At 35.5% G+C, this 144179-nt stretch overlaps 3 protein-coding genes across 9 annotated transcripts; 2 read left to right on the forward strand and 1 right to left on the reverse strand.

The window, feature by feature from the left end:
• Nucleotides 1-7520: 7520 nt before the first annotated feature.
• On the forward strand, nucleotides 7521-32479 carry LOC140889790 (golgin candidate 1). 6 transcript variants are annotated; one of them, XM_073297516.1, is made up of 21 exons: nucleotides 7521-7761; nucleotides 8067-8144; nucleotides 9154-9200; nucleotides 9291-9899; nucleotides 10002-10064; nucleotides 20549-20626; nucleotides 20742-20945; nucleotides 21411-21467; nucleotides 21547-21621; nucleotides 22244-22315; nucleotides 24273-24335; nucleotides 24481-24579; nucleotides 26194-26271; nucleotides 26411-26479; nucleotides 27594-27641; nucleotides 27732-27827; nucleotides 27934-28010; nucleotides 30877-30922; nucleotides 31001-31111; nucleotides 31460-31504; nucleotides 32035-32479. In XM_073297516.1, exons 1-21 carry the CDS (start codon nucleotides 7734-7736, stop codon nucleotides 32104-32106), a joined length of 2115 nt encoding a protein of 704 aa, XP_073153617.1. In that variant the 5' UTR covers nucleotides 7521-7733; the 3' UTR covers nucleotides 32107-32479. The 6 variants fall into 6 exon arrangements, with proteins under 6 accessions (XP_073153617.1, XP_073153619.1, XP_073153616.1 ...); XM_073297518.1 differs by having other exon boundaries at nucleotides 9288-9899; nucleotides 26200-26271; nucleotides 32035-32478; XM_073297515.1 differs by having other exon boundaries at nucleotides 9288-9899; nucleotides 32035-32477.
• Nucleotides 32480-35398: 2919 nt separating this feature from the next.
• On the forward strand, nucleotides 35399-97116 carry LOC140892443 (probable RNA-dependent RNA polymerase 5). Of its 2 annotated transcripts, XM_073301318.1 has the most exons (19): nucleotides 35400-35876; nucleotides 36837-37110; nucleotides 37198-37336; nucleotides 37723-37797; nucleotides 37916-38066; nucleotides 38651-38861; nucleotides 38951-39038; nucleotides 39151-39294; nucleotides 50374-50406; nucleotides 50535-50606; nucleotides 70317-70423; nucleotides 70946-71094; nucleotides 71326-71551; nucleotides 71964-72189; nucleotides 93945-94087; nucleotides 95032-95188; nucleotides 95318-95462; nucleotides 96256-96419; nucleotides 96518-97116. In XM_073301318.1, exons 1-19 carry the CDS (start codon nucleotides 35537-35539, stop codon nucleotides 96761-96763), a joined length of 3090 nt encoding a protein of 1029 aa, XP_073157419.1. In that variant the 5' UTR covers nucleotides 35400-35536; the 3' UTR covers nucleotides 96764-97116. The 2 variants fall into 2 exon arrangements, with proteins under 2 accessions (XP_073157420.1, XP_073157419.1); XM_073301319.1 differs by lacking the exon at nucleotides 96518-97116 and having other exon boundaries at nucleotides 35399-35876; nucleotides 95318-95539; nucleotides 96256-96387.
• Nucleotides 97117-139696: 42580 nt separating this feature from the next.
• On the reverse strand, nucleotides 139697-141247 carry LOC140893185 (kirola-like). Its single transcript, XM_073302252.1, has 2 exons — nucleotides 141012-141247; nucleotides 139697-140606 (listed from the first exon to the last, which is right to left on the reverse strand). The coding sequence occupies exons 1-2, from the start codon at nucleotides 141199-141201 to the stop codon at nucleotides 140341-140343; spliced, it is 456 nt and encodes a 151-aa protein (XP_073158353.1). The 5' UTR covers nucleotides 141202-141247; the 3' UTR covers nucleotides 139697-140340.
• Between the last annotated feature and the right edge of the window lie 2932 nt (nucleotides 141248-144179).

Raw genomic sequence — 144179 nt, forward strand, 5'->3', positions numbered from 1 at the left:
GTGTGTTCTTGTTTGGAAGATTTCTTTTACCCAAGTGTTTGTTCGTACGTAGTATATATTCCCATTATTATTGCTGAATATATATATATATATTTATGTGGTGTGGAACTGTGGATGCTACACTGTTTGATAAATAAATATATATATGCATTTATATTGGTGGCTTGTCCACTTTCCAGAAAGAATATAATCCTCGCTCGGAGAGCTAGTGTATATTGAGAAGGCAAATGTGGTCATGTAATGGTGGCTTACGCTTTTACAGATATGGAACCTCAATGGCCAGACAGAAGAGTGGTGACGTTTGTTTTTGGGAAAATTGGAATTCTCATTCTCTATATTTGTTTTTGAATTTTGGTCTTTTTATGTTGTCAAATTGTTTTCATCGATATGTTGTTTTTGTTTCGTTTTGTTTTTTTTGTTTTTTGCAATTTTGATCTTTTCCAATGTGAGGAGTAGCGACCACATGCATGTGCAGTGTCATATAATACTGGCATGAAAATTGATTTGTCAAAAAATGATGATACATGGTTAAATCAAATTTAACCAACAAAATTAATAAGTTTGCAAAGAAACAAAAATATAGAACAAAAATTGCAAAAACCAAATTAATTGAAAGTGTAGCATTTGAATCTTGATATTCAAAAATCGACAAAAATCTTAGATCTATCTTGCTTTATGAGTGTCTACATACATAATGTCAAATTTAGGGGTTATATTCTTCAGTAAACAATTTTTCGGGCGAGTTTAAGTACATGTCTTGTCCAATATGATTTATCTGGGTAGAGTGATATGCAAGATATGTTAGTCAAATAATTTATCCAGCATACAACAAATGATAGTGATAGTGTATTTTCACGTCATAAAAAGATATTGGAGGTTGGAATCTTATAAATGTACAATCACCGAACGGTGTGCGTAAGTGTAAGTATCATTTTTAACTTTATGAATCTCATATATCTAAATCAATTTTGAATATTTAGATTCAATATAAGAAGGAAAAATAAGTTTTTTGATCCATTAATTTGTCCATATTTTGGTTTTGGTCAATTAACTTTTCCGATGTGGGTTTTGGTACACTAACTTTGCATTTTCAGTGTTTTTGGTCCAAATGCATATGTGTCAACTTATTATTGGTCCAAAATGATGACGTGGACCAATCAGAAGCAGACATGTATGCAGTTGGACCAAAAAACATTGAAAATACAAAGTTAGTGTACCAAAACTCACATCGAAAAAATTAATAGACCAAAACCCAAATAGAATAAAGTTATTGGACCAAAAAACTTATTTTCCCATATAAGAATCTTACCTTATGCTAACATAAAGTCAACCCATTTTTAGTTATCGACTCAAAAGAATATATCTTTGTATTATATATATTTTTAAGAGTACAAGTATAATATTAATCTAGATATAATGTAACTGTCTGCATTGCAGACGGGACATGAGCGTAGCCTCGAAACTTGTTTATCTCGAGCAAATAATTAAGAATAAATTTTCTAAATATACCTAAATAAATCAAGATAACTACCTGCAGTCAGCGCAAATCGAACCTGAAATCAATTAAAAAAAATATATTTGTGTTATATTGTCAGTGAACAAGTTCCCGATTTTTTCCCTCTTTACATAAAAATCATAAAACACTTTATTATGAATATATATTTATAAATCTAATGCCTTAGATTCGATCACAGACATTACTTTTGAAATTATAAAATTATCTCATATTCACTGATTGAAAGATTTTTGTAACTATTTATGTTACCTATTTTTGTGTCAAGTGCAACAATTATATTCGGACTTATTAGGTCATTTATTATTATTATTATATATTATATTATATTATATTATTATTATTAGTATTATTATTATTATTTATTATTATTGTTATTGAAAATATTATATATATATATATACATTAGAGTTGAATGTTGAAAATTGAGTTGTAAAATGTTGAAAATTAGTGTGTGATGATGTAGATGATTATGTAATTATTTTTGGACTAATCTCAAATGTGGATCTATAAATAGGTCTTCATTTGTGATGAAAAATACAATTGAATTGAGAGAGAAAAATTTGTGAAGTGTACAGTTTGATATATTTTGAGTTTTGGAGTTTTTACTTTTTACCATAAATTTTTAATTTTTCACAACATGTTATCAGCACGATCCTCGAAGGTTCTCTATAATTTCCGATGGTCCAAAAACACAAAGAAAAGACAAAAATATTCAACAAGTAAGAATATTTATTTTTATTGTGTATATATTAATATATAATTTCATGTTATTATATAAAAGGATGTCTATGAAACCGACCTTATAATAACGTGATATGATATATATTTTGTATTTATATACTAACCATACTCGTATAATTTCATATTATTATATAAAATGATGTCTATGACACCGATCTTATAATAATGTGATATGATATACTATACCTGACTTTATACTAACTATATTAGTATAATTTCATGTTATTATATAAAAGAATGTCTATGACACCGATATTATAATAACGTGATATGATTATACTATATATTAGTGATTATATTTTTTATTGTGCATGCTAAACATATTTGTATAATTTCACAATATTATATAAAAAGATGTCCACGACACCGACCTTATAATAATGTGATATGATATACATAATTATTTAATTATGATTATCATTATATGCATCACATGATTATCACAAATTTTTATTCAACACATAATCGATTTTCTTTTCTCCCAACGGTCACAAACGGTCATAAACGGCTATTTTTTTGCCTATAAATATGATCACTCAAACTCATTTTCAATCACACCAAATTCACTCTTTCTCTCAAAATAATTTCTCCTCGATTTTTCGAAGAAGGAGATGATGTCATTTTTAAGGCTATTTTTTATAAATATTATGGTTATCATGCTCACGATTCTTATATTTATCGGTGAATATCCGACTCGCACTTTTTATTTATTTTTAAACATGCTTGTACTCTTCGTTTTTTCATTATTTTGTATTGTCATATTCATATAAATTAATAATAAAATGCATTGTTATTTTTCTAGTACCACCATGTCAAATTTGGCAAAAATTGAATTTGTTGCGCTCGATATCACTGAAAAGAATTATATGACATGAACTCTCGATGTAGAGATGCATCTTAAGTCATTGGGTCTAAGTGATACAATCAAAGAAAATAATATATCATCCTCACAAGAAAAAGCAAAAGCTATGATTTTCTTACGCCGACATCTTGATGAAGGATTGAAATGTGAGTATCTCACAGAAAAAGACTCAATGATTTTATGAAAAGGGCAGAAAGACATATTTGAGCATATAAGGGAAGTTATACTTCCGACCGCCCGTGATGAATGGAATACATTGAGATTCCAAGACTTTAAAAAAGTTAGTGATTACAATTCTGCGATGTATCGAATAGTCTCGCAATTAAAATTTTGTGGGCATGTTGTTACTGAAATGGAAATGCTTGAAAAAACATTTTTCACTTTCCACGCATCGAATATAACTCTACAACAACAGTATAGAGTGCGTGGATTTTTGAGATATTCTGAACTCATTGCATGTCTTCTTGTGGCGGAAAACAATAACGAATTGTTAGTAAAAAATCATCAATCCCGACCCACTGGATCAACGGCATTTCCAGAAGCAAATGTCGTAATTAAAAATGAAAACCAAAATCAAAGGCATAAAAAAAATTTTGGTCGTGGACGAGGTAGAAGACGTGGGCGTGGACGTAAAAATGATCGCGGTCGTGGTTGCGGCCGTGGATATGAAAATAATCGAGATAGTTACTTCAATAACTCATCTCAAAAGAACGTCACGAACCACCCACCAAAAAGGCAGCATGAAAACACGAGTGAAAATAAAAAGCACTCAAAAAGATCTGAGAGTGTTGGTATAGATGTGGCACTTCAGGACATTGGTCACATATTTGTCGAACCCCTGAGCACTTATGTAAGCTCTATAAAGAATCGACAAAGGAGAAAGGAAAAAAGACTAATTTTGTTGAAAACAGTAACCATTCAAGTGGTTCAACTCATTTCGATGCTGCTGATTTTTCAAATAATTTCGAGGACATTGATTAATATATTGGTGGGATTAGAATGTAGCATACTGTATTTTTCATGTATTTTTGTATTATAAAAAATGTTATATTTTTCATATAATGTCATTAATTTTTTTATTGCATATTTTTTTTTGAAGTTCAAAATGGAAAACGGTATGAGCAAAGCTAAACAAGAAAATAATCTCATGGAAGTTTGCATACTCGATAGTGGTACAACGCACACTATTCTCCGAGATAAAAGATATTTTTTGGAATTAAAACCAACAAAAACAATGGTGAATACAATATCAGGTCATGTAGAGTTGATTAAAGCTTGTGAAAAAGCACATTTTTTGCTACCTAATGGTGACATGCAATTTTACATTCTGCGGTATTAATTCGCATCAGACCAAGTGCATATTATTAATTCTCCCCATTGCAGCTTGCATTTGGTAAAGAACCAGATATTTCTCATCTGAGAATTTTTGGATGTATGGTGTATGTGCCTATTGCACTACCTCAACGATAAAAAATGGGTCCTCAAAGAAAAATCGGTATTTATATCAGTTATGATTGGCCATCAATCATTCGATATCTTGAGCCTCAAACATACGATGTGTTTACAGCACGTTTTGATGATTGTCATTTTAATGAAGAAATCTTTCCAATGTTAAGGGGAGAAAAAAAACACATCGAAAAAGAAATCACATGGTATGTACCATCATTGTTACATTTGGATCCAAGGACCAAACACTGTGAGAAAGATATACAACAAATTGTGCACTTGCAAAGAATTGCAAATCAAATGCCAGATGCATTTGCAGATACAAAAGGGGTAACAAAATCATATATATCTGCTGTAAAGGCCCCTGCTCGAATTGAAATTCCAAATAAACAAATTGAAGACACTCATGATGTCATAAAACGCTTGAAGCGTGGAAGGCCAGCGGTTTCAAGGATAAAAATCCTCGGAAAAGAAAAGTCATAGAGAAACACGATGATCACAAAATAGAAAATGGTGTTCCAGAAGAAACACCTGATGATGAAAATGTTCTGTAAGAACCACAAACTGACGAGAATCGTGAAATCTCTATCAATTATATTAATACTGGAAAAATATGGAACCGAAAATATATAGAAGATATTGATGAGATATTTTCTTATAATGTGGCATGTGACATCATAAATGAAAATGAGGATCATGAACCAAAATCTTTTGGTGAATGTAAAACTCGACATGATTGGGAAAAATGGAAAGATGTCATCCAGGTTGAATTGGATTCGCTAAATAAACGTAATGTTTTTGGACCTATAGTCCTTACATCTGAAGATGTAAAACCTGTTGGATACAAATGAGTTTTTATTCGAAAGCGAAATGAGAAAAATGAAATAGTAAGATATAAAACTAGACTTGTTGCACAAGGTTTTTTTCAAAGACCTGAAATTGATTATGAAGAAACGTATTCTCCTGTTATGGATGCAATTACGTTTCGATATTTGATTAGTTTGACAGTGTCTGAAAATTTGAAAATGTGTCTTATGGATGTTGTTACAGCTTACTTATACGGATCACTTGATAGTGATATATACATGTAAATCCCTGAAGGATTTAAGATGTCTGAAGCACAAAGTTCAAAACCCAGAGAATTTTATTTTGTGAAATTGCAAAGATCATTATATGGGTTGAAGCAATCCGACCGAATATGGTATAATCGGCTAAGTGAGCACTTGATGAAAAAGAGATATGTAAATGATCCAATATGCCCTTGTGTTTTCATCAAGAAACCAATATCCAGATGTGTAATTATTGCTGTATATATTGATGATTTAAACATCATTGAAACGAATAAGGAAATTCAAGAAGTTATGATATACTTGAAGGAAGAATTCGAAATGAAGGATCTTGAAAAAACCAATTACTGTCTGGGTTTGCAAATCGAACAAAAAGAATGTGGAATTTTTTTTCACCTTGCAAATTATACAGAAAAAGCCCTTAAACATTTTAATATGGATAAATCAAATTCATTAAGTACTCCAATGGTTGTTAGATCATTAAATATAGAAAAGGATCCATTCCGTCCATGTGAAGATGATGAAGTTATTCTTGGTCCAAGTATCATATCTAAGTGTCATTGGTGCTCTTGTGTATCTTTCAAATTGTACTAGACCTGATATATCTTTTGCTGTAAATTTATTGGCAAGATTCAGCTCATATCCAACAAAGAGGCACTGGAACGGAATTAAACATATATTCCGTTATCTACGAGGAACGACAGATTTGAGACTTTTGTACTCAAAAGACACCAATCAAAGTATCAGTGGTTATGCTGATGTTGGATATTTATCTGATCCACATAAGACACGTTTCCAAATCGGATATGTATTTACTCGTGGAGGCACTGCAATTTCTTGGCGTTCACAGAAACAAACACTCGTAACAACTTCATCAAATCACGCCGAGATTATTGCGCTACATGAAGCAAGTCGTGAATGTGTTTGGCTAAAATCAATGACACAACATATCCAAACTTCTTGTGGATTATCAGTAGACAAGAAGCTTGTGAAGTTGTATGAAGATAATACTGCATGTATTGCTCAAATGAAAGAAGGATACATCAAAAGTTACAGAACCAAATATATCCCCCCAAAGTTCTTTGCCTACACTCAAGAACTTGAGAAGAACAAAGATATTGATATCTGTTACATTCAATCAAGTGGAAACTCATCAGATCTCTACACAAAGGCACTTCCTACGATAATATTCAGAAAACATATATATAACATTGAGATGCGCAATCTACGGAATATATGAAGAATCACTCGTGTTAACATGAGGGAGAGTTTACGTGGCCGCACTTTTTTTTCTTGCTATGTTTTTTATCCCACTGGGTTTTTTCTTGTAAGGTTTTTAACGAGGCAGCATAAAACACGTAATAAAAACAACTATCGTATGAAGATCATCATCACAAGGGGGAGTGTTGAAAATATTATATATATATATATATATATATATATATATATATATTAGAGTTGAATGTTGAAAATTGAGTTGTAAAATGTTGAAAATTAGTGTGTGATGATATAGATGATTATGTAATTATTTTTGGACTAATCTCAAATGTGGATCTATAAATAGGTCTTCATTTGTGATGAAAAATACAATTGAATTGAGAGAGAAAAATTTGTGAAGTGTAGAGTTTGATATATTTTGAGTTTTGAAGTTTTTACTTTTTACCATAAATTTTTACTTTTTCACAACAATTATCACAATTATTTTTTTATTATTATTGGATTGGAAAATGGTGACTAATATTGTGATATTCTACAAGCCCAATAGTATTTTCAGAGATGGCCCATTAACGCCATCAACTGAACCGGGCCCAATATCTTCAGCGGCCTCTAAACGACGGCGTATCGTGTCGTCCCGTTGCTTGCATCTCACACAGCTTCTAACCAACAACTGACAGCTATATACTGATTACATTAGATCCGCGAGTCATTCTTCATACCTTTTCATTTCAACATTAACCCTCAAATTATTCACGAATATCATTCCATTGATCCCCGGAAATTTCCCATGCGATCATTCTATTCAAGATCACCTGTTGATTTACCTCTTTATTCCATGATTCAAAATTGTAGGACGTTTCTGTTTCAAGAATAAGGTGATTCGATGGCATCGTGGCTGAAAGCGGCTGAAGGTACGATCCTCTTCCTTTGCGCTATTCTGGAATATGATTTGATCTGAATTTAGCGTTTAATGCAACTCTGGGTAGTGAAACTTTGGTTCCGTTCGTATGATTGTTTGGAAATGTAGAAACATGCACATCACGCACACATTGCGCTCGTTCATCAGAGACTTAGTTTTACTGAAGGGGAGAAATTCGTAGTTTGTTGAATTGTTTATTTGTTCGAATCATGCCCCATGCTCGTTCATTGAATTAAAATATCGTGATGAACCTTATAATGTTTTGGTTTGATAATTCGTATATGAATCTTGTGCTAGATTTGTTTGAAGTAGTGGACCGGAGGGCAAAGCTTGTTGTTGGTGAGCAACCGGACGAGCTGCCTGTTACCACCTCAGGTGTGTGTTTGAGAATTTCAATCTCCCTTTTTTGACAGAACTATTACTTGTCCATAGCAGAGTATCACTTTGAGTTAGATTGTCCCTAGTGAAGAAAGCAGTGTTTTTTATTCATATTTCTCCAAAGGCGTGACAGATTTTTTAAGTCTTAGTGTTTCCCCAAAATCACGTCCCTATCATTCTAGCAAAGGCCTCTCCAATGGAAGGTCGTGGATTTCTCCCAAAGATTCAGCCTCTGATTTCGTCCTGATCTAGGTTTAATACCGCCAGAAAATCAATAAAAGTTACATAATTTATAATGTAAAATCCCCAACTTCTCAAATTTTGATAAATTATTTCTAAGAAGTTAGAAAATTTAGAGGTAGTATGTTGATACATGTAATGGGTTTTCTTATTTCTGTTTTAATACCTGCAGCAAAAGGTTTTACGAAAGAACTGGATGTTTGAGTTCATTTTGCTGTCAATATTTTATCTATCTGTGTGAGATTGGGCAGCCATTAATTAGGTTGGTTATTTTTTGACTTTAAAATGAGTGAAAAAGATGGATGGCTAGATCAAACAAAATGAAGCACAAACTTGAAGATAATAGTGTCATACCATAGTGTTTCAAATCATGCCTGTGCAAAGTAAGAACTGATAAGTACTAAACCACTTCAACTCTCCAAATAGAGCCACCTATTATCTCTGTTTTCTTATGAATAAGGTCAATGTTTAAAATAAGCGCAGAACTTAAAATGTTCTAATTTTTGAATGAGAAGTAACAAAGTTTTGTATTTACCTATACAAAAATGAGTTGCATGGAAATTCAACTCACCACGACATTGGTAAATAAGTACCTTATCTCCCTTTTCTCAAGGCAAGCATCACGGTTATCTTAAATTGATGAGATTGGATACACATAGTTAAAGCCAGATTATCAAAACAAGGAATTTTCTTCTGGAAAAAAAAATTTATATGAATCGAGTTGAAAAAGTGCCTCTTGGTGTTTTGTTTCGTTTCCCCTTCACAGGTTCCAATGAACGAGGTTCTCAAGGAAAGAGGACAAGGTCTAAGCAGGTACTTTCCCCGCCATTTGTCATTATATTTTTCATTGATCTATCTGTCATATCAGACACCAAGGCTCTTATGTTGATATAATCCCAGAAGAAGCGGCCTTCCAAAGAAGCTCCAGCATCTGTAATTAATTTGCAAGAGCAGGCCACCACTGAAACATCTGAATCACATGCAGAATCTGATGGGAATGTTTCCATGCCTTCTGTTCAAAATCACGGGAGTAATCCAGTCATTTCCATTGGCAAAGTTGACAGCAGTGAGCGAAAAACTGTCGATACAGAAAGTCCCATGACTGATACTTCTATATCTGGAATGGTATCTAATGATGCACTAAAATTTGTCGATGGTCATTCCATAGCAGAAAATTCTTCTACTGTGGAATCAGTGGCTTCAAATTCAAATGGCAATCTCAGGATGGAAGATTTTGCAGATGTTGGAAGTCCATCAAATTCTTCCAAATTTGTTGAGACCGGGAATAGTAAAGCTCCAGTTGACTCCATTCAAAATATGACGCTGGAAAATGAAGGGACTTCTAAAAATATTGAATTGTCAGAATCTCAAACTCTGAATGAAAATACACCTAGTATATCTAATGCTCAGTCAAAGGATGTGGGTTTAGTGACTGAACCTGGTAATCAAGGAAATATTAAAGAACAAGAAACTATTACTTCCCAAGTCAAAGTACAAGAGCAGCTAGATGAGGTGAAGTATGCTTTAGCAGGAAAATTTGGTTCCCTTTTCAACATTATGATCTTCTAATGCTTAGAATAGTTGTTTTGTTGAGTAATTTTTTCAGTTCAACAGGCTCAAGGATTACTTGAAACTGCAATTTCAACGGGCCAGTCAAAAGAAGCTAGGCTAGCCCGGGTAAGCAGTTTTTATATTTTCCCTGCCTGGTTGAAGATATTATACATTGGAATGTTTGCATCTTTTGTTTTTAGTTTTTAAAATCCAGGTTTTTGTCATCCTTTTTCTATTTTCGCATTTTGGAGGTCGTGAATATTTTATGAAACAAGAACGTGCTGTCTGTATTAAAATTTGCATTCACGTCCTGCATCTAGAATAATTATTCAGTAACTGTTGTCTGGTTCTAGGTATATCAAAAAGTTAGATTGCAGCTTTTCTGTTTAAATTGGATGTTACAAGAGGCAAATTTACTGCTTTTTTCCTCTTATTTTTGAGACATGATGTTTGTGAGGTACGGACATAAGTAATGAAACTGTTAGGAGGGAAGAGGCAGGAGAGGACGTGGGATGTGAAATGGACCAAGGGAAGAAGCCAATATGTAGTGTAGACAAGAAGGTCCAAGGCCCATAATGAGAAATGAAAGTAGTTTGTTGCATCACATTGGGGGGAACTTGAGGGGAATAAAATGTGCGTGTGGGTGGGGGTTGGAAATAATTTGTCAGAGAGTGTTTTCCTTGTGACAGGGGGCAGTGTTGGGGAAGTTCCATTCCTTCTCTGTTTTTGTTTACTGTGGCATTGGGGGTTGTAATTATCGGCTTAGATTTCTTTACATCAATCTAATATAATTCTTCTTTTCTCATGCTATTGTTCTGTGGTGGTAACAGAAACACGTATCACATGGAACTAATTAGGTGCAACAGAACCTATATATATATATATATATATATATATATATATATATATAAAGGTGCAACAGAGCTTTACAAAAATTAGGTTTGAACAGATTGTGCAATGTGCTTAAAGACAAAGTTCTCTTAACTATATTCTTAAGCTAAGAACAGCTGATTATGAATGTAATGTGACGATGCTTAAATTCATTTTATTTGTTAGAGAACTAGGTACGCCTTATTATTGACTTGGCAAAACCATTTTTATTTATTTGAGTCCAAAATCTCCAATGTGAACCAAACAGTTGTTTTGGAGATGAGCCGTAAGTGTATAATTCATCTTTAAAATGCATTCCTAGGATAGTTGAAATATTTGTTCATTGTGACCCGTATTATTGGTTTCTCTTTCTTCAATATGTCTTCTTATTTTTAGTTTTTTAGTTTTTTTTAACTATTTTAACTAAAAAGGTAATACTGTAAGGAGCTGAAACACTGTAGATAATCATATTCAATAAAAAGAGTGACAATACAGGGGAGACTACAGCAAAAAGTTTGCATACAGGACTTCTGAACTTTCTGTTAAAAAGTATGCCGGTCTGATCAATGCTGAACAGAGGGCTATGGATTTTGTTTTCAGGGATGTTAATTAAGGACAATAAGAGGCTCATCTATCTTGATTTGCATAGATGGCTTCTAAACTTCATGATTAACCCCTTATTCATGTATTTACTCACATATTGAGAGATAATGATCAAATTACGGGGTGTAGAAAAATAGCTTCGATCGATATATCTGTGTTAATTGCAAAGAGTATTGAGCAAGAAAGTGAGGTCCAGGGGTCTATGGAATTGGAAACGAAGAGGAAGGAGGCTAGAGGGGAGTTAGAAGATTTGTTATTCAAAAGAAGTAGATGGACTATCAAAAGGCAAAAGTTAAATGGTCAAGGGATGGGGACCACGACACAAATTTTTTTCACTCACTTTTGAATCAGCGAAAGAATAGATCCTTAATTGAAAATGTGGAAAGAGAGGATGGGACAGTAGCATCAGATGGGGAAGAGATTGAGGCTCTCACATTGGGCTATTTCAAGAGACTGTACACCAAAACTAAGGGGTGGGGTATAGAAGGGGTGGATTGTAGTGTTATTGATGAAGAGGAAGGTTTATAATTAATTGGAAAGACCTTTTTCAGAGGAAGAGATGGAAGAGATTAAAAGTGGCAATTTTCGATAACGATGGATTGAGGGCTCCGGGTCCGGATGGATTCTCAATGGCGTTCTATCAGGAATAAGATCATTAAAGGGGATTTGATGAAGGTATTGGATGAATTTTATGATGTAGGTATTATCAACAGTATCACTAATGAAACGTACTTATGTTTGATCCCTGAGAAACATGATCGGTCAAGGTTAGAGATTTTAGGCCGATAGCTTGACAACAAGCCTTTATAAGATTATTGTTAAGGTCTTGGCAACTAGATCGAAGAAGGTTCTACCCACCATGGTAGCGGAAATTCAAAGTGCATTAATTGAAGGCAGGCATATCATAGATTGTTGTCTTATAGCAAGTGGAGTGGTAGAGGAGCTAAGAATTAAGAAAAAGAAAGGGTGGGTGTTTAAAGTGGACTTCGAGAAGGCTTATGACAATGTTGATTGGGGATTCTTGGACTTTATTCAAGAAGGGGTTTGGGATGAGGTGGAGAAATTGGATCAAGGGTCGCGTATCGAACGTATCGTTTTCAATGCTTATTAATGGTAGGCCCCTGGGAAAATTTAAAGGTGAAAATGGCCTTAGGCAAGGTGATCTGCTGTCACATTTTTTGTTTACTTGGTAACAGATGTGCTAGGCAGATTGGTAGAAAAGCCCAAGTCATTGGAACTCGCCAGGGGAATGCAAGTTGGTAGAGAGAGGGCGGAGATTTCTCATATTCAATTTGCGGATGATACTTTGTTTTTTGTGAAGCAGATTGATCATTTGCGATTTTTAGTGGAAATTCTGAAGCATTTTTGCCAAATATCAGGGCTAAAGATCAATTTAGCCACGAGTACTTTGATGGGGTTCAATTGTGAAGAGGATGAGGTGGTTGACTTGGTTGGAGAGATTGGTGTGGGAGAGGGATTCGTGGCCTGTTAAATACTTGGGGATTCCGTTGGGAAGAAACCAGCTGAAAATATCGTTTTGGGAACTTGTTTTGGCTAAAATGTATAAGAAATTGGCAAGTTGGAAGAAGACATTTTTGTCTATAGGGGGAGATTGACCTTGATTTCAGCGGTGTTGAATGTTATGTCAATGTATTTCATGTCATTTTCTTTAGAATACCAAAAGGTTCAACGGAATCATGGAAAATATGAGATATTTTTTTTGGGAAGGAGCTGAAGGGTAGTCACATGGTACTGGGTTCCGTGGGAGGTCTGTAGACCGAAGGACAAAGGAGGCCTGGGTATTGGGAATATTTGCTTAAGAAATAGGGCTTTTATGGGAAAGTGGTAATGGAGATTCTCACATGAAAGAGAATCGTTGTAGAATAAAGTTATTATGAACAAGTCCGGAATGCAAGATAATGGATAGGATGCGGTTCTGGCTAGCAATGTCATATTTAGAAGCCATTGGAAGTTTATCACTAGAATTTATCCGGTTTTTCTCCAATCGGTGTGTGCAGTACTAAAGAGGGCAACATTATAAGATTTTGGGAGGATATGTGGTGGGGGGATTCCTCTTTCAAGGATCTTTACCCTTTTTTGTTCCAGTTATCTTTGGTTCACCATAAACCGAGTTCCCATTTTGTTCGGGCGGAAAATCCTTCTCCTTCGGTTGTCTTTTGGAATTTTCATTTTAGACGGAGTGGATGAGTTGAGTATTTTGTTAGAATCTCTAGAGAGGGTCAGATTGGTTGTAGGGGTGTCGGATGTTAGGAAATGGGGAGAGGTTGGTCGTAGGGGTGTCGGATGTTAGGAAATGAGGAGAGGATTCTTCGAGCATTTTCTCGGTTAAATCTTTCTATGAATTTTTTTTTCCAGACAGGAATTTTTCTTCGTTTCCATTTTTTCATGGTATTTGGAAAATGCCTATCTCATTGAAGCTATGTGTTTTCTCGTGGGTTGCAGTGCAAGGGAAGCTTCCAACCTGTGACACATTGCAACAACGTTGGACAACTTGTCATCTTAGCCGCAGTTGGTGTGTGCTATGTCGGCGGGAGGAGGAGACCCAGGACCACATTTTTATTCATTGCTTCTTCACGAGATGCCTTTGGCATAGAGTTCTGGGGGAACTGGGGCTGGTTTGGGTAGCTCCGAGATCAACGAAGGATTATTTGTTGCTGATCTAGGACGCGACCTTGGTAAGATGGGAAGATTGCTTTGGACGGTAGCGGTTCATTGTATTTGTTGGTCTGTCTGGTTAGAAAAGAATATGATAATTTTTGAAGATATAGTGGACTCGAGTGAGACGTGTTGGGACAAGATCAAGCTACGAGCTTCAACGTGGATTAGGAATCATGAGGAGCTTGCTACTTTTTCGGTTTTAGACTTAGAGATTGGAGCTTAATATATTGTTGATATTGTCTTGACTTTTAAGGGCTCCGTGTGCAGATATCTTATCCGCATTTTGTATATGTAATACTAAATTTTATATATATAATATATTCTCGTTTCCTGCAAAAAAAAAAAGAATAAAAATTTTACACTTGGTAAAGGAGTCAAGTACCAAATACATAAAGTATAGGGGGAGATGTTTGCAGATAACAATTTTATAAACTGATGACAAGTTTATCTTTTTTTTGTGTGAAATATATAAGAAACAAGACTCGTGTGAAGAGGTGAAACCAAGTACGAGTGTACAGAGCGACAACCATGTCCTTTCTTCGCCCTACTATTTTTCTTAGAAATAATTTCATTTCCAAATAATGATGCATGAATCTGACTTCCCAAGTGCTAAGATTTTTTTTCCCCACATAGACTGGAGGCCCACTTTCTAGTGATAATCATGTTTGTATCTAATTCTGTTAAAGCACACAACATTTGGTTTGCCTTGGGAAACTTAATTGCTTAAAAGCCCTAAGGTGACGATCATTTGGTACTTTTTCTCATCAAACACTGACATAAAATTTTGTTTCATGAAAACTGAGAAATTAATTCCAAAAGCATTGGAGGGTTAATTCCCAAAACTGAGAAATTCATTGGAGGGGAACACGCTGTGGAGGAGGATTATAGTTAGCAAATACGGCTTGCAAGAAAACGGCTGGGATGCGGGGTTAGCGAGGCACAACACGTTTCGGAGTCCTTGGAAGTTCATCTCTAGGATTTATCTGGCTTTTATTCAATCAGTGAGGGTCATGGTTAAAGGGAAGATATAATTAGATTTTGGGAGGATTGTTGGGAAGGGCAATCTTCTTTTAAGAACCTTTTCCCTTCGCCTTTTCAGATTTCAAGGTGAAGTTTATGAGAAGTAACAGCATGAAGAAAAGAAAAGATCTTCTCATTTTTTCCATTAATCAGAATAGAGTACGTACAAGTATTTAAAAGAATTACGTCTATCTAATCCCTTAAAGAATGGAATCTGATAAATACAATCCTAACCACTCCTAGAAATTTAAACTAGCAGATAAGATAACATTTAACTACTAGATAATGATCTAATTATTCAATATTCAACACTCCCCCTCAAGCTGGATCATATAAGTTGATCATGCCCAGCTTGGAACTCAAATCTTCATAATTAGGCCGAAAAAGTGCTGTTGTTAGAATGTCTGCCACTTGCAATTTGGTAGGAATGTAGTTTAGATGGAAACTTCCATTTTCGATCTTCTCACTTATAAAATGTCGATCCACCTCAACATGTTTGGTTCGATCATGATGTACTGGATTTCTTGCAATGCTAATAGCTGCCTGGTTGTCACACATCAACTCTACTGATTGATTCCCTTCTATCTTTAACTCACCAAGTAATTTCTTGAGCCACATTCCTTCACAAATTCCATGGGCCAATGCTCGAAATTCAGCTTCAGCACTACTACGTGCAACCACAGTCTGCTTTTTGCTACGCCAAGTTACTAGATTTCCCCAAACAAATGTGCAATACCCGGAGGTAGAGCGTCTGTCAATAGGTGATCCGGCCCAATCAGCATCACTGTACACGGTGATACCTCTGTTGGAGGCTTTTCTGAAAAATAGTCCCTTTCCTGGAGTACGTTTCAGATATCTTAACACTCGATATGCTGCATCCATGTGTTCTTCGGTTGGATTGTTCATGAATTGGCTAATAAAACTCACAACAAAGCCAATATCTGGTCGTGTGTGCGACAGATAAATTAGTTTGCCAACTAATCCCTGATATATTCCTTTGTCCACTGGTGGACAATCCTTTTTCAATCCTATCTTGATGTTCGGGTCCATTGGTGTATCCACTGGCCTGCATCCCGACATACCAGTTTCCTTCAAGAGATCTATCACATACTTTCGTTGTGATATTGAGATACCAAGCGAAGACCTTGCCACTTCCATTCCCAAAAAATACTTCAGGTGTCCGAGATCTTTCATCTCAAATTCTTTTGACAACATAGTCTTCACATGAACCATTTCTTCTTCGTGATTACCTCTAAGAACAATGTCATCAACATATACGATGAGAGCTGTAATTTTACCTCCCTCGAAATGTTTGACAAATAAAGTGTGATCAGATTGGCATTGTGTGTAGCCGTCTTGTTTCAAAACATTTGTGAATCGATAGAACCAAGCTCGAGGTGACTGTTTGAGACCATAAAGCGGCTTCTTTAATCTGCACACTTTATTTTTGATTTTTTCGGACTCAAAACCTGAAGGAATGTCCATATATACTTCTTCCTCTAAATCTCCATTAAGGAATGCATTTTTCACGTCAAGTTGAAACAAAGGCCAGTCTAAGTTAGCAGCAATTGACAAAAGTACTCGGACTGTGTTAAGCCTGGCCACTGGAGCAAATGTCTCCTGATAGTCAATACCATAAGATAAGATTGTGTGTATCCTTTGGCTACTAATCGTGCCTTAAACCGCTCTATGCTTCCATCAGATTTATGTTTGATATGTTTGACAGTGAAGATCCATTTGCACTCAACTGTTTTCTTTCCCGGTGGAAGATTTGTAATCTGCCGTGTGTTGTTCTTTTCAAGTGCTTTGATTTCATCAAACACAACCTCTTTCCAACTCGGATCATTCAAAGCTTCTTTTATAGTTGACGGGACCTGTACCTGGTCCAATTTTGAGATAAAAGCACGATATACAGTAGAAAATCGGTCAAATGAGACAAAATTGCATATGGGGTGCATTGTGCATGATCTAACTCCTTTTCTCAATGCAATGGGCCTATTGTCAAGATCATCAATACCATGAGCGTTACCTTGGATGTTTTTCTTTAGGTCTGGCTCCGGAGAAGAGTCTTAGACAGGTTGAGCTTGCACAAGATCTTGTATGTTCCCTTGATGAGGTTGTTTCCTTCGAGAATAGACCTGAAGTGGCTGATTGGGTTCCAGATGATCACGAATTACTGCTGGATTTGGCTCGGGTTCTGGTGAAGGATTGGTAAAAGTTGTTGATGGAGGAATTTCTGGTGAAGGATCAAGATGGTTTGTGGGTGGAAGAACTAGTGGTATGGGTTCCCAACTTTGAGATTCAACACTGCTACTCTCCCCCTGAAGCGAAGAAGTGGGAAAGAAGGGCTCAGTTTCAAAAAAAGTAACATCCATGGAAGTATAGAATTTTTTGGTGATGGGAGAATAACACTTGTACCCTTTTTGATTTGGAGAATATCCAAGAAAGAGGCACTTGACTGCCCGTGGTTCAAGTTTTCCCCTGTTGTGTGCATGAATGTGAACAAATGATGAGCAACCAAATACTTTGAAGGGAAGATTATGGAGAATATGTGTGTTGGGATAAAATTCGAGGAGAGATTGGACTGGAGTTTTGAATTGGAGGACTCGAGAAGGCATCCTATTAATAAGGTAAGTGGCAGTGAGAATGGCGTCCCCCCAAAAATGTTTTGGAACATTAGTTGTGAATAGCAAAGATCGTGCGACTTCAAGAAGGTTGCGGTTTTTTCGTTCTAAAACCCCATTTTGGTGCGGGGTGTCAACGCAAGAGCTTTGGTGGACAATGTCATGGGATTCCAAGTAGTCACCCAAGACTGAATTAAAATAATCCCGGGCTCTATCTGTTCTTAAAATCTGGATTTTAGTGCAAAATTGTGTTTGAATCATTGCATGGAATTGTTTGAAGATACGGGAGGTTTTAGATTTCTCTTTCATTAGGAAAACCCACGACAATCTCGTATGATCATCAATAAATAAGAGGAACCAGCGTGTACCACTCAAATTTCTCAGATTAGAGGGACCCCAAATATCACTGTGGATGAGAGAAAACGGTTTAGATGGTTTGTAACGATGCGGTGTAAAGGTGGTGCGAGTGTGTTTAGACAATTGACAAATATCACACTGAAGGGAACGAGGAACTTTATTATTGAACAAGATGAGAAATAATTTTTCAAGATACAAGAAATTAGGATGCCCTAATCGATAGTGCCATAAAGTAATGTCACTATCCTTATTTGAGTACATAGACGAAACAGAATAAGACATCAAGGGTGAGGAAGCCGCCAAACTTCTCTTGGAAACAGCCATCTCGAGAAGATAAAGTCCAGCACAAGGATCAGCACTGCCAATCGTCTTCCCCGATGCCAAATCCTGAAAAACACACGAGTTAACATCGAATTTGGTCGTGCACTTGAGGCCTGCATTCAATTTACTTACTGATAACAAATTGCAATTAAGATCAGGCACATATAGAACAGATTGAAGTGAAATTTCTGGAGTTAACTGAGCATATCCATAACCATCCACTTTGGAGCATGACCCATTAGCAATGCGGGCTGTTTGTGAATCTGTGCATGGACAGAATGATTTAAACAATTCCAAATTTCCAGTCATATGGTCTGAGGCACCGGAGTCAACAATCCAGGAGGTGCACGAAATGAGACTTGGACCTAACTCACCTCAAAAGCTAGCTCAAGAGGTGAGGATTCCCCTTGTTTATATTAAGGGCTCCCAGTACTCTATCCTACCGATGTGGGACAATATTTCAACATACCCCTCACACGCCCAGGAATGAACATCTGGAGCGTGGAGATATTAACAGGTGATCTAAACGCCCAGGAATGAACATCTGGAACTTGAAGACTGGCCTAATTATAGGCAGCCCAATTATGGGCGATCCAACACACGGAGAACCTGGCTCTGATACCATGAAGTTTATGAGAAGTAACAACATGAAGAAAAGAAAAAAATTTCTCATTTTTTCCACTAATCAGAATAGAATACGTACAAGTATTTAAAAGAATTACATCTACCTAATCCCTTAAAGAATGGAATCTGATAAGAAAATCCTAACCACTCCTAGAAATTTAAACTAGCAGATAAGATAACATTTAACTACTAGATAATGATCTAATTATTCAATATTCAACACAAGGGTTCATAATAAGTCCATTTCACATTTTCTTCTTCGAGATTCTTTCACATCTTCCATTTCATTATCCTGGAATCTGCATTTTCGTCGCGATCTTAGGGATGAGGAGTTGTGTGATTTAATCAGGTTGATGGAAATTTTGGGCAGGGTTAGTCTAGTGGAGGGAGGTGAGGATGTTAGGATTTAGAAGTGGGATGATTCAGGATTGTTTTATGTTAAATCTTTCTTTGGCTCTTTCTTTCCGGAAGCTTTGTATCCTAAATTTGATTTTTTTCGAACGATATGGAAAGCTCCTATTCCTTCTAAGGTTCAGGAATTTGCATGGACAACAGTGTTGGGAAGATTGCCGACTTGTGAAGTGATTCAAAAGAGGTTTCCGAATTGTCTTCTAAGCCCTAATTGGTGTGTGCTGTGTAAGCAAAGGGGGAGAGAGTCATGATCATTTGCTTGTTCATTGTCCATACACAAGCTCCTTATGGTGGTTAGTGTTGAAGGATACGGGATTGACGTGGGTGACACCAATGACTACGAAGGATCTGTTCGCTGCAGATTTAGGGGGCTTACTGGGAAAAAGGGGGAAAATACTTTGGGTGGTTATAGTGCATTGTGTTTGCTGGATCGTATGGTTGAAAAGAAACAGGAGAATCTTTGAAGATGTAGAAGATTCGGTTGGAGAGCTATGGGACAAGATAAAATTAAGAGTATCAACTTGGATACATAATATACCAGAGTTTCAATCTTTTGCGATTTCAGATTTGTATAGGGATTGGAGTTTGGTTTGGAGTTAGCATAATTGTTGATCTATTTTAGAGTACTTTGTGGACCACTGGTCCACCTCTTGTATTTAATCTCCATATTTTATTAATAATATTTGCGTTTCTTATAAAAAAAAAATTCCCAAAGCCATACTATGAGCAAGACCATTGCTACTTGTCAAGTAATCGTATACCATAAGTAACATCTTTTGATTATCTAAGCTGGTATTTATAAATTTGACCTTCTGAATTCTTCAATTTATTTATCTTGGCCAAGAAAGGGAAGCTTGATATGATCTTTGTTTTCCCTTACAATTTTTTTGGCTAATTGTTCATTGATGCATGAATTTGGTTCTGCTAACACAAGGAAAACCTTGGCATGATAGATATTCTTCCAGTTTGAAGTACTTCGAACCATATGCTTGTATCAAATTAACCATGATTCATTTTTTAAGGCAAAGAGTATCTTTTTCTTTGTCAATTGTGCTCATTGTTTTCTTTGCTTGTCATTGAGCTTAATGTTGTTCTTACCAGGTTTGCGCTGGACTTTCATCACGTCTTCAAGAGTATAAATCTGAAAATGCTCAATTGGAAGAGCTTCTCGTGGCAGAGGTGAATAACAAGCTGACCCTTGTACATGACCTAAACGAAAATTTAAAATATTGCACCTTGGCAATAATGCCATTGGAAAAATAGGTGTTGACTTGGTTATGCTCTACCATGACAGAGAGAATTGAGTAAATCATACGAGGATCGGATAAAGCAACTTCAGACAGATCTATCTGCATCCAAAAGTGAGGTGAGCAGAGCAGGGTCCAACCTGGTTGAAGCATTAGCTGCAAAAAATGCTGAAATTGAGGCCCTTGTGAGCTCTGTTGATGCACTGAAGAAACAAGCTGCTCTATCCGAAGGAAATTCTGCATCACTCCAGGTCATTAGACATTCAGTGGATATTCACATTTTTGTCACAGTAATTCGTTTTAATTGAGCTTGGTCTTTGACGAAGAGAAGCGGCTTGTATTGATATTAACTTACGAAAAAAAGGGATAAAGAGGAATGAAGGGCATATTTTGGGCTTTCAGAAGGTTTTATATCACTCAAAAGTTCATTATTGATTTGTTTTCCACTTTCAAAATCAATTACAAAACTTCTCTCGCCGAACAAGCTTTCTGAAAATCTTTTAAAAATGACATTCAGAACTTTTGGATTGGAAATAATGGAGAACCTAACCAACCTGCACCAATTTTTTTGTGGGATGCTAACTTGATTCCTGAAAATGGTATATTTTCTATGTTTTTGGTCTTTATTATTTCTTTCTTAGAGGATGTCGATTGTTCAGGGAGAGAAACAGGGAAAAGTTTTCGCCTTTCTGATTTTACTTTATTTAAAATTTCAGGCGAACATGGAGTCGATGGTAAGAAATAGAGAACTAACTGAAACAAGGATGATGCAAGTAAGTCCTTTGTTCCTTATTGTGTAAGGAGGCTGGTTATAGTAGAATTCTAATGTCTTGAAGGTCGGTGCGGCATCAGGCTTTGAGGGAGGAACTGGCTGCTGCTGAACGGAGAGCTGAAGAAGAGCATGTTGCCCATAATGCTTTCAAGCAGGTTAGTGTATGCAAATTCATTCAGTTTTCTTCCTTGGCTGTGTGTTTCTTATGAATTCATTTTTGTGCTGTCTCGTTTCTTTCTCGTTGCTTCCAAATATTATTTGGTTTGTAATTTACGTTGTAATCTTGATTTCAATAATTTTTTTTTTATCTGAAACAATATTATATTAATTACGGGAAAACTATTAATTACAATAGGCAGACAAGTGATCCACTAACAACAACAGTCTAAGCATGACCCTACTCATATCAACCATAGACAAAAGCCCAATCTCTTATTAAATCTGAGATTGAGACATTTTCAAACTCGACATGAGACCCAATCCAAGTTGATATTCGAATTTTGATCTTTTCCCAGCATTCGTCAATCGAATCTTCAATATTGTCGAAAATTCTTCTATTCCTCTCCAACCACACGCACCAACATATGCCATGAACCACCGCTATCCAAAAAATTCTGCCCTTCTTGCCAAGAAGATGTCCAAGATCTGTAGCGAATAATTCTTGCATTGATCTTGGAACCACCCAAATCAACCTCATCTCCGCCAAAGCTCTAACCCACAACCCACTCGTAAAAGTACGTGGTCCTGCGTTTAATCTTGATTTCAATAATGATTCAGGCTGCTAGAGAAAGGGAAGTTGAATTGGAACAGAAAGCCATGGAGGCATCCACAGCATTAGCCAGAATCCAGGTAATGAACGGACACACGTGAATATTTACTGTAGTAATTTATATATACATTTATTTTGTCTCTTTTCTGAATTTCTCTCGTGCTTCCTTCTTTTTTTTGATCCGCTTATGTTCTTCCTTCTTATTTGATTTGATCTAAACATTGTTATATGAGTCTAAAATTTATGGACACTTATTTAAATTGGCCGGGTAATTATGCTCATAAAAGGTAAGGCAATACTTGGTAATGTTGTTAAGAAACATTTTTATTCTCCCAACAGAAAAACAAACATGCTTCACCTTATCCAAATTGTCAAAAAAATACTTTATCTAATTCTTATATTTCCCAATTTAGTCATAACTTGCTATTCAACTTTTATCATTCCCAAAAAATACTCTATTTTATATTATTTTTGATTCAGTACATTTTACTATGAACACCTTCCACGCCATTAAAATAATTAAATATATTATGTGACAATACTGACCCAACTAATTTTGGTGGCATAACACCTATAATAAATAATATGATCTGAATCATATGACCATTATAAACTAAGAATTACTCTGAACTAAGCTCCCAAATCAAGAACTGAATAAGAATAGATTTACGGATGAGTAAAACTGTAATGTTATATTGATTTGAACAGCAAAAAAATTACAAAATAATGACCAACTCTGACAAGGGTAATGGCCCCTAGAGCAAGACAAGGGTCCTAATTGAATAGCATTCTTCTCTTCGTGGCAGTGCTGGCTAATCCAACTCAGAAGTTGAATACTAGAAAATAAACAACACTCCTCTTTTATTCCTTTTTTCGATTTAGTTAGAAATATTACCTTGATCGAACAAATTTTTTTCTTTATAAACGTTCCTGAACTTTTTTCTTTTTTTTCCTTTTTGTAATTTTTTACTTTTTCATTTGCAGAAAACATAGTCCTTGTATAGGACAAACTTAAATACCGAGTTTGTCATACAATCATATGGTCCAAAGAGTGGGATAAATGTTAAATAATTTAGGAGGTTGTATGCCAAAATGTTGTTAAAAAGAAGATTAATTGTCAACTTTCCTCTTTTTCGTGTCTCCCCCTCCCATTGCACATGTGAAGCCTACCCTCCCTCTCCTTTGTGGACCCTCCTTATGTAAAGTTTTAATATTCAAATATTTGATCTCTTTGGGCTATTTTTTGTTTCACTGTCTTGGCCAAACTCTATAGACCTCCCCAAACACAAGCTCGTAACAAAATGTCTCCTTCAGAAAATAATCGAAACACATTGTTCTCAAATGCAACACCCGGACCACATTTTCTCAAAACACTACCAAATATTACCTGAACTTTTGGTTTCGGAACCTATAACAACAATTTTTTTCGCTAATACTGTTGATATTGGTATTAATGAAAATATTAAAAAAAAAATTACACTTTTATTAATTTTGGTGATAAATAGTTAAATACCATTCTCAGTATCTTAAAGATATAGAAGTAATATTTATTTAACTACAAGTTATTGTTTAAATTCAGTTATTATTCTTAATATATTATCTGATTTAATAATTGTGCAACTGTTATTTAAACCAATTTTTTGTTTATTATATTTCATTAAATTGATTTATTTATTAATATCTCTAAATTTGTATTTGTTTATTACTTTAGTTTGAAATTTTTTTGGTGATTTATTTTGTTAAACTTAAAATGTTCTCTAGATACAGTTAATTTAATGGCTGTTAAGTTATTTTGACAATCAAATACCATGTTTGAGTCTTCTGTCCAAGCAATTTACTGGCTATGCTTTTAAGGAGAACTTTTATAGTTTGAATTTGAAACAAACATCTATTTGTATTTGGTTTAAAGAAAGAAAATACTACTTTAAACACAGGAAGTTGAATCAAATGAGATATAAAAAAACTCCATTGTTCAAAAGTGACACTCATCATACGTGGATAGTTAATCCTAAATTTTCACAAACATTACTTGTGCAGAGAACAGCAGATGATAGAGCTGCGAAGGCAGCAGAGTTTGAGCAGAAGGTTGCACTACTTGAGGTAATACATTTCTTTCTGGAAAGAGTTGAGGTCTCTACCCTCCTGTGTACTCTCCACCAACCCCATTCCCACAGCTCTTCAAATTCAAAGAAGAATTGCATGAAGGATATTGATAACATATTAGACGGTTTCCTCACTTCAACAGGTTGAGTGTGCATCATTAAATCAAGAACTGCAAGATATGGAAGCTCGTGTTCGCCGTGGTCAAAAGAAGTCCCCTGACGAGGCGAATCAAGCGATTCAGGTGCTAAAATAAAAGAACGAGAAATGAGGATTTTTCTTACTACATAAAATAGAGAAATCCAATATTTGTCTGAGATGCTGTAGTTTAAATTACATGCATCTACCATAGTTAAAAGCAACATAGCTAAGTTTAGGGTTCCTTGGTGGCTTCAATCGTCTGCGGACTTTAAATCATTTTCGGTGTCAGACGTGTGTAGTGGTTGTAGCATTATTTTGAGATATCTTTTTGAGCTGTTAGCTTTTCATAGTGTGTTGACCTCTGGTTCACACTTGTAATTATCTTATTTAATTTTATATATAATATTCGAGTTTCCTATAAAAAAAATAATTAAAAAAAACATTTTTAGCTGTTCTTTTGAACAATGCTGTCTTCTGTTCCGTTAAAAAAAACATTGTTTGCTGTTTCGTTCTCCATTTGACCCGATCATCAATATTTTCTTATTGCTTTTTTCTCTTTAGTTTTATTTTGTCTTGTCTCTGTGAGTTGGGCTTTGTACTTTCATAACTATTTTATTTCTCTTGTTCCTCTATCCCCTTCCTAGCTTTCTTTTGTTAAATAGGTAACAAGTTACAGTTGTCTTTTTTGTTGCAACTATATGTGTGTGTTTTAGTGGTTTCTTAAAAAAAAAACTAAACTAAACACACTCGTGTGATTTAGTGGTTGCTCACCAAAATCCTGTACACTAGGCTGCGTGAGATCAAAACTATATATATATATATTTTAACAGAACATGAGACAATGTTGTTCAAAAGATTAATTGGTCAGGTCCAATGGATTAGTACCAGGTTGAATGTCAAATAACAGATTGTAGTTTTTTTCAAGCTTCTAGATCAATCATGCTTTATGTTGCCGATTTACAGTCTTTAAAAATTTGTGCATATAAGTTGGATGCAGTTGGGGTATATTGTAAAATGAGAAAGTATAACAAGAAATTGGCATTTTTTTAGCAACTTAAGGTAGCACCAACTTATAGAATTCAGAATGAAAGTCAGCAATGAGATGCTTTAGACATCCCCGGTGGATGCTGTTAGATACAATGTTAAAGAAAATATATGGAACTGTTAACCTGAACTAGGCACCCCCAATCACAAACACAAGGTTCATCAAAAACACGTAAAAGCCTTTGTGATGTTTCGAGATGATATGCAAAAAAGTAGTGGAAAAATATGATCTTTGTAGCAAAGCCAAAGTACAGTAAATGATTCCTACTTCTACCAATTTAGAAGCTCATGTATCATTTGTACTTGATATGATTAGGGAGTCGGTCTTTTCTTTTGTCGTCGCGGATCTCTTGTCCGCCTTTTGTAATTATATCTTTCATATATATCTTGTATTATCATGTCTTATAAAAAAAAAATGTATCATTTGTCTTCTTTGTTGACACCTTGTTATTTTGAACCTTTTGGTATATTGATTTTCCTTTCTACTATCTTGTGTGCAATGTCTACTTAATGCTCCACTTACGGAAAAACTGGACCTATAGTTCTTTCGCTGGTGGACTCAACCGCCCTACTTATGGAAAAACTGATCCTTATAATGTGATATAGTTCTTTAGCCAGTAAAAGAACGATATTACCTGTGGCTTCCTCTTGATTTCATGTTTTGAATATGAAGGTACAGGCATGGCAGGAAGAAGTGGAGCGAGCCCGTAATGGTCAAAGAGAGGCAGAGGGCAAGCTTTCTTCAATGGAGGCAAGTCGATTTTGCTTGTAATTGTTTTCTCTGCATGAATACGCCCTTATAGAATGTGTGGAGGTTGTAAGATCTATACAGAAAAGATCATTTGGTTGCATACTGGTTTTATCAAGGACTGAAATCTGTTTCCTCACAGGCTGAAGTTCAAAAGATGAGGGTCGAAATGGCTGCAATGAAGAGGGATGCTGAGCACTACTCACGTCAGGTTGCCTTATTAATACAATTTATTTTTGAAAGATTTATTTGATCAAAGTGTTTTTATTGTTAAAAGTTTAATGTATCTTCTTTGTAATTAAGTTTATGCAATTCTCATAAAAATGACAGCCTACACGTGAAGGAACATGCAAAACCTGTAAATGTAATGTCCCCTGAATTTCTAAAAGGTCAACTAATAATGTGGTCCTCTTTTTTGGTTGTGCTCTTTATATAGTTTAAAAATTCTCAATCCAGATTAAGTCCAAATTACTGGATGTGGAAAATCACTGTAATGGTTTATATTATCAACGACGTATTCAAAGGGTCATTTGGGATTTTTTCTTAAAAATTGTGTTGGAGGATATGATATATTTTTGGCTTTGTTTTCTGAAGTAATTTTCTTTAATTAAAAATTATGTTATATAAGAATATATTGGGATTATCTAATTTTTTATTAGCTTGTAAAGTATTGAAATACAGAAATATCATATATTGTATTACAATATATTAAGTGTTGTTTTATTTCCAGAGGTGGAAAATATTTACGTGGATAACCGAACGAGGCAAGGCCCATATCTTAGATATTGGAAATATCGGTGAAGTTAAAGATAGTGCAAAATCTACTGGGTCGCTAATTTATTTCACTAGTCTAATAACTGGGAAAAGTTTGTGGAGGTTACATGTGTACTTTAGCTGATGCTGGTAATCGATGACTTTTTTGTGCAAATCACCGCTGATTATGCAGTTTCAGAAATGAATCATGGTTAGCATTGGATTGTTAATCATTGGAGTTGTACTGCATTTAGCTTTAGTTCTTCCTAAAGTCCTTATTTCTTTGGTTCCAAAGGCACGCTATGAAAGGATTTACATATGTTTTGTATGAATTTATCACCTCTCTTAGTTTACAATCCATTTTTATGTTATATGTACAGAATGGTCAGAAAATTTATGTGCTCTTTTTATTAATGATTATAGGTGTTAGACAAAGATGAGGGTAGTAAGTTACTTTGCAATTGCTTCGTATTGAGCACTTCTTTTAGATAACGAATTCTTCTGTCTTTTTTATTTTCACAATGTATGTTGCACTGTGTTTAAACTTGAAGTTGTGTTATGTGTTTGAGCAGGAACACATGGAACTCGAGAAACGATACCGTGAGCTTACAGATTTATTGGTATTTGTTTACCATTAATTTTCCGTTAATTCATTTATTCAATCTTCCATTATAACTTGTTTGATGTTGAACATTGAAAATGTTTTTCAGTACTACAAGCAAACACAGCTCGAAACTATGGCAAGTGAAAAAGCTGCAGCCGAATTTCAGTTGGAAAAGGAAGTAAAGCGTCTCCAGGAAGTGCAGGTCTGAACTTTGTTTTTCATTTAACAGATATATTCCATCATTTTAGCCCTCCATTTCTCATGAACCTCAAATCCCATTTTATCACATGATTTCTTTATCAAATCAGTTAGAAGCTGAAAGAAATAGAACTTCTCGTCGAGCATCATCCTCTTGGGAAGAAGACACAGACATGAAAACACTTGAGTATGGTTTACTTACCTTTTTATGTGCCTCTGAATTACTGTGCTCTTTCATTTAATGTGATCCTAGTCTAAAACTTCAGAGTTTTCATTCTGTTTTATTATATCAAACGGAGTTACAAACTGGCTTTTTTGTTGATTTGTCAAGGGAGAAAGTTAATAACCATGATTGCTAACTTGGTTTCCCAGTGGTGTTTATGAGTGATTCAGATTTTATCCTCTAATTTGAAAAGTTACAAGATATGATTAATACTAGTGCTCTTTTTGTTGGGTTTTACATTACACATATTACACTAATCTTACATTCATACAATATGGCATTCTGATAGCGATCCATCTTTCTAAAGTAACTTGCATTCGTGAAATCCCTGTCCCTTTGACATGCTCACCGAATAACTTATGAAAAAATGTGGAGAGTCCAAGGTGAAAGAATCATTTGTTTTTGATTCACCCTGGAGGGAGATAGAGCCAACCAATAAGAAAATGATGACGACTATCTTACTTGTAATATGCTCATATGATCATTGATAATTTCTTAGAAAAACTCCTAATTTGAACATAATATCTTGTTAGATACTTACACTATGGTCCATTTTAACACTCGAAACTGTGGAATAATTATCCATTTCCAGAGTGGATAACATTGACTAGATCACCTCTGGTTGTCGAGTCCTGCATCCACAAATGACTAGAACACCTGATTGTTGTGCCCAGCGTGGACAAAATTGATTTGAACACCAGTGTGCATAAAGAAACTACCAAGATTTTCTTGATAAAATATTCATCCACTTCTATATGTTTAACATGTAGTGAATAGGACTCTTAAGAGTTTTTTTTTTAAAAAAAAATTCTGATTTCTTATCATCTATATCCTTATTGAGCCATCCCACTTGATATTTGTATCTTCTGACATCATCTTTAACAATGATAAATCATTTGATCCTTGTTGCCATAGTTCTAAATTCATTCTGCACTTGCTAGCCACTACCATTTGTTCTTGCATCTTCTGGATACAAGATTTTCCTCCTACGAAGATCTTCGATCCTTGGAGGTTGCATAATCCACGTATGTGTAAATCCAGGGTAGTAAACCTATCATTTTTCTTGAATAAAATACCTTTTCTGTGATTCCCTTTGGTTAGTGTGGTATCTTATTAATATCTTGCAAGTGGACATCCCGAGATCATGCATTAATAACTTACTACACACTACAAAATATGACTGCCCTTGGGGAAATAACTTCTTGTTTTGCCTTCAAGCCTTTGGTATCTGTTTTGTATTTGTGTACATCTTAATCATTCCCAATGTATGCTTGTTCGAACATAAAGACCCACTTGTTTAGATTCTATGCACTGTGAGTTCGAGTTCCACTAGTATCCTAAACAGTTTCACCAGCAGTCCAAACATTAGTTTACAATACTTGGTCAAAATTTTTCCTAGACATGCTTGAGCTTTTCTTTTTCTTTTTTTTCTTTTTTTTTTCTCATAAAAGCAATGACCAATGCAATCCATATCAGGCTTCTGACCTGGATTCAAGTTTCGTTTGTTGTGTTGTAAAAACCCCTGTTAATCTCTGATGCTTGTGAAGCAATTGACTAAGGCTGTGTTTACTTGTTATAATAAGAAAATGATTATACCAATTTTACTTTTTTTTTTATGGCCCGTCTAACTCATAAAACCCGTCTATACTTATCGGTTTCAGACTTTAAAATTTGATGATTTATCACAAACGAAAGGTCTGGTACATAATCTTTTTTTTAACTAATATTCTTTCCAAATAATGAATTACAGTAATACCTTTTAATTCCCAAAAAATAATATATGAAAACCCAATTTAAAGAATTATAAAATATGAGTAAAAAATAAATAATTTAAGCTATTATTGAATACATTTCATTTGATGAATCCTATATCTTCAGCTTATCCTTATTCAGGGGAAAAAATATTTTTACTCAATTTATTATTTTTATTTTAACATAATAATAATATTTATAACCAATAATTTTGTTGAGTGAAATAACTTATATGTGAATTGATAATAATTTATATTCTTTAATAAAACTCACAATCCGAATTTTACAAATACAAACTAAAATAAGATTATTTATCATAGACAGATGAAAAAATTGTAATTGTCATTTAATCATAATTTCAATCACAATATTGATCAATTAAAGTAAGCATGTTATTGTTTATCCATCATTATTCAACACCCTATAAAATTATTTTAATAGTCTCAGTATGATTTATCCACATATAATCACATCTCACTAAGTAAATGCAGCCTAACAAAGTGATGATTTGACAAGTCTGGATCAGAGGACTGTGTCGTGATGCTACTGCATTGTTCTGTCTCACTTTTAGTAGACGAGGCATTGCCTTTATATCTTTCCCTGAGATCTGTTAGCTCAAATCAGTGTCTTTATAATTGTTAACTCTCATGTGGAACTTGAAACAATTTTTTCTTGTTTTATATTTTGAAGCATAAATGAAGAACCAGAAATTCACCAAAAACTACAAAAAATGTTTTGGTGATAATTTTGAGGAAACTTCAGTACAAATGGCGTACAAAACTTGGCTCTCCATTACTTGAACTGTTGGACTTTCAATTCTGATTTAGATACATGTGAAGTCTTCTATCAATTTCCTGCCAAAATAGTGAGCCTCAATAAAAGTTACTGATGATTTTCAATGTTTTTCAATTTTGATATATCTTATCTTGAAAATTAAAAATGTAGCTCACGAGTTGGATAAGTTGACAGCTTGAGAATCGAGTCATAAAATTTTTGAATCTGCATGCCAGATCTTTTGTATTTTCTCTGCCATTGTGTATATATGCTGAATTTTTTGGTCTGAAATTCTTTACTTCAGGTCTCTTCCCTTGCATCATCGCCACATGGCTACGGCGAGTTTACAGGTACGCTTAATTTGTTTAATTTAATTTCCAACAACTCTTTCCTTGTAATACTAGGTTGTCTGTAACAATACCGATCAGTTGCCGTTGCAGTTGCAGAAGGCAGCAAAACTTTTAGATTCTGGAGCTGTCAGGGCCACAAGATTCCTTTGGCGGTATCCAACTGCTCGAATTATCCTTCTTTTGTATCTGGTGAGAACAGGTTCAATTTAGTCACATTTAAGTTACTTGTCATCTACTTAAACAGGCTGATGCATATTCCCTTTTGTTGAGGTATTTTATATTTTGTGATATTGATATATTTTTTTCAAGTGAATCTTTGTCTGGATGATCAACATGAAACCATGGACTTTCTTATGATTCATTTGAACTATGCTACTGTACTATATTGTATTGTATTGTATTATTTCAGAGTTCTATTCCATAAGCCAGAGGAATTTGACCTCAAACCCACTCCACATTTATGCCCAAGTCCACTTGTCATAATTCGTTGTCACCAAATGTCATTTGTCTGATGGCACTGTATGGTAATGTTGACAGGTATTTGTGCATCTCTTCTTGATGTACCTCTTGCACCGTCTTCAGGTACAGAAATCTATTCATTTTTCGATCATGATGGAATGTTTGATAAGTTAGGAAAAGGAAATACAATGATGATAAGGTTCTACTGCTCGATTACGAGTTTGTGAAAAGGAATGTTATCTTTTTGTGTTTTAATTGCGAAGATCACAATCTTACAAAACTGATTGAAGGAGAAAATTAGCATGATTGGTATAAGAATTCAAATCAACTGTTTTGAAAAATGCTTGTTCTGTGGTATTCATTTTACCGACTAAGGAAATAAAACTTTGTGCATGACTGTCACAGCTATCTTTCGAGGCACTTTTACTTCCTGTAATGTTAGTATAAGCGTCTTTTCCTATTCGTATCCTGGCATGAAAGCATGTTCTTTTCCGCCATCAATGTGACTTCAGCATAATATAGAAGACACCATTATAAATTTATATTAGTCTGGGTGTTAAAATTGCATTTTCAATGTAGTTAAATAGCATGCATGGAGACATGAATGATCTGTCGTCACATTTCACCTGATGTGTTGTTCTGTATGACGGCAGGAGCAAGCTGATACTTTTACATCTAAAGAAGTTGCGCAATCTATGGGTTTATCGAACCAGACATTACCTTGAGCTACTTATCTGGAAGCTGCTACCTAATATTAATTATAGTCATAGCGCAGGGTAATTTTTCGGATTATCATCACCAATTTTGTGTTCGTTCATTACTGGACATTCTTGCTCGTTTATCCCGTCATTAACGAGTGTTTGTCAAGGTTAATCAAACAAGATTCGTACCCTGGATTCAGCTAAAGCTACACATATCATCAAGATGTTTAACATGATCTTTTCTACGTTGAAGCTAATATATCGTTGATTGATTTGTGCTGATTTTGTGAATATGACTTCTCTTATTTACATATATGCAAATCTGTAACTAACTGTCGACTGGAAGTTGAAGCTTTTATTTTTCGAGTCCGCCTTCCAATTTTAAATGCTAGTTGGAGAACTTAAACGGATCATGTATATATTTTTTATGCAAGCATTAAGAGGGTCGAAGGTAAGGCTTTTCTATCCGTACCCCTCTCTTTTAATTCCAGGCATATGCTATTAACTCGTCGATGACAATGGGTAAGGGTTACGTAGCAGTGTGCATTGGATGGAAGGGTTTGGTTGTAGAACATTTTGGTTTGTTTTTAAATTTTCGATTTTAGAAATGTATAATCCAATGATTTAGATTTTTTTTTTTCCGAGTTTGGTTTACTCTTCCATACTTATGGTTCATTTTTTATGATTGGGTTTTAGTCATTAACTGAATCACATATCTACTTATTTATTTTGAAATACTAATAAATGATTAAATGATTTTAAAATATGAAAAATTCTTTTAAAATCTTTAAAATATTGAAAATTTTATAGTTTTGACAGCAGAAAAAATAAAAAAGTTCAATTAGAATGGGGATTTTAGGATTTTTTCCCCCCAGGGTTTTTTGTGTTCAAGGAGAAAAGTGAAGGCATGAAAGGGAGCAAATAGTTGAGAAATACATCGGAGAGAGGTCCGTTTAATTTAAACACAAAAAAAATTTGTGAGACCTAAATTTAGTAATTTACTATATTTTAAGCAAAGTTTTAAAAAGCGTGAAGCGCGTCGAAGCGAGCTTAGAACGAGCTTAAGCATGAAAAAGTGTTTTCAATTTTTACTATAATTTTAATTATTTTAAGACAAACATTAAATAAAATGTTATATTAACCATAAATATATGATTTAATAGATAATTCAAATTCTAAATTATAAATATGCATATTTATAAAAATATTTTTATTTTAAAAAATAAATAAAATCTTCCGTTCTAAAAATCGGTCACTTAATCGAGCTTAAGCATATTAAAGCTAAAACGAGATTAAACGTCGCTTAAGCAAACACACTAATTTTAAGTTGTAAACTTTTGATTATTCAGTCATTGAGTTTTTCTTTTTTAAAAAAAGATTTTGAAAACCGAACTTGTTACCTTTTAAAAAAAAAAGAATTTGAAAACTCAACTTAGTGTCAAAAAAAAATTGAAAACTGAACTTGTACACAATTAAAATCGAAACCTATGAAAGAAATAAAAAAAAAAAATGAAATTCTCGGTTCCATCGGTTTTTTGTTCGAATCTAAATTTTAACATCCGTAGGATTAGGCACAAATTTGCACCTTGCTCCATACCAACTTGTCGATCCCAAAACTAGAAAAGAGGTTGTCTTTTTAAGTTTCGTTGGGATATGTTCTTATAAAACGTTTTTATAAAAGTGTTTTTTTGAAAAAAATTATAAAATATTTTAAAAGTTGTTTTAAGAATAAATATGTATTTGGACAACTGTTTTATAAAAATATTTTAACATTTCAAAAGTAATGTTGTTTATCTTTGTCTTCCATAGTTCTACAAAAACATCTAAAAATAGCTATAAAATGTTCTTTAAAACTATATTTGGAGAACAATTTTTAAAAAATATTTTCAAAACATTTTACAAAAGTTGTATTCAAACATATATTTTAAGTTTTTTCACTTATAAAACACTTTTAAAGTATATGTCCAAACAGTTATTATCTGATGATAACTACAGATTCTCTCAGCGGGTTAGGAAAAAACAAAATATCAATTAACAACTAACTATTTATTTAATTAGTAACGTATAAATAAATTTTGTTACAAACAATTGTAATTGCAAGTGAAACAACAAACTCCCTACTTTAATGATCATAAAATAAATTTAAAAAATTATAACTCGATATAGAGTTAATATAGTCACGTAAAGATTATCTAATTTTCGGAGTTCGAGAATCGCAATAAATTTGCATTTAAATTGATTAACGTTCATGTAAGACGATCTTATTTGGGAGACAGGTCAACCTATCTATATTTATAATAATAAGTAATACTTTGACATAAAATGTAATATTTTTTAATGGATAACCATTAATCCATATAAGAGATCCGTCTAAAAAAAATAACTCTTGAAACCGTCTCATCAGATTTTTTATCTAAATAAAATTTAAATAAAATAGGCTCTAAAGTCTAAAATTTGAAAATCAAAATGAAGAACGTGACGTTGTAGCAAAAGTCCACTCTGAACAAACAAGAAAGTAGTCCCTCAATTATTGTCCACCCCAATCATAAACACCACAAAAGGTGAAAAAATCTCGGAAGTTCAGTTTAATTAAATAAATGCAATCAATTAAATTAGTTCCAATAGTCGGTTGAAATATTTTGAAAAATTGGTTTTAATAGATAGTTAAAAAGATCAGTCAGTTTTGTTTAATTTCGATATATTTCCCAAAACCGTACTGATAGATTAAACTTTATTTTATAATGAAAAACAAATTTTTTAAATTTTTAGATAACGATGAAAAACAAATTTTAGTTTCATTGTATTGATATAGAATTTTTTGTTCCGGAGTTCCCTGTTCCCAAAGTCCCGAAGAATATGAATCGTCATCCAAGCTTCGAGCATTATAAAATTATTATGATTAAACAAGTTTAATATAAAGTTGAGTATAAAAAAGGTTTTTAAAAATTTTTAAACAAATTATAACCTCCTTTAAACTTATTTCTAATTTCATACACAAAAAATTCTTATAAAATTGTCTTATAGCTAAATTCATGAAAAAATATTAATTTTTATGCTCAGATTATTACTTCTAGTTAAAATAGAGATTAAAATCGACGTATTCAACGATCATAAATCCATGAGATATACACTTTCATTTAGTTTTTGATTTATGTTATAATTATATGTCCGATGAAGTTGACACTCATCCGCAAATACACTTTAATTAAAAATCTTGTTATCGAGATAATTTTATAATTTTGGTGATGAGATAATTTTATAATTTAAAAAAATAACGATCAACCAATAGCACAAATGATCCAAGCAATTATTTTCCCTCCCTATTGCTGCAGTAGTTTTGTCTTTTTCTTTCCCCCATGAAAAACTAGTCAGTACTGATTGAAAACCCACTCAAATCAACTGAGCGTAGAAACAAGGGCAAAATCAGAAGAAATTAAGGAGAAACCAACCAAAGATGTCTGCTTCATCTTCCAACTCTCGAGAAATTTCTCTTCCGGAATCGGTGGAGACGATGATATGCGATATTTGCCAGCTACAGTCGCAGCCGCCGATCAAGAGCTATGCCCGACGCTTGCTCGCCGAGATTGGCGAGCAAGCTTCCATGGAGATTCTCACCATGATCTCATCTCAACGTATTTATACTTCTTTCAGTGGTTACATTGCTACTCTCGTCAAGAAGTACTACCCTGCCCAGGCCTCTCTCGTGCTCTCCGGTTCGCAGTGCTCCCCCACCAGTTTCGGCAGTATGTGGCCACCTTCCTGTGCTTCTCCTTTCAGCTCTCCCCAGAATCCGAGTATGGAACTTCTCGGTCTTTTCCGTTGCTTTTTCTTTGATTTTGGGGACGATTGTCTTCTGTTCCCTGTTGATCTGTTTGGGTTTTGTTAATTTCATTTTCGAAGGCTGTGTCTCATTCTCTGGTTAGTTTTAATGCTGGTTTCTTTCCTTTCTCATATTTAGTGCGAAGAGCTTGGGAAGTTTTTTGGTTGAGTTTTGCTTGTTTTGTAATGCGCGGGATGGAACTTTTTTAAAAAACTGGAAAAAGACAGCTGGGTGGTTTTATTTTTACATTTTGTTTTGAATTTTTGGGCAGAAATGTTGCAAAATTTACCATCTTTTTTGACTTGGAGTTGGAAAAGATATAAACTTTACCGTTTGTTGATTACTTATAAATGTTCAAACCCGTGTTATTATATAAATTCAGTGCACACACTTGTGAAGCATTCCAAATTGCTCGCAACAAGCCACTTCGGATGTTTCATTACCTTCTTCAAATTTTTTTTTTTTCTATTTGGCTGCTTCATTTGATTTTCATGCCCGGTGTGTTTCCATCTTGATTCATTCTTGGCATGTATTGGGCACACAGTGGTTTTATTTATTCAATGGTGCATGTTCGTATCAGCCTCTTGAGTGAGTCACTTTTTATATATGATTCATAGGTGAAGGCAAAAAGAGGAGTTTGATTTTTAAGAAAATGCAATTTTGTTGAGGATAAATTTATCTTTAGCGCAAGATAATTCTGCTTTTGCAATTAATTAATTCATCGCATCCAATTCCATTTTAGCTAGTAAAAGTATTATTGTTGGGAATTGATGTAAATGCTCCTAAATTGGTAACATGAACTGTTTTCAATGTTGATCACAAGAATGTCTATCTTAAATATGGCTTTATATGTTTAATTAGGCACATAATGCAGTTTCTCTTCGACAAATATCTTTTTTTGCATGGTTTATATGGTTGTTTCCCTTCTGGTTAGATGCTGGAAGTCAGTCCCCAGAGCCGAAATTTGCCCAGAATTGTAGCACATCAAATTTGCAAAGAGCTGGGCAACAAAATACCCAGCTGTCATTTGGAGATGAAACTCAAGAAAGGGGAAGCCGTAGTATTAGACCACAGTCCCAAGTTACTCCTGATGCAAATAATTGCCGACTTGATGGGGCAGCAAAATCCATCACAGTCAGTCAGCAATTGTTGATCCTGAGTAGACTTGAATTCAGGAAATTATTTTTGGTTTTAAGCTACATTGGGAGGTTGGTATTGCTTGTCGCTCTACTAGTAAAATGTTTGGGATATTTGTGGGGATCCTCTCTACAAAATTGAAGTGATTCACTGTGCAGGAAAAATTTGGAACATGTAATCTCCTTGGATGAGGCGAGGGATATTTTTAGTAAGAAAGATCTACTGATGGAAAGTTTTGAAAGTGAAATCTGGTCTTCCTATGGAAAGGACTGTTGTGATGAATCAGATCGTAGTAGGGTCAGTTACATTTCCTAAAAATTATTTGTTTACACACCTTATTGAGCCCCTCATGGTTGAATTTTCCCATATTATATTGGTTTTAAGGTTTTAGGATGTCTTTGAGAGATAAGTGTTTTTGCACTTTACTTTCTATACGCTGAAAATATATACTTGAGCATTAATTTTGGTTGTAGATGAATAAAAGAGCAATGGCAACATCCTGATATGTACAAAACTTCTTATAGATTATGGACTGAAAGAATACATTTTCTTTCCCAAGTGGATGTAAATAATTATTTAATTTTTATTATGTTCATTTGTTTGGGGTTACAGTTAATTCATCTTGTGGCCCCAGGTTTGCATAAGAACTCTTTCTTGAACTTTTTTCATATTTTTTCGTGCAGTATCTTGATTGGGATTCTGGGAAAGCCCATATTTATTTTTGTCATGTTCACCAAGATGGAAGTTATCATTTAAAGGTCAGTCTCCGCCTACGTGTACTATCCATGTGATTGTTTGCATGCTCACATATCTCATCTTGGTTCGAGGATATTGTTCATGTGTTTCTAACTGCTGCATATATTTTGTTTATTGCAGGGCCCATATTTAAATAGTACGAGAACTCACTTGCAAAAGTGTTTGGGAGATGATAGCATATTGACAGTCAAGTTCTTAAAGGATGGCATGAGCGACCTTGGCAAAATCTCTGAAGGGATTCTTGTCGGTCTAAGGCGCTATCAATTCTTTGGTGATCACTCTGATTGCTTTAGTTATTTTAAGTGCTACTGATTTTTTAGTGATCATTCTGTTTGCTTTAGTTAGCTGAAATGCTATTGATTTTTTGATGGTTTATTGCAATCCTTTTTTCTTTAGCGAATCATTTTGATTGCTTTCATTTGCTGAAAATTTCTTTGGTTGGAGGTGTAATCCTCCTTTTTGTCTTTTGGTGATAATTTCAATTTTTGTTTGTTAATATTTAACTTTGAACACATATTCTGTCTGTAGATAAGTTATATTTAATAAATAAATTAGTTTAGACCAGATTTGATTATCTTTTTTTTGCTCAATTTTCATTTGCCTCTTACCATCTCACGATTGGTTGCACTGTCTAGCGGATTTTTTTTAATGATTGATTAATAACACTTCTCTCTCGTTTTCGGGGAAGTGTGTTGTGCATGACTGCCTTGTTACCATCTTTGAGTCTAAGAACGTTTGATGTTTTGTCCGTTGGGTTGTTTACCGCTATTTACAGTTGCATGATAGCTTGTTTGTATGATTCCATTTCTGTTGAGAATGTGGAATGAATATAATATCTATAACTCCATTGTACAGTTTTCAAAGATGAGCGGAAACGACAAAAAAAAACCCGCACAGAAGAGCAGAACACGTATTGTTCTGTGAAGTGCTATTTTGTCCGTACTGACTCTGTTGTCCCTTGTGGCGAAGACAATAATTATATTTTGTATGGAAAAAGTGTCGCTGAAGCAAGGGGCCTCTTTATGCACGTACACATGGTTTCAACCATTGAAAAGTACATGGCAAGGTCGATTTCAGCATGTCTCTTCTCTCAAGTTATTACTCCAAGATTCTTGTGTGAAATTCATTGTTTGTTCCCATGTTTGTGCCCTTTAGGTTTTCCCTCATCCTTTCTAAGACAATAAAGCTTCAGATTGATTTTCATGCTGTTAATGTTGAAGAAATTGAAGATATACCTTTCAAGGTATATATTTTATTTATTCTCTCAATTCTATTAGTTTTGTACTTTTCATATCAGTTTTGACGAGATTGAGGTCTGAGGATATTAATTCGATCTCCACGTGCCTTCTTTCTAGGATGAGAATGGTAATATTATATATGATGAAGATGGGAAGCCTTTGTTTCATACTGATGGAACAGGATTCATTTCAGAAGATTTAGCAATGAAGTGTCCTAAAGATTTTTCTGCTGCGATGTACATCAAAGACATTAGCTTTGAGGTCAGAAGTTTTATGCTCGTTAAGTATTAATGTGTAGCATACCCGCTTTGACAATTCGTTGAATTTCAGCGTGAATATAACTTGTTAAATACACGGATGTGAAGTGGTAACGATTAGTCGTGGCTCATCTAAATTTACCCCTCTTAATTTAAATTAATTAATGTGTAGCAATATGAATAGGATCATTCACATGAGAAAGTGTGAATTTATTGTGCTAAAAATTAAATTAATTAAATTAAAAACAATAAAAGTATGAATGTGTAGTAAACCTGGTTTCCCAAATGTTTTGGGATTTTTGTGTAAACAAGGCATATTATTGCTAATCAACCATATCACCTTTTACTAAAAGGCTTAGGAATGCAAAATTCTTTGTAATCTACGTACGCATTCCCCTTTCGATAAACCAAAATATGCAAGGATGTGTGACACCTTGTTGTTGATCTCCGACAATACCTAACCAAAACAGGTGGAGATTGCAAGATGAATTGTCGAATAAAGGCGACGATTGTAGATTCAGGTACACTCGGTTTTGGATGATAAATAGAACAATCAATGTTGCTCGCATCCATCTCGACTACGATGTTGGGTCACTGGAACAGATTTGCTAGCAAAATACCTGCTTTTACAGCCAATAACTCGGCCAAAAAGCTGGAAAGAACTTCCTCCACACATTGCACTTGAGCTAGCTATTAAACCATCCCTTTATCATAAAAAACAATCACACCCAAAGTTATATGCTTCTGCACCTATGTAATATATATGTCTATAATTGCAGTGTTGTGTTTAAAATTATGTGCCAAATTAATATTTATTTATAGTACTGTATGTTCTATTGCTTTTATGATTGTTGTGAGCCAGGGAGTTTGCCCCATTTACGGGGATACTCTGTCGAAATTTTATCAACCTAATTTTGAAAAGGTACATACTATTATATATAAATGTCAAAATATTTTCTATATATGTAAAATGTGTACGTGTACCTTTATAGTATGGTCGTGACAGTTTAGTGGCTCTCAGTAATGTTTTAGTTCAACTTTTCAGCCACGACTTTTCTCTTATTGCCTTGGGCTTTCTCACATCGTTTATACCCATGAAGAGCTCTTCGACAGAAGTCAGTTCCTCAAGATGCTTATGGAACATTAACTTCGGGCACATATTCACATGACAACAAGCTACGACATTTCACATCGGGAAGTTCAATTTACTGCTGGGGATTGGGTTCTGGTATCATTTCGCCAAAAGAGAGTGGCATCTCGATGTAGTGCCCTTACCTGAGCCGCTACTAAACAGGCTAAATAATTATGCATAGTTTAATAAGAACAATTAAACAACGTAAACAATATATTAAATACTTGTACAACCTTGGGCTCGGGCAAGATTGTAACATTTCAAGGGTAGGGGCCGATGACAGGGCGGGCGCTTGGATGGTAGAAAGGGAAGATGGTGACTGTCTTTTAAAAATGGGTGTCAATAAGGTATTAGATGAAGATCTGCTCTTGGAATAATTGAGGAGGAGGATCAGGGAAATGAAGGGGAATTATTCGAGCAATTTAAGTAGAGAGAGATCGGATGTGATTGTTCTCCAAGAAATTAAACGAACGGCGGTGGACAGAAGATTTATTGCTAGTGCATGGTAATCCAGATTTGTGGATTGGATTGTTTTACCGGCTGACAGTTTAGGGTTTAGGGTTTAGGGATTAGGGCGCGGGCCTTGACAGAGATGAGGTTGGTTTGGGCGGCTCCGAGATCAACGCAAGACTTATTTGCTATAGATCTCGGACACCCTTTGGGCGAGAAAGGGTTAATATTTTGGAGAGTGATCGTTCATGGCGTCTGTTGGTCAGTGTGGCTCGACGAATGCTGGGAAAGGATCAAAGATTCAACGTGGATAGGATCTCTTGTACTTTTTCAGAATGTTTTCATCTCGGATTTATTTTGAGACTGGGCTTTTGCATTTTGTTGATAGGGATAGGTTCTTGAAAGATATGATCATGATAGCCTTCTAGGCGATGGCGGATCACTTGTCCGCACTCTGTACATAATCTTTTTATAGTAATTTATATAATCGGTTTCTTATAAAAAAAAAGATAGGTTAGGGGGTATTTTGGTGATGTGGGATCCAGGATTAGTATCTGTTAATGATAATTTATTTGGGGAATTTTCGGTATCTATTAATATTGAATTGGAGAATAATATTGCGTGGTGGTTTACGGCGGTGTATGACCCTTGCAGACTGAGCTTGAGGCAGAACTTCTGGGATGAGTTGGTAGGTCTAAGATTTTTATGTGGCGAGAATTGGTGTTTGGGGGGACTTTAATGTGGTGAGATCGTTAAGTGAAAAAATGAACAGTTCGACCTTAACATCGAGTATGTGCTGCTTTGATTCTTTGATCCAGGAATTGGAGTTGTGCCGCCTTTGTTCAATGCTAAATTCACTTGGTCGAATTTTAGGGCATCCCCTATTTATTGTAGATTAGACAGATTTTTTTTTCTGTTAGGGTAGGCGGAGATTTATCCATTTTTACCTCGGATTACTTTGAACCATTTCTTATATTCGATACTACGGTGGTCAAGTGGGGTTCAGCTCCTTTGGGGTTGGGGTCAGAAGAGATGGGAAAAAGGAAGATAGATGTGAAGTAGATGAGTTATTATGTCGAAGGAATCAGATTAGCAATCAAAGGGCGAAGGTGAAATGGCTGAAAGAATGAGATCATAACACCAAGTTCTTTCATTCTCTCTTGAATCATAGGATGAGTAGGGCAACCATCAATAAATTGGAAATGGATAATGGGTCGGTTACTTGTGATGCGGATCAAATAGAAACTATTTTAGTACAGTACTATAAAGAATTATACAGCAAAACCATGGACAGCAAAACCATGGAGAGGGGCTGGGGCATTGAAGGAATAGAGTGGAGTCCTATTGAGGGCGAATTGGGATTAGAGTTGGAAAAACCTTTTTCTGAAGACGAAATCAAGAAAGAAGTGTTTGAGTGATGGTGGTAAGGCTCCGGGACCGGATGGATTTACTATAGCATTTTAACAAGAGCGTTGGGATATTGTCAAAGACGATCTGATGAGGGTTTTCAACGAATTCTTTGAAGGAGGTGCCATTAATGGTATTACCAATGAAACTTATATTTGTTTGATCCAAAAAAAACAAGATTCGATAAAGATTAAGGATTTCAGACCCATTAGCTTGATCACCAGCATGTATAAGATAATTGCCAAAGTTTTATCTGTCTGGTTGAAGTGTTATTCACGATATCGGAGTCCCAAAATGCATTTGTCGACGGGAGACAGATTCTTGACTGTTGCCTCATAGCAAATGAGGTGGTGGATAGCAAATGAGGTGGTGGATGAGGTGAGGGGTAAAGAAGATGGTGGGGTGGGTTTTCAAATTGGACTTTGAAAAAATTTATGATAATGTGGATTGAGATTTTCTTGATTTTGTTCCTTCGAAGAAAGGGTTTGTCGTGCAATGGAAGAAGTGGATCAAAGGGTGTATATATATATATTTTGATCAGAAACATAAATATTGCTATTAATAAGTTAAAAGAGTTAAATACATATGTGGACTAGAGGTCCACAAGTTCCTCTAGGAGATAGTTTGAAGATTATGCTAATTCAAAACCTGATTCCAGCCCCTATACAAATATGAAATCGCAAAAGTTTGGAATTCATTTAAACTATGTAACCACACTTCTACTCTCACTTTGATCTTATCCCAAATCTCTTCAATCGAGTCTTCTACGTCTTCAAAAATCCTTCGATTTCTTTCCAACCATACGTTCCAATAAACGCAATGTATTGTAATTTCCCATAAAGTTTTCCCTCTTTTGCACACCCCAAATATGCTGCGTACAAATCCTTCGTGGTCTTTGATGTCACCCAAAACAATCCCAGATCCTTTAGCACTAACCACCATAAGGAACTAGTGAATGGACAATGCACCGGCAAATGATCTAAACTCTCTCCCCCTTTCTTGCACAACACACACCAATTAGGATTTAATAGACATTTCGGAGACCTCTTTTGGATCAAATCACAAGTCGGCAGCCTACCCAACACTGTTGTCCATGAGAATACCTTTACCTTAGAAGGAATCGGCACTTTCCAGATTGTTCGAAAAAGATCAAATTTTGGGAACAAAGCTTCCGGAAAGAAAGAATCAAAGAAGGATTTCACTGAAAACTCTACTGAAGCATCCCACTTCCAATACCTAACGTCCTCTCCTCCCTCCAAAGTACTAACCCTGCCCAAGATATCTAGTAAACTGATTAAGTCACTCATTTCCTCATCCCTAAGATCACGACGGAAGTGGAAATCCCAAGAAAATGAACTTGAAATTGGCTTATTATGAGATCTAGAAATCTAAAAAAGCAAAGGAAAAAAGATTTTAAAAGCGGATTGCCCCACCCAACAGTCCTCCCAAAATCTAATTCTATCTCCCCCTTAACCAATAACCTCAAAGATTGAATAAAAGCCGGATAAATCCTAGAGATAAACTTCCAAGGACTCCGAAAGGTGTTATCCTTGCCAACCCCGCGTCCCAACAATTTTCTTGCATGTCGTATTTGCTGACTACTATTATCTTCCATAGCGTGTTCCCCTCCTTTGAAAAACGCCACCACCATTTTCCCAGCAAAGCTTTATTCCTCAAGAAAATATTTCCAATTCCCAAACCACCCCTATTTTTCGGGATGGTAATCTTATCCCAGGCTATCAAGTGGTTGTGTTTGTCTCCATCCGGCCCATCCCACAAAAAATCTCTCATTAGCTTCTCCATAGGCTCGGCTACCCCTCGAGGGATTCTGAATAGCGCCAAGTAATACAATGGTATGGCGTTCATAACTGCCGAGATCAAAGTAAGTCTCCCTCCTCTCGATAGGAAAACTTTCTTTCAACTTGCCAGTTTTTTTGTCAATTTAATCTTCACCGGTTCCCAAAAGGAGACTTTGACTGGATTTCCTCCCAAGCGAACCCCTAATTATTGAATCGGCCAAGACTCCAACCCGCATCCAAACTCATTTGCCATCTCCTCTTCCACTTCAGCCTCATAGTTAATGCTCAACAAAACACTCTTTTCTAGATTGATTTTTAAACCCGACATGTCACAAAATGATAACAGCATGTCCTTCAAAAATCCCAAATGTCCTTCATCCTTCACAAAAAATAATGAGTCGTCAGCAAATTGTATGTGAGAAACCTCGACCCCCTCTCTTCCTACATCCCATCCTTGAATAAGGTTCATGAACTTTGCCTTGTCCATCAGTCTTGCCATAACATCAGCCACCAAGTTAAAAAGGAAAGGAGATAAAGAATCGCCCTGCCTTAGACCTTTTTCTCCTCTTATTTTGCCACAGGGCCTGCCATTAATTATGATCGAATAATTAACATTGTTGAGGCATCCCTTGATCCATTTTCTCCATCTATCACCGAAGCCCTTCTTCATGAGCACAAAATCCAAAAATTGCAAATCCATATTATCGTATGCTTTCTTGAAGTCTGCCTTGAAAAACCATCCTTTCTTCTTCTTCAATCTGAATTCTTCTACCATCTCATTAGCTATGAGGCAGCAGTCGAGGATCTGGCGTCCTTCAATGAAAGCTCTTTGTGAATCCGCAATAGTTGTGTTCATCACCTTCTTCAGACGCGAAGCCAACACTTTGGCCATTATCTTGTATGGTTACTAAACTGATAGGTCTAAAATCCTTGATGCGGTATGAATCTTTCTTTTTTGGAATCAAACAAATATAAGTTGCGTTTGTCACTCCGTTAATAATACCTTTCTCATAAAACTCTTCAAAAACCTTTACTAAATCGCTTTTCATGACATGCCAACACTCCTGATAAACTTCAAGTGAAAAACCATCAGCGCCCGGGGATTTCGATCCGGCACACTCAAACACTGCCTTTTTGATTTCTTGCTCCGTAAACGACATCTCAAGGTGTAACATTTCGTCACGATTAATTGGGCTCCACTCCACACCTTCAATGCCATAACTCTGATTTCCAGATTTGCTGAACAACTTGCGATAGAATTCAATCACTTGTGCCTTAATAAGCTCGCTGTCCGTACAGAGATTCCCATCCTCCAATTCCAGCTTCTCAATCCTAGACCTACTCCTCCTCTGACTGAATAACGAATGGAAAAAATTCGTGTTACAATCCCCTTCCTTCAGCCACTTAACTTTCGATTTCTGTTGTTCCTTTTGAGCATTTCTGCACACTAACTCCTCTAATTCACTCCGAATAGCTCTACTTTCTAACACCATGCTGTCTGCCCATTGTCCCTCGTTCTCTTGAATATCCAACATCTTAATCTTACTCTCCAGCTCATTTCTTCTTGCCTCGACGTTCCCAAACTTTTCTGTATTCCACTTTCTGATATCATGTTTTATTTCCTTTAGTTTCCTCATGAATTTATACCCCTCCCACCCTTGCTAATTTTTACTCGTCCACCATTTGGAGAACTCTGAAATTCTAATGTTTTAGCCACATGTTTTCAAACCTAAAAGGAGTTGGTCCCCACTCCCCCTGTGTTGTGTCCAATATCAAAGGATTATGATCTGAAGTAATTCTTGGCAAGATCAACTGTCTACTAGGTTGTCGAAAAAATTGGCAAGTTGGAAGTGTTTGTTTTTCAAATGTGTCTTTTCAGTTATGATTAATGGGAGACCAAGGGGTAAATTTCATGGACAGAAAAGGCTTCGACAAGGTGATCCGTTGTCTTCTTTTTTGTTTAATTTGGTGGTAGACATATTGGGGAGATTGATTGATAGGACTAAAGTCATGGAGCTCATTCGGGGTCTCGAGGTAGGTAGAGATAAGGTAGAGGTTTCACATATTCAGTTCGCGGATGACACATTATTCTTTGTTAAGGAGAAATGACATTTACTGTTTTTAGTTGAAGTGGTGAGGTCGTTTTGTGGTATGTCGGGTTTAAAAATCAATTGGGAAAAAAGTGCGTTGTGGGGCATTAATTTCGAGGAAGATGAGGTGGATGAACTAGCACAACAATTAGGATGTGGAAAGGAAACTTGACCCATCAAGTATTTGGGGTCCGTCTAGGAGGTAATACACTTAAAATATAATTCTTGGAGCCTATTTTGACTAGGTTGTCGAAAAAATTTGCAAGTTGGAAGAAATCATTTCTATCAAAAGGGTTAGGTTGACGTTGATATCAGCAGTTTTGAACGCTTTGCCTATAGGGATGACAATGGTTCGGGTAGGGTAGGATATCGTGTCTCCATCCCCATATCCATTTATTAAATTCATACCCATACTCATACCCATCGGGTATTCAATTTCATCCTCATACCCGTCAGAGGATCGGATATCATACCCTACCCATATCCCCATTTATTGTACTACTCCATACAAATACATTTTTTCAAATTTGAATTATTTTGATAAAACTTTACTTATTTACTAGATTTTTATACGAAAATTATTAAGAGAGAAAAAAAAATGAACATAGAAGAAAATATACAACCTAAGAATTATATAAAAAATAAAACTCCTACAAAATAGCGTTAGATTTATACTAATAATTTTCATTATTTCATCCAACTAACATAATTCAACAAAAAAATTAAATTAACATTTATTTAATATAAATTAATATGTATTTATATATATATATTTATATTTAATTGGGTATCGGGTCGGGTATGGGTAGGATATTACTGCATCCTCCTCCATCCCCATATACGAGGTCCTCATATCCATTTACTCATTTATTTAATCGGGTCCTAAAAACGCCTCCATACCCTCCTCCATTCGGGTCGGATATCAGATTTTTTATCGGGTTCGGAGGAAATTGCCATCCTTATTTTCCGATATACTTCATGTCATCGTTCCGGGTGCCGAGAAGTGTCGCAGAGTTGATAGAAAAGTATATGAGAGATTTTCTTTGGGATGAAGTTGATGGGGAATCACACCGTCATTTGGTGGCGTGAGAGCAGATATGTAAGCCTAAAGTTCAAGAGGGTTTGGGAATAGAGAATATTTGTTTGAGGAATAAGGTTTTGCTAGGGAAATGGTGGAGGTTTTCCGTTGAAAATGAGACGTGGAAGAAAGTCATTACGAGCAAGTACGGGTTACAAGATAACGGGTGGGATGTTGGTTTGGCTAGGAATGTTGGGTAAATTGCCGGCTTAGGATTTGATGCAGAGGCGATGACCTTCGTGTGTTTTGAGTTCAAATTGGTGTGTGCTATGTCGGAAAGAGAGGGAAACTCAGGATCGCATGCTAATAAATTGTCCTTTCACGTACGGATTGTGGTCTAGGGCTTTGATGAAGATGAGGTTAATGTGGGTAACATCAAGAACAACGCAGGATTTATTCGCAACAAATCTTGGATTTCTTCTAGGCAAGAAAGGGAGAATATTTTGGACGCTGGTGGTTCATGGTATTTGTTGTTCGGTGTGGTTGGAGAGGAATGAAATAATCTTCGAAAATATTGAAGTATCAGTAGAAGAGTGTTGAGATTACGACTACTACGTGGAGTAGATCTCTTAAAGAGTTTAACAGTGTTGCAATCTCAGATTTATTAAGAGATTGGATTTTTGTTTACAGTTGACATGATTAGGGAGTCAGTATTTACTTTCGTCATCTGCGGACCTCTTATCCGCTTTTTATAATCTTAAAAATTAATACAACGATGTCGAGTTCATAATCTTGCATGAGAATACGAGAAATCAAATTAATATTCATTGTATCACCACCGAACACCAATATGCTCTAGCCACTGCCCTGACCGTCCGAATCGTCCAACCTAAGATTTGCCTGGTGGAATGAGGTGTACAAGAAGAAAGCAAGGACGTGAGCGACAATCGCCCAGTACGAGAATGTACGGTATACAAACTGATACGATGCATGTAAAGAGCAATATGTTCGGATAATCAAGGATCAAATCTAAAATCTAGTGCTCAGTAGACGTGTAGTCTCTAATATGCTTGTAGAATGTTTTGACTCGCACACTCAACAAGAAGACGTGGACCATATATGTCCAAGGCCATCAGAGATCACGGGTCTCGTTGGACGCTGCAAGTCTGCAACTCTCGATACCCAATTGTCCACAAATATAGAACAAGGCTAAGCGGCCCCAACAAATGAGGTATATCTCAAATGATATTAGGCCCAATGTGATGTGTCTTGCACAATATATCAAAGCAGTAAAACATGTATTCATGCAATAGATATATGCAGTTTGTTAATGTGTATAGATTGGATATCTCAGTCAGTACATCAGTACCTCATTAAACCAATATGATAAAAAGCCTGCTCATCCGAACCTAGATAATATAATCTATTGAACATCACTAACATGCCTGTGCCGAAATTCTTACATATGCTTCAAAGTTCTTCCTAATGATCCTTAAATCACTATTTAAGGCTTTAGAATTATACATGCATCCGTAGTCAGCCCGTTCATGACGTCTCGATCTGTGTCCTGGGTGTCACCGACCTTTGCTCGAGTACTCCAAAAGCTTTTCGACATTAAAAAGCCCTAGAAACTAGCTAGAAATCCTAAAGTATATGGCTAAGAATTGAGGAAGAAGAATTGAGAGAAAACGGTGGGAGGAAACAAATGAAATCAAATTCTTTTGATAGGCTGCATCCGGACTATTGCAAAAGGTCCGAACTCAACCTTATCCGCCACGTGTCGAAATCTCATTCGTCTACTTGGAATTCTTGAGATAAGATAATTTGATGGAGATCGGGTGGTCCGATTTTAATTCGATGGATCCGTACAGTTCGGTAGGCCCGAACTTGCTGATCCTCAATTATTAATTTGGTTAATTAACAACCCTTTAATCATGTCTTATTTAGTACTTTATTCAAAATAGGATTTGGGTCATTACACTCGAAATAATAAGAAGCTTTCTCCTTGATTTTAGACCTTTACAAATAGAGCGTATTGGCATGGTTGCCCATAAGCTTTCACTTCCAGATTCTTTTAGCATTCATCCATTGTTTCATGTTTCTTCCGTGAAAAGATACAATGGGGATGTGGATGATAATTATAATTTATAAGCCAAGCTTTGTTTATATTGAGCTATGAAAATGTGGATGATAATTATAATTTATAAGCCAAGCTTTGTTTATATTGAGCTATGAAAATGTGGATGATAATAAGTATAATCAGTGTTGTAAATGGCGGGAGGCGGTGACGGGGCGGTTTGTGACCGTCTACCGCCTCGACTGCCTAGGCGGTTGAATTTTTTTAAGCATTTTTTATGGGTAATCATATATAGTCATGTAATGTAATAAAAAATAGTCATAATTTTTTATGTAAGATGTGTAATTAAATAATCTTTATGCATAAAAAAGCTTCATAAATATAATATCATCTATACAAGGTGCAAAAATGAAAAACAAAAAGAAAGTGGCTACTGTTTTTGAAATAAGTCAATCACTAGGGTTTTAAAATGGGTAGACTTTGACTAGGTTTTTAAAATTTATTGACTTTTGACTAGAATTTTAAAATTAGTTGACTCTTGACCTTTGACTGAATTTAAAAATGTGTTGACCGCCTTGGCCGCCTCACCCGCCCGAGCGCCCGCCACCGCCGCCTCGCCGCCTGCCTCGCCCACCGGACAGCTTGGGCCGCCTGAAAAGGCCGCCTCATGCCAAGGCGTGGCGGTCGAGGGCCGCCCACCGCCTAGGCGGCCGTCTCGACCGCCATTTAGAACACTGAGTATTATGCATAAAACTAAGCGTCATTAGAATATACTAGAATTTCGTACACAGAGTGCATATGAGCGGCCGTCTCGACCGCCATTTAGAACACTGAGTATAATGCATATAGCTAAGCGTCATTAGAATATACTAGAATTTCGTACACAGGGTGCATATGAGCTTTTTTGGCTTGCTCAAGTGATATTTTGAAAAGCGAATGCTTTATATGTTCTCGAGTATCATTCTTTTGATTATAATCCAGCATAATGTCTAGGGTGGGTTGTCAAGGTATGCACTTTATTAACTGATTTCATTTTTTAAAACATTCTTGTAAAGTTTCAGTTATATTATGTGGCATAGTATCACAAGTCATTTAGTTTTCTATGTGCAGTCACATCTTGCGGATACAAGGAGTGATGATCCGGTAAGTGTATGAGTTATTGCAATTGAACGTTGTACCATTCTTTATCAATGTTGACAAACTTGTAAACCACTGGCCATTATGCTTGATTTTCTGATTGTGATATATTTTCTTTGTACAATTTCTTGCAGCCTTTACTGATGCAATGCCGATTATTCTACAATGGTTGTGCTGCTAAAGGGACACTTCTTGTCAATAAAAAGGTACATTAATATTGGTAGTATGCATGCATATCTTTATGTGCAGTAAAATTTACTTGGTTCGGTCATTAAGATCTACATCCATAGTTCTCATTAAATTAGAATAAAATGATCACACTTTGCCTTCTCTAGTTGGGAGGGATGAAACACTGGATTGCCCCTTTTTGGTAATTTCAGCTCGTATGCAATAACCCCTTACCTGGGGGTGAGCAAAACTGGATTGGTTTTGTTTATAATCAAAACTCGAACCAAACCAATACTATTGGGTTCGCATTATATCTTCTAACAAAACCAAATTATTAATAATTAAAAACCGAACCTAGGGTTTAGTTTGGTTTGCTTCGACTTGGTTTGGATGTTCAATTTTAATTTTTGTTCAAATAAATTGTGACAATTCACAACATCATTTAAAAGCTATAATAAGTAGATAAATATCAATATCAATACAGGTGCTAAACAATTTATCGGTATAATGTATGATAACAATACTACCAATTTCGTATCAAAACATATAATTTCTCAAAATTATGTAGTCCAGCTTAAAAAAGAAACTCTATCACCATCTGCGATTATCTAGTTCTATAATAAAAATATGAATGAAGGGTTCAGATTTTGCATTGTGAATGCACATATTTACATTTTTATTCCAAGGAAATGGGAAATCAACGAGGGTTATAAAAGTAAACTTAAAAAAAATAGAGAGACAGATGGAAAAAGACAGAGAAATATTAATAGGGACATATGGAAAAAATTGAATTGTCAAAATCTAAAGAGAGAAAATGGATTCTTTTATTACTGAATATACCAATCATTATATAGAGTATAAAGGGGATTTAAATCCCAATAGTTCAGGAATATAAAATCCTATCTTAACAAAAAACATAAAATAAAAGATACAAAGCCTATCAGATTACCCAAATTGATCATATATACAAATTTAAACTAAACTAATCATATCAAGATCATACACTCCCCCTCAAGCTTGGTAAATGTTGATGAGACCAAGCTTGCCGACAAAAACCTAAAGAGCTTGCTCTGACAATCCTTTTGTGAGGTCTGCTAGTTGGAGAGACGTAGGCACATACTCTACGCTTAGAATCCCTTCATCCACTTTTTCTAAAGTGACCATCCACCTCTACATGTTTGGACCTGTCATGGTGTATTGGATTGTGGGCTATATTGATAGTTGACTTCCTATCACAATATAGTTTCATAGAGTCTTCACACTGAATTTTCAGCTCATTCATTACTCTTTTTATCCAAATAAGTTCAGATACCCATGAGTCATAGCTTTATACTCTGTTTCTGCACTACTTCTTGCAATAATTGACTGTTTCTTGCTTCGCCAAGTTACTAAATTCTCCCACACTATCGTACAATATCCAGAGGTTGACTTCCGATCCTTAATTGATCCCACCCAGTCATCATCGGTGAAAGCGCACATTTTTCTATCATTAATTTTTGCAAAGAATAATCCTCTCCCATGAGTCTGTTTTAAATATCTCAAAATTCTATAGACAACATTGAGATGACTTTGACATGGTGAGTGCATGTATTGGCCTACTAAGTTTACTGCATGGTAGTGCTTAGTCGTATCACACCCAAATTAAGCCAACTTAACTCAAACAAATAAATTTGTAGTAGCGAGAGTAGAGATCATTCTCACGAGGAAAGCGAAATTTATCGTGTTCTTAAAAATACTGAAAATAAATAAAATAGGGTTTTTGGATTTGAATTTAACTACTACTAATTAAAAGCAATTTAAAATAAATTTTATTAATTATCATGCAGATTAAAATTATAACAAAGAATTCAATTAAAACAAGCCTTGGTATTGGTCGACTACGCCCTTGAAGTTATTCACTTGGTCATCGATTCTCTAAAAATAATTAATTAACATTTGAATATTCATCATTGAAAACTTAATTTCTATCTTGTCAATATATTATGTCAATATATTATTTCCTTATTATATTGTTGTATATATTCTTACTGTAATTATGTTATATTTCTTTCTAAAATAGGGGATTTGATTATGCTAGGATCAAGAGATTTGATTATTCTAGATGTCTATATATTGTAATTCCTTTTGTCAATAAAGAAGATAGTTTTCCCAGAAATCTCTTGTTTAAATTGTCATGGCATCAAAGCCAAAAACTCTGAGATCATTTCGTGTGTGCGTCTATTCCTAGTTCCGAGACTTTTTTGTTTTCTTGTACTTGCTCTCTGAATTCTTGTTGAATCATGTCTTTTGAAAAATCAAAACATTTTCTTGTTCGATTTAATGGCAAGAATTATTCGGTGTGGGCCTTCCAATTCCAAATCTTTGTTAAGGGAAAGGAGTTATGGGGTCACATTGATGGCACAAGGGGGAGGAATATGGTCTCAACTATGACGAAACATTTGCACCAGTTGCTAAGATGACCACTGTGAGAACCATTCTTGCTCTTGCCTCTTCTAAATCTTGGCCTTTACATCAGCTAGATGTAAAAAATGCTTTCTTGCATGGGGACCTTAAAGAAGAGATTTACATGAAACTTCCAACCGGTATGTCAATCACAACTCCTCATGAAGTTTGCAAGCTACTACGTTCTTTGTACGGGTTGAAGCAGACCCCTCGAGCCTGGTTTGAGAAGTTTCGCAGCACTCTTCTCCACTTTTCTTTCACACAGAGTCAATATGATACGTCTCTCTTCTTTCATCAGACAACAAACAGTATTGTCTTTCTCTTGGTCTATGTCGATGATATTTTCATCACTGGTAATGACAATGGGCTGATTACTAAGTTCCAAAATATGTTGCATGGTACTTTTCAATTGAAAGATCTTGGACATCTCACATATTTTCTAGGCCTTGAAGTTCACTCTCGGGCTCATGTTTTGTTCTTAAATCAGCATAAATATATCCAAGATCTCATTGAGTTAGCTGGTTTAAAGGATGTTGATACACCAATGAAGGTGAATGTTAAATATCGGAAAGACGAAGGCGAGCTTTTATCTGATCCTTTTTTATACTGACAATTTGTTGGTAGTCTTATCTACCTAACTATTACAAGGCCTGACATCTCTTATGTTGTCCATATTGTTAGCAAATTTATGCAGTCGCCTCGACATCTTCATATGGTTGCTTTTCGTCGCATTATTCGATACTTAATTGGGTCACCTACTCGTGGGTTGAGTTTTCCTACTGGATCAGCTGTTCATTTGACTGCATACTGTGATGCTGATTGGGCTGGATGCTCGGATACCAGGAAATCTACCACAGGCTGGTGCATTTTCCTTGGCGATGCCTTGATTTCTTGGAAGTGTAAGAAACAAGATAGTGTTTCTAAATCTTCCACAGAGGCTGAATATAGAGCCATGTCTGCAGCTTGTTCTGAAATTGTGTGTCTTGGAAAATATATGAAGAGAAAAAATACTCTTATTTCTGTGAACGAGTAAACAGGGGCTCTTATAGAAGAGCAAATACAATATAAAAGGTAACAAATTAGGGTTGAATATTTAACAGATTTCTACTACCCTATTTACAGTATTTACTGTCTAAAAATACAAGGAAAAAATCCTATAATATTTTCAGAATAGGAACTAGGTTGGAAAACCGTTGATTGATGAATTTCCAACACTCCCCCTCAAGCTGGTTTGAAGATATCTTCCAAAGACAGCTTGCTTGTCAGTTTATCAAATTGCTTCTTAGGTAGACCCTTTGTTAACACATCAGCCAGTTGTTCACCTGTTGGAAGATATGACAGACTTATTATTCCAGCATTGAGTTTCTCCTTGATGAAATGCTTATCCACTTCTATATGCTTTGTCCGATCATGTAGTACTGGATTGTGAGCTATAGAAATAGCAGCTTTATTGTCACAATAAACTTTCATAGGAGCTGAATGAGAAATCTTCAATTCTTCAAGAATTCTTTTTATCCACATTGCCTCGCAGATTCCATGTGCAACAGCTCTGAATTCAGCTTCAGCACTACTTCTAGCTACCACATTTTGTTTTTTACTCCGCCAGTGACAATGTTTCCACCAACAAATGAGCAGTAACCAGATGTAGATCTTCTGTCTATAACACTTCCTGCCCAATCTGCATCTGTGTAAGTTTCAACTTGAAGATGTCCATGTTTTTTTAAAAGCAGCCCTTTTCCCGGAGTCCCTTTCAAATATTTTAAAATCCTGTAGACAGCATCAAAGTGTTCTCTTCCTGGCGAGTGCATGAATTGACTCACCATACTAACAACAAAGGTAATATCGGGACGTGTGTGAGTTATATTAATTAACTTCCCCACAAGTCTTTGATATCTTTCCTTATTATTAAGGTTTTCGGCCTTGGCATCTTGTAACTTCAGATTAGGATCAATTGGGGTGTCAACCATCTTACAGCCTAGTAAACCTGTTTCTCCAAGAAGATCAAGAACATATTTTCTTTGATTAACAAATATACCTTCTTTGGATCTTGCAAACTTCATTCCAAGGAAATATTTAAGAACTCCCAGATCCTTTATTTGGAACTCGTTGGCAAGTCTCTTCTTGAGATCTACTAATTCTGTTTTATCATCACCGGTTAAGATTATGTCATCAACATAAACTATCAAGATTGCAACTTTACCGTGTCTTGAATGTTTATAAAATATAGTATGATCTGCTTGACTCTGCACAAAGCGATAGCTAATAACTGTCTTTCCAAAGCGTTCAAACCATGCTCTCGGCGACTGTTTGAGTCCATACAAGGACTTATTTAATCTGCATACTTTATCGCTGCCAAGTCCTTCAAATCCTGGTGGTAGGTTCATAAATACCTCCTCCTCAAGATCGCCATTGAGAAACGCAATTTTGACATCAAGTTGATGCAAAGGCCAGTGGAGTTTAACAAAACTCCAATAGAATTTATTTTAGCAACAGGGGCAAATGTCTCCTGGTAGTCAATCCCATAAGTCTGAGTGAACCCTTTAGCCACCAGTCTAGCCTTGTACCTCTCAATACTCCCATCAGCCTTGCATTTTATCGTAAAAACCCATTTACATCCGACTACTTTCTTGCCTCTTGGTCGATCAACTATCTTCCAGGTACCACTTTTCCTTAGAGCATTCATCTCCTCCATGACTGCTAATCTCCAATTCGGATCATCCAGTGCTTCATGTACATTCCTCGGGACAAACAAGTGTGAAATCCTAGATGTAAACGCTTTATGGCTTTTTGAGAGTCTATGATATGAGAGAGAGTTAGAAATAGGGTGTTCGGTGCAACTTCGAACACCTTTTCTAACAGCTATAGGAACATCCATATCAGAAATAATTGGTAAAGTAGAGGAAGTCAAATCTGGAATTTGAGTGGGAGTAGGATTACCTGAATTTTCAGTGCCAGAACTCGGATTTTCTGATTGGTGTTGTGCAGGATTGATAGTCAAGTCTTTATTTCTTGAATGAAATTTCTTTCTGGTATAAACCTGAAGCTCAGAATCAAGTTGAAGTACTTTTCCTCCCCTGCATGAGAGACCTCTTTACTGAGCACCACAGATTCTGGTTTTCCTAAAGGAACAGTACCAGAAACATTTGGTTCTTGTGTAAGACCAACAACATTGGGAAGTGGGTTCGAAACATCCCAAAAATTTCGTCAACTTCATTCCTCTCCCCCTGAAGAGAATTTTTGGTGAAGTAAGGTTATGTTTCTACAAAAGAAACATCCATACTCACATGGAATACCCTTTTATGAGGGTCAAAACATTTGTATCCCTTTTTATTCGAAGAATAACCCAAGAAAATACATTTCACAGCACGTGGATCTAGTTTTGAACGAAATTGACTTGGGATATGAACATAAACAGTACATCCAAAAACTTTGATAGGTAAGTCAAAATATAACCTTGTTTCTGGAAAGAAATCTTTCAAGCAATCAAGAGGTGATTTATACTGTAACACTTTAGTAGGCATCCTGTTTATCAAATAAGCAGCTGTGAGAACTGCTTCACCCCATAAATGTTTAGGTATATGCATGGAAAACATTATGGCACGTGCGACTTCAAGTAAATGTTTATTTTTTCTTTCGGCAATGTCATTTTGTTGTGGGGTATAGGGACAAGTAAATTGATGATGAATACCTTTTTCTTTCAAAAAATCACCTAATTGCTCGTTAAAATATTCCTTTCCATTGTCTGAATGTAAAATACCAACCTTAGCTTGAAACTGATTTTCAATCATCATGCAAAAATCTTTGAATAAAATTTTCAAATCAGATTTTTTATGCATCAGATAAATCCAACATAAACGTGTGTGATCGTCAATAAATGTGACAAACCAACGTTTACCAGAAATTGTAGTTACTTTAGAAGGACCCCAAACATCAGTATGAATCAAATAAAAAGGTCTAGAGGCCTGGTAACTTTTTGGCAAATATGGAGAACGATGATGTTTTGCGAAAAAACAACTTTCACACTGAAATGAGGAACAATCCAAACCTTTAAATAATTCTGGAAATAAATGTTTTAGGTAAATAAAACTAGGATGTCCTAATCTACGGTGCCATAGCATGATTTTCTCTCTAGCAGAGATTGAACTAGTACTACTAAAGACCCGAGCTTCTTTATTATTGGCGGGTGATTCATCAAAGTAGTAAAGACCTTCAATCATCCTAGCACGCCCAATCATCATCCCCGAGTTCCGGTCCTGAAATTCACAATGTGATTCAAAAAAAGTAATAGAACAGTTAGAATCTTTGGACAGTTTACTGACTGACAAGAGATTGCAGGCTGATCTAGGGACATGAAGAACATAATTGAGATTAATTTTCTCAGTTAGTTTAATAAGTCCTTTTCCTATAATAGGAGCACAACTACCATCAGCTATCCTAATTTTCTCATTTTCGGGACAAGGAAAATATGTCTTAAACAAATGAGAAAAACTAGTCATATGATCAGAAGCTCCGGAATCTATTATCCACGGAGAGGAGTTTAAACAAGAAAGGGCTTTAGGCTTTCTACCTGTTTGTGCCAAAGAAACACTAGGAATACAGGATGAGGAGTTGGATTTTATCAGTTGTAAAAGATGATCAATCTGCTCTCTGCTGAATAGACTTGAGTTGGCTTCATTGGCAGTAGGAGGTCCACGCTTATTCTGGTCTCCTTGCTTGCGACTTTTCCAATTGGCAGGTTTTCCATGGATTTTCCAACACGTCTCACGTGTGTGGTAGGGCTTGTTGCAAGCATCGCAATAAACTCGTGGTTTTTCGTCTGTCTGGCATTGATAATTTTTAGCCTTGTAGGCTGCACCATCACCAACAAATCCAGAAATTTCAACTGTTTCATCCGTGTTCTTTTTTCCAAGCATGACATTCCTTCGACTTTCTTCTCTTCTCACTTCTGAAAAAACTTCACTAATGGATGGGAGAGGAGATCTCCCAATAATTCTTCCTCGAACTTCATCAAACTCAACATTGAGGCCCGCAAGAAACTTGTAGACGCGGCTGTCCTCCACCAATTTTTTGTGGTGGTTGCAATCATCAATAGATTTCCACTCATATGTGTTGAAAAGGTCGAGATCTTGCCACAATCTCTTCAATGAATTGAAGTATTTTGTTACTGGATCAGTTCCCTGACGGATCTCACCCAATTTCTGGGTCAATTAAAAAACTTGAGATTGGTTGCCCAAATCAGAATACATCAGATTCAGATTGTCTCACAATTCTTTTGCGGTGGGATAACACATGTAATTGGAGCTTATATCTTCTTCCATTGAATTGACCAACCATGTCATAACCATAGAATTTTCAGCATCCCAAGTAGTATATAATGGATCATCAACAGCAGGAATCTTCTTGTCACCAGTGATATACCCGATTTTTCCTTGCCCGCGGAGATACATCCGGACAGATTGGGACAAACGGAGGAAGTTGTCGCCATTTAATCGGATGGTCGTGATTCTGACAGATTGTGGCTCAGAAATTTTAATTGGAATCGTAGCCGCAGGAGTGGACTTCGTATCAGAAGGAACTTCGGACCTAGCTGCAGAAAAAAATTGGCCGTAAAGGACCAAAACTTGCGATGAAAGCGGTATGGAATGGAGGCTGGCCCAAATACCCAATGAATAGATTGGGCTGGTCAGAAAAGGCCCAAACCACTCACTGCCCAGTAGACCAAATAACTCTGCGCAAGTGCAAAGTTGAAAGGGATGCCGATGGATTTGTTGGAGAAAAAACACGGCTGTGTTTAGCGCAGCAATGAAACTACAGGCGGCAAAGTGAACGGAGGGTTGTTAGAGGATCAAACCCTCTCTGATACCATCTTGGAAAATATATGAAGAGAAAAAATACTCTTATTTCTGTGAACGAGTAAACAGGGGCTCTTATAGAAGAGCAAATACAATATAAAAGGTAACAAATTAGGGTTGAATATTTAACAGATTTCTACTACCCTATTTACAGTATTTACTGTCTAAAAATACAAGGAAAAAAATCCTATAATATTTTCAGAATAGGAACTAGGTTGGAAAACCGTTGATTGATGAATTTCCAACAGTGTGGTTTCGTGGTCTTCTTTCCGAACTTGGATCTCCTCAAACAGCTCCTACTCCACTTCATGGTGATAATACCAGTGCTATTCAGATAGCTGCAAATCCAGTCTACCACGAACGCACCAAGCACATAGAGGTGGACTGTCATTATATCAGGGAGGCCTTCACAAACGGTGTTATCACTCTTCCTCATATCACTACCGATCTTCAGATAGTTGATGTCTTTACCAAAGCTTTGACGCGCCAACGACACAAGTTTCTCAGTGGCAAATTGATGCTGACAGATTTACCCGTATCAATTTGAGGGGGATGTCAATATATTATGTCAATATATTATTTCCTTATTATATTGTTGTATATATTCTTACTGTAATTATGTTATATTTCTTTCTAAATAGGGGATTTGATTATGCTAGGATCAAGGGATTTGATTATTCTAGATGTCTATATATTGTAATTCCTTTTGTCAATAAAGAAGATAGTTTTTCCAGAAATCTCTTGTTTAAATTGTCATATCTCACCTTAATTTTAATTAATTAGACACAAGCTGTCATGCCCCGCTCCCGGGTCCGGGTGACATCGCCGTTGCTTTCAAATATCATTCGAAAACAACCAGACTCTTAGTACAAAATTTAACTAAAACCAGTCTATTTCATAGGTAAAATCCATAATAAATATTATGTACAACTCAAAAATTCCCAAAAATGGAATAAACTTTGCGGAAACGTCTTTACATCTTACAAATCAGAATAATAACTATAAAATCTCATAAACTCTTATTATCACCATCTCCAAAACATGTTTTTTCTCGATTTCTTCAACTTCATCTTTATTCCTATCTGATGAGGAAAGTAAGGGGTGAGCGTTTTGGAAAACACTCAGCAAGTGGGGGCCGATCGATCATACCAAAATATACACATATATATATATTTATTTCAAAAACTTCATGAATTAATTCAAAGTATAAGCATTTCATATCATGTCTCAACATAACATAGCATGAACATCATCATAACATAGTTGACATGACATAACATAACATGACTTTGGCCAGACACTGAAGTTTTTCTCATTATTCGCGGCGGAGCGGTAAACTTGGCATCATAAGATGTTTGAAAGGTTGGAGGAATGAATGCCAATCTCAAATGTCGTTTTCATTTTCTGCAAGATCCCCTATATGTAATCCCTCTAAGGGGTGAGGTCATAGAACGGTTATTATTACCCACCGCATCAGTGCCATAACATAACATGGTTCGAAAATTTTCTTTCCATTCATAATTTGAGTCATAACAGTGCCAAAACATACTCTTAACAAATCTTATCATGAATAAGAATTACATAGCAAAATTTCAAAGATTATCATGAACGATCGAATTTTAAATCATACATAATATTTTAAAACAAAGCCCACTTACCGAAATTATTTGTGCAAATATCAGGTGAAGCTTGACCAAAAATTTAGAGTGGCTTCCTCGAAAAATTTGGTAGAATACTTGACCAAATTGTTGAGCAATACTTCTTTCAATTTCCTAAACAATTCTCACGTGTAATGGAGAAAAATATTAATAAATCTTTGGGTCCAATTGTGCTTTCTTGAAACTTGAGACAAAATTGACTCACCTTTTGACTCCAATTTGTACTTGATTTTTGAAGCAACTCTCCTCCAATCCCTATGCCACTATCTCGAATTCTTGGAGACCAAAGAGGCTGACCTTTTCAGAAAATTACACTCCTCCCACGTGAAAGTAGAGAAGAAGTGGACAAAACCATTGAATTAAATTGCTAGATGGTTTCGAAAATATGGTGAGAAATTGTGTGAGATTTCTGAAGAGGTCTTGTGGCTTTATATAGGAGAGGGTGACGAGATATGGTGTTGAAAATGGAGTGATTTGTTGCTTCGATTATGGAAATAAAATCAGCTTGATAGGATTAAAAATTCTGTCAATAAATGAACTTGATTTAATTGCTGAAATAAGTTGATTTGTATCCAAGTTGTTCAATCTCAAAGAAAAGGAAAAATTACCTCTTCCAAGTTTAGGAGATCATTCTTAAATTGAAAAAACTTGGAGGCCAAGTTCCGGGTTTTCACACAAGCGTTCTAAATTAATGCTTACCAATAAATTAATCAAGATACAAGCGATCAAGATTTAAATCTAAGGTAGCATTCAAACTAGTGAAATTGATGAATCTACACAACACAAACACAAGCGGTTGTATTTAATCTAGTCAATTGTTGTCCCTACGAATTAACAAATTCACAAGCGGAAATCATTAATCATAGTTGCTTCACAAATTAGAGGGATCAAACAATTACGGATTTGATATCTAATTTAGCTGTAGTTTGTATGAGAAAATTATTAGGTGATCAAGCCAATAATTAAACACAGAAACATGACAATTCCAAACAACTATTGATATTCTAAAAATTAAACGATGACAATCAAAATCTCACAAGATAAATAAAACTTCAACGGTTTGTCTTCCTCTACCAAGAATAAAACTTAGCCACAGATATTCATGAATTCCCTAGAAAAATTGAAGAAATAAAATAAATTTAAGAACAAGAGAGAAAACCTAGCCGCCAAGATGTTTCCCACGTCTTCAGCCGTTCAAAGATTCTTATAATCAGCCGTCCAAAGAATCTTATAATTCGAGTTCTAGATGATATTTAAAGTATAGAGTCCTTCGGTCCTTCCCAAGAAAGTTGCCTTTTTAAAATATAATTCGCCGAATTTTCGTCTCACTCGATCGGTTAAAAATTACCGCTCGAGCGCAACATCTTCTGTCCCGCATCTTTTCTTCCTTCTGCTCGATTGATAAAAAATTACCGATCGATCGAAAGCTTCTCTGCCCGAAAACTCTGTACGAGTGTGTGAGAGGTAGATGAGTTTTCCAACCAACCACTAACTTTTTTTTATCAACAGGTTCTCCTTCATGCATCTTTATCTTGTCTCCCAATTCATCTGGTGTATTGCTTGGTTACATCCTGAAAGCACAGTAAAAGCGTAGAGAAGTAACGAGAAAATCTGACACTTCTCATTAATTTTTCTTCACAGTATTTGTGTAGTTACATGCCACCTATATTCAATTTTAGTTACTGTCGTAAGTGATGAAAACAGCACGGAAAGAAAAACAAAAAAGGTTTCTGATATTTATAGAAAGAAATGATACAGTAGAAACTTTATAGGTTTCTTATTTAATGCTCGATATTCTGCTTCTGCACTGATACGTGCTACGACTGACTGCTTCTTGCTACTCCAAGTTACAAGGTTTCCCCATACAAAAGTACAATAGCCTGATGTAGAACGTCTGTCAGTTTGTGAGCCTGCCCAATCTGCATCGCAATAAACCTTGATGTTTTTGACTGAGGTTTGTGTGTAGAAAAGTCCTTTTTCCTAGGTTTTTCAGGTATCTCAATACTCGATACACTGCTTCCATGTGATCTTCAGTTGGGTTATTCATGAATCGGCTGATGATACTTTCAGCAAATCCAATGTCAGGCCGAGTGAGAGAGGTAAATCAATTTTCCAACTAGCCTTTGATACACTCCCTTTGTCAATTAGTGGACAATCTTTCTTCACTCCAAGTTTTATGTTTGCATCCATGGGTGTGTCTACTGGTTTGCTCCCTCACATCCCCGTCTCCTTTAGGATATCCAAGACATTTTCTTTGTGATATTGCAATCCCAAATGATTATCTGGCCACTACTATCCCTAGAAAGTATCTCAAATTCCCGAAATCTTTCATTTCAAATCACTCGAAAGTAATGCTTTGACATTCATTATCCCCTTTTCATGGTTTCTTGTTAGGACAATATCATCAACATAGACAATGAGAACTGTGATCTTACCTTGAGTGTTTGACAAACAAGGTATGATCTTCTTTTAGAACATTAGTGAACTGATGGAACCAGGCTCGGGGTGACCGTTTTAGGCCATACAGAGACTTTTTTAATCGGCATACTTTGTTGGTTGTGCTCCGAGTTTCAAATCTAGGAGGGATATCCATATAAATTTCTTCCTCAAGATTCCTATTGAGAAAGATATTCTTTACATCAAGTTGATATAAAGGTCAGTCTAAATTTGCTGCAACTGACAAGAGAACTCGGACAGTATTGAGTCTAGCCTTTGGGGTGAAGGTCTCTTGATAATCAATCCCATATGATTGTGGGAACGAGTTGCGTGTGTGCTTAGAAAATTGGCAAACATCACAATGCAAGAACTTAGAGATTTTATTTCTGAATAAAGATGGAAAAACTTTTTCAAGGTACACAAAATTCTAATGTCCTAGACGATAATGCCATAACAAAACATTATTATCTTTATTCAAACTAGAATTAGAAGCTGAAAACAAACTGATTGGGCTTTTGGGCAGCTTTGGTTGCAATGGGACAGCTTTGAAGAGATACAACCCTGCACAGAAATCAGCACAACCAATCATCTTCCTCGATGGCAAATCCTGAAAAACACAAGAATCAACACAGAAGTAGTTGAGCAATTGTGATCTCGATTTAACTTGCTAACTGGTAATGGGTTACAATCCAAATCAGGTACAAACAAAACAGAATGTAAGCAAACATTCTTAGAAAAGTTTACAGTCCCTTTCCAGGTGTTCCCTTTAGATATCTCAGTATGCGATATATTGCTTCCATGTGTCCTACAGTTGGGTTATTCATATGTTGACTAATCACACTCACAACAAATCCAATATCTGGTCGGGTATGAGAGAGAGATATATAAGTCTACCCACCAATCGTTGATATCTGCCTTTGTCAGTAGGTGCATGATTTTCTTCAGTTCCTATCTTGACATTTGGATCCATTGGGGTGTCAATTGGTTTGCACCCTAACATTCCTGTTTCTTTCAATAAATCAAGAACATACTTCCGCTAAGAGACTGAAATCCCAATTGAAGATCTGGCCACTTCCATGCCTAGAAAATTCTTAAGAGGTCCAAGGTCCTTCATTTCGAATTCTTTTGAAAGGACACCTTTTATCTGATTCATTTCTCTCTCATGATTTCCAGTAAGAACAATGTCATCCACATAGACAATAAGAATTATAACCTTACCATCAGAATTTTTAACAAACAGAGTATGATCTGACTGACACTGTAAATATCCATCACTAGTCAGCACATTTGTAAACCGATGAAACCATGCTCTAGATGATTGTTTCAACCCATACAAAGATTTTTTCAGCCTGCACACTTAGTTCTTCATTGTTTCTGGCATAAATCCTGGAGGTATGTCCATGTAGACTTCTTCTTCAAGATTACCATTTAGGAAAACATTTTTGACATCCAATTGGAATAAGGGCCAATCGAGATTTGCCGCAATGGAGAAAAGTACTCTGATAGTGTTAAGTCTGGCAACTGGTGCAAATGTCTCCTGATAATCAATTTCATATGACTGTGTGTACCCCTTTGTACCGTTAAATGCTTCCGTCCGGCTTATGTTTGACTGTAAAGATCCATTTGCACCCCACAGTTCACTTCCCTAGTGGAAGTTCAGTAATCTGCCAGGTTTGGTTCCTTTCGAGGGCTTTGATTTCTTCAAAGGCTGCTGCTTTCCATTTTGGATCTTTGAAGGCTTCCTCGATAGAAGATGGAGTCTGAACTTTATCTATACCAGAAACAAAAACACGATATGCAGGCGATAACCATTCAAATGAGACAAAGAAGGAACTGACAGGGGAGTTGAATTTCAGTACCCGAGAAGGCATGCGATTAATCAAGTATGTGACAGTCAAGACAGCTTCGCCCCAGAAGTGTTTAGGTACTTTGGTCGTGAATAAAAGAGAACGAGCAACCTCAAGCAAATGACGATTTTTACGTTCTGCGACCCCGTTTTGCTGAGGGGTGTCAACGCACGAGCTTTGATGGACAATGCCATGAAGGGCAAGGTAATCACCCAGTACAGCATTAAAAAAGTCACGGGCTCGATCAGAACGGATTATCTGGATCTTAGCTGAGAATTGTGTTTGGATCATGGTATGAAAATTTTTGAACAATGATGTGGCTTCAGATTTTTCCTTCATCAAGAAGACCCAAGAGATCCGTGTATGATCATCTACGAATAAGAGGAACCAGCGGGCGCCAGTGACATTATTCACACGCGACGGACCCCAGATATCACTGTGGATAAGGGAGAATGGGGCTGATGGTGTGTAAGGTTGAGACGTAAAAGAGTGACGTGTGTGTTTAGAAAACTGACAAATATCACATTGTAAGAACTTTGAATTTTTATTACTGAAAAGATATGGAAACAACTTGGAGAGATACAAAAATTTTGGATGCCCTGAGCGATAATGCCATAATAACAAGTCACTATCCCTATTGGAATTAAACACGGAGCAGCAAGTAGAAAACAATGAGGCAGAAACACGAGGAAGCCCATTCTTGGGAGAAACGTCCATACGGAGAAGGTATAAACCAGCACGAAGATCAGCACAACCAATCGTCTTCCCCGAAGCTAGATCCTGAAAGATACAAGAGTCATTATTAAATACAGTCCGGCAATTAACAGAGGAATTAAGTTGACTGACAGATAATAAATTGCACGTAAGCTCGGGTACGAAGAAAACAAACTGTAAACTAATATCCCTGTTGAGAGTAACCGAACCAATACCAACCACCGAGGAGGTAGTCCCATTAGCAATGCGAACGGAACGAGAATCCTCACAAGGACGATAAAAGTCGAATAACAAAAAATTCCCAGTCATGTGATCGGAGGCACCCGAATGAACAATCCAGACATCAGATAATATGGGTTTCGAAAGCAGAGCATTGGCACAGTGAGCAATACCAGAGTGATGGGCAATGTTACCAGCCCCTAGGAGAGACGGGGAAGAAACGGATGGAGTGAACATGGTTTTCAACATCTCCAATTGTTCCTTGGTGAAAGGCAGCGGGGTGGAGGAGGAACTGTCAGCGGCAGCGGCGGTGGACTGGCGAGCCCTAGCCGACTTCCAATCGGCTGGTTTCCCGTGGATGCGCCAGCAAGTGTCGAGGGTGTGATTTGGCCGTTTACACTTTGGACACCATGGTCTACCATTGCAGATGTTAGGCTCACCAAAGGGGGCAGCGATCGTTGGTGGATGGGCTGGGGGTCCTGGCCCTGTGTTAAAAGTGGGCCGATGAGTGGCAAGGGCTGACCCATCGACAGATGGAGAAGAACCAGGAGAGCCCAGCATCAAGTGGCGCCGACTTTCTTCATGGCGCACCTCAGAAAAGACGGCACGAAGGCCAGGCAGTGGTTTGGTGCCCAAAATTTGGCCCCGGACAGCATCGAAAGATGGATGGAGGCCCAACAGAAATTGGAAGACACGCTTGGTGTCCAAGATTGAACGGAAGAGAGCGTCATCAGTGGTGCATGTCCAGGCATGAGACGCCAACAAATCCAGTTGTTGCCACAAGCGAGTGAGAGCGTTGAAGTAGGTGGTGACGCTATCCTCCCCTTGGCGTAGACCATATAGCAGGCCCTCAATGCGAAATAACTCCGACGTATTCTCTTGAGATGAATACGTGGTCCGAACCGCATCCCAAATTTCCGCGGCTGTGCGGTAGAGTAGGAAATTCTCCCCTATATCTTGGGTCATCGAATTAATGAGCCACGACGTAACCATATTATTCTCGGCAGTCCACAGTTTGAATTTAGCATCACCGGCGGCGGGACAGGTCGAGGCACCGGAGAGATGATCCTCCTTTCCCTTGCCGCAGATGAACATTTTGACGGACTGAGACCATTGGAGGTAGTTGTGGCCTGTTAATTTATGGCATGTGATAGAGGAGAAAGGAGTGGCTTCGGGAATAGGGGAGGCAGTAGGGGTGTTGGGCGACAGTTTGGGCTGTGGATCGTCTTCGGAAGAAGCCATACTGCCGAACGAGATCATGGCAAGACACTTCCCGGAACTTCTGATACCATGTAGAAAGTATAGAAACAATGTATTGTAGAGAAAAATATTATTCTCATTGATTATGAAACAAGGATACAACCTAATTTATAAATATGAATAAAAGCTAAATTAAGGAAATAATCTATTCCTACTTTACCAATATAATTTACCCATATTACCAAGATAGAGAATCCTAGGAATTAAGAAAAAGAATATTCAACATATGTGTCACGGGCAGCCTCCCAAATTTTTTTTGTCGTGGGATAAAGCAAGAAATTCTCTCCAATTTCATTCGTTTTCGAACTAATTTGCCAAGACATCATCATATTATTCTCAGATTGCCATGTTTTGAAGCCTGGATCAGCTTTCTTAGGGCAGACAGCTGTGCCAGAGATAAGGTCGTCTTTCCCTTTGCCGCAAATAAACATCATTACGGACCGGGACCATTGTAGATAATTATTCCTGTTCAATTTGTGATTTGTGATGGGAATAGAAGTATTATCGAAGATCTGAGTGGGAGGCGAGGTGACCTCCGTTGAGGAGGAACGATCTGATGCTGCCATGCCGTATTTAACCATGGATCACCGTCGTCTCTAATATCATGTCATAAGTGATGAAAACAACATGGAAGAAAAGCAAAAAAGGTTTCTGATATTCATAAAAAAGAACGATACAGTAGAAACTTTATAGAGTTACTCTAGATAAGATAAGATCTAGATACAAAGTCTAAATACAAAGAAGAGATAAAGATTTGATATCTTCAACAGTTACCTTATTTCTAGATATTAAACAAGAAATTAACCTTAACTAATGGGTACAAATAAGGAACACATATTAAAAGGATACTATACTAGAAATAACGTATTCTATTCCAATTTTACCACACTCCCCCTCAAGTTGGTGCAAAGATATTTATCATACCCAGCTTGAGGGTAAAGTCTTCAATCTTTGATAAAAAATGACCTTTCGTGAAGACGTTAGCAATTTGTTGTTCAGATGTAACTAAAGGCATGCAAATAACTCCATCCCAAAAGGTAGCTCAAAGGAGGAGGGTTGTCCTTGTCCATATAAGTACCGAACTTTATCCAACTGATGCGAGACATATTTCAGCACATCTCCCACACCCTTCAGGAATGGACATCTAGAGCGTTGACATATTAACGGGTGACCTAACTATAAGCAGCCCAATTATAGACGGTCCAACACATAACGGTTGGCGTGAGCTCTGATACCATGTTAAGATTTGGACTTAGATTGTCCAAAAAGCTAGCTCAAGGGAGAGGATTGTCCAAACGGACCAAACCTATATATGAAAATCCCAAGAACTTTATCTAAACGATGTTGGACATCTCAACACACCCACACATCCCTCTCAAGTCTAGAAATGAAACGTATGGAGAGTTGAGACATTATCGGGTGGCCCCACTATGGGACGGGTGGCTCAAGTCTCAACCATGAGCAGTCCAACACTTAGCGGTGGGTCTGAGCTCTGATACCATATTAAAAAATTGGACTTCGACCTAACTCAATTCCAAAAGTTAGCACAAGGGGGAGGATTCTGCAGCCCTATATATGAAACTTCTAGGAACATTATCAATTGATGTAGGATATCTCAACACAGTATCACACTCCTTTCATACCCAGGAATGAAACAATTGGAACGCTGAGACATTAACGGGTGGTTCAACTATGGGACGGGCGACCCAACTATGGACAGTCCAACAGATCTCCATCTCTAACAATCGATTTAGCCATTCGGGGATCCCATGAAGCCTTACTACCTCTCTTGCTAAGACGTCAGGAACCCCTCTGGCAGATTAAATTGGGAATCCCTGACTTTAGGCACATAAACCAGGCTGCTCCAACCCCTTCAATACAGATGTGAGCTATGAGGACTCAGTTGTATTTGGGTGTAGTGTTGATCTCAAAGCATTGTTCTGCCTTCACAATCCACCCCATGGGATCCACACCATTAAACCCTGGTTTGTCTAGTCTCCTCAATGTATGCCGCATATCATCAAACCCGGAGTTATGCTCCATATTCTTCTCAATTCCTCCCTTGTCAAACTCGTTCTCCCACCACACTCTTCTTCTCCATTTTTTTCCCTTTATCCCCAGCTCACCTGCAGCTTCCTCCTCTTTTTCCTTTTGACTATTTCCTTTCATCAACTCAGCCATAGCCTCAACGGCGCTCGCAATTGAGCTCATCCTTCCTTCCATCTTCTGTTTCCACTCTTGATTCTTTTCTTCTTGGGGCAGCACCAATTTCTCTTGCGTTTAGAACTTTGCATCTCATCAAGTGGCTGCCATACCCTCCTCCTCAATCTGGCGGTTCAAAGCAATTGTTGCAACCTGAAGCAACTCACGCAAAGATCTAACAAAGAAATGGATCAACACGACATGTTTTCTATTTAGATAAGGTAGTTTTTGTTTTTATATATGCTGAAATATATAAATTAAATGCAAAGAACTCTTACTCAAGAAGGAAGATGCTTCTTGCCTTAGCAAAGCTATGAAAATTCTCGTTGGTTTTCCCCATCATTCCACTCCCCCCCACCCACCCCCTCCCTATAACCATGCATAACCGTCTCTACTCTCTCTCCCTCATTTACATTTTGGGCCTTCTTTAATAGACTTTATAAATTACGGGCCTTCCATGTTAAACCATGTAATTAGTTTGATAAGATGGAGGGTGTTTTAGGTAAATCCAAAATTACACCATGACTCCATATAGTTAGTATATGATGTTCTTGTATTGTATATAGCAATAGATTAGAATAAATTTTCCAAAGAAACCTTCCATTAATTGTTCAATAAAATTTTCCCAGTCTGAACTCATACGAACTTTAAGGTTGTAGAATGATTATTCTGTTTTTCATCAGGTCCTTGTCTTTTTGCTTGCTTGTTGACGAAGTTAAAAAAATGTTCGCATAGTTAATGCTTTTGGTTTTTTGATATTCAAATTAACCTGAAAGTAACAGTAAAACATCAGAAAATGGATCCTTGTCTCCAGCTTTTCCGTATCTGCACCATGTGTGTCTATAGTAAAAAATATAAGTTTTCTTAAAATGCAGTGCAGTGTAAAAAGACATATATATTATATAGCCGAGACAATTGCATTTTCTGAGTCCTTGGACATAGGCCAGTAGTTGGTTTATGGATGAAAGTGATTTGATTCAATTTTCTATCCTGTGAAATTCATCACTTAATTTTTTCTGCTAATTCCTGACATTTTGTTTTTGGTGGCCAGAGCTTTTAGCTTTTTCTTTTTGTTTACCATGGCAATTCATTTGTTTCTAAACACCTGGCATCTGTAGCTTGAACGGGGAACAATTCATATCAGACCTTCGATGATTAAGGTTGAGAGAGATTGCACATTTACAAAGGAAGAAACTTTCAACTCGTTAGAGATTGTCGATTTTAGGTATCCGTACCTTGAATAATACATTTGTTTCTTTTAGTTTAGCTTTAATTTCCTTGTTAAGTATCAATACTGCATTAGAATGATAGGTTACGATGTAAATAGTTTTCTTGCTTGCGTTTTTTGCACTACTACAGTTATTATTTTATCAACTTCTTGATGCATGTATTTATTTGTGCATTTCCTTTTTCCAACAATCCTGTCGTCTTGTATCTGTCAGATTCATATCAACAAAGATGCGTACAAAGTGTATCTGCCAAAGTAATTTTGTGATAACTCAGTTACCACATCTGATCATCATCGTCACATAAAACAACTATCGTCACATTTGAATTACTGTTACACTTTTCTTTTATTGATTTCTGTTACTGTATTTTCCATGAGCTAGACACAATTTTAGCTAGGAGATGGGTGTGTAACTGGCAGACAACAGTTCTAGATTAGTAAGAATTTAAGTGCTGTGCATGATTTGTTTTTATTTTCCTTTGACTGATATTTGCTGATCCTTGGTATCATAATTTTCAGTCGTAAGCCTGGCAGAACTACTCTATCAAAAAATTTGATTGCTCTGTTAACCTATGGGAGTGTTCCACCAGAATTCTTTCTGAGTTTGCTTACTAATGCATTGGAAGACTCTCAAAATGTCTATACAAATAAGAGTACAGCTCTGAGAGGTAATATTTCAGCTGCTATGTTACCGCGTTTGTCCTATTTGTTAATGTTCCATCATATCCCTTGACTTACTCAGTAAATTGTATGATTGAGTTACTGTAATTTATTCAGCAACTATTTTGAGCCCATTTCAGTTTATCTGATCATACTTTTTCATTTTGCAATACACTGCTGCTTATGTTCAATCATGATTGTAACTGTATTTACTCTTACAAGTTTGTTTGATCTTGCAGTTGCTGCCAATAATGATGGTCTCCAGTATGGTTTTCTAGCACAGAGAATGATTTCATCGGGGATACCCCTCAATGAGTCGTATCTCCAACACTGTTTATGGAATCTGGAGAAAAGTGAGAAGTCTAAATTAAAGGCCGGAAAACTACCAATCAGCGAAACCTTTTACCTAATGGGAACGGCTGATCCAACGGGAATATTAAACTATGATGAAGTTTGTGTTATCCTGTGCGTGTATACACTAATTGTGTTATAAAACTTGTTTGACAAAATTTGTCTCATGAATGCCACAGTTACTGTAGTGTCTAATAATATATTAATGCATTTCCATCAAAGTTCTATTACTATGTTTTACTCATGCTGCAAGACATGTTTTCTTTCTTTTTTGAGAACAGATAGTGGTGCCTTGGCAAGAACTATCTTGTACCTTGTTTGCACTTTTGCAAAGTAGAAGTACTTTAATTCCTTCACCTGTTACCCAGTCAATCAGATGTCCCACGTGTCACTGCAAGAGTTCAGCATGATCAACAGAACCCTCTTTGCCCCCTGCATATTATATATGTACCAAAGCATAATAAAACTTTAGAAGCGTAAATGTGACATATTATGTCGCGCTGATCAGTTGTAGTTTAACGTGCAGCCACCATGGTCAAGTTTCGGGGAAGGTATTAGTTTACCGGAATCCTGGATTGCATTTTGGAGATGTTCATGTTATGAGGGCCATATATTTGAATGGATTGGAAGAGATTGTTGGTAATGCTAAGTATGGCATATTCTTCTCAACCAAAGGCTGGAGGTCAGCAGCTTATGAAATGGCGACCGGTGATTTTGATGGAGACATGTATTGGGTTTCAAGAAACCCGGAGGTTAGTATCTTTACTATTGATGTCATGCAACTGTTGAAGTTGCCCTATTGGCTCATCTAGAAACCAATCCAACATTGATCAGTAGGCATTACAATATATTTAAAGTTAAATGTGAACGAAGTTGTAGAAAATGTTGATAGGTATTGCCTGTTATTATGTTATAATCCAGTGTTGAATATAATATTGTCGATTGTATAGATGATTTTGTAGTTTAAATAAGACCAGATTTTAGAGATTCCTGATTTTAGGGATTTGATTGGTCCTTTAATTATGTACAGACTCTATTTAAGAGTTTTGTACTCAGTTATACTTAAGGCAGTATTAGGGATGAAAACGAACCGAACAGTTCGCGAGCTATACGGAGCTCGGCTCGGTAAAAATATCGTTCGGTAAGCTTATCGAGCCGATCCCGAGCTTGATTTTAAGCTCGACAATTTTCACGAGCCGAGCTTGAGCTTAAGGATGTTCGGCTCGTGAGCTCGCGAACAAGTTTGTTAATAGGCTCGGGAGCCCGAGCTCGGGCTTGGCTTGTTTAGGAGGCTTGCTAGTATGGGCTCGAGCTCGGCTCGTTTAGGAGACTCGCGAGCTCCAGCTTGGGCTTGGCTCGTTTCGGAGGCTCACGAATATGTTCATTTAATTTATATGGCTTTATTGAGTTTGAGTGGACAAATAAAAATATTAATATTAATTCAAATGACATGATTAGAACATAATACTTTGTTGAAATAAAGATGAATTTACAATATATAGGATGTATCCACAATTTATATTTTTATTTTACCTTTAAAACTATTGTATTAATATTTTTCTCTTAAAAACACAATAAATAAAATATTTATATATGCAATATTACTAATGAATGACAATTCAATCAATACACTTTTAAAGAACTGAAATAACAATTTTATTTAAAATGTCTTACGAGAATTAGAACTATATGTGATAGATGAATGATATTAAAAATTTTAGTTAAAAGAAGTTATGAAATTATCTAAATTAAATTTGTTGAGATATAACTTGTTAACTCAATATATGTATATATGCACAAAATTTTAATAAATTTATATAATATCATTAAATAAAATATTTTATATACGGACAGATCGTATCATAAGTAATGATTATATCTCATTATAAAAAATAATAGTGTGGTGGTTTTTAAAAATATTTTAAAATACTATATAGCTTAGGATAGTGCACATTGATCTTGTACAGGTTGAAAGCAGTCGAAGGATTGTGGTTGAAATTTGCATCTATAATTTGATATATAATAAATTCGGAGATTTCAAGATATATCACGACTTGAGCAGTTAGTAATAATGTTGTAAATTCATAAAAATTGAAAACTTTGATAAATGAAATTGGTGGATTTTTCGAATTGGGTTGTGTTGGATGTTGAAGTTTTGGATCATGGTAAGCTTATAAATCAAGTTATAGTCAATTTGATCGAAAAATTATAATCGAATAAAAAAATCAAACTCGAGCTCTGTTATATGTCTGACAAGCTAGAAAATGAGCTCGCTAACAAGCCTACTTAACGAGCTCGCTTAACGAGCTTGAGCTTCCTTAACGAGCCTGCTAACGAGCCCGAAAACGAGCTCACTAACGAGCCTGAAAACGAGCTATTTAACGAGCCTGCTTAATGAGCCTGAAAACGAGCCGAACTCGATCCAGGCTCATTTAATATGATAAACGAGCCCAGCTCGAGCCGAGCCCGAGCTCGAGCTCTTATGTATACTAAACGAGCCGAGCCCGAGCCTTATGATAAAAGATCGGATCGAGCTTGAGCCGAGCTCGAGTCCTTATTTCTGTCAAACAAGCCGAGCCCGAGCCTGATACTGTTCGGCTCGGCTCGGCTCGGCTCGGCTCGGCTCGGCTCATTTACATCCCTATAGCAGTATTAACGTTTTCTACTTGGCATCAGAGAGAAAAACGATCCTGACGTAAAAAGAAGGGCCCAATTCTTGAAAGCCCATCCTTCTCTGTCTCGTTTTTTGGCCTCCGCCGCTCAACCCAATCGCAGTTTTTTGATTGTGACTGCACTGCCTTCGTTGCCCAGCCTGCGTGTCTCATCCCTTCCCCTTTGGCACCTTGGCCCTTAGCCCTAGCCTTTGCTCACCATGTCGGAAACTGAATCTGGGTCTTCATCTTCTTCTGTGCACCAAACAAAAGCTGTTGAAACTCGAGTCCCGTTCTCTGACCAGCACTCAGTCCAAATTACAGCTATTCGACTGAATGGGGATAACTTTCTGCGCTGGTCCCAATCTGGAATGATGTATATCCGAGGTATTGGGAAAATCGGCTACCTGACTGGAGAAAAAAAGGAACCAAAGCCCGATGAGTCTTCATACGCCACTTGGGATGCAGAAAACTCGATGGTCATGACATGGCTGGTCAATTCAATGGCTGAAGACATCAGTGTCAATTATATGTGTTATCAAACAGCTAAAAGAATTTGGGACAATGTAAACTAGATGTATTCTGATTTGGGAAATCAGTCTCAAGTCTATGAACTGAAGCTGAAGCTTGGACAGATTCGCTTAGGTGAAGATAATGTCACAAAATATTTTAATTCCTTAAAAAATTTGTGGCAAGATCTTGATTTATTTAGCAACTATGAGTGGAAACCACCCGAGGATGGCGAACACTGCAAGAAAATGGTAGAAGACAATCGGATTTTCACATTCCTATTGGACTAAATGCTGAATTTGATGAAGTGCGAGGCAGGATCATTGAACATCAACCGCTGCCCCATCAATTGGTGAGGTTTTTTTTGAAGTTCGATGAGAGAAAAGTCGCAGATTTGTGATGCTTGGAAAGAAAGTTTCAACTGGAGCTGTAAATATGGAAACTTCTGCCCTTGTTACATGAGAGGCAAATGCACGCCAGAAAAGAGATGAAAAACTTATACTTGTCGTTCCAAATCTCTTGGTGCTCCTTGGATAATTGATTCAGGAGCATCTAATCACATGACAAATTGTTCCCATTTTTTTCAAACATATTCACCTTGTTCTAGTTCTAAAAAGGTTAGGATAGCTGATGGTTCTAATTCTCCATAGCAGGCAAATGTTTAGTTCAACTGTCCAATGCTATCATTTTTAAATCCGTTCCTCATGTCCTAAGCTTTCTTGTAACCTTTTGTCATTCAGCAAATTGTCCTAGGACTCTAACTGCCTTGTTATTTTTTTTTGAATCTCACTGTGAATTTCAGGAACAGAGCTCGGGGAAGATGATTGGCAGTGCTAAGTTGATAGATGACCTCTATTACTTTGACAACGATGTTTCAAACAATAAAACACTTTTATTTATTCTAACCTTCCTTTGAAAGTATTTGGTTGCACTGTCTTTGTTCATCTACCTAGCAGATTTAGGTCTAAATTGGATCCTCATGCGGAGAAATGTATTTTTGTTGGCTATGCTCTGCATAAAAAAGGTTTCAAATGCTTCAAGTCTTCAACCCCATAACAAGAAAATATTTTGTGAGTAAGCACGTTATTTTCGTTGAGGCTCAGCCTTATTTTCAAAAAAAGATTCTTCAGCGGAAGAGATGGTAAACAAAATTTTTGGCAGACTTCTCCACAGATTCTCTACCTATACCTATTGTCTCACATGAAAGTAACTTGAATGTTGAGATTTTTGGCCAAGGAAATATGCATAACTCGAACTTGACACCCGATTGCCAATTACCTGTCGTATGATAAACTTTGCCCCAATCATAAAGCTTTTACTTCGAATATATCTCACTTGTTTATTCAAGAAATATTCAGGAAGCACTAGATGATCAAAATTGGAAATTGGCATTGTTGGAAGAAATGAATGTACTTGAAAGAAATAAAACATGGGACATCGTTGTCTTGCCCAAAGGAAAAAGGACTGTTGGATGTACATGGTTGTTCAATATTGAGTGTAAAGCAGTCTTGTGGCAAAGGGCTTTATGCAAACTTACGGCATTGACTATCAGTAGACTTTTGCCCCTGTAGCAAAAATAGATTCTATTCGAGTGTTGTTATCATTGGCTGTTAATTCGAATTGGCCATTATACCAGCTGGACATAAAAAAAAAATTTCATGAACGGAGACTTGGAAGAAGAGGTGTTCATGAGCCTACCAGCTGGGTTTCAGGGTAAGCATGGTCAGAACAAAGTGTGTAGACTCTGAAAGTCTCTATATGGTTTAAAATAGTCACCGAGGGCCTGGTTTGAACCTTTTTTAAAGGCTATGAAAGCTCAAGGGTATTATCAAAGTCAGACAAACCATACTATGTTCTATAAACACAGTGAAAAAGGGCAAATTGCTATATTAATTGTATATGTTGATGATATAATTTTGACAGTTGATGACCCTGAAGAATTGGTAAGGCTAAAGGAGAAACTTGCTGAAAGTTTTGAAGTTAAAGACTTGGGAACTTTGAAATACTTTCTCAAAATGGAGTTTGCTAGGTCAAGAAAAGGAATATTTGTGAATCAGCGAAAATATGTTCTTGACCTACTCAAAAAGACGGGACAACTTGGTTGTAAAGCAGCTGATACTCCACTTGAAGCTAACCTGAAGGTAGAGGAAGCTAAACTTGAGAATGTGGTTGATAGAGAGAGATATCAAAGGCTGGTAGGAAGACTAATTTATTTGTCTCATACTCGCCTTGATATAACTTATGCAGTTAGTGTGGTAAGCCCATTCATGCACTCTCCTGGACGAAAACACTTTGATGCAGTAAACAAAAGTTTAAGATACTTAAAGGATTCACCGGGCAGAGGACTTATGTTCAAAAAACAAGATGAGTTGAATGTGGAAGTGTATACTGATGCTGATTGGGCAGGTAGCACCATTGCTAGACAGTCTACTTAAGGGTATTGCACATTTGTTGGTAGAAACTTAGTCACTTGGCGGAGTAAGAAACAAAACGTAGTGGCAAGGAACAACGCAGAAGCAGAATTCAGAGCTCTAGCCAATGGAATATGTGAAGTTATTTGGTTAAAAAAACTCCTTGAAGAATTAAAAGTGACTGTTTCTACTCCTATCAAGATCTATTGTGATAACAAGGATGCCATTTCAATCGCACACAATCCAGTTCTTCACGATATAACAAAGCATGTTGAAGCTGACAAACACTTTATCAAGGAAAAACTTGATAGTGGTATGATTTGTATTCCCTACATCTCTACCAAGGAACAAGTTGCTGACATCTTGACTAAAGGTTTACACAAAGGGCAGTTTGAAGTGTTAAGGAGCAAGCTAGCCATGGATGATAATAAATATCTACAAGCCAGCTTGAGGGGGAGTGTTGAATAGAATACTGTCGATTGTAAAGAAGATTCTGTAGTTTAAATAGGACCAGATTTTAGGGATTTGATTAGTCCTTTAATTATGTACAAATTTGTTTCCTTTTTAGGTTCTCCTTGTAGACTCTATTTAAGAGTATTGTGCTCAGTTATAATACTTAAGGCAGTATTAATGTTTTCTACTTCCAGTAACTGCAATCAAAGTGAAAAATCAGACACGAGATGGGATTAGTTCATTCTTGCCTGGACAAGAGATATTGGGAAGTCAAATGAAAAAACAATTTGTTGAGAAATGGAAGTAAATATATTATTTGTACAGAATTATTAGGAAATATTTTTACCTTATGTGTTGAGTTATTTTAGGATAGCTAATATTCTGTCATTAAATTTAGGCTTGCTTGTTGTGTATATAATGAGGCACCTTGTAACGTTATTTCATAGAGAAAAAAATTATTGATAATACAGTCAATAGAATGTTCTTTGTTTGTTCATGTTTCTTTGATATGGTCTGTCAACATGGTATCAGAGCCGTAAGGCTTTGACAACGTGGACCTGGTGAAGAAACAATCCTTTTAGGGAAAAAATCACAGTTGTGCGTACCTTGTGAAGAGGCGATCACACCTGGGCATCAAATCCGAAGCACCTGCAGGCCTGAGAAGACGCGAAAATGTCTGGAAGGGGGGAAGAGAAGGGCTCGGAAGACGCTAACCAGGTTATGGGCCCAAAAATACAAGAGCAGTATGCAGTAAACCCTAATGGGCTTGAAAACTCATTGGTCCATCTTACCATTCATAAATTGAATGGAAAAAATTTTCTAGAATGGGCTCAGTCCATAAAATTAATTATCGATGGTAAAGGAAGGCTGGGATATCTGACGGGAGATACAAAAGAACCGCAGAAAACAGATCCAAAGTGGAATTCATGGAAGTCCGAGAATTCCATGGTGATTGCGTGGCTGATAAACTCCATGGATCCGCCGATTGGGAAAACCTATCTATTCTTGCCCACTGCGAAGGATGTCTGGGAAGCCGTGAGGGACACATACTCTGATTTGGAGAATTCCTCTCAGATTTTTGAGCTTAAAACCAGGCTGTGGAATTCAAAACAAGGGGAAAAAAGTGTGATTGAATACTACAACGAGATGCGAACTCTATGGCAAGAGTTAGATTTGTGTTATGAAGATACTTGGGAATGCAAGAATGACAGCGTTAAATACCAGAAGCGCATGGAGAACGATCGAGTATATGTTTTTCTTGCTGGACTAAATCGAGAACTAGATGATGTTCGTGGCAGAATTCTGGGGAAGAAGCCTTTGCCATCACTTAGTGAAGTATTTGCTGAAGTAAGAAGAGAAGAGGGCAGACGCAGGGTCATGTTAAACGACAAGACTTTTCCTGCGACTGAAGTTTCTGCCTTGGTGTCCAAAAATACTAGCAGGTTCCCTGTCAACCAGCAGCTTCGACCAGGCCAAAAAGGAGAGGGAATCAGGTGCGAATACTGTGGCAAACCAAACCATACAAAGGAAATTTGTTGGGATTTGCATGGTAAACCACCAAATTGGAAGCCAAAATTTCCCAAGTCAAAGGGTCGTGAGTCGAGAGCCAACCAATCTGGAACCGAGGATGAAGTTGCTGCCACCGCAGGGACACCTTCTTTCAGTAAGGAACAGCTAGACCAATTGTATAAACTTTTCCAATCTACACAGTTTTCTAAATCCACCTCAGTGCCACCCTCTAGTTCCCTAGCTCAACAAGGTAATATGCTTCAACATATAGCCTTTTCTACATGCATTTTATCCGAGAATCCATGGATTATAGATTTCGGGGCTACTGATCACATGACAGGTTCATCTGGGCTGTTTTTCTCTTACACCCCATGTGCAGGAAACAAAAAAATAAGAATAGCCGATGGCTCTTTATCCCCAATAGCTGGAAAAGGGTCAATCACTATTTCCGAAACCTTGAATCTTCACAATGTTCTTCATGTCCCCAATCTGTCTTGTAATTTATTGTCGATTAGTCAGTTAACTCGAGAACTTAATTGTTGTGCTAAATTTTCTCAAAATTCATGTGAATTTCAGGATTCGGACTCGGGGATGATGATTGGCAGTGCTAGGGAGAAAGGGGGACTTTACTACTTTGAGAAGTCTGACTCGCATGGACAAGCACAACAATCTAGCATGGAACCAAGTTCAAGTACTGATAATATCATGTTGTTACATCGTAGACTAGGCCATCCAAACTTGCCATATTTAAAACATGTGTTTCCAGCTTTATTTAAGAATAAAAACTTTTCTGAATTTCAATGTGAAGTGTGTCAGTATGCCAAACATCATCGTACCACTTTTCCAGCACGATCATATCAAGCATCTACACCTTTTTCTCTTGTTCATAGTGATGTTTGGGGACCATCTAAAACTCATGCAATTTCTGGAAAAAAATGGTTTCTCACATTTATTGACGATCATACACGAATGACATGGGTTTACTTACTCTCTGAAAAGGCAGAAGCTGAACGAGTTTTTAAAATATTTTATACTATGGTTCAAACACAATTTCAGAAAAATATCAAAGTATTTCGAAGTGATAATGGGAAAGAGTACTTTAATCAACTTCTAGGGGCATTTTTTCATGAAAATGGGATAATTCATCAAAGTTCATGTGTCCGAACTCCCCAACAAAATGGTATAGCAGAAAGAAAAATAGGCACCTCCTAGAAGTGGCTAGGTCTCTCATGTTCACTACTGGAGTACCCAAGTACTTATGGGGAGAGGCTATTCTTACTGCTACCTATTTAATTAATCGAATGCCATCTAGAATCCTCAATTTTAAATCCCCTTTATCAATGTTTAAAGATTGCTTTCCCACGTCACATTTAGCTTCTGATTTACAGCTTCGGGTGTTTGGATGTGTAGCATTTGTTCATCTGCATGATCGAGATAAATTGGATCCTAGGGCACTAAAATGTGTTTTTGTAGGATACTCCCCTACAAAGAGAGGATATAAATGTTTTGATCCTCGAACAAAAAAGTTCTTGGTGACAATGGATGTCACATTCTTTGAGTCACAAGCCTATTTTACTCCTCTTCAGGGGGAGAATCTACTTGAAGATTCGTTTCCTAGCCTTGTTGATGTACACATGAGTCCTAGCCTTGTTGATGTACACATGAGTCTAGACCCACCAGCACCAGAGTTAGGGTCCACTCATCAAAACACTGAAACTGGGAAAATGTTTGACTATGTCTATGCGAGAAGACAACCTCAAAGGAAGAAAGAAGGCCCCATGATTCCACACGACCATGAGTCTGAACCGAGGAAAGAATCTGATGCCTTAGTCTCTCCTGATCCAGGTAAGAACTCTGATCTATCTCATAATATTATTGAGCCCCCTGTCACCCTGGATATTCCCATCGCACTTAGAAAAGGTACTAGAGCATGTACCCAACATCCTTTGTCTAACCATATGTCTTACCAGAATATCTCTAAATCCTATTCCAGCTTTATCTCTCAGTTGCATTGTGTAGAGGTTCCTAAGTCTATACAGGAGGCTCTATCTGTTCCACATTGGAAGGAGGCTGTGCTTGAGGAGATGACAGCGTTAAAAAAGAATGCAACCTGGGAGCTAATGCCTTTACCGAAAGGAAAGCAAACAGTGGGTTGTAAATGGGTGTTCAATGTGAAACTTAACTCTGATGGGTCATTGGAGCGGTATAAAGCCAGACTTGTTGCCAAAGGCTTTACTCAAACATATGGAATTAATTATCAGGAAACTTTTGCTCCTGTAGCTAAATTGAATACAATCAGAATTTTACTCTCTGCCGCTGTGAATCTAGATTGGCCGCTGCACCAGTTGGATGTAAAAAATGCTTTTCTCAATGGAGAGTTGGAAGAGGAAGTATATATGGATGCTCCACCTGGCTTTGAAGATCAATTTGGAGGAAGAATATGCAAGTTAAAAAAGTCCCTCTATGGACTAAAACAGTCGCCACGGGCATGGTTTGAAAAATTCTCCAGATCAGTCAAGAAACATGGCTACACCCAAGGACAATCAGATCACACGATGTTTGTGAAGCATACCAGTGATGGAAAGGTGGCAATTCTGATCGTGTATGTCGATGACATAATCTTAACAGGAAATGATGACATTGAAATAACCAGACTAAAGAAATGCCTTGCATCAGAATTTGAGGTCAAGGAATTGGGTCCTTTGCGTTATTTCCTGGGAATGGAAGTTGCCAGATCGAGAAAAGGAATTTATGTTTCACAGATGAAGTATATCCTAGACTTACTTGAAGAAACTGGGATGACCGGCTGCAGAGCCAGTGATACTCCTATAGACCCGAACTTGAAATTGGGAAATGTGACTGAAGGAACTCCAGTGGAGTTAGGGAAATATCAAAGACTTGTAGGAAAATTAATCTATCTTTCTCACACACGACCCGATATTGGATTTGCTGTGAGCATGGTGAGTCAATTCATGCACTCACCTTATGAGGAGCATTTGGAGGCGGTCTACAAGATCTTGAGATACTTGAAGAGTACTCCTGGAAAAGGTTTATTGTTCAAAAAGTGTAGTCAAAAGAGCATAGAGTGTTTTACAGATGCTGATTGGGCAGGATCAACGGTGGATAGAAGGTCAACTTCAGGATATTGTACTTTCTTTTGGGGAAACTTGGTCACTTGGAGAAGCAAAAAACAAAATGTTGTGGCAAGAAGTAGTGCTGAAGCTGAACTGAGGGCTATGGCAAATGGGGTATGTGAACTACTTTGGCTTAAGAGAGTTCTTGAAGAACTAAAGTTAGAAGTACAAGTTCAAATGAAACTGTTCTGCGATAACAAATCAGCCATCAATATTGCAAATAATCCAGTCCAACACGATAGAACTAAACATATTGAGATTGACCGTCATTTCATCAAGGAGAAGTTGGAAAGTGGTGTGATATGTATGCCTTTTGTTCCTACTGATCAGCAGTTTGCTGATGGCTTAACTAAAGGTCACTTTCGACCTAAGTTTGAAGATTTCACTAGCAAGTTGGGCATGTTGAATATCTTTGCACCAACTTAAGGGGGAGTGTTGAGAAATGGAAGTAAATATATTATTTGTACAGAATTATTAGGAAATATTTTTACCTTATGTGTTGAGTTATTTTAGGATAGCTAATATTCTGTCATTAAATTTAGGCTTGCTTGTTGTGTATATAATGAGGCACCTTGTAACGTTATTTCATAGAGAAAAGAATTATTGATAATACAGTCAATAAAATGTTCTTTGTTTGTTCATGTTTCTTTGATATGGTCTGTCAACACAATTGAATGAATAATTTTATTTTGTTGACAAGAGATTGATATGAAGTGGAATCCCTTAAAAATCTCCTAGAAATGGCAAACTGTATAGAAATATGGACATTTGAATGTTGAAGCCTATTTGTGTTCTGATTATGTAGGTGGTAGAATTGAGAGAAAATCTGCATGTAGTATTGTTCTTATGTCGATGGAAATGTTTGTTATTTTAAGGTTCAGCTTAATACCAGAGTTTAGTGTTATGGTTCATGCTGCATGTGAATTGACGTGGTTGAAGATTTTATCAACTGAAATGAATCTAGAAATTTCAATTCCTGCACACTTGCACTGTTACGATCAATTGGCTCTCTACATTGCCAGTGATCTGGTAATCTATGAGAGAACCATACATATAGAGGTGGATGACCACTTTCTTTGCGATGCTGTTATGGACAACATAATTACGACTTCTTTTACAACTTCTGCAGTAAACGTAGAGTATGGCAGATAAGATAAAATTCTTATTATTCTATCTCATAAGTAATACCAAGCGTACATTTAAAGGGCCAAAGATAAAAAAAAACAAATCCCCATAGATCGGGAACAAAATAACTTCTTTCCTAATCTATTAGATTTTATTCTAACAAATCTAATCTAAATTAATTTAAAAGATATCTTATTATTAACACTCTCCCTCAAGTTGGTGCGAAGATATCAGTCATGCCCAACTTGCTAACTTGGTCTTCAACAAATTCTCTCGACAAGCCCTTAGTTAAGACATCCGTAATTTGCAAGGTGGTTGGAACAAAAGGGATGCAGATTGTTCCTTCCTCAAGCTTCTCCTTTATAAAGTGCTTGTCAATTTCAATGTGCTTCGTTCGCTCGTGTAAAACTGGGTTATGAGCAATACTTATGGCTGCCTTATTATCATAGTACAACCTTATAGGGGCACTTATCGGTCTCTTCAATTCCTCCATAACTCTCTTAAGCCAAAGAACTTCGCAAACACCTTTAGCCATCGATCTAAATTCAGCTTCTGCACTGCTTCTTGCCACAACACTTTGTTTTTTGCTCTTCCATGTCACTAGGTTACCCCATACAAATGTACAATATCCAGAAGTTGATCGCCGATCAGCAATCGAGCCTGCCCAATCAGCATCTGTATCTCTTTTGTCACACTTCTCAAAGAAAAGTCCTTTCCCTGGTGTTCCCTTCAAATATCTGAGAATTCGATACACAGCTTCAAAATGCTCTTCATATGGTGAGTGCATGAATTGACTCACTAAACTCACAGCAAAGGTGATATCTCGTCGTGTGTGTGACAAATAAATCAGTCTCCCAACCAATCTTTGATAACTTCCTTTATCCACAGGAATACCGTCTTTAATTTCTCCTAGTTTTGTGTTGACTTCTAATGGAGTGTCTGCAGGTTTGCATCCGCTCATTCCAGTTTCCTTCAACAGGTCCAAAGCATACTTTCGTTGAGACACCATGATTCCTTTCTTAGACCTTGCTATTTCCATTCCAAGAAAGTACTTCAACTGTCCTAGATCTTTAATCTCGAACTCCTTTGCCAAGTTCATCCTTAGTCTGTTCATTTCTTCTATATCTTCTCCTGTTAACATTATGTCATCAACATAAACAATCAAGACAGAGATTTTGTTAGATGTGGACCTTTTTGTGAAGAGTGTGTCATCTGATTGTCCCTGGTTGTAACCCTGGGTCTTAACAAATCTTGTGAATCTCTCGAACCATGCCCTTGGAGACTGCTTCAATCCATAAAGAGATTTTTTTAATTTGCAAACCTTCGATCCAAATTGATCATTAAATCTGGGAGGAGGTTCCATGTACACTTCTTCCAAGTCTCCATTTAGAAAGGTGTTCTTCACATCTAGTTGGTTAAGTGGCCAATCAAGATTTGCAGCAACAGACAATATCACTCGAATTGTGTTAAATTTTGCCACTGGAGAAAATGTTTCTGAGTAGTCAACTCCATAGGTCTGAGTAAAGCCTTTGGCAACCAAACGAGCTTTATATCTCTCCAATGAGCCATCAGAATTGTATTTGTAGTAAATACCCATTTGCAACCTACTGTGGACTTGCCTTTAGGAAGATCCATTTTCTCCCCGGTAGAGTTCTTCTCTAATGCTCTCATTTCTTCAAAAATCGCTTCCTTCCACTCAGGGATCCTTAGAGCTTCCAGTACATTGTTAGGTATACTACCAGAGTCTAGACGAGAAATAAAGCATGAAATGAAGGAGACAAACGTTGGTACGATACAAAGTTTGACAATGGGTGCTTAGTACATGACCGAGTACCTTTTCTATGAGCAATAGGGAGTTCAATATCATTGGAGAGGATTCATGATTTGGCCCCAGATTTGAATCATGGCTTTGTGGTAGGACAGTTTTCCCACCTCTTTGTGCTTGACCCTTCCTTTGATAAACAAGACCTTTGAACTGTTTCGTTCCTTCATCTCTTGTGTCAGTGTTATGAGATGGCACAGTTTGGACATAAACATCATTATCTAAGAAATCAATTGTTAGGTCTGAATTGGTTAAATATTCATCTTCACTCCTGTTATACTCCCCCTGAAGATGAGAGTCATAGTACGATTGACCTTCAAAAAATGTAACGTCCATAGATACAAAAGATTTTTTTGAGATAGGATCAAAACACTTGTAGCCTCGCTGATTTGTAGGATAGCCAATGAAGATGCACCTATGTGCTTTGGGATCAAGTTTGAAGCGATCTGGATCATGGTTATGAACAAAAGCTATACTACCAAAAACCTTCAGGGGAATATTGGAGAGCAATCTGGTTGTAGGAAATTTTTTTTAAAGATTTTGATTGGAGGCTGAAAACTCAAAATTTTCGTAGGCAATCTGTTAATCAAATAAGTGGCTGTCAAAATAGTTTCTCCCCAGAGATGTTTTGGAACTTTAGTATGAAAACTTATAGCCCTAGCAACTTCAAGGAGGTGCCTATTTTTTCTTTCAGCCACCCCATTTTGTTGAGGAGTGTGAGGGCAAGAGTGTTGATGCACGATCCCCTTTTCTTCAAAAAAAAGTCCCCAGTAAGTTGTTAAAATATTGATTCCCATTATAGCTCCGAAAAATTTTAATTTTGGTCTGAAACTGAGTGTGGATCATTGTATAAAAAATTGTGAACACACATCCAGCTTCAGATTTTTCTTTCAAAAGAAACGTCAGGCATCACTATGAATATATGTAAAAGGAGCAGACTCTTTGTAAATTTGAGAAGGAAATACTGAGCGATGATGCTTACCTAATTCACATGAATCACACTTAAAAAACGTAGAACTTTTATTCAGAAATAATGTAGGAAACAATTGTTTTAAATAATGAAAACTCGGGTGCCCTAAACGAAAATGCCATAACATAATCTCACGGTCACTAGAATTAGAAATAGAGTTGAAACAGGTCTTCTGATCTTGTTTTGCAAAGATGGATGTAGCATCGAGAAGATAAAGTCCACTGTCTTGCCTAGCATTGCCAATCATCTTCCTCGAGGCTAAATCCTAAAACTCACAATGAGAAGACAGAAAAATGGCACGACAGTTAAGATCACAAGTTAACTGACTAATAGAGAGCAGGTTATAGGACAACAGAGGAACATGCAAGACATTAACAAGGGTTAGGAAGGGGGAAATAATAATAGTTCCCTTCCCAGCGACAGATGCGAAGGAACCATCAGCAATTTTAACCTTTTTATTACCAGCACACGGGGTATAGGAGGAAAAAAATTGTGATGTTCCTGTCATATGATCCGTTGCACCTGAATCTAAAATCCAAAAATTGTTAGAATTGTCGAAGGCAACAGTTGCCATAGAATGACTACCTGTTTAGAGCAAGAAGGACTTGATTTTCCTAAATGAGATTGAAGTAATTAAGACAAGTGCTCTAACTGATCCTTCGTGAAAGGAGACGAATCTGAGGATGATGATTGCATTCCAGATTCAGTACTACCTGTTTGAAAGGCATGACCACCATTACCACTTCTATTATTGCTGCCCGGCCTTTTTTTGAAATGTGTTGGTCTTCCATGAATCTCCCAACATGTTTCCACAGTATGCCATGGCTTATGACATTTCTCACACCAAGGTTTCTGCTTTCCTCCATCACGATAATCACTAGCAGGTTTCTTTCCTTTACTAATCAGTGCGGATCCCTCAGTTTCTACTATCTGTTCATCGACTCGCTGTAACATAACATGGCGTCGAGCTTCCTCACGTCGTACTTCAGAAAAAATCTCACGAAGACTTGGAAGAGGCTTCCGGCCAAGGAGTCTGCCCCGAACTTCATCTAATTCTTTGTTTAATCCAGCCAAGAAGACAAACACACGACCACACTCAAGATTTTTCCAGTAGCGAGAACAATAGTTCTTGCTTTCCCATTCATCAGTTTCAAACAAATCCAATTCTTGCCAAATAGTCAACAATTCATTGTAGTAAGACGTCACGTCTCGATTTCCTTGTTGCTATCGCCACATTCGAGTATTCAGATCATATAACTGAGAGTAGTTTTCCAAATCGGAGTACGTTTCTTTAACCGCCTCCCAAACATCACTGGCAGTAGGTAAAAACATGAAAGGTTTACCTATTGCGGGTTCCATGGAATTAATTAACCAAGCAATCACCATGGAGTTTTCCGATCGCCATTGTTTGTATTTCGGGTCTGTAGATGGCAGTGGCTTCACCTCGCCGTTCAAGTGCCCCAATTTGCCCTTGCCATCGATCACCAGTCGCACAGATTGAGCCCATTCAAGATAGTTTTTTCCATTTAATTTATGGATGGTTATTTGAAGGGAATTTTCTGAAAGTGCGATGTTTGATGGGGCTTGAGAACCGCCGGTCGGAGGGACAGTGCCGCCGCCGCTGCCGGATTCGGAAGAGATAGACCCAGCGCCGACCATGGCCGCTTTATAGTTCATGACCGATCCTCGGTCTCTGATACCATGCAGAAAACGTAGAGTATGGCAGAGAAGATAAAATTCTTATTATTCTATCTCATAAGTAATACCAAGCGTACATTTAAAAGGCCAAAGATAAAAAAACAAATCCCCATAGATCGGGAACAAAATAACTTCTTTCCTAATCTATTAGATTTTATTCTAACAAATCTAATCTAAATTAATTTAAAAGATATCTTATCATTAACAACTTCTTTAGAAAGATAATATGGTCACAAATTACTTGGCAGAGGGCTTATTTTCATCTTTATATGATGCTCCAAGTTGAGGAAGGGTATTACGGAATACTTTGTTATTAGGCTTATTAAGTTGTGGGCTGAAAATTGGTAAGATATTTGTAAGTCTAGTAGTTTTTAATTTGTATGACATCTCTACCAGGGAGAAGTTGAATGATTTCGATTAACTCAACGATTCTCTTTTCTAACCAACAATCACAAAAATTCAGGAAAGAATTTTGTTTGCCAATGAATTTTATCAGAGTGGATCAATTCTATATTACCATAAATATTATGTACTTGGTATAATGGTATGAATGAAAGCAAGTTGTAACCTTTAACCCTTCTCTTTATGATCATTGAAAAGCCGGCTCTAATTTTTTAGCATAAAGAATTTCAACCAGTAGGCAACAATATCAATACAGATCCATCTTAAATGGCTGATAGATTTGTCCAATGAGCTCGTGACTATGTTGTATCATGCTTATACTTTTCCTTATGGTACTTGTAGAATATTTAGATTAAATTAAATCAAATCTTATCTTTTATATAGTATCAGTTTATTTGGTAACAAGATTTATTTATTTATAGATAGATATAGATTACATCTATAATCTTGGGATTTGATTTGTATTGTAAATTATATAATATAGTAGCATCCAATGTAAAAAAGTAGTACTGAAATAAAAAAGAATTCTCTCATTTTTACATGGTATCAAAGCCTAAGGTTACAAAATGGCCAAATCCGATTCTTCCCCTTTGAAAGACAGTACTGATTCTGCCGATTCCACGGCCGGAAAAACCCTCACTCCCATCACAACCTTTTTGGGGAACGATCACTCATCCTCTTCAATTACAAGCCACAAACTAGATGGAAAAAATTATCTCCAGTGGGCACAATCAGTAAAAATTGTGATTTGTGGCAGGGGAAAATTGGGGTACATCACCGGTGAATTACCAACTCCCAAATCCACCGATTCTTCATACAAAACATGGTTGGTCGAGAATTCGATGGTTCTTGCTTGGCTCATAAATTCAATGGAGCCTCAAATTAGCCGACGATATCTCTGGTTCAAGACGGCCAAAGAAGTATGGGACGCAACCCGACGTATGTATTCGGACTTTGGTAATGCTTCTCAGATCTTTGAGCTCCGTTCTAAACTCAAAGAAATGAAGCAGGATTCAAAGTCTGTCACTCAATACTTCTCGGATCTTCAAGACCTCTGGCAAGAACTCGACCTTTTCTTAGAGGAAGAGTCAATCTGTGTGGACTGCAGTGTCAAACAGAGGAAAAACATTGAGAAGGAAAGAGTATTTGATTTTCTTGCGGGGCTTAATCGCGACTTGGATGAAGTACGCGGTCGGGTGGTGGCCCGAGAGCCCTTTCCCTCGGCTGAAGATGCATTCGCTGAGGTTCGACGGGAAGAAACTCGCCGAAAAGTCTTGCTTGTTGATGTTTCGGTTGTTACATCTATACCAGAAGGTTCTGCCCTTGTTTCACACAAGCCCACATCCTTTGGGAAGTATAATCCCGACCAAAAGTCAAGTAATCGTCCGCTGTGTGACCATTGTCATTATCCTGGACATACCAGGGATACATGTTGGGACCTCCATGGGAAACCTGCGAACTGGCAGCCTAAAAAGAAAAAGGACAGCAAGGTGTACAAGACCAAATTTGCCGATGGCAAATCAGATGCTACTTCTATGTCCTTGACTAAAGAGCAGATTGAACAACTTTGCAAACTGCTCAATCAATCTTCGGTCAATCCCAGTGTTAGCTCATGTTCAATTGCTCATTCTGGTAAAAATTTCTCTGTCCAAAAATCCTCATATTTCTCTCTGGATCCTTGGATCATTGATTCAGGGGCATCAGACCATATGACAAGTTGTTTAAATATCTTTTGTACCTATATTCCTTGCACACGTCCCACTACTGTTATACTGGCTGATGGTTCTAGGACAGGCGTTGCTGGAATTGGTAACATAAGATTATCCTCAACTTTGGTTCTGTTAGCAGCCTTCCATGTTCCTGCATTGAAATGCAATCTGATTTCAGTTAATAAATTGACTCGAGACAGTAACTGTGTTGCTAAATTCATGTCTTCTTCATGTCAATTTCAGGACCTACTATCGGGGAAGATGATTGGCAGTGCTAGGGTTCATGACGGCCTTTATTACTTCAAGAATGATCCAACAAAGAGTAGACAGAAGTTCGAGTCTAATAATGTGTCTTTTTCTGTGTCTAGGAGTCGAGAACTTATTTTGTGGCATCGTAGACTTGGTCATCCAAGTTTTTCTTATTTAAGACATCAATTTCCTTATTTGTTCAGTAATAAAGAGCTTGAGTCACTTGATTGTGAAATTTGCCAACTTGCAAAACAAACTCGCACCTCCTTTTCCCCAAAACCATATGTACCATCAACACCTTTTTCTTTAATCCATAGCGATGTATGGGGACCTTCCAAAGTCACCACCTCAGGTGGAAAAAGATGGTTTCCACATTTATCGATGATCACACGAGAGTCACTTGGGTTTTTCTGCTTCAAGATAAATCTGAAACTGCTCGCACATTCAAAATTTTCCATAAAATGGTACAAACCCAATTTCAAGCCCAAATTCGAATACTAAGAACAGATAATGGGAAGGAATACTTTAATTCCAGTCTTGGTGAGTATTTATCACAGCATGGGATCATACACCAAAGCTCTTGTGTTGATACTCCACAACAAAATGGAGTGTCGGAAAGAAAGAATAGGCACTTGTTAGAAATTTCCCGGGCCCTTATGTTTACAATGAACATTCCAAAATATTTGTGGGGGGATGCTATCTTAACTTCCGCCTACTTAATAAATCGCCTACCTAGTCGCCCTCTAAAGTTCAACACTCCTTTGTCTGTTCTCAAGAAGCACTATACTCACGTGTTTAAACCCCATGATATTCCTCTAAAAACCTTTGGGTGTACAGCTTTTGTCCATCTCCATAACCAAGGTCAAAGCAAGCTTGATCCTAGGGCTGTCAAAACTGTTTTTGTTGGATATTCTCCAACACAAAAGGGTTATAGGTGTTATTGTCCTCAATCCAGAAAAATGTATGTCTCGTGTGATGTTACTTTCTTTGAAAATACTCCTTATTTCTCATCCGCTGCGATTCAGGGGGAAAACAAGAGTGAATCTGGCTTCTGGGATGTTTTGGATATACCTTTACCCACTGATTCTGTACATATCTGTCCACTGCCCAATTTCAACTCAACTAACTCTTCATCCAGCAGCCCTCCTCTCAGCCCTACCAGTTCGTCCAGCAGCGTACCCAGTTTGCCCAGCAGCCCTTCCAGCCCCTCTCCTAGTCACACAGAGCAAAGACATGTTCCTAGACAACAAAAACTACAAGTCTACTCTCGCAAGAAAAAACCTCAGTTTGAAAAAGAAGTCATGGATCCCACTCACTGTCAAACAAATGACCCGGTAGTGGAACCTCCCAAAGAACCAGGTATATCCAATTCCATTCTTGATCTAGACTTGCCCATAGCTGTTAGAAAAGGTGTAAGGTCTTGTACCCAACACCCTATCTCCCAGTTTGTCTCCTACTCAAAACTGTCACCTCCATTTCGTGCTTTTACTAAAAACCTATCTAGTGTATCTATTCCCAGGTCTATTGAGGAGGCATTGATTGTTCCGGAGTGGAAAAATGCTGTTCTAGAAGAGATGGATGCCCTTAAAAAAAATAACACATGGGACTTGGTGAAATTACCACAGGGCAAGTGTGCAGTGGGCAGTAAATGGGTTTTCACTCTAAAATATAGGGCGGATGGCTCAGTGGAAAGGTATAAAGCCCGACTGGTGGCCAAAGGTTTTACACAAACCTTTGGGATTGACTATAATGAGACTTTTGCTCCTGTTGCCAAACTCAATACGGTTCGAATTCTTCTCTCTTTAGCAGTCAATCTTGATTGGCCTCTGCATCAATTCGATATTAAAAATGCATTCTTGAATGGTGAGTTGGAAGAGGAAGTCTATATGTGTCAACCTCCGGGGTTTACAGAGAATCTAGGAAGAGAAATTGTTTGTAAACTTAACAAATCTCTCTATGGTTTAAAGCAGTCTCCTAGAGCTTGGTTTGACAGGTTTTCAAAGGCTATCAAGAGATTTGGGTACAAACAGGGACAGGCTGATCACACACTGTTTATGAGACATTCTGAGAAAGGAAGGATCACTGTTATCATTGTGTATGTTGATGATATTATCACCGGAGATGATAGTGAAGAAATGAACAAAATCAAACAAATGATGGCAAAAGAGTTTGAAGTCAAAGATCTTGGAGCATTAAAGTATTTCTTAGGGATGGAGATAGCAAGGAGCAAAAATGGAATTTCCGTTTCTCAAAGGAAATACACCTTAGATCTTCTGGAAGAGACAGGCATGCTGGGAAGCAAACCAAGTAAGACCCCAATTGAACTTGGTAATAAAGAGAAGATGCTGGAAGGTGAGCCAGTTGACAAGGGAAAGTATCAACGCCTTGTGGGAAGACTTATTTATCTTTCACATACAAGGCCGGACATTGCATTTGGAGTCAGCTTAGTCAGCCAGTATATGCATGCTCCACGTCAAGGTCATCTCAATGCTGTGTATCGCATCTTGAGATATTTGAAACAAACACCTGGAAAAGGTTTATTCTTTACTAAAACCAGCGACAGGGGAATAAAAGGATTCACTGATGCAGATTGGGCCGGTTCGATCGATGATCGAAAATCGACAACTGGATATTGTACATTACTGTGGGGAAATTTGGTAACGTGGAGGAGCAAGAAACAATCTGTTGTGGCCAGGAGCAGCGCTGAAGCTGAATATAGGGCCATGTCACATGGAATATGTGAACTCATTTGGATAAAGAGGGTGATGGAAGAATTGAGAATCGGATTTGAAAGCCCCATGAAACTATACTGTGATAACAAATCTACCATCAGTATAGCTCATAATCCTGTCCATCATGACAGAACGAAGCATGTGGAAGTAGATCGTCATTTCATTAAAGAAAAATTGGATGGAGGCATAATCGACATCGAATATGTTCCCACTTCTCATCAACTAGCTGATCTACTAACTAAAGGCCTGACAGAAAATTCATTTGAATTTCTTATTCACAAGCTTGGACTCATCAACATCTATAGCCAAGCTTGAGGGGGAGTGTAGAATATTTAGATTAAATTAAATCAAATCTTATCTTTTATATAGTATCAGTTTATTTGGTAACAAGATTTATTTATTTATAGATAGATATAGATTACATCTAGAATCTTGGGATTTGATTTGTATTGTAAATTATATAATATAGTAGCATCCAATGTAAAAAAGTAGTACTGAAATAAAAAAGAATTCTCTCATTTTTACATCTTTTGTCCTCTCATCCTTATGAGCCTATCTTTCTCTGTTCTGGACATCTTTGCTACTGCTTTGCTGGATACTGTGGCCCTTGTCCTTCTTAACTTTCTAAGTATGCAATGTGTCACCTTTTGAAAATGCTAGTCACAGACTTGGGGTATCACAGAATTACTACTTCCATTGATGGAGATTGAGGACCGTTTTTGACAGTGTAGATAAGTTCATTCCCAAGGTTTATGCTACTGGTACTTTGAGAATAGTTCGATTACAGCTAGTTGTATCCTAAAATCTGATATATTTTGTGTTAAATATTGATAAACTAGTGACTGTAATTTGTCAGTTTAACATAGCAGCTAAGACGTTTTTATGGGATTGTAAAATTAACTCATGAAGTTCTATCTATTTAGTTCACATGCTTTTTAATTTAATCAAAGTATCTCGGGCTTGTTCAACTCTCTTATTGTGTTAGTGCATCTTATTGCTCTCTTAACAATGACTGCTCCTCCATGTCATTTAAATTTTCATTAGTAGAAATTTGAGATTTTTATTCTCTATAAATTGTATCCTAGAATTATCAATATGTATCTCACTGCAAGTTGGTGTGTCTTGCATTCAGCTATTGAAGTATTACCAAGCAAGTGACCCGTGGTGTCGTGTCTACCCATCACAAAATTCAAATAATAGAAAGCCGCAACAATATTCATCGGTGGAGTTAGAATGTGAACTCCTTCGACTTTTCTCAGAAGCTAGAACACCGAGGTATAAAGTTTTGGTCAGCAAAATTAAGAATTCTTTTAGCAATATCATGTAATAAATTCCAAGAAAATTGCCTGCAATATGTCCGCCCCAAAAAGATCTATAATTGTGTAGTCTGACAAAGAAAATTTGACATTGGAGATTGTATCATTTTCTTTTGAGAAATATGCTTCTGTCCTTGGGACAAAAGAGTTTGCCTTTACAAAAAAATCAAAATTGGGGATGTCAGGTGAAGCTGATACCAAGTTCTCTTTTTGTTTTATGTTAACGATAGACCTTGTACTTGTTTATTTCATAAATCAATTTCTCTTTCTGGGTGATGTTTTTTTCCTATTTGTTGGTGGACTTCACACTTTAGAGAGACTTACTGCTTGGACTCGTAGACATCTGGGGCAAAGAAATCCGGGGTAACGAAATAACAAGATTTCAGCCTTCATTTCATGCTCTTGTTGCTAATTGCCTAAATAGTAAAAATAATTAATCCAATGTAGTTTTTACACATTGGCCTACCGAACTTGTTGCTTGTGTTCTTTCACTTGTCCAAGTCTAAGTTATTTTGAAGTAAAAGATGGAACACACATAGGCTATGAATTGTTGAATGTTTTATTCCATTGAAAAACAAATGCTATATACAGATTTATTGTTAAGAAATGAGACTTGTACCTAAATCAAGTCCAAAAGCTAGCTCAAGGGGTGTGGGTTGTCTTTGTCTATATATTAAACTCCCAGGCTATTTACCCAACCGATGTGGGACAAACTTAACACATCAACATTTATATATATCAACCTTGGAGTTTTATCACATTAAGATGTTCTACTAACGGCCTATTAGATAACCTTCTTAGGTACAAACACAATTATCCTACTCAACCGATTATCTGAATATCTTCTCTTATTGAATGTCTAACAATGTTTCCTGTCATTTTGTTGTATTAATGCTTTTCCAGCTTCATCGTATCAACAGCAGCTGATAGCTGGCTTTCATTTATGGATCGGCTGTTGACAATACAATGTGCCTCAGAAAAGGATGGCTTGAGGAGAAAGATTATTCAACTGATTGATATATATTATGATGCATTAGATGCACCTAAAAGTGGAAAAAAGGTTGGTTTTTTATAAGAATTTGAGATTGTTATGATAATTCATGTCGCATTCATGTATCAGCATCTAGCGACCCTAAACTTACATTTAGCAAAGATCAAGTTACGTAACAGCGTCATTTTTGTGAAACAGGTCAATTTTCCAAATTTTTTGAAAGCAGAGCAGTATCCACACTACATGCAAAGGGACGCTAACATTACCTACGATTCCTTTTCCATATTGGGTCAAATTTATAATAGAGTGGTGAAATCAAAAGATGAGGCTTCCCCAACAAAAGGTGAAAATCCTTGTGATGGGTTTGTTTCAATTCAAAACTCATTTGAGACTTGCTAGTTACTTCATAGGACCCATGAGGTAAGTGCTGAATCAAAATTGTCTTCTTAAAGGAATGGATCTCCACGTAAGACTCATATTCCAAATATACATCCTGAACAGTTTCCTTGGATAAATAAACAATGGACACATGTAATTGTTTTGGTAGTGAAACATGTTCAATTACACAACTGTGATCGGAGACTTCTTAGGTTCTCCTTAGGTCTAGGGGTGCAAACGAACCGAATAATGGTAAAATTTTAAGGCTCGAATTCGGCTCGATAAGAGTATATTCGAGTTCGAGCTCGATTCGAAGCTCGATAATTTTAAATATTTTGGCTCGAGCTCGGCTCGAAATGATGTTCGAGTTCGGCTCGAAACATTCGAACCTATTTGTGAACTATTGCTCGGATATTATGGTTCGAAAAGCTCGAAATGTTCGAAAAGATTCGAAATGTATATATATTTATTATATAATTATATTATATTAATTAAATATTAAGGTTCGCGAACTATTTGCGAACTAACAAACAGAATAATTTTGGCTCGAGTTCGGCTCGAAAAAAAGTTTGAACATGCTTGAATTCGATAAGCTCGAATACGAATCAAATATTTATCGAGCGGGCTCGTAAAGCTCACGAACAGGCTCGGTTCGTTTGCACCCCTACTTAGGTCCCATCACCTTGTTGACAAGGATATACCCCACTTAGGGTGAGCAATATGCAAGCTAGTAATTGGTGTTCGATATTTTTATACAGAGATCTGGAAATTACCAATGTTTGATGTTCAAATATGTGCGGAATATGTCAATATGTGGAGAATCAGGTATGATGATTATCGCAAGGACATGACCAAAGCCTTGAAGTCTGGCAGTGAAACAAAAAATGATGCTGCAGATGACGTGATCAGGAAGTACAAGCAGGTTATTTTTATTTGTTTGTTTTTGGTAATTGTTAAAAGAAAAGAGAGTAAAATTCTTACTTGAATGGGCTGATTGTTCTAAAGGGTTACAAAATGCAGATGTTATACGATGCTCCTGATCTAGAAGTAAGTGAAAAAAACTTGGAGCAGATAAATGAGGAGGCAGTTGCTATATATCACGTGACTTACGACCATGCAATAAGTTGCAATGAAGTAGGAAGATGCGGTTTTTGTTGGAGAGTTGCAGGTTCTGCTCTATTTAGCATTTATGCATGGCAAGTATCAGGATCAAAGGAGAGGCCACATGTGATTTTGCCATCTGTTCTACGAGAAATCTTACACTAGTGCTATCGATAAAAAATAAATGTTACACTAGCGTCAAGCATGTATATTGCATAGTAGTCCATTCTGTACACATTCTGTTCCAACAAATGTTGGGTGTTATCAGTTACTTTGATAATACTTGGCGTCTTTTTTTCTTTATTTATTATTATTTTTTTAATATATGTATTGGCCAGGTACCTATCAAGTATCCTGGCCTTCATTTGTATATAGTAGTCCATGGGAGTCCCTATAGCCGTGTCCATGCATCTTTCAAGAAAATGAATATCAAAGTTATGTACTTGTTTATGGGACTTTCTGCCTGTGGATGTCAAACGGCTCGCCTAGCCGGCCGTTCCCACATGAATTCAGGGCAAACAACTAATATTTTGTAACTAGCAAACGAAGGTTCTTCTCTTTCATCCTGCCTTTTGTTTTAGCTAAACATGGAAAGCTAGGTAGTTGAACTAGTCCCATTATCTCACACTCAAAAAACAATTAAAATAAAATAGGGAATAAATAAAGCCCAAGTGTGGCATTTTTTTTAAAAAAATTAAATTATAAATAGAAAACCAATTATAGATGCACAGAATTGGCCCAATTTTCTCGAATGAGAGCTTGAAAACATGGTGATCTATCTGTAGATTCAAACATACAAGGAATATTAATCAAACATACATATTTCCATTGGATAACGGAGCCGTGGGTACCGAAGTTTCCATGGTTCAGCTCACAAGCTTGAACTCTTGCGGGGGAGACATTGGGGACGTGGTTTGGCCTATTGCACATCAGGTGGTGAAACACATCTCCACCGGCTTTGAACGCAACTTGGGCGATAAGATTGCAAGGTAGTCCAGCCATTTCTATTATTGTTTTTATTACTATATAATATAATGTTCAATATTTGCCCCTTAACTTGTTCATTTCTATTATATATACACCAAAGTAATTAATTACAATGCTTTAATAAATTTATTTTTTGGGTCTTACTTGTCTGTTTAACGAAAAGATTTCGATTGTGACCTTTTCCATAAAGCTTTGCGTGTATTTGTCTAGTTTCTAAGACTTTGACAACTCAAATACTAGATTTGATTTGGATATATATACATACACATGTATATAATTTTGATCACATGCACCTTAGGGTGTAAGATTTTTGTGAGCGATCACTAAAACCCGTCATTGAGTTTTAATAGTTTTTATTTTTGTTTTTTTACATTAAAATCCACTGATGGATTTTAGTAATCGCTTACAGAAATCATGCACTTAGGATGCATGTGATAAAGCTAACACAAATATAAATGGATAAATATTTATATACTTATGAAGCTAATAATATCATCTCATGTTGAAGTCGGTGTTCATAACCAGCTGGGTGGGCTCCAGCCCAGGTTGATTATTATTATTTTTAATTATTGGTTATAGTATGTATGTAATCTTAGCCCAAGTAAAATTTTTTAATTAGCCCAATTATTTGTTCAACTTATTTTCTAAAATATATTTGTTTGTTTGGTTTGATTTATAAAAAAATTCAAAGAAAGAGAAAACAACTCTTCTTCAAGTCATTTTTCCATTCATGTTTTTCCCACTTGCTCTAGAAGTTCAATTTTTATCAAGATTTTTGTATTTTCTAAAATTAGATTTTGTTATTTTTAAACTATTTGATTTTATTGATGTGGATGTGCAATTGTAAGTTTTTTGTAAATAATTGTGAAGTGTAGTTTTTGAAATGATTTAATTTCATTTACTTTCTATGATTTTCTATGGCATTTTTGTATTTTCTTAATTGGAAAATGGAAATTATGTGTATTTTCAAGTGGTTTATTTGTAGGATTTATAAATTTTGTTGATTTCATTTAGAAAATGAAAATGAAATTTTTTTGTATTTTAAAGTTTCTTCATTTCTTTGATCATAAGTGAGGTGTTTTTGAGTGGTTCGCGGTTATATTTTTTCATGATGTACTATATTATTTGAAACATCAATATTTTCATTTTGAGTATATTATAAGGATATCAATTGAAGGAGAAGATTTAATATATTATATATGTGAAACTTAATTTTTTTACAACCACAAAAAAAATTTCGGAGTCAGCTCACTTGAAACGTCGATCAAATCTTTAGTAGTTTATATTTTTTTGTGTCACTATATAATATTTGTAGTTACCGTTAAATGTTTTGCAAGTGTTCTTTGATTATAAATTAATCTTTTATTATATTTTAATTTCTATTATTTCATTTTTTTTATCGAATCGATCAGCCTAGAGTGAGATTTTTTTCTGGCTATGCCCTTGTTCGTAAATTCATCTAATGTTCTTTTAGTGGTGAGATGATATTGAAATATTAATTTTTATTATATTTAATTAATAATAATTTTTTAAAATAAAACAAAATTTTATTTTTAATCCGTAAATTTACATTTATGTACATTAGTCCTGTAACTTGCATATTTTTTTTATTTTTGTTCCTCTTATAATAAACTTTTATTTTTAGTCTAGTATTATCGAAACATTAGTGGATCGCAAGAATCAGACCTCATCCATGGATAGAACGGTGCAGGGGCGAACCTATATGGGAGCTAGACTGGGCTTCAGCCCATATAGGTCATATATATATATAAGCCCATGTAAAAAAATTTATATATTTTGAGCAATTTTCTGGATAAAATTTATTTAAAATAATATTTATTATTATTTTATTGTGTGCGCCTACCTGCGGTACAGAGGACTGTCCGCCCGAGCGGTAAAATCTTACCACTCGAGCGCGCCGTCTGTGTTCCGAAAAGTTACAACTTTTTTTGGGTTTTTTTTGTCATGGGTTGCATCCTTAGACCATAAGACGTGTTATTTGGAGTCTTAGGCTATATATATGATTGATATAACGCAGAGATATTAATCTTGAACATCTGATAACGTATAAACATCAGATTTCTGCTTTCTCTGTGATTTCTCCCTCACTCTCTCAAAAGAAAGTTTTGCTTATTTTCGTTCGCTGAAGTTCGTGATATTTGTAGTGTTGCTATATCACGATCGTTAGTCGTTGTATCTTAGAGACGATTGTCGCCAACGTTGAGCATTATTAACGAAAAATTTCGTCTTGCGGATAGAGAGATTAATCTCTCGCCTCGACTTGTTCGTTGCTGTTGTTGCTGACTATTTCATAATTCGAAATACATATCATATAACATTTTTAACAGAAACAAGAGGGTGGTCCTTTAATTTCTTCCTCGCATTGATCTGTTTTAGCCAACATGGATTGCCAAGTAGTTGACGTTATGTCACATTCTCAAAGAACAATCAAAATAAAATAAAATAGAATAAAGAACAAGTACACATATTGTAAGACCCGAAAATATTAAGTTATTAATTATGGAATTTGAGAATTCAATTCCGTATTTTGGGCAAATATTTATTTGAGAAGTTATGGGAGTTATAGATTTAATTTTCGAGCCAAAAATATTTAATTTGAGAATTGACGGATTTTGAGAATTAAATTCCGAGAATTCTTAAATTAAAAGATTAAATATTCGATTTGAATATTTATGGAATTTAAGAATAAATTCCAAGTTTCGAGAATGAATATGATTTAATTTGAAGATGAAACCCGATCAGGGACAGATTTGAGAATATCAAAGTTTCGAGGACTAAAGTGCAAAAGGCCGGGATTATGTAATTTAATCCGAACTTATTTAATTTTAATTCGAGTATATTTAATTTGGGAATATTTAGAGTTTTGAGTTAAATTCTAATATTCTTAAATTATTTAGGATTGAAATTGAATTAAAAAGAGGGTCGAAGACTGAATTGCAATTTATAAAATTTCAGGGGTTAAACTGCAATTTATGCAATACACATCCGATTTATTATAAATTATTTGTACTTTTATGCGTGTAAATGGGACATGCATTCAGAATATTGGAACAGAGTCAAGAACCATTCTCTTTTCTTTTGACTTCGTGATTTCAAATCGCCGTAACTTTTGATCCGATCATCCGATTTCAATTCCAAAAAGTGTTCTGGAATCCTTGCGACAAGGGCTTCGATCTTGTGTAAATATTTTGATGTTTCTAATAGATTTCAAAATCAGTATGTGGGCAGAGATCAGAATTTGATATGTCATCATGTTCTTGAACGTTTCTACGTTGTAGATTCGAAACCAAATCGACGCACGGCTATCGTTTGTGTTAGTTATGATTTCCAGCATGTTTTACGACTTGTATAGACTATGATTATGCTGATTTTGATGATTTATAATTGAGATGAATTGATCAGAAGTTGATGATGAAGTTAGAATGGTTTCGATATGTCGTCGGTTATCGATTTTCAGTCGCTACGCCGTTGATTAATGTTTTGAAGCCGTTTTGATAGTCTATGACTGAGATGAGAGGTTCTGTTAGATGTTGCTGATGTTGTAGCACTTTTATTCTTCCATTTCAGATTTTTTTTGAAGGCTAACAAATCAAGAACGTTGAATTCGAACCGAAGAAGAAGAAGTGAGGTTTTACATGATGTTGATTGAAGATATATTGATGATTTTTTACTCGATTCTGAAATGATTGAATAGAATGAAGTTTGATATGAATGTTTTGATGTTATGTTTCAGATTTGAAGCGTTCAAAACCGAAGAAATACAAAGGTATAAGACGACATCGCGAGTCAGGGATTTTGAAACTCAAGAACGATTATTCTTGAGTTGTCCCGCCAAAACCACATACTTGTTTATGTTTTCGATTTGATTTTGATGTTGTCGATCCATCTCAGGTAGTGGATCTTTGATTTTGAGTTGATATGATTATGATACGATGATGATATGAATTGATTCTATGCCAAGATCTGAGGCGATCTTATTTTCAAGTCTGAGACGACTTCGATAGATGAATATTCATGTCAAGATCTGATACGAATATTGATGGCAACGATGATATATGAATCAATTCTTAATTGAGATATGCGTTATTTACTCTATTGTTGAGTCGTTTACGATTAGAGTTGATATGATTTATTTAACGCATTATATGTCGCTTATACTGAGAAGATTTCTCACTGGAGTTTATCCGGCTGTTGCTTTGTTTTGTATGTGTGCATTGTAACAGATGGGGCAGAAGCTAGTCTGAGATGACGTTGATAGCTCGGGAGCAAGATTTAGCAAGTGTGGACTCGGGTTTAAGCTGATGAATGGTAGTTATATAGCATTGAATTTGACATGAAACTTGTGATTTAGAAGCTTGCTTTTGAGACTTAGTGTAGCTTATCGTTTCATGCTTTTACGCTATTCGATTGATGTATTAAACGCATGATTTGATACTTAAAACTTTATACATGTTGATATGCATGTTTTAGAATTTATAAACCATGAATTGAATTGATATTGAATTAATTTGGACTGATGATGCAAGGTTTGACAGCAAGAAAATATTGCTGTCATTTTCTGAAAAAGGAGCCCGCTCGATCAGGTGAATATCACCGATCGAGCGAGGCCTGCTTTTTTTATTGGGAAGAAACTTGAATTTTCTTGCTCGCTCGATCGGTAGGATTTGACCGATCGAGCAAGACCAAAAATGATGCAGACCCGAGAGCTGGAGATTTAAACTCACGCGATCGGGTGAGTTTACCCGATCGAGCGAGGTGATGGAATTTTAAAAAAAAAATGTGCTCTTGGTTTATTTATTCTTTTAATGTTTGATTAATTGTTTTATTAATTGCTAATTGCCCTAAGATGAGATTAGCAACCCGAGGTCCCCACAACAAGTGGTATCAGAGCGTAAGTTTCTTGGACTGAGATAGAAGTTGAGCGGGGTAGATTGAGTCGCATGCATTTATAGTATTGCATTATTATGCTTTACTTGATTTGATAAATTGCTTGCGAATATGATCTACTATTGAAACTAAACTGCGTTATTTACTGATTTGTAAATTTTTGAATTTCTTACTGATTTATTGTAAGATTTTCTCGGGTGATGTAAGCACCCAGAATTTAATAGAACGGTGTTATTTGAGTGACGTAAGCACCCCAGATTGAACAGAATTGTATGGTCAGACTGAACAAAATTGTGTTGCTCAGCTGAAAGAAGTATCTCTGATTGAACAGAACAATATATCAGCGAATGAATAGATGATATTGCAGGTAGAAGTTGGCTTGAAGAACTTGATCAGTTGTTCAACTACTTGAAAGATACATATGAATGTCGTATCAGATTGATTGTATACCAACTCCGAGACCTAGCAACCAGCTGATAGATTGTGACGAAGAAATGTTGAAAGAAAAGAGGTATATTGTTTTGTTGGTAAGTGCTTATAACAGAGTTTGATTAACGGTTCTTTGCCACATCAGATAAAAAAAATGAGAAGGCAGGTTATGCCAAGAAAGAAGAATAGCCAGAAAATAGAATATATTAATGTATTGCTAAATGTTCAAGCCTACTACGATTCTTTGAATTGGAAATGATGAGGAATGGCTTGAATTTGAATATTATGTCTGAATAAATGGTGACGACTGAAACATTTGATGAAAGACATAGACATGGCTAAGAGAACTGAAACTGAATGATGAGGCAGAAGGAATGTAATTGTAGATATGCCACGGTTTTGTGAGATAATCACCACTTCAGCTACAATTTCCTTCCAAAATAGATATGAAGTGAACGATATGGAAGTAGTTTCTTTAGATCTAGTGGATTAAGACAGATTAGTCTAAGTCTGAATGCAGAGTATGCTAACGATTATTACACTCATTGTGGGAGGAGACATCCTAACAATCGGTGTAGAGAAATCTGGAATCAGATTTAGAGAAAAGTAGAATGAAGAACAGTTCCTGACGTGTACAGAGGAGTAGAATGATAGGACATCTGAAAATAAAAATTGCAGGTAATAGATTTATTTTGTTTTAATCTGTTTATGTTATTGGTGCAAGAGATATATGATAGCTAAAAGCTTTGTTATATCTTAAACGCTGTATCAGAAAAAAAAATTTGGGAATTGAACTTAGGAATGGAACTACTGCTTCGATGAAATGAAACTGAACATGATTTTGTTCATACTTGAGATATTTGGTTACGTTGCATGATATATGATGATGCTATAAACAAGTGCTGATTAGTGATGTTTTCAGATTATTGAATCACTTGATTTTGTGGTTTAAATAATCAGCATGCTTTATGCTTTACCAAGTACATGTTTACCTGAATATCTGAGTTGAGTGGAATCATGTATTATGTGACACTAAAGTAGAACTCGTTCTTGATCAGAACTCGAGTTATTGAGAATGTATGAATAGTCTGATCAAAGGAGGACTGAAATAAAATTGATGAATAGCAGAAGATTGATGATAAGAAACGATTGAATTAGATCAACAAGAACATAATGTGCATATGAATATGATGATATGATATGAGATATAAAATTAAGATTCCTTGATTTTGGTTCAGTAGATATGATGTTTGATTATAGAAATGTTCCGAAATAAGTATATGTTATGCACTAGATATGTTCAAGATCTAAACAAGCATTGGTAGATATATCAATGAATAGAGATTGCAGATATGTTCCAGTAAGAGTTCAACTTTAGTTTAAGTTGTGAACTGGAATTCAATAGCGAATTGATGAATTTATGACTTGAATACTGCTTTTGAGGTAAATAGATGATGAGATGAAAATCAGTTACAGTTGAATCTTTTCTTTGATTATGCTGAATCGATTACATCAATTGGAGATATAATTCTTGAAATGTTTGATATTGAGTGGCTCTCCTTGTTTTGTTCATAGAGCCTGAGTTGATTTACTCATTCTGAGTTATGTGATGCAAGTGAGTTGTTTTCACTTAGCAGAGTTTGTTATCCAGAACATTTGATTTTGGATGACCTTGTTTGAGGGATTTTCTCAATCTTGATTTATTCTTTTGATTTTGAGAATTATTGATCCATTGATGGATATTTCAGCATATTTTAAGATTTTTGGCTCGTAACTGATAGAAAGATTTGATTACTATCCAGATTTTGGAGTGATTGTATGATTTGTCAGTAATTTGGAAATAGAAATGAGAAATAAAATAGGCATTTGATCGATTAATTTCATATTTCTGTGTATCCTGGTTTGAATATATTCAGACAAATGCATAACCAATCAGAATGATTTTCGATTGTAAATGAACCAAATTTGTTCAGAAGATGAAAGAAACACAGAAAGTAAATCAAAGTGATTAGAATTCCGTAAAGAATGTCAGATTGAGATATCACAGATCAGAGTGGATGAATTTTCGTGTGATTGATTATCTGATTGTGCTTGATGTTTCCGAAAAGAAATATCAGATTTTGAAAGAAATGCACAACAATGAATTCAATATTCATCCAATAATTGATAAAGCAAACAGATGTAACAGAATTTGTACGTTTTAGAAGCTAAACGTATAGAGAGAGTTTCTGATGAAGTTGAAAAGCGTTGACTAGATTTGTTCAATGACAGTTTCAAAACTCCAGAATTGGAAACGAAATTCTGATTTGAACGAATATTTTGCGCAACTACCAAGATGAAACAGTATGCATGATGTAAACTGTAGTAGTTATGATCAGATTGATTGAAGTTATTGAATAAGATGATCTGTCTGTATGATCAAATCACAGATTTGTGATCAAAATTGTTGCGAGATGCACAGTAAACCAAGAAATAGTGTTTCGGATTGAGACATTGAGTTTACTATTGAATTCTGATACAGACGATTAAAAGACTCTGAGTACTTTTTGATGAGAAAGTACAATATATTATCCTTGAATTGAAGAATAGTCAAGGCAGATAAATCAGATTTCAAGAATAAACTATATCTGACATGATACAGATTATCAAAAGCTTTGAGTACTTTGAAATCTGTGAATACAACATATTATTCTCTGATTAATGAATAGTCCGAACAGACTAATTAGAGGTTTAGAATACGCTGTTTGAGATGTGATACGAATATGAATAGATAGCTGTTAAAAAGTAATGATATGATGAAATTACAGGAATGATTGAAATCTATTGTCATGATAGAGACTTTAGATTTATTTGATCGAATTGTGGCATTGTTTGATCGATGTTCTAAGTGTTTGGTTATATGTGATTACATTATACCATTCTCTGATCGATGGATTATCTGAGTTGATTTTCCAGATTTTGAGAATATTCTTAGAACTTTAATACCTGATTCGGTATTAATTGAAATTGATGTATTGCCACTTGATTATGAGGATTCCTGTAACAGCTATCGAGTTGATATTGAGATAATGCAGTGATAATACGATGAGAAAGAAATCAGATTTCTTTGTGTTGAAATGATATTCCAGAAATATCCGACATCAGATCAGACCTGATTTGAGAAACACAGAGAATGCGAATATAAATCTGTACGAAATGAGAACAGAAAAAAACAGAGTTAGAAATTGAATGATAGATATCACTTTTAACAGCTGAAAATGATTGATCAGCGAAAAAGTTATTCTTGAAACATCATTTAATTCAGAATAGAGAAAGAACAGTGTTTGATATACAGCTTCAGAATATAAATGTTTGATACTGATCTTGAAGTAATGAAGAGAATAATAGTGTAGACTTGATATATTTTCTATGTAAAGCATAGAGATATAGAGAAAGAAACAAGTCGTCACTGAAGCTGAATTTCACTGACTGAGATGTCAGACAGAATTGATGATTTGATTGAACGATTTATTCTTTTCAGTTTGATATGATGGATCCGATTCATTCCACATATCTAAGATAAGGAAATATCAGTTCGATTGTTTTCTATGTACTTTAATCAGATGAAATAGATATTGACGAGATTTTGAGTTAAATCAAATATTTGACAGATCCTTGATTGAGGAAAGAAACAACTCAGAAAGAATTCTTTTCAGTTAATTAAAGTACAAGAAAATAGAAGCAGATTCGAAGAAATGGTCTGATAAGAACTGAAGAGATGAGATACGAAGATCAGAGTTGGATGATTGAAGTGAGAATTACTTCAGATAATCATTCAAGTTATCGGAATTGATAGTTTGATTGAATACGATTTCGATGACGAAATCATTTCTTAGAGAGGAGGAAATGTAAGGCCCGAAAATATTAATTTATTAATTATGGAATTTGAGAATTCAATTCCGTATTTTGGGCAAATATTTATTTGAGAAGTTATGGGAATTATAGATTTAATTTTCGAGCCGAAAATATTTAATTTGAGAATTGACAGATTTTGAGAATTAAATTCCGAGAATTCTTAAATTAAAAGATTAAATATTCGATTTTAATATTTATGAAATTTAAGATTAAATTCCAAGTTTCGAGAATGAATATGATTTAATTTGAAGATGAAACCCGATCACGGACAGATTTGAGAATATCGAAGTTTCGAGGACTAAAGTGCAAAAGGCCGGGATTATGTAATTTAATCCGAACTTATTTAATTTTAATCCGAGTATATTTAATTTGGGAATATTTAGAGTTTTGAGTTAAATTCTAATATTCTTAAATTATTTAGGATTGAAATTGAATTAAAAAAAGGGTCGAGGACTGAATTGGAATTTATGAAATTTCAAGGGTTAAATTGCAATTTATGCAATACATATCCGATTTATTATAAATTATTTGTACTTGTATGCGTGTAAATGGGACATGCATTCAGAATATTGGAACAGAGTCGAGAACCCTTCTCTTTTCTTTTGAATTCGTGATTTCAAATCGCCGTAACTTTTGATCCGATCGTCCAATTTCAATTCCGAAAAGTGTTATGGAATCCTTGAGACAAGGGATTCGATCTTGTGTAAGTATTTTGATGTTTCTAATAGATTTCGAAATCAGTATGTGGGCAGAGATCAGAATTTGATATGTCATCATGTTCTTGAACGTTTCTACGTTGTAGATTCGAAACCGAATCGACGCACGGCTATCGTTTGTGTTAGTTATGATTTCCACCATGTTTTACCACTTGTATAGACTATGATTATGCTGATTTCGATGATTTATAATTGAGATGAATTGATCAGAAGTTGATGATGAAGTTAGAATGGTTTCGATATGTCGTCGGTTATCGATTTTCAGTCGCTACGCCGTTGATTAATGTTTTGAAGCCATTTTGATAGCCTATGACTGAGATGAGAGGTTATGTTAGATGTTGCTGATGTTGTGTCACTTTTATTCTTCCATTTCAGATTGGTTTTGAAGGCTAACAAATCAAGAACGTTGAATTCGAACCGAAGAAGAAGAAGTAAGGTTTGACATGATGTTGATTGAAGATATATTGATGATTTTTGACTCGATTCTGAAATGATTGAATAGAATGAAGTTTGATATGAATGTTTTGATGCTATGTTTCAGATTTGAAGCGTTCAAAACCGAAGAAATACGAAGGTATAAGACGACATCGCGAGTCAGGGATTTTGAAACTCAAGAACGATTATTCTTGAGTTGTCCCGCCAAAACCACATACTTGTTTATGTTTTCGATTTGATTTTGATGTTGTCGATCCATCTCAGGTAGTGGATCTTTGATTTTAAGTTGATATGATTATGATACGATGATGATATGAATTGATTCTATGCCAAGATCTGAGGCGATCTTATTTTCAATTCTGAGACGACTTCAATAGATGGATATCCATGTCAAGATCGGATACGAATCTTGATGACAACGATGATATATGAATAAATTCTTAATTAAGATATGCGTTATTTACTCTATTGTTGAGTCGTTTATGATTAGAGTTGATATGATTTATTTAACGCATTATATGTCGCTTATACTGAGAATGATTTCTCACCGGAGTTTATCCGGCTGTTGCTTTGTTTTGTATGTGTGCATTGCAACAGATGGGGCAGGAGCTAGTCTGAGATGACGTTGATATCTCGGGAGCGAGATTTAGCAAGTGTGGACTCGGGTTTAAGCTGATGAATGGTAGTTATATAGCATTGAATTTGACATGAAACTTGTGATTTAGAAGCTTACTTTTGAGACTTAATGTAGCTTATCGTTTCATGCTTTTACGCTATTCGATTGATGTATTAAAAGCATGATTTGATACTTAAAACTTTATACATGTTGATATGCATGTTTTAGAATTTATAAACCATGAATTGAGTTGATATTGAATTAATTTGGACTAATGATGCAAGGTTTGACAGCAAGAAAATATTGCTGTCATTTTCTGGAAAAGGAGCCCGCTCGATCAGGTGAATATCACCGATCGAGCGAGGCCTGTTTTTTTTATTGGGCAGAAACTTGAATTTTCTTACTCGCTCGATCGGTAGGATTTGACCGATCGAGCGAGACCAAAAATGATGCAGACCCAAGAGCTGGAGATTTAAGCTCGCTCGATCGGGTGAGTTTACCCGATCGAGCGAGGTGATGGAATATTAAAAAAAAATTGTTCTCTTGGTTTATTTATTCTTTTAATGTTTGATTAATAGTTTTATTAATCGTTAATTGCCCTAAGATGAGATTAGAAACCCGAGGTCCCCACACATATCACCTGGACAACCCTATAAAATACATGCAAGCTTAGCTTATATTATTCTTCTTTTATATATATATATATATATATATATATATATATATATATATATATATATATATATATATATATATATATATATATATATATATATATATATATATATATTCTTTTCCCAGCTTCTATTTCCCCATATATCATCTTCTATTATTACAACTGTTGTTAAGTGTGTCCATCAAAGATTGGGCTTACAAATCAGATTGGGCTTCCTTGGCTAGTGGACTTGTTTACTCAATGCATAATAGTTCAGCCCGAAAAACAATTAGTTGGAAGACGGTTTTGAGAAACAAGGAAATATAACAGCTCGAGTGTTCTTCAGTTGGGACACATAACTGATTGAGAGAGAGACTCAGGAAACCTAAAAGAAAGAAGCTCAAATTCTTTGTAGAAGGACGAACACTGAACAAGAGGTGATCGTGATCTTCTAAAGATAAGGATAGAAACAAGGAGGGATCGTGAATTGACAGAGGGTGTATTAACTCAAGGGATGAAGGCTTGTGTTTGAATTTGTAATTCATCGTGCGGGTGACCCCCCCAGAGCCTCACCTTGAGACTGGGCCCCAATTATTTTTATTAAATTAGTATTTATATTAGTATATATTTAATTTTAGTTGATAAAAATGATATAACAAAATTAAAAAAAAATTACAATAGGTTTTTATAGCAAAATATTTGCTCCAACTGGGTTAGATTACCACGAACTCTCGTAGCCCACTAAATTTTTTTAACTTGCATTTTCTTTCCTTATATGTTAGGCAATTTAATCTAAGCATGAAAATTTCTTGCAAACCTTCATTGCTTCCTAACTAGACATATATATCCTTAAGTTTTTATTACTTATTATATAATTAGATTATGTTCATTAGTCTGATTTCACGTTTTGAAATTGAGTAATTTTATAAAAAAGTATTTTTTTCTCATGTTTCTTCATTTGCTAATTATTAATTAATTTTTTTCTTTATTATTTTATTACTTCATATTATACTAATTTATTATCTCTCATGTATTTCTTGTTCATTTTCTCTCATGTATACATGTTTATTTTTATTCATTTTTAGTCATTATTCAGTACTATTTTACATTGTTATGGATTTAGCTATTCTCACACAATTAACCATCATAAAATGTCAAAAAGTGAAGATTTTGATTTTAAAAAATATACAAGAATAGCGTTTTCAAGTTAATGAAAAAACCTATATTTTTATTCGTTCAGCGCCTAATTTATCTCAGGACCGCCTCTGAGTACTTCAACAAATCTCCTTCAAGCATCTTACGGGAGATTGTCTTTTCACCTCGTCTATGTCTTGAAGTAGTTGTTTGGCAGTTTTTTTCCCCTTCTTTATGTGTAGACTGTAGTATGTAAAAACAGAGAAATGATAAGATAATTTGCATTGATTGACCCAAGGATGCATCTTAATGAGGGATCATGATGAGATACATTGTACAAGAGGTGGACACTCAATAAATTGGGTCGGGTACCAAACTTTATTTTTTAATTTTAAAAAAAAAACTAAATATAACAATATTTAAATTTATCTATATCAATTATAAAACTGTGAATCAAGGTCAAAGTTTTTTGATTGTGTATTTTCAACTTTGTCCTCAGTTTATACACACTTGATAAATTATGTGAGGATATTTTTGCAAAATCAATTATTATGATAAGGTGTGTGCATATTAGATAACATGCAATATTTTTTCAATAAAAATCTTATGTATCTTAATTTATGTAACATTCTATTGAGATAAAAAAATTATATCACGTGTTCATAAATATATAAAAATGTCATAATTGTAAACATTATTAAAATATATATTAATTAAATTACATATTGGTGTTGAAATAAATCAATTCAAGTTTAGTCCAACATAATCACACCGGTGTTGAAATAAATGATCAATTCGAATGAAGTCGAGTTTTAATCCAAAATAATAAATAAATAAATAATACGCCAAAACACTCATACCATATATGTAAACATTGAATTTAAAAGGTTTACTATTTATTCATCATCACTAAGACCAAAAACTATACAATTATTTATGGAATGATCTTGCAATTAACGAATAAATATTTTTACAATAGATGAAGATGTATAAACTGGTTATAGCTTTTTGTAACTTAAAAACACATGTTTTGAAAGCAATTTTTTTTGAAAAATTTTATAAATAAATCTTTACAATAATTAGTTATTCACATTACTCACTACTTCTTCTAATGACTAATATAATAATATGAAAGGTTCAGTTGTGCAATAATTTTTCATGCTGAGTAGAGCGATCGAACCATGACGCTTTGGTTGTTATGCGGTTTAAAAGATTTGATAAAACGATAAGCGCTCAATCCTACAAATAATATTAAAGTCATGCCAAGATCATGGAATCGATTCTCATTGATTTCAAGGAGTGCAATTATTAGGAAGAATATTGTTGGAATGAAATAATTTTCCTTGTTGGGTAGAGCGGTCGAATCAAGGCGCTTGAGCCCTTGAGCTGTGATAAGTGCATTTTGTGTGCATTATTTTGTGTTATTTTTATGTTTATTTTGCATGCATTCATATTGTTTATAAGTTTTATTATGTGATTTATTGCATGTGTGTGAATTTCACTCTTCGGGTTGATTTTTGTAGAAATATTGAAGAAATAATGATTTTTGGAGCAAGAGAAGAGCCGCAAACATGAATTACGGAGCAGCAATGGTCAAAAATCTATTTTTAATGCTAGAGAGATTTAAATCCGATCTCAACCGTTAAAAATTTAGTTCAAGATGTTTTGAAGTTGTTGTCCAAATTTCGGCACGATCCGACGGCTAGAACTCGAGATATGATTTTTTTTCAAGAAAACTGCGTGTTGGCACATATGTATGCACGGACCCATGCACGGAGGTGGAACGGGGTCCGGACATGTCGCGAGGAAAAATAATAATTTGAGGCAGAGGGCACCCGGAGGTGTGCATGGACCCTTTTCAGGGTGCGTGCATGTCGCAGAATAAGAAAAATAAATTTTTTGAAAATTAAAATTCTTAATTTTTTGGGCTTTGTTTTATGGGCTTTCACAGACATATAAATAAGAGATAGATTATCGGACGTGAAAAAAAGTTCGAATCGCATAAGAGAGACGGCGGCTAGGAGGCATGGAGATTGAAGAACGCTCCATTCGAGTTTTTCTTCCTTTCTTCTTTAGATTATTAAACTTTTGTTGAATATTATTTTCGTTTATTGATTAGTTTTTCTTCAACCAAGACCGCGAGATTGGGCCAGACAGTTTTATGTTGAATATTTGGATGTTAATTTAGGATTTTTGGATTTTTGTTAATATTATTGATTGTTGGATTTAAATCATGTCTTGTGAATAACCTGATCAACTATTTACTTGCTTGTTAATTGATTCCAAGTCGACAGAGGAGGAATTGATTTCGATCACTCCAATAATTGACATATGGTTAAACCGACTAGAAATAGTATTCGGTTTCAGTATGCGATTTTAGGTGAAAACTGAATTATCACAAATATTAAATGCATTCATGTTTAATTAGAATTATGAAAATTAATCCGTCATAACTTGAATAGGTTTAACATGTTCTAGAAATAGACTGTTAAACAAGATAGGATAATTCGCCGTGATTTAAGATTAAATTTGGATCCTGGATTTGCCACTTGTTTGCATGATTTGTTTGGTACATGCATGTGTCTTGGTTGTCTCCATTTAATTGAATTTATTCTTCTTCTATTTTAATTCTTATTTTATTTTAGTAATTAAATTTTTATTTAATTCTTAGTGCTCGTTTTATTATTCTGTCTAGATTAAGCTAAATAATTAATTCGTGAGAATTGACTACAGTCCATGTGGGATCGATACTTGAACTCTCTGTCCACTTTACTATTACTTGACCTAGTGCACTTGCTAGTTGATACCAAATTAAGCGGTCAAGCTGCTATATGATTTAAAATATTTGAGTTGCATCATTACCATTAGATATAATTAAATTTTGGTAAAGTCTCAGTCCTACAATTAGCTAGTATCAAACCCAAGGTCGTGAGTTCAATTCTCATTGATTACAATGAGTGCAATTATTGGAAAGGAGATTGTTGGAATGCAATAATTGTCCCTGTTGGGTAGATGATTGAACTAGCGATCGAACCTTGACGCTTGGGCTGCTGCACGGTTTAAAAAAAATTTGAGTTGCACCATTACTACCAGCTATAGCTTTTGGTAAAGCGGCAAGTGTTCGATCCTACATCGTCCAACAAAAGAATAAAGATATAAAAATGCAAATCATTTATGAAGGCAACATCACAAGAATTGTTATTGAACATTATGAGAATTTTTTTTATAAAGAATTAAAAAAGGGATGACAAACGAAAAAAAATCATGAAAGATGGGAAAATGGTTATATAAACTTATAAACGAAAAAAATGAGCAGTAATTTAATTTAATGTTTAGAATTCATTATTGTATATGATATCATAGATTTTCATCATGTAATAAATATTTTGTAAAATTTAAATTTTTAAAAATAATTGTTTATTTTGTAAGTAAGTATTTTAAATTTTGTACAATTAAACTTTCAAATTTAAATTAAATATACGCGAGATTTTGTTATTATGTATTATGTTTATTTAATTATTTTGCCAAAAAAATCAAATCGGGTTGGTTTGGGTTGATCGGATTAGTCGAGTTGGGGTTTGGGTTGGTTATTTTCGAATTTATTCGGGTTCAGGTTGAGAAATTTTTAGCAATACATTGTAGTCAACCCAACCCAAATCCATTCGGCTCACCCGAATTGACACCTCTATTCAGTTTCACGAGATTTAAATTGAGATAATTATACGATAGAAGTTTTATTTTTTTAATAATATTTATGATTTTAGTTTAATATTTTTCTCTCGAACTTTTTTTCGTACTTGGCCAATCAAGTTGAGTTATTTGAGAACAATATAATTCATTTGTTTTTTAAAAAATAATATATACCTTTGTACGCAATCAATAGAGATCACAATATTCTCATCAAATATTTTGAAAAAATATATAATTTATTTTTTTCAAATAACTCAACTTGATTGGCCAAAAAATACAAAAAAAGTTTGAGAAAAAAATATTAAATTAAAATCATAAATATTATTGAAAATAAATAGAATATAATTAAGATTCTCAGCTTGAATCTTGTAAAACTGTACAAAAAATTAAAAAAAATTAAAAAAATTATTTTTTCATCAAAGTATTTTTTTTAACAAGTTAAACAATTGTAGTTTGAAAAGAATGTTTTTTTTACAAGAGATAACTTCCTAATTTAATAGTGTGTGTAACTCTCTATGTAACACTTTATGGTCACCTTTACTTGTTATGACTTATGATAAGTATATGATTATATTACTAATCCTATGCAATCACATATTTACTTGCATTTTGAGGGCTCGTATTAACTCATAAAGCTCATCCATATTTACCTAATTTAAACTTTAAACCTTGATGATTTATCACAAATAAATGATGTGATAAATAATCATTTTCAACTAATTATGTTTCCAATTGAAAAAAAATTATACTAATATCCTTAATTTACTTCCCAAAAAAATAATATATGAAAACCCCATTTAAAAAATTTATATAACATGGATATAAATTTCAAATACTTTAAGATATATTAATACATTTCATTTGATTTTAATATACAAAATATCTATTTAAAAATTATAAAACATGAAAAAAATTCTAATAATTTAATATATGATTAATACATTTCATTAAATTTTATTCTTATTAATGGGGAAAATAAATTTTAACTCAATTTATTAATTTTAGTTTAAAAAATAAATAATATTTATACTGAATAATTTTTGTCAATTAAAATAATTTACATGTGGATTAATAATAATTTACATTCTTCATTAAAAATCACAATCTCAATTTTAAAAATAAAAACTAAAAACAAGATTATATATTATAAACAAAGGGCATAATTGTAACTCGTTATTTAATCATAATATCAATCACAAATTGATCCATCAAAGTAAACATGTGATTGTTTATGCATAATGTTATGTACACATAACATTATCCTAATGAAAATTATACGTATGATTACACGTTACCTTTGAAATTACAAAATTATGTCATATGCACCAACGGAAAAATCTCTTAGTTCATTCGGATATTTTTGCAATTTCAGAAGTAGAGTGTAACCGTATATGTGTTATTAATTTGTATTTTGGATTCTGAAACAATAGCAAAACCACAGCAACAATAGGATAGTCGAGGCGAGAGATGTTCTACATTCGTAAGACAAATTACCTCGCAACAGTGATTCAGCGCGGGTAGCGGCAAACGTCCGTAAGATACAACGACTAGTGTTGAAGATAATGCAGCATGACAAATATCTAAAACTTCAGCGAACAAAATAATGCATCAACTTTCTTTTGAGAGTGGAGAAAGGCAAAAAAATAGAAGATCAGTTTTTTATCACGTAGTCTTTGATGCATACATGATTAGTCTATTTATCACGACCGATGTCAAGGGAACATGTTCAACCCAAAGCGAAAAAGGCTCGATAAGTCCTTTCACTAGTCTTTTTTTATGATCACATAGTTTTTGATCACGTAGTCTTTTTTTCTCATGTTTCTTCATTTGCTAATTATTAATTAATCTTTTTGTTAGGAATCAATCCGGAAGTATACGATATTCCGAGAATTCACAGACACGAACACCGCCACAAGAACAATAATCCCAGAAAGAGATGAACCCAACACACACAGATCAAAACTCAACACTCACGCGAAAGCAAATAAATGACACAAGTATTTACGTGGTTCGGCAATGAATTTTCCTACGTCCACGGGAGAACAACACAACCACTTTATTAATCACCAACAGAACAAATCCAAGCTCAAGAACAGAGCTTAATACTGAGATAGACTAAGATAAACTCTCAAGCTAGATACAGACTCAATTCAAGATTTTATACTTGAATTCATCCAATCACAATCTTCGCTTTGGTTTTCTCCTCCGAAATCTCTCATTTTTCTCTCTCAATATATTCTGAAGAATTTTGATTTTTCTGTTATGTTCATTGCGGCCAGCTTCCATCTGCTTATATAGAGAAATAAACCGACTTTCATCTTGGGATTTAGGTCAACATCAACTTACGGCCCAATTATAAAGTCAATATGGTCCAACCCGATAAGTCTTCTCACATCAGTCTGATCTGCTCTTGTACTTCGATCTGATTTGATCTGCCTTCAAGTTTATAGCTTCTCGGACACTTCATCTGACTTCTAACCAAGTCACGGTACTCGAGAAATCTATCTGCATGAACTCATCTGAAGACTCATCTTACCATCACTTCGATCTGATCCCAGTATTTGATCTGGACCATGAAATCATCTGATCACTGAACTCATCTGATCTGCACTATTTGATCTGATATTTTCTTTATTCTTATTAAATTTGATAGAAGCTATACTTCAACACTTTTGCATTATTATTTTTTTAATTCATATTATACTAATTTATTATCTCTCATGTATTGCTTGTTCATTTTCTCTCATGTATACATGTTTATTTTTATTCGTTTTTGAGTTCATTATTCAGTAATATTTTACATTGTTATGGATTTAACTATTCTCACACAATTAACCATCATAAAATTTCAAAAAGTGATGATTTTGCTTCAAAAAAAAAATACAAGAATAACGTTCAAGTTGTTGGAAAACGTGTTCAGATCAATTAAGAATTGATACCCGGTGCAGCGAAAGTTTAAAATTTTATTTTATTATATGGAACGATTCCATATATGGGTATCAAAACTTTTACGATTAAATTTGTTCAAGTAAAAATAAAAACACAGTTAAATTTTTACCTCGTCAAGCAAAGGCTTGATCGTGGACTCCAACAGAATTTAATCTGCTCTTCTTGTAAATCCCGGGAACCGATGACAGTCACGATCTAACTTCGGAATTAGGTCCACGAATGAAAAACAGAAACCCTCTGATTGACTGCACTAGAAATCAATCAGAAGTTTTACGTAGAGAATAAACAGATATGATCTGTTAATTCGATTTGTAATATTTCACAAAAATCACAAGTCGAATTTTCTCCAAAAGGGACAGAGGAATTTTCGAAAAACCTCTTGAATAATATAGACTGATTTTCAAAAATTGCTAGACTGAAAGCTTGTGTAATTTTCGAACACAGTATATATATTTATAGATAATTTCTAGACTAGATTAAGTTATAATTGCATTAGGACTCTAACTCCTTAGGGCCCACAATCCATAACTTAAGCCCAACAAGCCAAGCCCGTTGTTCTAAAAATTAATATAAAATTCATCGTGACTCCGATTGATAAACTGATTTCACCAATGTGCACAGAAACCATTTCTGCATCTTTTAAAGTCAAGATAATTTTTCTGAATCCGAATTCAGTGATTTCCAAAAATTCTCATCCCTATATCATTTTAGGAAATCTCACTCCCTTTTAATTAAGAAGTCCAACTTCTCTTTCATTAAATTTAAATCTTTAAATTTAACTATCTCTACGAGGTTTTAGTAATCCATTACTTGTGTAACCCTCAATGGTTCAGGAATACAGCTAGCCGTGGGCTCACAACTCCTTGTGGCTCGGAACAACAATTTCCGAATTACCCATCGAATCATGGTAAGAGCGCCTAGCAACATCGCCCCATGATTCCCTAGGTATTACTAATAGTGCCTGCAAGAACCAGTAGATTTTGGTTAGCGTACAGTACGGTCCCTTCAACCAAATATCCCGATCGAATCAACAACCATTGGTGCATCTAGAGTCGTTCGAGATTCGATAACTATGCATAAGATCTTGGAGATCTATTAGTGACATCGCATGTGTTACTAGGAACACAAAGTAACCTAAAACACATCATGTACTCTGGCCAGAGATTCGTCACACTAATATCTCCTCAGATCGCATAGGATATCCACACTCGCGAGTATGTGGTGAATCCTTGACAACAAAGCATCGACTCCTATATGTGTCATAACTGTACCCAATCCCGACACTTGATGACCCCAATAGAGTCGGTAAACGAGTCAAAGTACAGTACTAGCATATAGAGTCTCAATGATGTTTCAAGTAATAAGGAATAATGGTGTACAACAAAAACCGCGGACTTTATCCACTCGATAAGTGATAACCACTTGGAAAGTCCGAATAGGGTAGTTCGATCATTCATCATATGAATATCCATTTACATGCTTTGAACATCTCTATGTTCCATACCAATGAAACGTGGTACTCGGCATCGCAAATACTAGTCTCAATCTCGAGCGATCCTTATCCTTATTTGCGGACGGCTCAATTGACTAGGAACTGTTTAGAATATACAGTGACTATAAGATGTGTTTCATGATAGCCATCCCCATGTGCTACCACATCTTACATACACTATAGTATATTCAAGGTCTTTATCAAAACAACAATAGTATATCATAATATAACATTATGAAGAAAGATAAAGTCAATGCCATTATAAAAGTGTAAATTATATTAAACAAAAGATTGTTTATACATAGAGTCAAAAAAGCCCTTAGACACAAGATGGCTAACCGGGCACCCACTCTTTCAATCTCCCACTTGCCCTAAAGCCAACTAGTCACACTACGCAATCCCATTGCTTCGCGATGTTTGTCAAACAATGGTCCTGGCAAGGGCTTAGTAAGCGGATCAGCGATATTGTCTGTAGAGGTCACTCTCTCGACACTGATGTCTCCTCTTTCCACAATCTCCCGGATGATGTGGTATTTCCTCAGTACGTGTTTGGACTTCTGATGAGACCTTGGTTCCTTTGCCTGAGCAACGGCACCCGTGTTGTCACAGTACACCGGGACTGGACCAAAAGCTTCAGGAATTACACCCAACTCTTGGATGAATTTCCTTATCCAAACCGCCTCTTTAGCAGCAGCTGATGCTGCAATGTATTCTGCCTCAGTGGTGGAATCCGTTGTGGTGTCCTGCTTGGAACTCTTCCAAGAGACAGCACCGCCATTGAGCACGAATACAAATCCAGAGGTTGATTTCGAGTCATCCACGTCACATTGGAAGCTAGAGTCGGTATAGCCTTCCAACTTCAATTCTCTCCCTCCATAAACCATGAATAAATTCTTAGTCCTTCGCAAGTACTTAAGAATATCCTTCACGGCTTTCCAATGCATTTGACCGGGATTGGCTTGGTATCTGCTCGTGACGCTCAGAGCATAGTCCACATCCGGTCTGGTAGATATCATCCCATACATGATACTACCTATGGCTGACGCATATGGCACGTGTGTCATCTTCTCTATCTCTTCGTCAGTCTTGGGACACATAGACTTGGATAGAGAAACTCCATAACACATAGGTAGATGTCCTCTCTTGGACCCATCCATTGAAAACCTTTTCAATATGGTGTCGATGTAGGTTGATTGAGTGAGTCCTATCATTCTTTTAGATCTATCTCTATAGATCTGAATTCCTAGAATATAGGATGCCTCACCTAAATCCTTCATCGAGAATCTACCTGATAACCATATCTTTGTTGACTGCAACATCCCTACATCATTCCCCATGAGTAGGATGTCATCAACATAAAGTACTAAGAATGTTACCGCATTCTTAACTACTTTCTTGTACACGCATGGTTCCTCCGGGTTCTTGATAAAACCAAAATCCTTTATCATTTCATCAAATTTCTGTTTCCAACTTCTTGATGCTTGTTTGAGACCATAGATTGATCTCTGAAGCTTGCATACCTTATGCTCGCTTCCCATGGATGTGTATCCCTCAGGCTGCATCATATAGATCTCTTCCTTAATGTTTCCATTAAGAAATGCAGTCTTTACATCCATTTGCCATATCTTATAGTCATACCATGCTGCTATGGAAATAAGGATTCTTATGGACTTGAACATTGCGACTGGTGAAAAGGTTTCATCATAGTCAACTCCTTGTCTTTGAGTATAACCTTTTGCCACCAATCGTGCCTTGTAGGTCAATACCTTTCCATCAGGCCCAAGATTTCTCTTGTAGATCCATTTGCACCCAATTGGAACAATTCCATCGGGAGGATCTACTAAAGACCAAACTTGGTTAGAATGCATCGAGTCTATTTTCGATTGCATAGCTTCAAGCCATAAATTCGAATCCGCATCAGAAATTGCTTCCTTGAAGGTTCTTGGATCACATCCAATGTCGGGTTCACTTTGATCCCCTTCAAGAAGAAGACCATATCTAATAGGAGGCCTAGAAGTCCTCTCGGATCTCCTAGTAATAGGCGTGTCTTGTGATGATTCTTGAGGTGTAGGATCGCTATTTTGTATCTCGAGTTCTTCTCGAATTTCTTCGAGTTCCATCATCTTGCCTTTCTTATCCAATAAGAACTCCTTCTCCAAGAAGGTGGCATTCCTTGAAACAAACACTTTTGTTTCAGCAGGATGATAGAAATAATATCCGATTGAATTCTGCGGATACCCTACAAAATAACATAAGATGGATCGACTATCCAACTTATCTCCCACTGTCTGCTTCACGTAAGCAGGACATCCCCAAATCCTCAAGTACGAATACTTAGGAGCTTTGCCATTCCATAACTCGTATGGTGTTTTATCTACTGCTTTAGTGTGGACGTTGTTTAACAACAATACCGCCGTTTCAAGCACGTAGCCCCAAAATGAAGGTGGGAGCTCAGTGAAGCTCATCATGGATCGAACCATGTCCAACAAAGTTTGATTGCGACGCTCCGAAACACCATTCAGCTGAGGTGTCATAGGAGGAGTCCACTGAGAGAGAATCTCATTCTCTTTTAGATAGTCCAAAAACTCGGTACTTAAGTATTCTCCACCTCGATCCGATCGAAGTGCCTTAATACTTTTACCTAGTTTGTTTTCTACTTCAGCCTTGAATTCTTTGAACCTTTCAAATGCTTCAGACTTATATTTCATTAAATATAAATACCCATACCTAGAATGATCATCGGTAAAGGTAATGAAGTAGGTGTTGCCACATTTAGTACCAATCCTAAATGGACCGCAAACATCTGTATGGATCAAATCCAACAGATTTTGACTACGCTCAGGTTTCCCTTTGAAAGGAGATTTAGTCATTTTTCCCTTTAGGCAGGACTCACAAGTAGGTAGAGAGTTAATATCAGACATATCAAACATGCCCTCTCCCACTAGCTTGTTCATCCTCCTTGAAGAAATATGACCTAGCCTAGCATGCCAAAGGTTTGCCGGGTTTTGACTATCGTTTTTCCTTTTAATTGTTGTTATCGGTTTATCAACATAATTAATTGGAACATCTTTTAATTTTAAGCTATATAGATCGTTTTCAAGTTGTCCATTTCCAATCAAACATTCATTCTTGTAAATATTGCAAATCTCATTCAAAAAATTGCAAGAAAAACCATCTCTATCAAGCATAGAAATAGATATAATGTTTTTGACCAAATCCGGAACATATAAAACATCTCTCCAAAATAACTTAAAATTGTTCTGCAAAACTAAATAAATGTCTCCTATAGCTTTGGCTTCGACTCTAGAACCATTCCCGAGCCTTAGCTGGGTCTCACCCATCCTTAGCTTACGACTTCTTGTCATCACCTGCAAATCATTGCAAATGTGAGATCCACATCCGGTATCCAATACCCAAGAAGAAGTATTAAGCGAAACATTTATTTCAATGTAAAACATACCCTTTGCAGTTCGCAACTGTTCGAGGTATTCCTTACAGTTACGTTTCCAATGACCGGGTTTCTTGCAGTAATGGCAAACGTTTTCATCTTTTATCCCAATTGAAGCCTTGGCCTTTCCCTTCTTATTTGGTACAATTTTCTTGGGCGGGGCAGAAAGTTTCTTACCCTTTCCACTTGGTCCTTTCTTAGAGTTAGAAGAGGAGCCAACCAAGAGTACCGGTTTATCCTTCTTTAGTGTGGCTTCATATGTGACAAGCATATTGACCATCTCTTCAAGGGTGGCCTCTATCTTGTTCATATTGAAGTTCATCACAAAACCGTCAAACGATGAAGGAAGTGATAGAAGCAACAAGTCCGCGCTAAGTTCATGCTCCAAAGTCAAGTCGAGTGTTACCAACTTTTCAATGAGCCCAATCATGCGCACCCCATGCTCACGGATCGAAGTCCCATCTCGCATGCGGCTCGTCATGAGCTCTCTGACGGTGGCATACCTCTCCGACCTTGACTGAGCTCCAAAGAGTTCCTTGAGGTTCTTGTGAATGTCAGCAGCATTCACGGCATCCTTGAATCTCCTTTGAAGCTCATCAGACATCGAAGCCTGCATGTAGCATTTGGCCTTGATATCATGGTCCCACCATAAATCAAGTTTGGCCAACTCTTCCGGACTTGTATTAGCCGGGGCTTCCTTCGGAGGCGGCTTCTCTAACACGTAGAAAGCTTTTTTCGAAGTAAGAATAATTTTCAACTTACGGAACCATTCCGTATAGTTTGCGCCAGTCAATTTGTTTTGTTCGAGAATTGAAAACAGTGGAATGCGAGAAGTCATTGTAATAGTATACTGAAAAGGAAACAGACAATAATCAATGATTGTTTAATTAATTTACTAAGACATAAAATATGGCGAATTTTAATTTTATGAATTACACTCCCACTATTTTAACGATTTCACTACCCTCTAGTGAAAACGGGAAACTGGTTTCCTTAGTGAGAACATGGAGTCCAATTGACAAATCATGATCCCGAATAATATCAGCCAACCATAATTTTCAAAAGGTAGAGCCCAATTACTTCCAAAGTAACCCCCATGTTTTTACCTCATGTCCAATAAGGGCCCAATAATATGACGCCGTTTATTGTGACATGTCAAGATAACCCATCAATATTAAGTTGTGATGGTCGGTCGCCATGTGGATCCCCAATAATATGAGTCAATCCCATGGGAGTTCCACCCAACTTACAACATGTGTCGATCCAATGTACAGCTTTTCGACGAACGGGCCCCCCCAATAATATGAGCCGGATCGTATCCGCGGGTAGCATCTCATACATTGATCGTTGATGGAAGGTAGGAATATTTAAACAATATTTAAATTCCCTTTTTATTAATCTTGATATCAATTTTAAATCATATTTAAAATGAGGGATTTTTAATTTTGAAAATTTGTCTCATCATGCAATTTATGTATGCTTGCAGGATTCATACAATTTAGTCTAAACATGCATACATCAATAATATCATATATTATTTAAGGAAGATCGATCACATTAACTAATCGACCCGTGGTTGCCAATCACGAGTCTAAGTCCAATCCTAGGTGATATGCAAGTATGCAATGCAATCCTATTACATTGAGCTTTCAATTTACATTTCTTCGGTCTTCATTGTCTACTGGGCCCACCATTTCTTCAAATCTTTGTCTCCCACTAAGTCTAATAAATTTACAATAAATTTCGATAACAAATATGGGATACATTTTTAGGGGTGGGAACGGGCCATAAACCAGGCCCACTTTTATTACATATGACAATCATATTGGGCTATAAACCAAGCTCATTAATAAAATCCAACAATAATAAGACAAATGTAAATTATCTAACATACACCTAAAATATTGGTCATGGCAATCGATCATCCTTTATCCAATAATTAATTCAATAATTAAATAATTGGATAAACATGCAAAGGCATCATAATTTAAAAGATAAAATCATATTTTATCTTATCCAACCATAAGATCATATCTTATCATTAATTGTACCAAAATAATTAATTTTATAAAATTTAATTTAACGGATAAAATTTATAAATTTTCCAAAAAAATCAAATTTATCCAAAAATCAATTTTAAAATTTTCGGACTCGAACAATTCGATCTGATGCCTCGTGAACCAATCAAAAATAATTTTCGATCGGATCAAAAATTAGAATTTCAAAAAAAAAATTAAAATTTTAATTAAAAATTAAAAATAATTTTTCCGGGCTGCCCGGGACAATCTCGGGCAGCCCGCGCCCCAATCGGATCAAAAATTAGAATTTCAAAAACCGAGTTAAAAATTTTGTACAATCGATTAATTTAATCGTTTGATCTGAGCAACCTGGATTTGATACCACTGTTGGAAAACGTGTTCAGATCAATTAAGAATTGATACCCGGTGCAGCGGAAGTTTAAAATTTTATTTTATTATATGGAACGATTCCATATATGGGTATCAAAACTTTTACGATTAAATTTGTTCAAGTAAAAATAAAAACACAGTTAAATTTTTACCTCGTCAAGCAAAGGCTTGATCGTGGACTCCAACAGAATTTAATCTGCTCTTCTTGTAAATTCCGGGAACCGATGACAGTCACGATCTAACTCCGGAATTAGGTCCACGAATGAAAAACAGAAACCCTCTGATTGACTGCACTAGAAATCAATCAAAAGTTTTACGTAGAGAATAAACAGATATGATCTGTTAATTCGATTTGTAATATTTCACAAAAATCACAAGTCGAATTTTCTCCAAAAGGGACAGAGGAATTTCGAAAAACCTCTTGAATAATATAGACTGATTTTCAAAAATTGCTAGACTGAAAGCTTGTGTAATTTTCGAACACAGTACATATATTTATAGATAATTTTTAGACTAGATTAAGTTATGATTGCATTAGGACTCTAACTCCTTAGGGCCCACAATCCATAACTTAAGCCCAACAAGCCAAGCCCGTTGTTCTAGAAATTAATATAAAATTCATCGTGACTCCGATTGATAAACTGATTTCACCAATGTGCACAGAAACCATTTCTGCATCTTTTAAAGTCAAGATAATTTTTCTGAATCCGAATTCAGTGATTTCCAAAAATGTTCATCCCTATGTCATTTTAGGAAATCTCACTCCCTTTTAATTAAGAAGTTCAACTTCTCTTTCATTAAATTTAACTCTTTAAATTTAACTATCTCTACGGGGTTTTAGTAATCCATTACTTGTGTAACCCTCAATGGTTCAGGAATACAGCTAGCCGTGGGCTCACAACTCCTTGTGACTCGGAACAACAATTTTCGACTTACCCATCGAATCATGGTAAGAGCGCCTAGCAACATCGCCCCATGATTCCCTAGGTATTACTGATAGTGCCTGCAAGAACCAGTAGATTTTGGTTAGCGTACAGTACGGTCCCTTCAACCAAATATCCCGATCGAATCAACAACCATTGGTGCATCGAGAGTTGTTCGAGATTCGATAACTATGCATAACATCTTGGAGATCTATTAGTGACATCGCATGTGTTACTATGAACACCAAGTAACCTAAAACACATCATGTACTCTGGCCAGAGATTCGTCACACTAATATCTCCTCAGATCACATAGGATATCCACACTCGCGAGTATGTGGTGAATCCTTGACAACAAAGCATCGACTTCTATATGTGTCGTAACTGTACCCAATCCCAACACCTGATGACCCCAATAGAGTCGGTAAACGAGTCAAAGTACAGTACTAGCATATAGAGTCTCAATGATGTTTCAAATAATAAGGACTAATGGTGTACAACCAAAACCGCGGACTTTATCCACTCGATAAGTGATAATCACTTGGAAAGTCCGAATAGGATAGTTCGATCATTCATCATATGAATATCCATTTGCATGCTTTGAACATCTCTATATTCTATACCAATGAAACGTGGTACTCGGCATCGTAAATGCTAGTCTCAATCTCGAGCGATCCTTATCCTTATTTGCGGACGGCTCAATTGACTAGGAACTGTTTAGAATATACAGTGACTATAAGATGTGTTTCATGATAGCCATCCCCATGTGCTACCACATCTTATATACACTATAGTATATTCAAGGTCTTTATCAAAATAATAATAGTATATCATAATATAACATTATGAAGAAAGATAAAGTCAATGTCATTATAAAAGTGTAAATTATATTAAACAAAAGATTGTTTATACATAGAGTCACAAAAGCCCTTAGCCACAAGTTGGCTAACCGGGCACCCACTCTTTCACAAGTTAATGACAAAACCTATATTTTTATTCGTTCAGAGCCTAATTTATCTCAGGACCGCCCCTGAGTACTTCAACAAATCTCCTTCAAGCATCTTACGGGAGATTGTCTTTTCACCTTGTCTGTGTCTTGAAGTAGCTGTTTGGCAGTTTTTTTCCCCTTCTTTATGTGTAGACTGTAGTATGTAGAAACAGAGAAATGATAAGATAATTTGCATTGATTGACCCAAGGATGCATCTTAATGAGGGATCATGATGAGATACATTGTACAAGAGGTGGCCACTCAATAAATTGGACCGTGTACCAAACTTTATTTTTTATTTTTAAAATAACTAAATATAACAATATTTAAATTTATCTATATCAATTATAAAAGTGTGAATCAAGGTCAAAGTTTGTTAATTGTGTATTTTTAATTTTGTCCTCAGTTTATACACACTTGATAAATTCTGTGAGGATATTTTTGCAAAATCAATTATTATGATAAGGTGTGTGTGCATATAACATAACATGCTATATTTTTCCAATAAAAATCTTATGTATCTTAATTTATGTAACGTTCTATTGAGCTAAAAAATTATATCAGGTGTTCATAAATATATACAAATGTCATAATTGTAAACATTATTAAAATATATATTAATTAAATTACATATTGGTGTTGAAATAAATCAATTCAAGTTTTAATCCAACATAATAAATAAAGAACACACCAATACACACATATCATATATGTAAAAGTTGAAAGTAAAAAATTTAACTAATTTTCCTCCTCATAAAAGCTAAAAACTATAACAATTATTTTATGAGATGATCTTGCAATCAACGAAAGAATATTTTTACAAGAGTTGGAGATTGATAACCCCGTTATAACTTTTTGTAACTGAAAAGTACATGTTTTGAAGGTAAATTTTTTATAAATAAATACTTACAAAAATTATTCATTAGCATTACTCATTATTTCTCCTTATGACTAATAAATTAATAATAAGAAAGGTTCAGCTAAAAACAATGACGTTTGTAAAATTTGTGTAAGAATCTATGAGCTAAATAATTAAATCACGAGTTCATAATTCTATATTAGAAAATATCATATTTTCAAACGTTATTAATATATATATACATATATATATATATATATACACATACATATTTGAATAAATCACACGCAGGTATTGAAATAAATCAATTCGAATGAAGTCAAGTTTTAATCCAAAATAATAAATAAATAAATAATACGCCAAAACACTCATATCATATTGTTAGAACCTAATTGGGGGGGGGGGGGGGGGGGGGGGGATTTAGGTTCTATTGGCAACTTTAGCAATTTAAAATAATTATGCAAATACGCAAGCGGAAGACTTAAAGCAATCAATAATAAATGTGGTAAATAAATGCGTAATGTAAATAAAGCAGTAAAAGGGATCAGAGATGTTTATGAAAGTTCGACGATAAATCGTCTACGGCTCCCCTTCTTGGTTAAGATCGATTAACCAAGGATCCACTAGCACTTCGAACGTCTTGGCCTTGATGGCTCCAAGGATAGTCGTACAACTCAACACAATCACCGCGCCGATACAACTCGATACTCTTGGCCTTAAGGGCTCCAAGGATAGCCTCAACACAACAACACACTTGGCTTCACACTCAAGTGTTTACAAAGATTGCACAACCAACTCACAAATGATTTTTACAAACAACTCTCGATTTTTGAGCGAATATATCGAATAACTCTTTGATAGAACACTTTGAATGAAATGAGATGCTTGCAAGAGATGAGAGTGAATTGGATACTTCAAATGGCTTGGAATGGCCTCTATTTATAGTTGCAACTTCGGCATCGATCGGAACTTTCGTTCCCTGCATCGAAGCTTCCGAAATTTGAATTATGAGATCACGCGGGTGTACAGGATCGGAACTTCCGATCCCTTATCGGAGCTTCCGATCGGCGCATTAAATGTGTTGTCGGCCAAAATTCTTCCGGACAGGATTATCAGGCCACCGTTGCAGATCGGAACTTCCGATCCATGATCGGTGCTTCCGATCTCCCCATTTCGTAGCTTCCGTTCTGCTTCCGAACAATAAAAAAATGTCTGAAAAATAGATCGGAGGTTCCGATCGTCCCTTAGCCTCCGAAGGTACTTCTGATCCTGATCGGAGGTTCCGATTTCCAATCGGAGCTTCCGATACCGTAGCAGTATAATTCTTCAAAATTTGTTTATGATCTTGAAAGCAACTTGTTTGCAATATGATCTTGATAGATTGAGCCTCAATTCAACTTGAATATTTTAACTCTGTAATATTTTCACTGTAAACATTAGTAAAGTTTTTAACCTAGTTTTATTAATCATCAAAACACAGAGAAATGAGACATGTAAATGCATTAAAAACATCAATCTCACAATCCGATATTTATATGCGTTTAAGACGTAACAATCTCCTCCTTTTGATGATCACAAAACTTGGTTAAACAATAGGAGATATAAAATATACGGTAAGCATTAAACAATTAAATTGCATATAAAAGCTATACGATAAACTTAAACAATATAAATTGCATATAAAAGCTCCCCCTGAATTAAGCAACAAAAGTTAACAAATAAACAAATTTTATCCCATTAGTTAACTAATTAATCTTTTAACCAATTAATTATCTCTCTTTTGTGATAAGCAAAAAGTAAAAAGATATAAAAGTACAAATTAATTTTATTACAATAACTTTTAATACAAAGCAAAATAAAAGTACAACTAAAAATAAAACAAGTGCAAAATAAAATCTAAGAGTCATCATCATGCTGAGGAGGAGGATAGCGAGCGACAAAATCATCAAATCGAGTCTCCAAAGAGGCAACTCTAGCAGTCAACTCGGAAAAATGAGTGTTCATACTCGTTTCCATGCGATGAAGAGTCTCGAAGAGTCGGTCGTTAGGGAATTGGTTTACTGGGGTTGCAGGAACCTCAGGAGCCTGGAAAAGAAGTTCATCAAGGTTGGCCGCAAAGGCTTCAAAACTGTAAGAGGATGGAATGTCTGTGTTAGGTGGACCAGTCGAAAAACCTTTGATTTGGATAGAATGAGGAAGAGAGGAATATGCTAAATGAAAATAAAAAATAAGAGAATATTTAGAAAATACTCTTCCTGGGTCTTCAACCCATCGAGAGTAGACAGGATTCCAGGATAAATCCATCCTGGTGATAGACTGATGGTTAATGATATGTTGTTTGGATTTCAAGAGGAAGTATCCCCTCAAATTCAATATCAAAACGACTCAAAATCTTGTTAATAAACCGGGCAAAAGGAAAGAAAACCTTTTTAGCCGTCTTTGTCGTGTGATGCATAGTCTGCATAAGAAAGCGCGAAAGGTTAAAAGGTCGAGAAGAAATAATATGAAATAGGACGTACAAATCTAGATATTTGCAAGTGGAGAGGTCTCCACTGCTAGGAACGATGGATGTGGTAATGAGTTTTTGAATGATTTAAAAATCGGGACAAAGACTCTTGAGATGGATACGATCGTCAGCATCAGTAGCTGGACGACCAAGAATGGTAGAAAGAAATAACTCACGATCAAAGTTAGGATCATTTTGAGGCCAGGATTGCGAGAAGTATTCACCGGGTCCATTCCTGGGAAGATCAAACCAGGAGGACAAATCAGCAGAAGAAAAACGAATATGCCTTCCTTGAACGATCGTGGCAATGGTGATATCATCATGGCCTAATTCGAGTTCAAGATTGGCATAAAACTCGTGAATGAGAGGAGCAAAAATGAAATCAGGGACGGATGGCTGAAAGAAGGATCCCCACTGTTGAGCATTGATTAAGTTCAACAGGAGGAGATGAGCCTAGCCCAAATAGGTGGTATCTAAGATACGACCAGGATGAATAGTACGACCCAGATAGTCGTCAGGAATGGGCCTAGAAATAGTAGGCTGGGTAGGGTCATGGGTTTGGGCTAGGCTTGTACTGGCTTCAGCACGACGACGTTTGGGAGCCATTTAGAGATTTTTTTGGAACAAAGAAGAGAAAAGAATGATTTTTGGTGTGAAGAAAACGGAATGAGCGATAAAATTTTTATAGATGAGATCGATCGGAATCTCCGATCTTTAGATCGGAAGTTCCGATCCAGCGGTCCTCTTATATTAGGTCACATGTCGATCGGAGGATCCGAACTAGCTTCGGACGTTCCGATCTCAAGGCGGTAATAAATGATAAGGCGGTGAAAAGAATTTTGAAAGCCAGGTCAGATGCGTATTGGAAGCTCCGATCCTGATCGGAGGTTCCGATCTGCGTCTTGGAGGAAAAAATTACCGCGCAGAATAAAAAATGGCGGGATACGGATAGGAAGTTCCGATCCTTGATCGGTAGTTCCGATCGGCCTGAGGCAGAAATCATGATTTTGACTCTTAAATTTTAAAAAGAAATTGCAATTAAGCCCTCAAACAAATAATCCACATAAAATGTAAGCTTTATAATTTTTGAATAAATACAATTAATTTGTATTATCAAAAAATAAGTTGCTTGAATTTATTATTAGGTTCTCCCTTAATATGACATTTAAATTATTATGTCTAATTATGATTACAACTCAATCATGTCAAGTTCACCACGCAAACGAATAAAATTATTTTCATCTAGTGGTTTTGTAAAAATATCGGCAATTTTATTTGTTGTGTCAACATATTGAAGTTCAACTTCATTTTGTTCGATGTGGTCACGAATAAAATGATGACGAATGTCAATATGTTTGGTGCGCGAATGTTGAATCGGATTCTTTTTTAGACATGTGGCGCTAGTGTTATCACAGAAAATAGGGATTTTTGAAAAAGATACACCATAGTTGAGCAATTGATGCTTCACCAAAGAATTTGCGCACAACAACTACCAGCAGCCATATATTCGGCTTCGATTATTGACAACGCAACACAATTTTGTTTTTTGGAAAACCAAGAGACTAAACAGTTTTCTAAAAATAAACAAGTTCCACTAGTGCTTTTCTTGTCCATCTTATATCCACCAAAGTCGGCATCACAGTATGCTTTTAAGTCAAAGAAAGAATTTTTCGAATACCACAAGCCGAGATTTTGAGTATTTGAGAGATATTTGAAAATGCGTTTTAAGGCGAACAAATGTGATTTCTTTGGACATGATTGAAATCGTGCACACAAGCAAACACTAAACATAATGTCTGGCCTACTAGAAATAGCATACAGTAAGGAGTCAATCATACTACGAAAGGAAGATTGATCTACAGATTTACCATTTTCATCCTTGTCGAGTCTGATTGTCGTGCTCATCGGTGTGGATGATGATTTTGTGTTCTCCATCCCAAACTTCTTTAGAATCTCCTTGATGTACTTTCTTTGGTTCACAAAGAACCCATCTTTGCACTGTTTGATTTGCAATCCGAGGAAATAGTTAAGTTCCCCCATCATGCTCATCTCAAAGTGTTCCTGCATAAGCTTGGACAAATCTTGACAGAGAAATTCGTTAGTAGAACCAAAAATTATGTCATCAACATAAATTTGCACAATCAATAAATCATCTTTGACATTTTTGGTAAATAAAGTAATGTCAATCTTTCCTCTCGAAAAACCATTTGAAATAAGGAAAGTAGAAAATTTTTCATACCAAACTCTAGGAGCTTGTTTCAAACCATACAAAGCTTTGTTTAGTCTATACACATGATCAGGCAATAAAGCATCAACAAAGCAATCAGGTTGTTCAATGTAAACTTCCTCTTTTAATTCACCATTCAGGAATGCACTCTTAATATCCATTTGAAATAACTTGAAATTTCTAGAGCAAGCAAAAGCAAGTAGCATGCGAATAGATTCAAGTCGGGCAACAGGAGCATATGTTTCATCATAATCAATGCCTTCTTCTTTACTATAATCTTTTGCTACAAGTCTAGCTTTATTTCTAGTGATCGTACCATGCTCATCAAGTTTATTCCTAAAGACCCATTTAATACCAATAATAGATCTATCATGCGGCCTAGGAACAAGACACCAAACATCATTGCGTTTGAATTCATTTAATTCATCTTGCATAGCAATAATCCAAGAATCATCTAATAAAGCATCATCAATACACTTAGGTTCAACATGAAAAACAAAGGCAAGATGATTGCAAATATTGTTAAGAGAAGAACGAGTGGTTACTCCCTTCGAAGGACTGCCGATGATAAGATCCATTGGGTGATCTTTGTGAAGCGTCCATTCCTTCGAAAGTGGTGTTTCCTCAACAGAAACATCTATATCATTTAGGCTTGAGGAGGTCATATATTCTTCGAGTATTTCTACATCATCATTGTTAGTAGTACGAGAAACTATAGACATAGATTCATCAAATATAACATGCATAGATTCTTCAACTAATAAAGTACGTTTATTAAATACTCTAAAAGCCTTACTTGAGGTAGAATACCCGAGAAAGATGCTTTTGTCGGACTTGACATCAAACTTATCGAGATTATCCTTATCATTATTATGGATGTAGCATTTTGATCCGAAAGCTTGAAAGTATGAAATGTTAGGCTTTCTCTCTCTCCATAATTCATATGGAGTTTTCTTGAGAATGGGTCTTATTGATACACGATTGATGATATAACAAGCAATGTTCATTGCTTCAGCCCAAAAATATTTTGGTAGAGAATGCTCACATATCATGGTTCTTGCAATCTCTACAAGTGTCCTATTTTTCCTCTCAAAGACTCCATTTTGTTGAGGAGTCCTAGGACAAGAAAAATTGTGACTGATGTCTTTCTCTTCACAAAAATTTGTAAAACTCTCATTTTGAAATTCAGTTCCGTGGTCACTACGGATCTGCTTTATTGAAATATTTTTCTCATTCTCAACGCGTTTGACAAAAGTTTTAAAATAATCAAAGGTATCATTTGTGTGGGCTAAAAACAACATTCACGTGAAGCGTGAGAAATCATCCACAATGACAAATGCATAAAGTTTTCCTCCTAGGCTAGCGTTCCTCGAAGGACCACATAGATCTAGGTGGAGAATTTCAAGGGGCATAGAAGTAGATACAAAATTTTTGCTTTTAAAAGATTCCTTTGTATGTTTGCCAAGTTGACATGCATCACAAACAAAATCTAATTTTAAATTGAGTTTTGGCATACCAACTACTAGATCAAGTTTAAAAAGTTTTTCAATGGTACTAGGACCAACATGACCTAATCGTCTATGTCAAAGAATGTTGTCATCAACATTCAAGGATACAAGGCTTTTAATATTTGTCAAAAATAAATTATTTAAAGAAACCTTGTAAACATTTTCACTTCTATATCCTTTAAAATTTATGGATTTGCCAGATGTGAGTGATATAGTGCAGTGTTGGGGAGTGAATTTGACTTCATAACCTCTATCGCACAATTGACTTATGCTTAGTAGATTATTCTTAAGTCCTTTCACTAGAAGTACATCATCAATCAAGCAGGATTTAGATATACATATTAAGCTGATTCCTTCGATTACTCCTTTGTTGTTGTCTCCAAAGGTGACAGTTCCCTTCTCTTTTTGTTTGACTGATTGGAGTAGCTCCTTGTTCCCCATCATATGTCTAGAACATCCACTGTCTAGATACCATATGCTAGGGAGAACATTTTTCCCATTTCCCTACAAAAAATTGATTTTGGTACCCTTTAGTTCTTTTGGGTCCATAGTGTTAGAAAAGAGAGATACAAAATGGACTTCTAAGAGTTCAGTCTCTCATAGCAACATCATCGTCACTTTCCAAGAGTGCTCCTAGCAGTAGGTAGGGCTATGGACTCTTTAAAAACCTATTTCCTTGGACAGAGCAGCGTTCATCAGGAAGACCAGTCGCAAGTCAAGGCAGTTTAAACCGGTCTATGATGAACTCCCTTAGATCATGATCTCATAATGCCTACTGATGAGTTGTTAAGTACTCTTAGGCCTCCATTTCATATAGCTCTTTTGATCATATTGATATTTCAAAGATCTAAATTTATGTCTCGCATGACCTATTTTACAGCAGTAAGAGCATGTAGGGGTGATCTCATTTTTGCTTTAGCAATAAGGCTAGCAAAGTTTATAGATTTCTTACCATACCCTATTCCATTTTTATCAAGACTACATTTTTGCATGTTTAGTAAATTATTCAATTTATTACTAATAACATTGAATTTATCAAATGATTTTTATAAATGAGCTATATCATCCTTTAATCTTAGGTTTTCATGTTCCTTAGTTTCTTATCCATTTTTTAGATTTCTATTTTCCTTTCTAAGAGATTTAGCCATATCAAACATATGTTTATATGCATGCAATAATTCATCATAGGAAGGTACCTCGTCATCGTCGTTGGAGACGATGTCATCACTCCTAGCCATGAGGCAGATGTTAGCTTCCTCCTCGTCATCATCGCTGTCGCTCCAAGTTGCTAATAGGGCTTTCTTCTTGCCTTTGTCAAATTTTTTCTTGAGAGGGCACTCATTTGCATAGTGAACTTGTTGTTGACAGTTGTAGCATGTTACTTTCTTGTCCGTTTTCTTTTTGAAGTTGTTTCCTCGCATAAATCTTTTGAAATTTCTTGCGAAGAGTGTCATATCATCATCATCATCTTCTTTGACTTGGGTGGATAAGGCAATCCCCTTTGCCTTGATCTTCTCATCTTCCTTCTTTGATTCTTTCCTTGTGGATACTTCCAACTCATGGGTTTTTAGGGTCCCATGGAGTTGATCAAGATCATAAGATGCGGTGTCGCCTTTATTAGACTCAATGATGGCCGTTCTTTTGGCATCCCACTCCTTGGGTAAGGCGCGTGGAGCTCTCCTCCACACTTGTTTGGTTGGATATTGTTCTCCAAGTTGGGCTAGCTCATTGATGATTTGAGAGAGCCTCCGAAACATTGTGTCTATATCTTCATTGGATTCCATCTCAAATGTCTCGTATTTGAGTTGTAGAAGATCTATATTTGTCTCTTTGACTTGATTGGTTCCCTCGTGGCATATCTCCAATTTGTCCCAAATTCTTTTGCGGAGGAGCACATCGAGATCCGGTTGTACTCGTTCATATCTAGGGAACAATGCAAAATATTCATAGCTTTAGCATTTTGAGATATTAATTTCATATCCTCCTTTGAAAAGTCATCCATTCCCTTTGGAATGTTAACCCCTTCAACCTCTTTAATAAGTATATAGGGACCTTTCACCATTACTTTTCAAAGGTCATAATCTACGGATTGGATATGTAGGGACATTCAATTTTTCCAATAGCCGTAGTTTATGCCGTTGAAAAGAGGAGGACGATTGGTTGATTGCCCTTGAGCATAATTGCTCGCTAGATTTGCCATAGAGCCTTTTTGAAAATATTTTGAAAAAAAAAGGTGGCTCTGATACCACTTGTTAGAACCTAATGGGTGGGATTTAGGTTCTATTGACAACTTTAGCAATTTAAAGCAATTATGCAAATACGCAAGCGAAAGACTTAAAGTAATCAATAATAAATGCGGTAAATAAATGCGTAATGTAAATAAAGCAGTAAAAGGGATGAGATGTTTATGGAAGTTCGACGATAAATCGTCTACGTCTCCCCTTCTTGGTTAAGATCGATTAACTAAGGATCCACTAACACTTCGAACGTCTTGGCCTTGATGGCTCCAAGGATAGCCGTACAACTCAACATGATCACCGCGCCGATACAACTCGATACTCTTGGCCTTAAGGGCTCCAAGGATAGCCTTAACACATCAACACATTTGGCTTCACACTCAAGTGTTTACAAAGATTGCACAACCAACTCACAAATGATTTTTACAAATAACTCTCGATTTTTGAGCGAATATATCGAATAACTCTTTGATAGAACACTTTGAATGAAAGGAGATGCTTGCAAGAGATGAGAGTGAATTGGATACTTCAAATAACTTGAAATGACCTCTATTTATAGTTGCAACTTCGGCATCGATCGGAACTTCCGTTCCCTACATCGAGCTTCCGAAATTTGAATTCTGAGATCACACGGGTGTACAGGATTGGAACTTCCGATCCCTCATCGAAGCTTCCGATCGGCGCATTAAATGTGTTGTCGGCCAAATGTCTTTCGGACAGGATTATCAGGCCACCGTTGCAGATCGGAACTTCCGATCCATGATCGGTGCTTCCGATCTCCCCATATCGTAGCTTTCGTTCTGCTTCCGAACAATAAAAAAAATGTCTGAAAATAGATCGGAGGTTCCGATCGTCCTTTAGCTTCCGAAGGTACTTTTGATCCTGATCGGAGGTTCCGATCTCCAATCGGAGCTTTCGATCCCGTAGCAGTATAATTCTTCGAAATTTGTTTCTGATCTTGAAAGCAACTTGTTTGCAATATGATCTTTGATAGATTGAGCCTCTATTCAACTTGAATATTTTAACTCTGTAATATGCTCACTATAAATATTAGTAACGTTTTTAACCTAGTTTTGTTAATCATCAAAACACAGAGAAATGAGACTTGTTAATGCATTAAAAATATTATTCTCACAATCCGAGATTTATATGCGTTAAGGCGTAACACATATATGTAAACATTGAATTTAAAAGGCTGACTATTTATTCATCATCACAAAGACCAAAAATTATACAATTATTTATGGAATGATCTTGCAATTAACGAATAAATATTTTTACAATAGATGGAGATATATAAACTGGTTATAGCTTTTTGTAACTTAAAAACACATGTTTTTAAAGTAATTTTTTTTGAAAAATTTTATAAATAAATCTTTACAATAATTAGTTATTAACATTACTCACTACTTCTTCTAATGACTAATATAATAATATGAAAAGTTCGGTTATGCAATAAGTTTTCATGCCGAGTAGAGCGATCGAATCATGACGCTTAGGTTGTTGTGCGGTTTAAAAGATTTGATAAAACGACAAGCGCTCAATCCTACAATTAATATTAGAGTCATGACAAGATCATGTAATCGATTCTCATTGATTGCAAGGAGTGCAATTATTAGGAAGAATAATGTTGGAATGCATGCAATAATTGTCCTTGTTGGGTAGAGCGGTCGAATCAAGGCGCTTGAGCCCTCGAGCTGCTATGTGATTTAAAAGATTTGAGTTGCATCATTACCACTAGATATAATTAAATTTTGGTAAAGTCTCGGTCCTACAATTAGTATCAAACCCAAGGTCGTGAGTTCAATTCTCATTGATTACAATGAGTGCAATTATTGGAAAGGAGATTGTTGGAATGCAATAATTGTCCATGTTGGGTAAATGATTGAACTAGCGATCGGACCTTGACACTTGGGCTACTGCGCGGTTTAAAAAAAAATTGAGTTGCACCATTACTACCAGCTATAGTTTTTGGTAAAATGGCAAGTGGTCGGTCCTACATCGTCCAACAAAAGAATAAAGATATAAAAATGCAAATAATTTATGAAGGAAACATCACAAGAATTGTTATTGAACATTATGATAATTTTTTTTATAAAGAATAAAAAAAGGGATGACAAACGAAAAAAATCGTGAAAGAGGGACAAATGGTTATATAAACTTATAAACGAAAAAAATGAGCAGTAATTTAATTTAATGTTTAGAATTCATTATCTATATTATTTTTTCTCATAAGCAATAAAGGTAAAATAATTTTTCAATATCATGTATTATTATATTTTGTCTTAAATTTTATTTTATTAAATTTGTCCTGATATCAAATTTCTATATATATATTTTTTAATTTTTAATTTATACAAAATTATAATATTTAACAACCATGCATGATTTTCAACAACTATAGATTCAATTATATTTGTAACACATAAAATCTTTGAACAAAGATTGAATTCACACTCATTTATAATATATTAATATATGCATGTTCTACATATTATATTATATTGAATTTTACTATTGACTAAAATACCATGAAAATCATTATTTAACTACACTTTAATCTTTTTCTCATCCCAAATCATTTATTTAACCGTATTTATCGATAATAAAATGTGTTTTCACGTGCATCGCATCACACGTGTATTTTGTTAGTAATATTAAAAACATCTCGTTACATATTCAGTGTCAATTTATGAGACAAAATGGACGTAGGACCAATTGGGGCTTATTCAATATATATAGTTTTATGTATGGGGAAGTTTTTCAACTCGTTGAATTTTCATGAAGAGTTAGGTAGCAGCCAATCTACAGATATATCAAAGGTTTTAGTTCGTTAATTTTGGTTATTTTTCATCGAAATTAAATCTAATAAACATAAATAAATAAAATAACAAAAGGATGGTTTATGCAGTTTATCCACGCAACGAACGTATATTTCCATCGAAAAACAGAGCCATCGATACCATAGTCGCCTTGGTGTATAGTTCACAAGCTTGAATTTTCGCGGGGTGACATTGGACAAGTGGTGTGGCCTGTTGCTCGTTAGGTTATGAAATACATCCCCGCTGGCTTTGAATGCTACTTGGGGCAAGAAGCTTGCAAGGTATTAATTCCGGCCATTTCTTTAATTTACAATAAAAATGTTGTTTTATGCAATATCTGTTTGCCCCCTATTTTTCTTCACCATATATGATTTTACCTTAATTTGTTAATGAATTTAACTTTTGGGTCTTAATTTCTTGTCTTGTTTATCAATTAATTTCGACCGTGACCGTTCTCATAAATTAACCTTTGTGTGTTTGTCTTGTCTCTAAGATTTTGTACAATCAAATAATAGATTTTATTTGGGAAAAATATATATAATTAATTTTTTTTAGTGTTTGACAATTAGAGGACCGCAAAATTCAATTGGCGAGGATCTATTGACGGTAGTAACAAAGCTAGGTGCCAAGATTCAATTCAGAAAAACTAACTAATGGAGTAATGGGCATGAATATGATTGATTAGTCCGATAAATTTTGTCCAGTTAATTACTTTGGTAAATTCTCTTTTTAGTTCAATTTGTTGAGTTTCACTATAGGTTTTTTTAGTTCCAAAATTGGTAATTGTGATCCAAAATTGTTGTTTCTGTTGGACTTTAGACATTTGAGTTTTATTTGAATAGAAAATTGGAAAAGTAATGACTTGTTAAAGTGCATAGATGATTAAGTGTGGAATAAATGAGTATCTCACGTTATAAGAAAATAAATATGACATAGGTGAGTTTTTATTGTTTTACACTTTATGAAGATATAAGAATGATTAGTCAAGCGATTCTCTCGCGTGCCTGCACACGGGTGCAAATTAGTCCTTGATTTGCATTGGAAAAGACTTGAATTGGCGTACTGAGTACATGCCTCAGGGATGAGTGCAAGCATATCAAAATATTTTGTCTTAAATAATTTTTTTTTGAAAAGTATTTTTATATTATGAGGTATATGATTATTTAAAATTTAAAATATAAATTATATAGAAAAAAATATGTTAGATAGAGTTTTGAAATTGTGATCAACCATCACGTGCACTTATGCGTGCACGTGATGTTCATCTATTAGATATAGAAGATGTCGCGTCAGCGATACACATATAAATGTACATGATGGTTTGCTCACCATATCAAAACTCATTATAAATAAAAATAAGATGAAAATATACATACAATCGGTTGCCAATTTTCTGGGCTTTAATTTGGATCTGACACCCAATTAACTACCCAACTACTGTGCTATCCACTTGATCCAAATGCTCTGCACGACAAATTTAAGGATCCTTTAATTTCTCAAAAAATTTTAACTGATCCACAAGAGGTTTTTCTCTTTTCTTCCTGCATTTTTTGTTCTCCCCAACGTGGAAAGCTGAGCAGTGGAATTACTCACATAACATTGCTCTCTCAGAAACTTTAAAAAAAAAAAAAAAAAAAAGCACACAAGTTATTGTTTTTTTTTTTTTTTTGAGATAACACACAAGTTAATTAAGCCCAAGAACATATTTCTTATTTGTACGTACGTAGGACAGTACGTACCACATATATAATACAAGCTTAATTATACTAGTTTTCTTCATGTAATATTTTTCCCCATATGTCCACTCATGATCACATTTTATTATTACATTTGCACACACTTTATTCCAATTTCCACGTACAACGAACGTAGATATTTCACATATAACTTAATATAATTATCTTCACAAATTATCCGAAAATATGAGTCTCGACTTCTGTAGTGAACTCGATGAAGAAACCTATGAGCGAAAGCGGGTGCGGATTCTCCGGCTTGAGCAGCTCATATTCCACAGTCCATGTAATAAAATCCACCCCATCTTTGGTTTCAACGTGAATGGTTATAGTCATATTCTTGTATGTCTCCAATAGATCTCCCGAAAGCATTTTATAGGAGATGGTCTTTTTCACCTCGTCTATGCCGTGGAGCAGTTGCTTGGCAGTTTGTTCCTTCCCATCTTCATGCATGCATGCATAATTTTTCATTAAAGATTTTGCAAATTAAAAATAAGGAAAAATAAGTTTTTTGGTCCATTAACTTATCAATATTTTGGTTTTGGTCCATTAACTTTTTCGATATGGGTATTGGTATACTAACTTTGCATTTTCAGTGTTTTTGATCCAACTGCATACGTGTCAACTTCTGATTGGTCCAAAATGATGACGTGAACCAATCAAAAGCTGACACGTATGAAGTTGGACCAAAAAACACTGAAAATACAAAGTTAGTGTACCAAAACCCACATCGAAAAAGTTAATTGACCAAAATCCAAATGGAGTAAAGTTACTGGACTAAAAAACTTATTTTTTCTAAAAATAATATATACAAGGAAGTAATTATAATATGCAATTTACCCACGTACCAAGAGTATATTTCCATTCGATGACGGACCCATTGGTGCCATATTCTCCTTGGTGCAAGTCACATGCTTGGACTTTTGCGGGCGTGACATTGGACAAGTGGTGCGGCCTTTCGCTCATCAGGCGATGAAACACGTCCCCGCCGGCTTTGAACGCTACTTGGGCGATGAGCTTGCAAGGTAGTCCTGCCATTTCTTTCTTTCTCTTTTTTTTTTTTTTTTATTATGTGCAATATGTATCTTCGTCTAATTGTTTCTCTCTATATATACACCAAAATTATAGTTCTTTAATGGATTTAATTTTTGGGGCTTTCTTGTGTATTTCATTAAATGATTTCGATTGTGACCGTTGCCATAAATCTTTTCATGTATTATTATTTATTAGTCTTGTCCCTAAGATTTTGCCCAGTCAAATACTAGATTTGGTTTGGGAAAAAAATAAAGAAATGCGATTATTAAAAATAGTTTTCGTTTTTTTATCTGAACAAAGAGTTTAAATAATTAGGAGAGTTGGCTTTTTTAAAAAATAAAAAGAAAAGAAGAAAGTTACTGCATCATCTTCATGTGTTTATCTAGTTATCATTAAAATTCCATTGTGTTTGAGAATAACTAGTGTTTGCGATTAAAAAAAAATTATAATAACTTATTTTTAGAGGTTGTAAACACTACCATGGAGTACCGTAATTCGATTCGACCCAAAGATGACATGATTATATTGAATTAGTTCGTATATCGAGATCAAGGGCAAGATATTTGGTTGATTATCATTGAGTTATACTACATGTATAATGAAAAAGATAATGCTATATATATAATATATGTGTATGTATAGAGAGTTACACGCTCTATTATAAATTATGAAAGTATCCCAATTTTTTTTTTTGGAAATTCTTTCTTTTCAACTTGCATGTTGTACTTTGTCTTGCTCAAAAAAAATTTAATTAAACATATTATATGTTATAATTTTATTATTTATTGTGCAGTTTTAGAGGTGTCAAAATTGAACTCGACCCGAGTCGACCAGAAAAATATCGGATTAAGGTTGAGATTTTTGGGTTCAGGTCAGATCGGGTCGGACTCGAAATTTGACTCGAAAAAATTAATCGAGTTGGGTCAGATATGGGTCAGCCCGAAATGACCCAATTTTTTTAAAACTTATTTATATAATTAAGAAATATTAATTTTATTTTTATATATTGTATATTTGAAATAAAATTATTGTATGTTATATCATAGATTTTCATCATGTAATAATTTTTTGTAAAATCTTGATTTTTAAAAATGATTGTTTATTTTGTTTAGTAAGTATTTTAAATTTTGTACAATTAAACTTTCAAATTTAAATTAAATATACACGAGATTTTTGTTATTATGTATTTAAATAAAATTACTATATTGATTATTATTATGTGTATTTAATTATTTTGTTAAAAAAACAAAAAAAAACAAAAAATCAAATCGGGTAGGTTTGGATTGATCGGATTTGTCGAGTTCGGATTTGAGTTAGTTATTTTCGAATTTATTCGGGTTCATGTTGAGAAATTTTTAGCAATACCTCGTCGTCAACCAACCCAAATCCATCCGGTCGGCTCATCCGAATTGACTCTCCTATTCAGTTTACGAGATTTACGTTGAGATAATTATACGATAGAAATTTTATTTTTTTGAATAATATTTATGATTTTAGTTTAATATTTTTCTCTCAAACTTTTTTTCGTACTTGACCAATCAAGTTGATTTATTTGAGATGAGAACATTAGAATTCAATTTTTTTAAAAAAATAATATATACCTTTGTATGCAATCAATAAGATATCACAATATTTCTCATCAAATATTTTGAAAAAATATACTCCCTCCGTCCCAATTATATTGTTCACTTTTTTTTTGTCCCAAATATATAGTCATATACCATATTTAGTAATATTTTTTTACTAATATACTCATATTAACTACATCTTAAAAATTGTGCAATCATTTTTTAATACATTAAATAGGGATAAAATAGGAAGTCTATATAAAATTTACTTTTTCAATAACTTTTTTTTAATCTGTGTGAAAAAGAAAAGAGGACAATATATATGAGACAAAGAGAGTATAATTTATTTTTTTCAAATAACTCAACTTGATTGGCCAATAAATGCAAAAAAAATTGAGGAAAAAATATTAATCTAAAATCATAAATATTATTGAAAATAAATAGCATATAATTAAGACTCTCGGCTTGAATCTAGTAAAAGTGCACAAAAAATAAAAAAAAAGATTAAAAAAAATTATTTTTTCATCAAAGTATTTTTTTAACTAGTTAAACAATTGTAGTTTGAAAAGAAATAATTTTTAGAAGAGATTTGAGATAACTTCCTAATTTAATAGAGTGTGTAACCCTTTATATAACAATCTATGTACACATAACATTATCCTAATGAAAATTATACGTATGTTTACACGTACACATTTGAATTACAAAATTATGTCCTATGTACTAATGAAAAAATATCTTAATTTATTTGGATAATTTTTTGTAATTTCAAAAGTAACATGTAACTGGATATGTAAACTTCATTATACATAGTATTTTTCATTATTACATTTGCATCCATGCAGCGAGCTACTACGTGCTATCGATCGGCCTCGTGCAAACAACAAATCATTATTAATAAAACAAGAGCATCTGGTGTAACTAAATTTTGGTAAAGTTTTTTTTCAATATTCCATAAGTTCCTTTCATTTGCTTTCGTGTTTTACACTTCATTTTATTTTCTTGTTCAAATCATTTTTCAATTTTTTTTTCTTGCCACAATCCACATAATCATCCAAAACAAAAAAAAATTCTACCAAAAATTGCAATCGATTTTAACATTTTATAGTTTTATAAATCTTTGAATTCATTTTTATAGTTTGTAGACACGCATCGCGTATGTCACGACTACTAGTATAAAAAATTGACCAATTTATTTGTTACAACGTCAATCAAAATCAAATAACAACGTAAACCAATAAATTAAAAAAAATCTATTATACGAAAATATGGCCAAGCATAAAATGTGGTCTTGGTCCTAACCATGACCTTAATTTAATGAAATTTACTCCATAGATAGATTTGATCTATTTTTTTTTAAGTTCTAAAAGCATAAAAATATTTATTTTTTAAAAGAAATATGAGTAATCTGAG

This window comes from Henckelia pumila, chromosome 3, assembly GCF_033568475.1.
Source record: "Henckelia pumila isolate YLH828 chromosome 3, ASM3356847v2, whole genome shotgun sequence".
Taxonomy (NCBI): domain Eukaryota; kingdom Viridiplantae; phylum Streptophyta; class Magnoliopsida; order Lamiales; family Gesneriaceae; genus Henckelia; species Henckelia pumila.

What these genes read in the sequence shown, in the direction of transcription:
- LOC140889790 (XM_073297515.1), top strand. Translation starts at nt 7,734, where the DNA reads ATGGCATCGTGGCTGAAAGCGGCTGAAG. An exon ending in AAGAAGCTAGGCTAGCCCGG is followed by an intron (nt 10,065 to 20,548) that starts GTAAGCAGTTTT and finishes TGTTCTTACCAG; the next exon opens with GTTTGCGCTGGACTTTCATC. An exon ending in ACCTCTTGCACCGTCTTCAG is followed by an intron (nt 31,505 to 32,034) that starts GTACAGAAATCT and finishes GTATGACGGCAG; the next exon opens with GAGCAAGCTGATACTTTTAC.
- LOC140892443 (XM_073301318.1), top strand. Translation starts at nt 35,537, where the DNA reads ATGTCTGCTTCATCTTCCAACTCTCGAGAAATTTCTCTTCCGGAATCG. An exon ending in TAAGAGTACAGCTCTGAGAG is followed by an intron (nt 71,095 to 71,325) that starts GTAATATTTCAG and finishes TTGATCTTGCAG; the next exon opens with TTGCTGCCAATAATGATGGT. An exon ending in GATGAAGTTTGTGTTATCCT is followed by an intron (nt 71,552 to 71,963) that starts GTGCGTGTATAC and finishes TTTAACGTGCAG; the next exon opens with CCACCATGGTCAAGTTTCGG.
- LOC140893185 (XM_073302252.1), bottom strand. Translation starts at nt 141,201, where the DNA reads ATGGCAGGACTACCTTGCAAGCTCATCGCCCAAGTAGCGTTCAAAGCC. An exon ending in CGAATGGAAATATACTCTTG is followed by an intron (nt 140,607 to 141,011) that starts GTACGTGGGTAA and finishes GCATGCATGAAG; the next exon opens with ATGGGAAGGAACAAACTGCC.